The following is a 121,919-nucleotide window of genomic DNA, read 5'->3' on the forward strand; positions in this document are numbered from 1 at the left end:
CTCTTCATAATCAAACAAACAAGCCCAGCCCGATGAGTAAAATAACGCATTACTTTCCATAAAAAGTAACTAAGTAACACAATTAGTTACTTTTTTAGAGAGTAACGCAATATTAACTGATACATATTTATATACAATATTTTCACAGATTATGGAAATAATATACTTTAAAAGAATCTACAAGCAAATTGAATGTAATTTTATCGAACAATTAATTGTAATTTTATTTATAATTGCAAAACATTTTTTATTATAGTTTAAATTTATATTAAATGCAATTACTTGAGCTTAAGAGTGCTTTTTTGATCCACTGAAGTAGGACTTCAGTACATATGTAGTGTCATAATTCTGTTATCTTTGAAATATGGTTAGTGTTCTGCTGAAAGTACTGACAAGAATTTATGGTAAACTAAAAGTATAGTTTAATGTGATTTATACTGAAACTGTCACGGGTGGTTGCAGGAAGGCAGATGAAGAAGAAGATATATTTCCAACACAAAGTTTTAATAATAATAATTCAAATAGACAGGCAAACAGGCAGGAGCAACACACACTAAACGTAGACGTGACCGGATAACAAACCAACTGAAAGTCCATGAAAGCAAACTAACTGAACATAACTGTGACAGAAACGTGTATATATCATGTATTTAAATATCTTTGTAATTGCACTTTTGTAATGATGAAGTTCACTTATATATTCACTATATTGAATAACACACTACAGTTATTACATTATAATCAAGTCAACACTTCAATGTCAGTGTACTTCTTTAAAGCGACGTCGAGAAAATCATCAACCGTGTGGTGCTGGAGCAATTTATCGCTCATCTACCTAAGAAGAAGGCAGAGTGGGTCCAGTGTCACCGACCGACTTCGCTGAACTTGGCCATCCATCAGCGATACCCTTCCTCATGTCTTTCTCCCTTCTTCTTTTTCTGTTTCTCCTTCCTTAACCCCATCCCCTCGCCCTAGGACCTGTTCGCCGGGGTCATTCAGAGGCCCAACCAGTCAGGGGACTCACTGGGGCACCCCAGGACGTTTGCCACTGCTGGGGGGGAAACCTCTCCTCCTTTTTCCCCGCTCTCTCTACGCCAATCCCTTGGCCCACGTCTGGGCCGGCCTGCTGGTGTGACCTGGACCATTTTATTGATAAATGTCCCATGATGGACATAGGGACCATGATCCAGGTCCCAGACGTCCAGCAGGCTGCCCACGATCAGGCTGGCTGGTACCAAATACCTGTGAGTACCTATCAGGCTCTGTTGGATTCAGGCTGTAACCAAACCTCGATCCACCAAAGCCTGATTCAACCTGAGGCATTGGATATGAGCCGCATGGTTCAGGTAAGGTGTGTGCATGGGGATGTGGTGAATTATCCGTTAATGTCAGCCGTGATTCAATTTAGGGGTCAAAAGCATAGTATAGAGGTGGCAGTTAACCAGCACCTCCAACATCAGCTGATTCTGGAATAAAATTGGACGGCTTTTAGTGAATTATTGAGAGGGTTATGTGCGGATGTCTCTTGTATTAAGAAAGAGCATGGTAAGGGGGCAGACGTACGGATGCGAGAGGCTGAGCTGGGACCTCAGAGACTGGATTCAGGGGAACCGAGCGCAATCGAGAGACAGAATCTCTCGGAGCGTGATGATTTTCCACGGGAGCAGTCTCAGGATGAGTCGTTAAAACACGCGTTCGAACAGGTCCGTGCCATCAACGGTCAGCCTCTCCAACCTGACCGGCCGCTCACCTTTCCCTATTTTTCGATTATTAAAGGCAGGTTGTATCGAGTGACACAAGACACTTAGACAAAGCAAAATACAACCCAGTTATTAGTACCAAAAAACCGCCGGGAAATGCTTTTCCAGGCGGCTCATTCTAATCCCATGGCAGGACATTTAGGTCAAATAATGATACTTAATCGTCTCATGGCCCGTTTCTTTTTGCCGGGCATTCACGAGAACGTGCACATGTGGTGTGCGGCTTGTCGTGAATGTCAGCTGGTAAATCCGCCGGCCGCCCCAAAAGCGTCATTGTGCCCACTTCCTCTAATGCAGGCCCCCTTCGAGAGAATTGCGATGGACCTCATCGGGCAAATACAGTACAGTACAGTCGGACGAACAGCGGCACAGTGCTCATTCAGTAAATGCATAGCTAAACAGAAGTGTTTTGAGTCTGGATTTGAATGTGACCACTGTAGGAGCACATCTGATCTCTTCTGGAAGCTGGTTCCAGCTGCGGCTGGCATAATAGCTAAAAGCAGACTCGCCATGTTTAGAGTGAACCCTTGGTATTTCTAGCTGATATGATCCTAATGATCTGAGTGATCTGTTGGGTTTATATTCAGTGAGCATATCTGCAATGTATTGAGGTCCTAGGCCATTGAATGATTTATATACCAGTAATAATACTTTGAAATCAATCCTAAATCTAACTGGGAGCCAGTGTAAAGACCTGAGGACTGGTGTGATATGTTCATATTTTCTGGTTCTGCTCAGAATCCTAGCGGCAGCGTTCTGTATGAGCTGCAACTGTCTTATGGTCTTTTTGGGAAGGCCAGTGAGGAGTCCATTACAATAATCCACCCTGCTGGTGATGAAAGCATGCACAAGTTTCTCTAAGTCTTGTCTGGAAACAAAGCATCTAATTCTTGCAATATTTTTTAGATGATAGTATGCTGATTTAGTTATTGCTTTGACATGACTACTGAAACTAAGGTCTGACTCTAGTGTCACACCAAGATTCCTGACTTGATTTTTAGTTGTTTGACCCCTAGAGTGAAGGTATGCGTTCACCTTGAGAACTTCATCTTTGTTTCCAAATGCAATGACTTCAGTTTTATCTTTGTTTAACTGAAGAAAGTTTTGGCACATCCAACTGTTGACTTCATCAATGCATTGGCACAGGGAGTCAATGGGGCTGTAATCGTTAGTCGATAGGGCTAAGTACAGCTGTGTATCGTCTGCATAGCTGTGGTAAGCGATTTGGTTCTTTCTCATTATTTGGCTCATTGAGAGCATATACAGGTTGAACAGGAGTGGCGCAAGAATTGAGCCTTGAGGGACTCCGCATGTCATGGATGTCCACTCAGACTCATGGTCTCCTATACTCACATAATAACCTCTCCCATCTAAGTATGACCTGAACCATTTTAGGACTATCCCAGAAAGCCCCACCCAGTTTTCCAGCCTGTCAAGAAGTATGTTATGATCGACAGTGTCAAATGCAGCACTGAGGTCGAGTAGTACCAGCACTGATAATTTGCCTGAATCAGTATTTAAGCGAATATCGTTTATTATCTTTATGAGCGCTGTCTCTGTGCTGTGGTGCGGTCGGAAACCAGATTGAAAATTGTCAAAGTATCCATTCGAGCTTAAGAATTTGTTCAGCTGATTGAAGATAACTTTTTCAATGATCTTGCCTATGAAAGGAAGATTAGAGATCGGTCTATAGTTGCTTAATATGGTCTTATCCAGATTGCTCTTTTTCAGGAGGGGCTTGACAACTGCAGTTTTCAGGGAGTTTGGAAAACTCCCAGAGAGAAGTGAAGCATTTACCACTTCTAGAAGATCTGCTTCTAAACTGTTTAACACACTTTTGAAAAAAGATGTGGGAAGTGTGTCAAGAGCGCATGTTGATGTTTTAAGGTGCTGTACGGTTTCTACCAAAATTTTGCTATCAATTTTTTTGAAATCAGACAAAGTTACTACTTTTTCAGGTGGTCTGATCTGTCTGACCCCAGCGCAACTCAATGATGTGCTGATCACCTTTCTGATATTATTGATTTTGTCAGAGAAGAAAGAAGCAAACTCACTGCACTTGCTGTTTGAGAGCATTTCACTGGGAATCTGGCTTGGGGGGTTTGTCAGTCTCTCTACAGTAGCAAAAAGAGTGCGTGTGTTGTTTAAATTGCAGTTTATAATATTTGAGAAGAAAGTCTGTCTAGCTTTGCCTAGTTCCATATTGAAAGCATGAAGGCTGTCTTTGTAGATGTTATAATGGACTACAAGCTTTGTCTTCCGCCACATGCGCTCTGCTTTTCTGCATTGTCTTTTCATATTTTGCACTGCTGTTGAGTTTCTCCAAGGTGCTTTTTGTCTGCCACTCTTCTTCCTGACTTTCAAAGGAGCAATATCATCAATTGCACTTTTAACTTTTAAGTTAAAAGAATCAAGGAGAAAATCAACAGAGTCAGCAGATATGCTTGGTGTTAAAGATATAGCCTTCATAAATAGTACACTAGTGTTCTCATTTAAGCATCTCTTCTTGACAGACACATATCTAGCTTCAGTGGCAGGAGAGATCAATATATCAAAGAAAATACAGAAATGATCAGACAGTGCTACATCCTTAATAACAATCGATGAGATGTTTAGACCCTTACTGATAAGTAAATCTAGAGTGTGTCCATGATTGTGTGTGGGTCCATGTACATGCTGAGTCAGATCAAAAGATTTTAAAACAGTTTTGATTTCTTTTGCCATATTGTTTTCTGCATTATCTATGTGAATGTTAAAATCTCCAGCAATGGCAAAAAAGTCAAACTCTGAGGTAATTGTTGATAACAGTTCTGTAAATTCCTCAGCAAAGGCTGGAGAGTATTTTGGAGGCCTGTAAATAATGATAAGTAAAATGCGTGGAGCACCTTTTAATACAATACCCAGATATTCAAAAGACGTGTAGTTCCCAAATGATATTTGCTTACATTGATAGATATCTTTAAAAAGAGCAGCTAGACCCCCACCTCTCTTAACAGCTCTGCAGACAATCATAAAAGTAAAGTTAGGAGGGGAATTTTCATTGAGGATTGTTGCACTGCAGCTGTCTTCTAGCCAGGTTTCATTTAGAAGCATAAAATCCAGGTTGTTTGTGGTTATTAAGTCATTGACTAGAAGTGATTTATTTTTAACTGAGCGGATGTTTAAAATTGCTAACTTAACAGTCTTACTTTTTTTCCCTACATCAATCTTAGTTAGACGTGCAACAGGCACCAGATTAGTTGAGTTTGCTGTACGGCTATTGAAGGCCTTAGACTTTCTATCTTGTAATAGAACAGCGATAGAGAAAGATACAGGCACACTGGGTTCCCGCTTGTTCAGTAAACATTTGAGAAAGTTACTGTTATCAAAGCGGGGACCCGACACACATCACTGAGAGCTGGTATCAGTTGTTCCCTTTCGTGGTCACTCCGAGTTACGTCGGATGACGACGATTGGGGTTTCGCTTAGAAGCCTATCACCTTCGAGTATATAAAACGAGCCAATGGCAATGAAATGCCATGGGTCTGCGGAATTTGCATAGCGTAACTCCGCCCGCCGCAGGGGGTATATAAGGAAGTACGCTGGCACAATGCAGATATGTTTTCGCTTCGGAGCCGAGAACTTCTCCACTCCTTGTAAGCCAAAATTCTGAGTTATTTCTTCTCATTCCTTCGAGACGAGCGAGCTCCGGTGTTGGTGTGACGGCGATTTCAGCGAGTGCACACTTCCCTGCTGATCTTGTCAGTGATCTGACAGTTAGTGTGATTTCTCCCTGTTCGCTTCAACATCCGCGGAGTTTTCCTCTCACAAAAAGAGCATTGCATGTGGCACGTCTTTTTAAAGATGTCTCGCCCGTGCACTTCTGGTTGTGGTCGCGATGTATTTTCTCCTGATGGGCACAATCTCTGCTTAGCGTGTTTGGGCGTTGATCACGCTGAAGCAGCGTTTGTGGATGATTCATGTTCTCATTGCGGGAACATGACCATCTCCATGCTGCGGTCGAGACTCAATGAGCTCATCAGAGCGAGAGTCCCCTCATCCACACCCCGATCTACGGTCTCCCCGAGAGGCTGTACTTCGGCTGGTGGCCAGGGTGACCTGAGGGTATCTGTGTGGGACAAACCGCCGACACGTCCACGGTCCACACACCCCTCTTCAGCATTGGTACCCGCGAGCGTGCAAACCGAAACCGCTGGTCCCTCTACGGAGGCCCCGCGCGTTTCGTTTGGCGTTCCACAGGAGGATGCAATGTCGATCACTGCATCACAAGGTGGGCATGAGTCCTCGGGAAGTGAGGATTCGGCTGTGTTGCCGCCCTCGGGTGTGCCAGCATTGCCCGAGTCTGATCCCGAGCTGACTGCCATGCTTTCCCGGGCAGCCGCGGCCATTGGGCTCGAGTGGTCCTCGCCGCCCGATCCAGTGCGCTCGCGGCTGGATGATTGGTTTTTGGGAGCGGCCGCTGACATTCGTCGCCGCCCAACCCCAATACCATTCTTCCCGGAAGTGCATGAGGAAGTCACGCGGTCCTGGAAGGCTCCCATGTCTTCCCGCGATCGTTCGTCGGCTTTCTCCGCCTTTCCTCCCCTCGATAGAGCTGATGCTTGTGGGTACACTGGGATTCCCACGGTTGAACGTTCTGTCGCGATGCAGCTGTGTCCGGCAGGCGCTTCATCACGTGGTGATCCTAAGCACCCGTCCAAAGCCTGTGGATTCTCGTCCACTCTCATGGCGAAGTCTTACAGTGCGGCGGGACAGGCAGCTGCCTCTTTGCATGCCATGGCCATCCTGCAGGTCTACCAGGCCCAGATGCTTCGTGACATGCACGAGGGCAGGACGGACCCAGGGCTCGTTGATGAGCTGCGCGCCGCCACCGACCTCGCTCTCCGAGCGACGAAGGTGACCGCGCGCTCCCTGGGTTTGGTGATGTCCACAGCTGTGGTCCAGGAGAGACATCTCTGGCTGAACTTGGTTGATATGTGTGAGCCCGAGCGGACTCGTCTGCTTGACGCTCCCATATCCCAGGCCGGCCTTTTCGGCGGTGCGGTCGAGGATTTTGCCCAACAGTTCTCGACCGCCCAGAAGCAGACTGAGGCTATCAAGCACATTCTGCCCCGACGCTCCGCTGCTCAGCCGTCGGCACAGAATCCTCAGCCTGCTCGCCGCCGAGGGCGCCCTCCCGCGGCCGCCCCTCCCGCACGGCCCCAGCAGCAACCTTCACCCGGGCCGCGTTGTGGAGGGAGCCGCAGGCAGGCGCCACAGCCCTCTCCAGCCCCGCCGCCCGCTAAACGCCAGGCCAAGCGGCGCTCCTGAGACGGGCTGCTCAGGGTTGGCTTCAATTCTGTCCCAGGAGCTGGTAGCAGGGCCACTCCTTCCCCCGGTGGAGGGCCGGGGGAGAATCTTTTGTTCTCCACTCCCCGCTGCTCGTCCAACGACGAGCAGTACTCTGATGTGGTTGAAGACAGAATTGAATTCCCCAATCCTGAGCCGACAGAGTCCGAGGGCCGCAGTGCGCGCCACCCTCGGGTCCCGCCACTGCCGCCCTCCTCTGTCCCAGAGGTGCGGGATGACAGCACGCGCCGCCCACAGGCCACGCTCCTCTCATCCCCCTCTGTCGCCAGACCCCTGCCAGAGCACGCCCCCGTGGGACGCGCGCCCTCCCCTGGCCCCTGGCAGGACGCGGTTAATGACCGTGCCCCCGCACAGGGCCGCTATGCCACCCTCGCCGGTGCCGGTCATTCCGCCTCGCTGCCCCACCGACGGTACGTCTGTGGTTCGTATGACCCCGCTGGTGCACTTTCTGGAGGCCTGGCTAGAGCTTCCCAGACTGTCCCGCTGGGTCGCGAGAACCATCAGGCTCGGCTACGCGATTCAGTTCGCGAGATCTCCTCCCCGCTTCAGGGGAGTCCGCTTCACTATGGTCGGTGGCAATGCCCCTGTCATGAGAGCGGAGGTCGCCACCCTACTGGCGAAGGGTGCGATCGAGATTGTCCCTCCAGCCGAAATGAAGTCCGGCTTCTACAGCCCTTACTTCATTGTACCCAAGAAGTCCGGTGGGTTACGGCCAATCCTCGACCTGCGCGTCTTGAACCGCTCCCTTCACAGGCTGCCGTTCAAGATGCTAACGGCCAAACACATCCTCCAGTGTGTGCGGCCGCAGGATTGGTTTGCAGCGATCGACCTGAAGGACGCCTACTTCCATGTCTCCATTTTACCTCGACACAGACCGTTTCTACGGTTTGCTTTCGAGGGGCAGGCATACCAGTACGCGGTTCTCCCTTTCGGGCTAGCCCTGTCTCCTCGCGTCTTTACGAAGGTCGTCGAGGCAGCCCTTGTTCCCCTTCGGGAACACGGGGTTCGCATCCTGAACTATCTCGACGACTGGCTAATCCTAGCTCACTCTCGAGACCAGGTTTGCGAACACAGGGACCTTGTGCTCCGGCACCTAGTCCGTCTGGGCCTTCGGGTCAACTGGGAGAAGAGCAAACTCTGCCCCGTGCAGAGGATCTCTTTTCTCGGTATGGAGATCGACTCGGTCGCCATGTGCGCGCAGCTTACGAGCGAGCGCGCGCAGTCACTGCTGACTTGTCTTCGTCAGTTCGAGGACAAGAGTGCGGTTCCACTGAAACTTTTTCAGAGGCTCCTGGGGCATATGGCATCCGCAGCCGCAGTAACGCCGCTGGGATTGCTTCATATGAGACCGCTTCAGCTTTGGCTTCGCGATCGAGTCCCGAGGTGGGCATGGCAACACGGCACGCTCCGAGTCCCAGTGACTCCAGCCTGTCGTCAGACCTTCACCCCGTGGGCGAACCTCAATTTTCTACGGGCCGGAGTGCCCTTAGAACGAGTTTCCCGGCATGTTGTTGTGTCAACAGATGCCTCCAACACGGGCTGGGGAGCCATGTGCAATGGTCATGCTGCCGCGGGCTCCTGGACAGGACCCCAGCGCCTTTGGCATGTCAATTGCCTCGAGTTGCTGGCTGTACGTCTCGCCCTGCACCGCTTCCATGCGCTGCTCAGGGGCCAGCACGTACTAGTCCGATCAGACAATACCGCAACAGTAGCGTACATCAACCACCAGGGTGGTCTACGCTCCCGCCGTATGTCGCAACTCGCTCGCCACCTCCTCATATGGAGTCAGAAGCATCTGAGGTCGCTTCGAGCCATTTATATCCCGGGACACCTGAACCAGGCGGCCGACGAGCTGTCTCGAGTTCGGCCTCTCGCTGGAGAATGGCGACTCCATCCCCAGACGGTCCAGCTGATTTGGGATCAGTTCGGCGACGCACAGGTAGACCTGTTTGCCTCCCACGACTCGTCCCATTGCGACCTGTTTTACTCCCTGACCGAGGGCACGCTCGGCACGGATGCACTGGCGCACAGCTGGCCGCGGGGCCTACGCAAGTATGCGTTTCCCCCAGTGAGCCTTCTTGCGCAGACCTTGCGCAAGATCAGGGAGGACGAGGAGCAGGTCATTTTGGTTGCCCCGTATTGGCCCAACCGGACCTGGTTCTCCGAACTAGTACTCCTCGCGACAGCACCTCCCTGGCCAATTCCTCTGAGGAAGGACCTCCTTTCTCAGGGACGGGGCACCTTATGGCACCCTCGTCCCGATCTTTGGAACCTCCATGTGTGGCTCCTGGACGGGACGAGGCAGGTTTGAGTACCCTACCACCTGCGGTGGTGGCTACCATCACTTCCGCTAGAGCATCGTCCACGAGACATGCCTATGCGTTGAAGTGGAACCTCTTCGTCAACTGGTGTTCTTCTAAACATCAAGAACCCACGAAATGCCCGATCAGTGTCGTGCTTTCCTTCCTGCAAGAAGGGTTGGAGCGAAGGCTGTCTCCCTCCACCCTGAAAGTGTATGTTGCCGCCATTGCCGCACATCACGACGCAGTCGAAGGTAAGTCTGTTGGAAAGCACGACCTGATCATCAGGTTCCTGAGAGGAGCAAGGAGACTGAATCCTCCTCGCCCTCCTCTCGTTCCCTCTTGGGACCTCTCAGTGGTTTTAACTGCCCTGCAGAGTGCTCCCTTTGCGCCTCTGCAATCAGTGGAGCTTAAGTTCCTGTCTATGAAGACAGCGCTCCTGGTTGCATTGGCCTCCATCAAGAGGGTAGGGGACCTGCAGGCATTTTCGGTTGACGAAGCGTGCCTGGAATTCGGGCCGGCTAACTCTCACGTGATCCTGAGACCCCGGCTTGGATACGTGCCCAAGGTTCCTACCACACCCTTTCGAGACCAGGTAGTGAACCTGCAAGCGCTGCCCTTGGAGGAGGCAGACCCAGCCTTGGCACTGCTCTGTCCAGTACGCGCCCTCCGTGCTTACGTAGACAGAACGCGGTGTTTCAGGACCTCAGACCAGCTCTTTGTCTGTCATGGTGGGAAGCTGAAGGGAAAGGCTCTCTCAAAGCAAAGGTTATCCCACTGGATAGTGGATACCATTGCTTTGGCATACCAGCAGCAAGGTCGTCCGTGCCCCCTTGGTGTGAAAGCCCACTCCACACGTAGTGTGGCTTCCTCTTGGGCTCTAGCGCATGGCGCCTCGCTAACAGACATTTGTAGAGCTGCAGGCTGGGCGACACCCAACACATTCGCGAGATTCTATAATCTCCGAGTAGAGCCAGTTTCTTCTCATGTACTCGCTTCAACCAGCCGGTGCTAGATTCTGCTCAGGTGTCTTCGCTTGCTCGCCATTCCTCTCCACGGACGGGATACGTGCGATATTCTCTCAGGTGAGTCTGATAAGCTCTGAGTTCCTCCAGCACTGGTTACGTCATCGCCTGAGTTATGCCAAATTCCATAACACAGCTTTTGCGCTTGACTAGGTGCCTCCATGTGCATGGTTCCCCCTCTGGTCGACCCCCACATGTGTATTCCGCTGTAAGTCTCCTTGTGAGCGTGTGTCTTTCCCTTGGCAAGCCACCCTTGCCACCCCTGGGGTTTAAAATTCCACCTGCGGCTGGACACCCCAGTGATCTTCCATATGCAGCCCTCTGGGCCATATGTGTATTCTAAGTCCCCCCCATCATTGGCTGGGCATAATTGCATATTTCTCTCTGGAGATATGCTTCCCAGTGTACCTTGGTATCCCTGTGTTAAGTAGGACTCCTTCGTTCGTGCTAGTCTCACAACAGGGAGCTCAGACTTACGCAGGGCACTGGAAGACAGCCGAGGTGGCGTGATTAGACTGGAACCCCAATCGTCGTCATCCGACGTAACTCGGAGTGACCACGAAAGGGAACGTCTCGGTTACGGATGTAACCCTCGTTCCCTGAGTGGGAACGGAGACGTTACGTCTTCCTGCCACTTCCGCTGTACCGCTGGAAAACGCCTGGGGCTAGTCTCGGCTCCTCAGCGAAGACATATCTGCATTGTGCCAGCGTACTTCCTTATATACCCCCTGCGGCGGGCGGAGTTACGCTATGCAAATTCCGCAGACCCATGGCATTTCATTGCCATTGGCTCGTTTTATATACTCGAAGGTGATAGGCTTCTAAGCGAAACCCCAATCGTCGTCATCCGACGTAACGTCTCCGTTCCCACTCAGGGAACGAGGGTTACATCCGTAACCGAGACGTTTTTGGTTCACCTCGAGCAGATGGAGGAGGGTGTGGGCCCTGGCGTTGTGGCAGAGGCCGAAGAGCTCTCACAGAAGGAGGGGGAGGGCGAGGGCGAGCTCGGCCCGCAGGCTTTGGTGGTAGCGGTGCCCGACGTTTTTTGGTTGATATCTGGGGGCTTGCAGCAAAAGAGTGGGATAGTCTGGTTCCAGCATGCACCAGTTCTTCCATTTTCTGTGAGAAGCACATGAGTGGAGTTGCTGGCGAGAGGGAAAAAATTGTCTGGTGAAAGGGGCTGTTGCTCTGGTGTTATAGGAGGCTGTGATATGCTGTCCTGGCTTCCCTGGCTGTTTTCCAGGATGTCGTCCTTGGGTGCTGAATCTTGGAGCAGTTCTGATATGTCTGTCTGTGATGAGCTCTGTGGGCAGGGCTCAGCTGAGATTGTGTCCGTGAGCAGAGGTTGTTGTGGCTCAGTGGTGTTATCATTGTCCTTGTGTGATATGTCAACATCATGTCCATTCTGAAGTGAAGTCCTGTGGTCATTCATACTGTGTCCAGGTGTGTGTGTGCCGTTCTGATTGAGTGGATTGGCACACACTGCAGAAGGATGATTGAGGGAGAAGTAGATATTGTCCTTTAACACTCTTGAACCAAGTTTGTTTGGGTGATGGCCATCCCGATGAAATAGTTGTCTCTGACTCCAGAAGAGATTGAAGTTGTCAATGAAGTTTACTCCTTTTATATTGCAGGTTTTTTGCAGCCATGTATTAATCCCAAGCAACCGTGAAAACCTGTTTGTCCCTCTTGCTGGGAGTGGTCCACTGATGAATGTCTGAACTTTCAGTTTTTTAAGTGTTTCAAAAAGTTCATTGAAATCCTTCTTAAGGAGTTCTGACTGCTCTTTATGAATGTCATTCTTCCCCACATGAATGATGAGTCGATTTGCAGTCTTATGTTTCATTAGAATGTTCTGAAGTTCCCTATTTATATCAGAAGTTGTTGCTTGTGGAAGGCAGCACGTAGTTGTATCCCTGCAGCTAATGTTTCTGATTATGGAGTCCCCCACTATCAGAGTCCTGGGCTCGGCTGCGCTCTGAGCTGAGTGCCGCTGTCTGCTCAACCTTGAGCGCCAGTTAGCATCAGTGTTAGCTACTGGCTGATACAGTCTGTGTTCGATCACATTCATCACGTTTGGGGATTCCTCATTTACATTCATTAGTACTTCAAATCTGTTCTCAAGATGTATAGGTGTTGGTGGGAGACCAGTGTTTGCAATCTTTGTCAGAGCTGTATCTGGGGTAGAGGATGCTACTGCGGTAATATGTGAGGCTCGTGACAATCTGATGTCTCGAGTGCCTTTGGGTCTCGCTCCCTGTTTGTGCCATCGGTTTGTAAGTCGATCGGCTTGTTTCTCTACCTGTCGAGGAGCACTAGTTTCATGGGACTCACCGGCTAAATGCTGAGGGCGTCCATGACGAAGCTCTGTTGTGTGTTCCGTCTGGTTTGGTGGTCCCGTAAATAACTTTGTTTCAAGAACTGCAATCCTTTGTAAAAGTCTGTGGCAGTTAGTGCAGCAAGTAGATTCCAGAAGAGGCATTTTCTCTCTTATCCTTGTAGGCAGTTGTGTTTTCCTTTCCCCGGAATGTAAGCTGGTCGGGTAGAAGAATTCTGCGTTTTTGTAGTAATCCAAACTTTGACGTTTGAGCACTGTGCTGATTTGCTGAAGTTAAAATTAGGTGATAAAAGGAGCTCAAATTATAAAAGTATAGAAGATAAAATATAAAAGCGATAGAGCAAAGCGCGGAGCAGTAAGCAGGAGCGTCCGAACAGTAGCTGAGCAGGAAGGAAGTCCTGCTCATTAGAACGATCCGCACGTGGACATCGTTTTGCATTAGTGATAGTGGACTGTGCAACACGATATCCCGAGGCAGTGGCGCTCTGCAACATTTTGGCTAAGAGTATCGCGGACGCACTGTTTCGCTTAATCTCCCAGGTGGGGATCTCGAAAGAGATTCTCACTGATCAGGGCACAGCGTTCATGTCACGTACATTACGCGAACATTACGAGTTATTGGGCATTAAATCGATTCGTACCAGCGTCTATCACCCACAAACGGATGGACTGGTCAAACGGTTTAATCGCACGTTAAAGACCATGATTCGCTATTCGTTCACGAGGACAGCAAAAATTGGGTTGAAACCCCTGTTGGAACCCCTGTTGTTTGCTGTGTGTGAGGTCCCGCAAGCCTCCACGGGGTTTTCCCCCTTCAAGCTCCTTTATGGACATCAGCCCCGCGGCGTGCTAGACGTCCTAAGGAAACTTAGGTTGAAGGACCTTCGGAGAGTCGTAATGAAATGCAGTATGTGCTGGACCTGAGAACAAAACTCCACACCTTGGGGCGGCTCTCAATGGAGAATTTGTTACAGACTCAGGACAGACAGACCCAGTTATACAACAGGGGAACCCGACTGAAAGAATTTTCACCGGGAGATAAAGTCCTTGTATATCTCCCTACATCGAGTTCCAAATTACTCGTGAAGTGGCAAGGGCCCTTTGAGGTCACACACCAGGTTGGCGATCTCAATTATGAGGTACTTCGAACGGATAGGAACGGGGCACGACAAATTTACCACCTCAACCTCCTTAAAAAATGGAGTGAGGCGGAGTCAGTGATGCTGGCGACGGTGATTAGTGCGGAAGAAGATCTCGGGCCAGAGGCGAATATTAAACAGCAATCACTCGCACAAGGAGATCAACTTTCACCGTCCCAGAATGCTGACGTAGCCAGCTTGCAGGCAGAATTTGTCAACGTGTTCTCGCCCCTACCCGGTCGAACTAATCTTATTCAAGCACCATGTTGAGACCGAGCCGGGCATGGTGGTACGCAGCCGGCCGTATAGGTTACCTGAACACAAAAGAAAGTGGTTCAGTCTGAATTAGAGGCGATGCTCGAGTTGGGGGTAATAGAAGAATCCCACAGTAATTGGGCGAGGCCAATAGTTTTAGTGCCTAAATTATCTCCTGGGACGGGAATTCACCCTCTGTTCGGACCACGCGCCCCTCCAGTGACTCCACCGCATGAAGGATCACCCGTTGGTATCTGGCTTTACAGCCTTTTAAGTTCCAGGTGGTCCACAGGCCTGGGGCACAGATGGCTGTGGCCGACTTTCTCTCAAGGAGGAGGGGAGAGGAGGCTGTAGGCCGGATGGCCCCCCGGCCTGAGTCGGTCAGTGGGGTTATGTGGCAAGGGGGGCGTGGTTTAGCGAAGTCTGTGACAGGGAGAGGATCGGGAGACAGGTGCGGGGTAACTGGGTCAAGTGCAAATGGCGAACACCTGTGTGTTGTTTCAGTGATTGGCATGGAGAGACCATATAAAAGCCACGAGGAAACATCATTTGAGGAGAGAGTACTGGAGATCGGGGAAACGTTCGTGACTGGACTGCAAAGAGACCGAGAGACTGTAAGGGCCGCACATAGCTCAACCAAGCGGGGAGCAGCACGAGAGCGAGAGCGAGAACGAGGACTTTGGGCTTTGTATGCGAGAGCGCGGAGTGCGCGACCACGTTGTTTTTGTTTGATCTCCTAAGCCGACCCTGTCCTCGTCCTTCCTGGAACTTGTTACTCTACTACAGTGGTCTTTTACTTCATTAATATTACCTACAAACACACTTTATTTATTTATTTATTTATTTTAATAGTGGAAACTAATTTTCTATGCCAATAACGCTTGCTGGTGAAATTTGGATAGTTTAATTGGCAGTTTTCCAGAAACAAGAAAATATGCTTTTTTAAATATGCATAATAAGTATTTTTTTCTCAAAAGAAGGCATATCATTTAGCTGAAATAGGTTTCCAAACTATTTGACCAGGGACCGCTAAATATGACGATCTCCTTATAAAGGAGTCCTAAGGCCTACTGTGTGAGAAAAAATAAATATTTTTTTTTACAAATCTAAAATAAGAGTCCAATCAAATAAACAGAATGACTGATTTTACTGAGAAAAATAAATAAAGGGTATCCTCTGACAGACACTGTTCTGACGCTGTGGGCACTGGGCATTCCTTGACGTCGAAAGGGCATTATTGACATACAGGATATTATGTAACAAGTTCTGTTTTTATCCAGTTCTTTTTTGAGTATTCTTTTCCATTTGATTATACACTGGTATTTCCAAGTCATAGAAGTCCTCTGGTTTCGGTCGATTTTTTTTTGCTGACTAGCAACAAATTGAGTTTACTCACATTAACCACTATGAGTCATGTACAGTTAAATTTTTTCTTAATTAGTGGATTATTATTTAAAATCCATTAGTGGTTATATCACACATCACTGTTCTCTAATTAAAAATTTGGTTTAACTTTATTTTGATGGTGCCTTTAACACCTTCTGTTGACATTAAGGTATTTTTTAATACATAATATTCATCAGCCCAAATTTTCATAAACCTCAAGAGTATCTCTTAAATACATTAATCTTTCTTTGTTTTAAGGGATCTTTTGGTTTGTCTGAACTGCCTGGGTCAGTTTGCATCAGCTGGATTTGGTATTGTTGGGTTGGTCTTTGTGCTTTGCCTTGCTCTCAAATGTTGAGCAACAACGTTTTATGATGGCAAGTGTCAAGATTAAACCATTTTTTAAAAAGCCTGAAATGAAATAATAAAAAAAGTTGATTTAACCTTTAGACAATAATATATAATTGAGGTTTGCATATGTGTGTTTTTGTTTTGTTTTGTTTTTTGAGGCTATTATGGTTCATAAAGTATGATATAGGAAAATATGGAGTTCATACTTTAGGAAGAACTGAGTAAAACTAAATAATTTGGTGCTGTTAAAAAGAAAAACTCTGATAGCTTAAATCAGTGTAAAGTAAATCAGTTAGATCTTTATCACAATATAGCAGACTAGCTGCATAAAATGCATATTAATATCAGTTGTCACATCTCCTAATGGTATCTCTCAGTAAGATGATATATAATCAAATCGCTGTAGTTTTTATTGTGGGGGCGGGGGTCATATGATGCAATGCTGTACAATGATGATCGAGAGATAAACATTCCTTAAAAGTCTGATGTATCATTTGATACATTTTAACTTAATTATTTTTTTTTTTAGAACAAAAACAAGTAAACCTAAGTTGATTAGTGTGGTAAATGTTCTTTTTGCAATATTACTAAAAATATAAAAAGGTATTCTAACGTTTACTTTATAAAAATTAGTAAACATTGCACAGCAAAAAGACACGTAGTTTTAGAATATGATATATGGAATTAAAAGGTTAAAAAGGGTAAAATATCAGTCAGATGACAGAAGGCATGTAGTAGATTGTGTATAAGATCTTGACCTGAAATGTATGCATATATCAATGGAAATAACATCACACCATTTATTTCCATCAAGAGGAGCATTCATTTTTGGTCAAGATCTTGTTTTGCCAAGCACTCTGTAAAGTCTACTCCAGCACACCCCAAAGACATTCAATGAATTTAAGGTCTGGAGTGCCAATTCATGTATGAAAATGATTTTATACATCCTCAACCGTTCTTTCACAATTTGAAATTTCAGAGACTCGTTTGTCTGTTTAAATCCAAACAGCGACTTTCTTTTTGGCTGGGCAGTGTATATTTATAGATGTATAAAGAAATTTTGAAACAATGAAAAATACATTTTGTAAATCCTATTTTAATCAAATAATTAAATTTGGGCAGATTGAGAAAAAGTGGCCAACTAATGCTATAATACACCCCCTCCCATTAGTTGTTCCAATGAACACAGATAATATCTAACGGTACATATTATCCACAGACAGATATTTCTTAGTGTGAAACCAGAGATGATTCTGAATGTTCAGTGGAAATCTAACAAGTAACCGCTGCTGAACAAACACTTTTGCTCATGTTTGTTGACAGGCGTAGTGTGCAACATATCAAGACAAATTTTTAAAAAGACACTTACATCTCCAACAATTTGACCATTTTATTGGAATTTTAGTAAAAATACACAATTTTAGAGTTCTCGTATTTTGCAGAAAATCCAAATCACAGTCATTGTTTATAAAAACACAAAGTTGTCAACAGGCAATAATGCATGAACTGTTAAAACATTTATAAAAACAAACATTATACCACAATGTTACTTTGTTTCCACTTCTGAGTGATGGAAATAAATGTCAAATTAATGTGAACAGTCAGCTGCCAGCTACTCTCTGTGTGTCAAATCAGAACTAACACTGAGCTGTCCTCAAGACGACAGACGTAAACGCAACATCACAACCCACCCCAACCCCCAGTAGTTACTGGAAGCCTATGTAGATGATGAGAAATTACTCTTTTGGGAAGGGAGGTCGTAGCGGTTTCCTCACTCTTGCACACCCATCAAAGCCACATATTCCTATAGGCGTGCTGGAGTGAATGTCCTCTATAGAGCAGCGATGGCTTTAGCTGCCATCCTCCGGCCCAGGGGAAGGCTCAAGTCTGTGATGGACAGCACAGTTTTGGGTTTTGCAAGTGCCTGAAGCTTCACCAGTTCTGAAATCTGTGAAGACATATTCAAAAAGTAAAGGTTTTCCATACTAAAATTAAGAGCTGAATGATAATTTTAACTGATAATAATAATTTATGCCAATAAAAAAAATTGAGATAACTTTTTTTCAGTGTCCTTCCAATGTACTTACTGTAGTAGTAATAACAGTTAATTATGCACAATTACATGCAACTAACTCTAAACCAAACCCTACCCTACCCTATAGTAAGTACATGTTGTTAATTAATATTACTCAGTACTTAAATGTATAATTACACTGTAACAATGACACCTTAAAACAAAGTGTAACCGATTTTGATTATTGATCAAGGCTTCTCATTTGAGAATTTTCTTTGGTTACACTTTATTTTACGTTGTCCTTGTTACAGTGCAATTATTCATTTAAGTACTTAGTAATATCAATTAACAACATTGGGTTTCGCTTTAGTTTAGAGGTAATTGCATGCAAATATGCACAATTTAATGTAAATAAAGTGTTACCATTTCTTTTTACATTTCATTCGAATTTTTGCACATTCATATAAGCACAAATCAAGAGAACGCCAACTCATACGCAGGGTTTATTTTATCTCATCTAGTTTCCTGAATTATTATATGTATTATTTACATCAACACACTCTCAACATTATGAAAAATGGTAAAACCTTAATTCTTAATATTAATTCCAGATATTCCAAATTGTAAATTTTTTCCTATTAAAACAACAAAACTTTGTATTGTAGCACAGAGGCTACACAAGTGCATCCACAATCGCAAACATAGTCAAGTTTTTGTTTGGATTTATTAAAGTCAGTCACTGAGAATGTATGATCCTAGATTTAGTCATAGCAAATAGCAAAAGCGGCCCCATGAATGAACACAGTTTGGCTGTATTAAGCTTTCTTTTGAGCAGAATAATCGCAATGAAGATCGCTAAACTCCAACAAACATGTTTGTCAGTGTTTTCAGATCATCAGCGCTTTATGCAGTGCAGAGAGAGCATGTGCACATGGTTGCCAGGTTGGGAAGATTAAGTAGAACACTGGGCAGAAATGTATCCATAGAAAAGCTCTGATTGGGGGATGATTTAAACTCTTGACAAAGGTCAAATTATAAATATCAAGCAGGCAAATATCGCAGACTCGCAGATATCATGATTCAAATACGATTAATTGTGCAGCTTTACCAGAATGCTGAATGTATATCAGTGTGTGTGTTGTGCATGTATAGTACTGTAGATGATTCCCTCACCATGGTAAAGGGCAAAAATTGCAAGATACTGCCCCGGCTGCCCTGTTCTGAGCACTCCACACACTCCTCGATAAAGCTCTGAACAAACTGTGTGTGAGGGCCTGCTGTCTTAGACCCCAAAAGAGAAGAAATCAACAGGAACAGATTTGCTAAAAAAAAAAAAAAAAAGAGAGAGACAAGAATCTGCTTGTAAGCACGGCTTGTAAGAGGTAGTGCAGTGGCTGTACTACAGTACAGAGATGGTAATACCATGTTATTTAATCTATATAGTGGGACTAAATGTTCATCAGATATGCAGCACAAACCTAGCACTCTGTTGAGAGGGTCTCTCATATTGACGGTGTGAAGCTGAGAGGCAGACAGTGAAGTGCTCATGGAACGGTCACCTAGAAAGATAACATCAGTTTATTTAGTGTCAGTTTTAACAGACCAAAATGTTGTAACATACGTAGAAACCGTAAAAAAAATTGTACTATGTCACAGTGGCTATCAAAGCGGATTTCACTATACTTCCCTTTCTCGGTTTACTGCATGATTAAAATCAACACTTTCATTTTCAGCTCTTTTTTTGTGAAAGTGACAAAATAGTCAATGCTTCCAGAAACTTCTTATAACAATACAGTTTTCTCGATATTCTCACTTTCTATTTTCTATCGATCCATTTACGTTTATTCATTGAGCAGATGCTTTTATCCAAAGTGGCTTACAAATGAGGAATGCAACAAGCGATTCACCCTAAACAGACAATAATGTGAGAAGTGCTACCAATTCAAAGTTTCAATCGTTGTCCAGATTAGTACAAGATTAGAACAGGGAGAAAAAAAAAAAGTCTATAATTTTAGTGAAGTAACAGTAATCTTAAAGGCATTTAAAAATATTTGTATGAATTCAGCAAATAATCTTAATCTAAATGAAGGAAATGAACAAAAATGTTTTTTGGTTTGTCTTTGCCAAATTATTTTTGGCAAATTAGTTTCATCCATTGTGTCATGGGCATATTGAGTGATACTGCCACAGGAAGCTCAAAACTATCACAAGCTATGTTGCATTTTTGTGGGGATTTTTCTGCAAAATTGACATCTTTGTATTATTGCAGCATAGGCAGATTTGGTTAACAAGTTTCTAGATTGACTGATTGATAAAAATCGCACATTAATCCTCAGATGGACGTGATTCTAATGCAGTTGTTGTTTTTTGTGCAGCTTGTGTTAAGTGGGGCAGGCAGGAAATGACCTGGACTGGACAGCATGACAGTCTCGTCCTCATTGGAGCTAAGCAGACGCATCAGTTTAGATGGCTGTGTGTCATCCAAAGGGAACAGGCTGGTGTAGTCCTACAACCAATGAGAGAACAATGAGTGAGACTTAAATTTTAGTTTAAGTTTTAAGAAGTATGCGCTAAAGGGGTAAGACATACATGTGTTAATTATGCAAATGTCTGCAAGCATACACAGCATGACTGAGTTCAGTTAAAGTGCCCCATTATGCTTTCAGACATTACCTTTCATCTAGTGTGTAATACAGATGTTTGTGAATGTAAAGGTCTGAAAAGTTCTAAAGATCAAAGTTAACATGTTAACAAAGTTAAATGGAGTTATTATCTGTCTCCCAAAGAAAAAAAAAATGATTTTGAACTGCCGGAAACGAGTCATCAGTAATTCCAGTCTTACTTCCTGCCCAGACCTACGTAGGTTTGTAACAAATTTGTATAATGCCAGCCTATGGTCTTCATAGGCTGCCCGCGAACAACATCTACTTTTGACTCGTCCTCAAACACCAGTTGTAGCCGAGGACTGGGCTATTTTTTTATTTGTTGTTTATTTGTTGTCGACATTTTGAGAAGACACAGTTTTCTGCGCTGTGAAAGCAAATCCACTTTAGCAAGCAATTATCAAGGATGAGGACCCGGGCTCAAATTGATATGGTAAAATTGTAACTGTTCATATCACTGTGGCTCAAGTGCTAAGGAAGCCTCTGGAGCAGAAATTTAGATACAGTCATTCAAATAGGCATTTCCTTACTGACACACGCTGTAAGCAGTAGACCAATCACAACAGACTAGGCATTCTGACCAATCAGAGCAGAGTAGGCTCTCTGAAAGGTGAGGGTTTAGAGAGACCAAATACTTTATCAAACCTTTTCAGACACTGTGAGAAAGGAGGTGATGCTACAATATATATATGTATATATCATGAAAAAGTGTAGGTGTTTTTTGACCCTGTATGCATGTAAACCTATTAGGTCTCCTAGTAGGAGACATCCAAAACAAAATTAGGAATCTTTACAAAAGCATAACAGAGGCAATTTAAAACATAAGCTGTGTAAGAAACAGTGTAACCAACCTCTATATCCTCACGTTGTCTCTTGCGCTGTCGTGCCGATGCTTGACCCTTATGATGAGACGAGTAAGAACTGAGAGCACACCACACTGACAACCTATAACACACACCCGCACACACATTATCATTTTTTCATAAAGACTTTATGAAATCAAAATAGGATTTCTGTGGCTTTTAGTTCATTTTGAAGTTAACATCTGGGTCAATGACGTGGCGTGTCAATTCTGGTGTCCAAAGCATATTCATAATATTTTACAAATATTTTTTTTTAAATTATACATTTTTAAAAGCACTTCATTAAATGACTCAACTTCCCTCTCTTTAATTACTCATGTGAGAATTCATTATAAATAATTAATCCTTAAGGAACTATTGAACTCAAAAGTCCCAAAATGTCATACCGGGTAACTGTCCCAGCTTAAAATCTGAATACAAAAATGACAAAAATATAAAGTATTTAAAATCTACTTGGGCATAATTCTATTTATGTTTTCAATAAATGTTTTCAGCCGCGTTTCCACTGTCGGGCCAGGGCCGGGCCGTGCTAGTGCGTGCCAGGGCCAGTCGCGTTTCCACTGTCACTTCCGGGGCTTGATCGGGGCTTACTCGGGGCCAGCGGCCAGGATTTCTGGCCCGTCGAATACCTTGGGCCAGAGCGGGCCAGCTCGGGCTAGAGGAGTGGTTACGAACAGAGGCGGAGTTCACCTGAGTCGGGAGACGGCAGCGCCGGATGATTCTGTCAGCATTAAAGACTTTTAAAATAATTTAACTCGCGTTCATGTTTGAATGCCTTGTGTTTGTGATGCAAAAGACTATGCGCGCTAACCATTACCATAGTAAACATAGTAAACGCTTGAAGATACGCATAGTAAAAAAACATACGCTTGAAGAAATCAGACCAATCATAAAGGCTATCACAATCATGTTTTTATTTTATCGGTCAGTAGCCTACGTCTCGTCTCTTTATACCGGACTATCATAAAATAAAGCAACTTTTTTTTCGGGAGCTTCTGTTTCTCTGACTGAAAATATCTGTATGGGAGTCGAGAGAGTGCTGCTAAAGCTCCTCAGGTCGTATTTTTGGTGGCATATATTTGTAGAAATTATCATTCTTTCTAAATGTGATGTAACTATGTCCTTTAACTACCAGATAAACAGTAACAGACGCGACTGAATTAGTAAGTGTGTCTTCTTTCTTTTGTGAAATAGACCTAACGGTAATTTATTTCTGAGTGACTAATGTGCAATTTTGACAAATTAATTCATTATGATCAATGTATCACTTTTTATTGTAAACCTGTGGTAAAACATCGATGCTTGGGTTTTAAATATTCAAGTAAACAACAAAAATGCCAGCAAACGGCCGCTTTTATCATGTTTGTTTTCAACGCTGTTTCCAGTGATTTCTGATTCGTTTTCTGATAAAACTTCAATTTGTTGGTGAATGGGTTAGTGTGACGTTGTTCCAGAGAGCCGTGTTACGGGCGTGTTTTAGTGAAGCACTGTGGAGCTTCTGGCCCGACAGTGGAAACGCAGGCCCGGTGCAGGCCCGGTGGATAACAGACATCAATGACCATTTTGGACCATAATGCATTTTGGTATGTCATGTGACATAATATTGTATCAAAAAGAAGACCATGAAGGAGCACCAGAACATGTGCAAAGGTCAGTAAGCATCACTAAAGTGACATAAAATGTTGATATTTTGACCTTTTTGGTCACTGGTGCACTTTGTAGCAATATCATGTGTCCTTTTGGATAACACTAATAAAACATTTATAATGTTTTTATATAAAAAAAAAACTAGGTTACATAATTAAATAGGTTATATAATTATACATTTAAGTACTGAGTAATATTAATTAACTACATGTACTTACTCTAGGGTTAGGGTAGGATTAGGATTTGGTTGAGGGTTAGTTGCATGTAATTGTGCATAATTTACTGTTATTACTACGGTAAGTACATGTAACATACATAACAAGGACACTGTAAAATAAAGTGTTACCAAAAACTATCTATTTGATCTAAAAGATTACCTTAAAGTGATGATAGCTAAGATGTAGTTTTCCATAGGTGGTTAAGTTAGTGCCTGATTATAAAGAAACACATTTGTTTTGTCATTCCTGGATAACATATCATTCTTGGATAACAAAAAAAAAAAACTCTGTTAACCAGGACATGCCATCCGTTATCCAGAATGACATAATGCATAGCAATCTAGTTTTTAATTAACATTTGTAAACTTTTAGGCATAGTTATTATAGTTATTATTAACATGATTTACATAATTGTATGTTTTTTGCCATATTTTTCCTGTCATTCATCTTGATTTCATATGATGTCACATGGGTCATTATCACTGAATTGAATTGTGTAATGTTAATGGTCAAATCATGAATAATGTAATCATATTTATTAATACATCAACATTTTATTAAAGCTTTGATATAGCTTCTGGTGTTTTAAGGTCAATTCTGTCCTTCCAGATGCCTCTCTCTAATAAAGAGAGGCAGAGACGATTCAGAGCCAGGATAAACGCAGATGCAGAAGCTATGGCTGAGTATCTTGGAAGAAAGAGAGCAAGGTATTATAGTGATGACTCAGTGGAATGATAATGTGTCAGTAACAAGCAAACTTAATTAAAATAACACTCATTTGCAATAAGCCTAATGGCGCTTTTCCATTACCAGTACCAGCTCAACTCGAGTCGAGTTGAGCTGGTACTGGTAATGGAAAAGCGCCAAACGACTCGCCTAGCTTTTCGCTCCGTTTTCCACTGCAGAAAGTACCTCCACAATGGTACCTGGTCGTCATAGCGACGCCGTAGGAAACTGCCGTGACTTCTTCTACGCGACACACACCCGCTACCCACACACACAGGACAATGGAGGAAATCGAGTGTATGCTGTTTTTAGATGGTTTTGTTTTTGCTGTTTTTTATTCAGGATACTCCGTCTGGCGCGTGCAATGATGACGCAGTGAATAGTGATGATTCTCTCTGACCAATCAGCAGACTGCCGTGTTTTCACGTCACATTTTAGTATCGCCTCAGCTCGCTCAGAACCTCGCTGGAGGTGGTACGAAAAAAAGTACCTGGAAGCAGGTACAGGTACAACTTTTACATAGTGGAAAACCAAACAAAGGCGAGTTGAGTCGAGCCGAGCCGGTACTGTGTAGTGGAAAAGCGCCATAAATGTTTTAGCTGTATAATGTGTTGGACTATACCCTTGGCCATTGTTTATGAAGCATTATAGTTTTAAAGATTTACTGTAATATTTTGAAAATATGATTGTAATGAAATTGATGTAATTACAACCTGCATCTAATACTCATTATTATTGTGTGTAGCTACTACAAATCAAGGTCAATTCCCAAATTGGGTAAACCAGAGGGTAAACCAGAGGAATTGGAGGGAAAGATTAAAGCAGATCAATTAATGAACGACACTCCAGTCTCAATGAATGAGTCTAATCTCGAAGAACCGCAACCCAGAGAGCCCTCAAGAGAATGTCCAGTCACTTGCTTCGTCTACTCCAGAAAGAAATGATGGCAACGTGCGAACAAAAAAACGCAAACAAAAATAAACTAAAGAATGAAATAGTAAAACTTCAAAGACAACTTGCTCTGTCAAAAAAAAAAAAAAAAAAGAGAAACTAAGAAAATGTTTAACAAACCAATAGTAGAGCACATCAATGAAAAACGCAAGTCACATGGAGCCAAGAAGCTTGCTGCAGTAAAGAAGGCAGAGGTTACTCACTTCCTGTGTAAGGATGCAAATAGTAGACTTCTACCAGGAAAAAAAAAAAGAGACAGTTCAAAGAGGAGTCCTACACAAACCAATGAAAGAGTTACATTTACAATACAATAAAGAAACACAAAAGGAACTCACACTTGTCATACAGACAGTTTGTGCGCTTGTGCCCCTTCTACATAACGGAAACTAAAACAAGTGATCGCAATACATGCGCCTGCATTGACCACGAAAACGTCTAGATGCTTGTGGAGAAACTATTTCAAAATGGCTTTGTAAAGGTGGCAAGGATTTCAGAGTTGGTGGCATCCATTGTGCGTGATCCTCTAAGAAAGGATTGTATGTATCGTGTCTGTGTAAGTGCTGTTGCAAAGAAGTGGAAATAGCTCCTCAAGAACAGAACACCACCACCACATGGCTACAGTGGGAAAGGGTCAAGATGGCGTGGGTGGCGCTGCTGATCAGAGGGTGAAAATGGGAGAAGATATTCAGACACCAAAAGAGCTCTATAAAGCTTTACAGAGCACAGCCTCTTCAATCAAGTACTTTTAGGTGTCAGAAGAGGACATCCTAAGACAAGATGAAGATGAAGCTTATTTGAATCTTCAGTGTCACAGAACAGAAGCCATCCTATCGGAGTCTGAGCCATTAACAAACCGCCCGTCACAACTATGTATCCCAGACTGGGAGAAATTCCAAAACATGTGGTAGTCACATGCCAACACTCATTGGGTGTCAAAGGTTCCAATCTTCAGTGTCACAGAACAGAAATGTCTGAAGTTCATTTGGAAATGTTCAAAAGTTCCAATCTTCCCTTCATTAACAGTGCTGTGAATTTGATGATTAAATACGATTGTTACACAAATGGTTACGTGAATACTTACAATGTCACTCATTCAGTGAGTATAATTTCTAATGTAGGTAATCTTATTACCAAATCAAATGAAGGTACAAAATGTATGTTTAGTATTAAATGTTTTATTACAAAATGTATGAAATTCTGTTGCATTTAAGTGTTGGCTGAATTAATTTACATAAAAAATTTATCAAAAATGTTGATTAAACTTTTTTTTTTAAATCATTAAAAACGTGTCAGTGTCTCTTACTTTGTTTCAAGTTTGAGTGTTGGAAAGAAAAATTATACCTAGGATGGTTTGTATGATAATCCTGAAAAATATTGCAGAATGTCCTTCCGTCTAACAATGACACAGGAAATTAATGTAACCCATATTTGTGTGTTAGATTACACAATTCAGTTTTTTGTTGAGTTAAGGATAAAACAAATCTTACTTTATTGGAAAACATTTTTAAACATTTTCCAGCTTTTTTTTTTATTTATTTGGTTCTGAATTTTGAGTTATCAGCAGCCAAAAATTAGCCCATGTCTATATGAAATTGATTATATTAATTGTGATTAAAATGTAGTTTTCCGAGCACTAATTGTTTGTTGACCTCCAATTATGGATATCAGGACATAAATTACAGGACTTTCAAGGACTTTTCAAGCACTACTTTTTTGGATTTCAAGGACTTCAATCAGCACTTAAACAATATCTTAATTTTTTTTTTTAGTACATATATGGTATCTGATGTTTCACTTCAATCCATTGACCAGCGCAGTCAGGCATGGGAAATCCCCTTAACCATTGAAAGGATATTGAAACTGATTTTTTTCCCCATGAATATATGATTGACCTGAAGAAGGAAAGTTGTATTTTATACTTATATACTTAATATCATGCTCATAGCCATGCAAAATAGCTCTATATCTCAGACGGGCTGCAGCGTTAATTTAGCGTGAAAGGATTGTATTTTTTCAACAACAACAACAAAAAAAATCTAAATATTTTTAATTAGGGATGCACCGATACCACTTTTTGCAGAACGAGTCCGATACGTTACTTTCATTTTTGGTACTCGCCGATACCGATACCGTAACTGATCCCTGAATTTTCACTGCATTTGTAATTTTTAAATGTATTAGTAGATAAACCAAAGGAATTTAAATAATATTAGTTGGCTTAATTTGTTCATGAAATATATATTTCCTTCAGTTATTTTGATGCTTAATTAAGCCTGCTAAGTTGCATTGTATGAGCTTCTGTTACTGTCACTGTTCATTCTATTAAATGATATATAATATTTGTCATATTTTATCTTTCATTTAATAGCACAGAACATATTTAGACTAGAGCTGCTCCAGCAGGGCTCAGTGCTGAGGATCGGGTCAATGGTACAAATGTTTAGACGCCAGTGAAATACCAATTATTTAATCCAATTTTGATACTACAACAAAAACTACCAGCCTAATTAATGTGAATTTAAAACATTAAAGGTAAGCAGTCAGTAACAAAATAAGAACAAATAATCGACTTACAATCGAATACAAAAGAACAATCAAAGAAAGGCTACAAATGAAATAAACAGTGTTTTTAGAGTTTTTGGGGTAGATCTAACAGTACAGAAATTTTTATAAAGTAATCAAATGTGAAAAAATTGCATATTCATTACTGTATCCATTAAATATAGATGGATATTTTTGTAAAGTTGAAAAGGGTAGCCTATTTAGTCAAGAGCAGTGAGTAATTCTTTGTAATTTCTTTGTCCTTTGTTTGATTAACATTAAAACAGCAGCAGGTTTATTAAACTGCTGCCCCTTTAAGACCGAAAGCATTTGAATATGGCTACGTTCACTTGAGATATTATATACTGTCTATGGATATAACCGACTTTTGTTTACTAGGATACTCGCCAAGACGAGCGTTTTTACATAATTTTGTGTGAATTCGTCCGTACAAGCGCAAGACGTGAAAGACAATTTAATTCAGTATTCGCGCGCTGAGACGCTGGTTTGCAGGGCGCGCGATTTGGATGTTTGTGTTCACGGAACTTCTTGACCTGCAAACGTCCAGTAATAATGTAGGGAATCACTCGTTATACATAAATCGGGTAACGTTAACTGTTCATGTTTTACTTTACTTACATTTACGATTTAGTTTTCATCCAAATAACACGTGCTGACTGAGTGAACGATCAGCAATCAAGAGCATTCAACAGAAGTGCGCTCTCTCTCGTCAGTTAACGTTAATAATAAGCTACATGCCTCGTTTTATTTTATTTTATTTGCCATTGACATCCGACTGAACTACAAACTTTCCACTGATGTCTGAGGGCTGCCAACTCTCACGCATTGAGCGTGAGACTCACGCAATTGACACTTTTCACACGCTCTCACGCCACACATCCATTTTCTCACTCACACACAGAAAAATTGCGGCGCAAAGAGGTACTTTTAATATTAAACTAATTCTCAGCTCTTAGATTCCGTCAATTTTATTACGAAATGCAGACAAAAATACGTTTGGCGCTTGTAAATGTGACGTGACAGATCGCTGAGCGCCTCAGTTCAAGTGCACGTGAACCGATCATCGGTTACTTTTTTATTTAAAGATGCAGTACAACTTACCGAAAGTATACATAATATCGACCAATTAGTGTTTTTCAACCACGGAAAGAGGTCAATATATAATAGCAGGAGAACAATTATGTCACATAACGTTACATTTACCTCAGGAAAGCCATTTAATGACCATAGCATGTTAATTGAATAGAAAAAATAGCTAGAGAGGAGATTTTGCTGAGCACTATATTACATATTTATTATATTTTTACTTATGTCATTAAATAATTGTTATTATAACAAAAACTGCATTATATTTAATTTCATTTGTTATTTTTAACCTTTAATAATACCATTACCAGCAGATTGGGCTCTCTATGTTTACAGCATTAGGTGAGATTATTTTTTTTTAATAAAATTTAAAATAAACATGTATCCAAAGTAGTCAATATTGAATCAAAATCGGAATCAAATCACAAGAATGGAATTGAAATCTTGACATTTTTGTCAAGCAATAATAAAAACTGTATCCTACCAGTCATTGTACAATGTAAACATTGTAACATGTCACTAAACTTCATAAAATTCTATTTAGTTACCAAATGTTTTGACAATCACAATTACACTTATTGTGATGCAATATTTGTTTTTTACATATCCAAAAAGTCAAATTCAAGTACTTCAAGCACTTTAACCACCTTGTACGAACCCTGTAATTAAAAAATGAATTATGTTATCCAGGAATTACCTTTTCATGGGGAAACAGATCTGATTCACCAAAAAAATTGTTAATTACATTCTTGAAATGTGTACATGCATCACAATTGCATTACATACACAACACTATACAGTAGTATTATTTTTTTCTCACATTTTAAATTCTTATCTGTCATTCACCCATCTACATGCTAGTTTACTTTGAAAGGTTGACAGAAAAGACATTTAAAATGTAGTCTCTCCTCTGCCTTAAAGCAGGTGTTCCCCCACGCAAATTCTGTCAGATGAAAGGTTTACATCTAGTAAGGGTGATTGACTTCATAATAAATGTTCACTTAACTAACTCTAACAAAAAAAGAAAAAAAGAAGAGAAACCAAGGAAAAAGCCTGACAACTTCATATTCATCACAACGGATGTCCGTTTTGAATCTCAGACTGAAAAAAAGAGGAAGCAGATGAAAGAAAGCAAGCCAAAAGAGGAAAAGAGTAAAGAACTTCAGACTTCATTCATACATAAATTCATCATTCATTTATGAATAGGGTTGGGAATCGTAAGAAATATTCCGGTTCCGGTTCCGGTTCCCGATAAAAAAAAAAAATAGTAGTAAGAGGAAAATGCACAATCCTTTTTGTATGTTATGTCTTATACTTGTCAAATGAGTTTAACAGACTGGTAATGTCAACAAATTCAACATATTTAGCAATTTTTCCAAAAAAAAATTTTTCTGAAGGAAAATAAACATTTCTGCATTCTCTAGGATAATTTGGGACCTCTCCTATAGCTTATTGTATCTCTATCAGTGGAGAATACCCTCTCAGAAGGGGTAGAATATGCTTGAACACACATGTAAGATCCAGACAGGTGAAACATAATATTTTTAATAATAATATTTTTTAGATCAGTTTGTATGATTGATTGATAAAGACTTCACTTGTTTCATTACTGGATGAATCAGCGCTCTAGCAGTTAAAGCTGCCGTCGGCAAAAAATTTTTGATCATATTCAGTGTAATCGACACTATAATCCGACAGAACAACATAAATAAGGTGGTTTTAGAAAAAAACCCGAGCTTCTAACTCCACCTGGAGCGTGTTATTTGTTTTGCAAAAATCCAGCGCTCCCGCTTCATCAGGTCCAATCAGCGCAGGGGGGTGTGAGATCTGACTGTCAATCACATGTCGTGCACACGCCACAGATCCCCCCTCACTCGCGCACGTTAATATCACATGCACACGCCACGCCTGAAGTTCGCCTGGAGATTGCATGTAGCGTGATGGCGGAGAGAAAATCTACTAACAAGCTTCCAATTCCTCGGTTATTGCTATCTATGGATAGATTAGCCAGGGCAGCCTACCTCCGAGTCCATGGTGTTGATAGATGCTGAAGAGACGGACGCGTTCACAGAAAATCAGGTACACACGCACAGTGACGCACTGACGAGCACGACCTCGATGGGAGGGTACTCGCTGGTAGTGGGGAGGGGCATGAGAGTTGTAAACATTCAAAATTTTGGCTAATCGACCCAATCTGCCAGACTTGCCGACGGCAGCTTTAATAAAAAGATCTGCCGACCCGACCGGTGTAAAGTAGTCCGAGTCTAAACGCTTATTACAGGCTTACCATAGTGATTCAGGATAAGACAAAAACACGGTTTGAAAAAAGGCATTCATGATGTACTTGCTCATTATATAAATTTAGTAAATTCTGAACAGAAAAAAAAAAAAAGTTACAGACTGCAGCTTTAACAGTCATCTTATGATTGTTTTGAAGCATCAGATGTAATCGATACACTTTCAAAAGGTGATTTACTCTGTTCTGGTTGCTATCTGACGCAATGCGTATACGAGTAGAACGAGGGCCAGTGCATTAATTACTATTTTAATATTCATGAGGTGAGACGTCGCCATTAAAGGATGAGTTCCCAGCACTTCGCCCACACATTGCACCAGAACCGTTTTCGGAACCGAAACTTAGGAATTTTGCACGGATCCGGCATTTTACAAAAACACTAATGGTTCTGGATAAGAACCAATTTTCGGTTCCCAACCCTATTTATGAATCATGTTCAAATCAACAAAAAAAAAAAGCACAAAAATAAATAAATAAAATTAAGTTAGATAATCTTAATATAATAAAATTAAAATCAATATAAATTGTATTTATAATAAGATATTAAAAATAATAATTTTAAGCCACCATGTGTCTCTTTTGGAATTGTTCTTTAAAAAAAAAAAAATTGTTATGGGGAAAAAAATATTATAAAAAAAAAAGTTTATATTTTAATTGTATGGGTTTTTTGGTATTTCAATTAAGTTAATGTTAATATATGAATAGTAATATTTACATAAATTGTATTCATAATAATACATTAATTTAAATAATTTGGATCCTGCTGCCCCCTTGGAAGGGTGTTCTGAGTGCCTGTTTTGATTAATCCACCAGTTATATTTATGTTTTCAGTATAAAAAGTAGTATAATATTAATACTGTATATTAAAAATACGAACTATACACAAATAATAAAACAAAATTATACCCAACTTAGGATTTCGTTTATAATTTAGTTACATTCAATCTGCCTGCGCAAATAATAAATGTTTAGTTACCCATATACTTCAAAATATCTTCATTTGTGTTCACCAGGAGAAAGAAATTCATACAGGTTTGTTACAACTTGAGGGCGAGTAAATGATGACAGATTTTGAATCCTATATCATTTAATTATCCTTAGTCATACAGATTTGGAATGAAAAGAGGGTGAGTAAACCTTATTGCTTTAAGTGTACCTTAAGTGTAAGTGTACTTTAAGTGCTTTAAAGTGTGTAATGTATTCACCACAATTTTAACACAAAATGCTATTTAAAAAAGAAAAGAGAAAAAAAGGCCATACTTTGCCAGGGCTCTTCCAGGCGGATCAACCAGGCTGTGCCAATGGGCAGGGTCAGTGAGGAGACGTGGCAGAATGTGTCCCAGCAGGGTGAGGGTGATCTGCTGTGTGTCCAGGCAGAAAATACTGTACAGCAACTCCACCACACGAGACGCCCACTCTTTACGGGTCTCCTTCAGGAGCTCCTACAACACAAACACATGCACAAAAGTCGGATTACAGGTGCAATTCATTTCCCTCAATCTTTAATAGTGCAATCCCAAACACATTTACCTTAACCAGGTTGTTAGTAAACCAGAAAACCCCTCCCATATGTAGTAGGTTCTCAAAGAGATGAAATGCATGGGAGTCCACCCAGCCTTTCTCCAGAACCTCCCTAAACTGGGTTTGCAGAGCCTGGTGGATGGGCTGGCGTGCTGGGAGAAGGTTACGGTAGGGAATAACCTCCTGACCTTCGACCGCTGGCCGCAGAGACAGTCCAGTCTGCTGAAATACATCAGCACACATGTGCTCCAAGATAGAACTCATGATCACCACACTGGAGAAGGTGTGAGAGAAAGAGGGAGACAAATACCAGTCTTTCAAGGCTATTCAATTCTGTACCTGGAGGACCACGATCAGCAGTGTTTAGTTCCAACCCTAATCAAACACACCTGTCAGAAATCTTGAAGACCCGGAACTAAACACGGCAGTACATGGCACACAACTTTCAAAAATTATTTTATGTGCTGTCAAAATTAGTGCGTTAACGTATGCGATTCATTTTTTCAGTTCAAACCGTAAAAAATATTTAACGCAATTAACGCAGCATCCGTTTTTTCTGTAATCTTTGGCTGCCGTTACATTATATGATCACACTCTTATTCATGTAAATGCTTTTAAACCATTCAAAAGAAAAATGAGAATGCGTATAATTAATATTTGTTTTTATCAATTTCACAGAGACATCAGTACCAGTATTAGTATCAGTGATACTGGCCTTCATTCATAAAAATATGCCATTACAACAAATATTTAAAATATACTGTCCAAGTTGTTTTTACATTAATTTGGAGAGTATCTATGAAATTACAATATACAAATATTAAAACTCCAATGTATTTAATCGCGATTAATTACAGGAAAAAAAATGTGCGATTAATTAGTTAAATTCTTTTTAATCGAATGACAGCACTAATATATATAAATGTATATAATTTCAGTTTGCATCTTAAATGTATGATTTTTTTTTAGCATTTCAATTAATTTAGATCATCTTAATATAAACATTTTTCAGATCTCATGACCTGTAGTTTACTTCATAAGATTTAGTGTGGTTATGTAGTGATCCCTACCGCTCATGGTAGAACTGCAAAGTGTTTTCTCCTGACATAGGAGTCATGAGCTGACGAATCATAGTCTGAGGTTTATCTCTCTCATCCAATCCTAGCATCCGAACATGAGCCACCAGCCACGCCACTGCACAGATGGCCATACTGCACACCTTCCCTTTGATGTTATCAGTGATCTTCTACACTCACAGAAAGAGAAAGAGATTTCTTCAGTTACAGCCATAAAGATGAAACAAATGTATTCTGACAATATGGCACAACTCATGACTCTTATTGCTTTAGAGTCTTTGAGCCTGGTTAGGGCCCCATGAATGTCCTCACCTGAACAGCCTCTACTGATAAAACTCCATTCTCCCAGGCATTGAGAACCTCCAGTATAGCTGCTGGAGTACTGAGGCATATTTCATGCCATTTCATCGAACTGGAGAGAGATAGAAAATGTTTTACTAATAGATCCTTAAGACAGAAAAAAGCAGCACAAAACCAAACAACCACAACCAAAAACTTCCTCCATTTAATGAAACCAAACTGCTAAATATTAATTCAGAAGCCACAGCTCATTAACATATGAACCTTGATTCAACAATTCAAAAATAGTTTCCTGAAGTTTTTATTAACAAGATTGTCCTGTTCCATGAATAAGCAAATTCTTAATCAAATGCAGTATATGCACTGAAAATATGTGATTTTGGAAAAATATGGTAACACATTATTTTACAGTGTCCATGTTACATATGTTACAGTGTCCATGTTACATATGTTACATGTACTTACCATAGTAATAACAGTAAATTACATGCAACTAACCCTCAAACAAACCCTAATCCTACCCTAACCCAACAATGACACCTTAAAATAAAGTGTAACCAAATATACTAATTCCAGCTTTGTTAACATTTTTTTCAAAGAAACTCTTTCATTTTACCATACTATTTGGTATTTAGTAAATTATGTTTGAACAAAGGTCATTTTAAAGGTGTACTATGCAGGATGTAAAAAAGAAAAGAAAAAAAAAAGACTCCACTAGAAGTGGTCCACTAGAAGTGTGTGGTGGTGTTTGTGTCTATAGAGACACTGCACTGTGCCTGATTATTATAATAATAAAAAAAAAATTAAATACCGGTACATGTAATATGTGCTATTTATACTAAGCAAGTCATAAAAAATTAAATACACATTCTTCAACATAAAATTGCATATGTGCTTATATTAGAATTTCTTTTCATTGAAGTGGCATGAAAAACCTGTGGCTTGAACTGCTCAATGGCTTTTGATTTTTGAGAGGTTGAAGAACTATAAATGCCCACAACCATCTTTTCTAGAAACAGCAGCAGTCAGCACACAGAAATTCATCAACATTTTCATAATAATAAAATTAGCTGTGACCATGAGAATCTGCCTTTCTCATCACAGATGCATCACTCAAAATGAGTCAGCCTTATCTGATATCACACTAGAATTATTTACCTCATATAAATGGATGGAGATATAAAACATTGGTAACACTTTATAATAAGGTTTCATTAATTAACATTATTTAACTACTTTAGTTCACATGAATTCAGAAAGAATGAACAATACTTCTACATTTATTAATCTAAATTAATGTTCATTTCAAAATTTACTAATAAATGATTAAAATCAAAAGTTGTGTTAGTTAACAATAATTAATGCACTGTGAACTAACACGAACAACTGCATTTCTATTAACTATCATTAACAAAGACGAATACTGTAACAAATGTTTTGTTCATGTCGTCATAATAGAATAACGTCATTAAAGAACAGAATTATATATATATATATATATATATATATATATCCAATCAGAGGAACCATCATTTTAAACAGCCGGTGTAGACATGAATATTCAAAATGTTAAAATGTAAGAAGTAAAATACAGTAAAAACAAACATTAAAATGATGAAGACATGTTTTCCACATATTATCGACCAGCTCTATACATAACGTTGGATTTATAACTATATTCAACTTTATTTGCATACATACAGTACCCTCATGTAAAGCGATATATACTATAGCACATCTCAAATGCTTGATTGTCTATATTGTCAAATTATCGCACAGCTCTATATAAAGTTGGATATATAAGTACATGATGAATATTATCTATACGGTAAAGATAGGCATTTCATCATTTTCATTTATAAGCACTATATATATATATATATATATATATATATATATATAGTCAAAAATGGCATGCAGGGAATTTGAGACGAAAATGTGGAAGCAATTCACAAACAGTTTGAACCGATTCATAGAAATAAATTAAACTTAACTCTAACACAGCTACTGAAGTGGACGTTTTGTGAAGATGTTAATGTGATAAGAGTGATTGATGTGAAGAAGCACTTACACAAGCTTCATCTCAGAGGAAGAATTGAGCAGGGCCACCAGACTCTCCACCTTCCCAGACTCAGGTCTGAAGCAGGGGTGGTCTGGATTCAGGGTTTTCCCTTCCTCTGGCATGCAAGTCTGCAACCAAGTCTCAAAAAAGGGTGTCTCGCTCGATGGGCTGGGGTCCGAAAGAATCACCTGGACAGACAAGGAAGAGGATGTCAATGACTCAGGTATAGGAGAACGCCTAAAAAAGAAGAAGTGTTCTGTGATGGCAGGATGTGGTTATGAATTATGTAATAATGTTACACAACTTCATCAAACTGTAACACCCTTTTGCTCTATAGCTCAATCTGTAGAATAAATATGTGTGAAACTGACCTCTGACCCATAGGTCTGCACGACATGACACAACATGAGGAAGGAAATGTCAAACAGCAGAGCTCGTACTGACGCAGACTTCGCTGGAAAGTATATTCACAGGTGTCATGTTAAAAGTGTGTATATAAACACACACACTAAAGCTAAAAAATAAATACTCTAGTAATACTCAAGGACAGAGTGTCCTTCACTTTCCGTTATAATTTAGAAAAATACATGAAGATGACAATTTTAAAAGTGTCCCGAAATGTTATCTTGCATGAACATATTAGCCTAATGCCCATCTGAATAATAACTGATTAACAGACTGCATGTAATTGTAGCAAAATAAAGCACATGACTTACATCCTTCTCCACTGATGTGTTTTGGAAACTCATTAAGCCTGAAAGATAACAGCAAATATATATATATATATATATTATATATAAATATAGACACTTTGTTCATGTATTTATCTGAGGAAATATAAGATGATCCTGATGCAATGTATCCAGTTTCTGTCATATTGTCATACTTGATAAATTTGCGAGCGAAAGACTTGAGCTTTCCAGTCGCTGCGGCAGCGGCCAGTAGCAAATCAAGACTTTTCCCTGAGAGCATGTGACCCAAAACTCCCAGCAGCCCCTCAGGAGACTTAGAATGATCTGCATCCACAGTCTAGACAACCAGAAAGAGAAGAAAATCAGTCAGCTAAGAAGTTACAATAAGGTTCCATTTGTTAATATTAGTTAACATGAACTAACAATGAAACAAATAATTCAAAAGCATTTATTAATCTTAATGTTAATTTCAACATTTACTAATACATTATTACAATAAAAAGTTGTACCTGTTAATATTATTTAATGAACCTGAGCTATGAACTAACAATGAGCAGTTGTATTTTTATTAAATAAAGGGTAACACTTTATTTTACAGTGTCCTTGTTATTATGTAACGTACTTGCCATAGTAATAACAGTAAATTATGCATAATAACATGCAACTAACCCTCAACCAAACTCTAATCCTACCCTAACCCTATAGTAAGTAATTGTAATTAATTAATATTACTCCGTATTAAACATATAATTGTTGTAACTATGACACCTTAAAAATAAAGTGTAACCAAATAGAGCTAAAGAGTAATAAATACTGTATCAAATGTATTGTGCATTGTTAGTTAATCTGTATTAACTAACATTAACTAATGAGACTTATTGAGATTCTTTTTTACTCGTCAAGTAAATATCATTGAGAGCATGAAACCACTAGCCAACTCATTTGGAAGAGACAGACAACATATTCAAAATCATATTTCACTCTAATAGAAAAAAAAGAAAGATATATTTTACATAATGAAAATAAAGCCTATTTCCAGGCCCATTACTTTTTTTATTTCGACTTTTTTTTTTAAATAACAATTAAGCACATTTTCCCTCCAAATTCTGATGACAAAAAAATGTTCTGCTCTAAAACACTGTACATAATACTATAAAGTATAAAATACTGTAAGGTAAACTGTCATGAAAATGAATGTTTCATCAAAACATCATAACTGGATCAGCCGGTGCAATCTTGTGTTCATCTGTCTCCACTTTTGAGTGCCACGCTCACATCTCAAAAACTGATGCAGAGAAATAAGTCGCCTACATTTTTTTCTTTCCGATAATCCGTAACACTCAGATGAACATCACAATGCAGAATAGAAAATCTGTCACTACTTCGGTTTCATCGCGACTATAAACAGGCTAATTTCTTTCTTTTTTGATATTGGGGTAAAATATAACTTGCACAAGTTTTTAACAGACTTTGTGAGATTCCAAGACAATCAATATAAAATGATATAAAACCAGCTGAGGACCTTAAGGATGTTGGTGACTGTTGGTTCGGCTCTCAGGATGAGGCCTGGGTTGGGCTGAATATTGGCATTCTCTGCTGTCTTCAGTCTGGGCGCATGTTCTCTGTCCTCAGTCCTGAGAAAAAATTAAAATAAAAACATGGCACAGAGAGCGAAAATCAACAAGGAACATAGATAAAGAATGGGCATGTTGCCACATTTTAATGATATAATAAAAATAAGAATAAAATGTTCTGACCATACCGTTTTGCAGTAAGATTGGCAGTGTTGGGATCAGACAACAGACCCAGTTTATTACACTCCTGCAGTAACAGACTCAAGCAGTCACAGCTACACACACACACACACACACACACACCACAGTGAACAACAGCCTTATAACTGAACAAAAACAATATTGTGGAGTCTACAACACACGTGGAGATTCAATGTTATTTTTGAAGTACCATATTCACATCATGGTACATGATTATGGTAACAGATCAGATGTATATATTTATGTAAGTTCCAAGCTCTACCAGTTGATCTAAAACCATGGTATTAATAAATACCTTGGTTTAAATAATAAATACCAATGTAATGCCAGTCATTTTGAATAAAAGCAACATAAGGTTCCGGCCATACAAATCATCATTCCAGCTTCCTATATTTCAGCACATAACTAACACAGGTGTTGGTAGTGGCGACATACTTGCATCTCTGGTCGGCTTTATCCAGCAGTGGAGTGAGATTCAGAAGATATTCAAATGCCACGTTCACATCCTCCGTAAAATCCTGACAAACACACACACACACGGACAGGTCAGATAAAGTGATTAACATTATGTGGACTGAAATTTTGCTGACAGATATATGAGGTTTCAGGTGTCATGAGAGATACAAATTAGAACTAGAAACAAAATAGTTAAAATCCTACATGTACAGGTGAAGTAAACAGTCAAATAATTGTACCTGTGTCTTCTCTCCTTGTGGGTACTTCTTCAGCCTTAGTAAAACCTGAGGAATCTGGAAATGTCATGTGAAAAAGCTCAATTTTACTCCATAAACAACAGCTTGACTGAACTCCAAATAGATAATAATTGTCTGAAACAAAGTCAAGTAACATAGATAAAGAGTCTTGTTCTTCAAATAAGTTTACCAAAAATTTTAATTTTCTATCTTAATTTAATCACGATATTCATTTATCTAACATTAACGGGGAAGGAAATGCTTTCCACATATATGTTAAACCTTAAAGGGATGATTCGGAGTAAAATCAACCTAGGGCCCTTTGCATCATGACATCATGACATCGAGCCAAACCCCCCCCTCCCCCCTTTTTCCCTTGGTTGAACATAATTAAAGTTAGAGCTTATTTAGAGAAATCAGCCGGATGGCTTAGTGCAGTCGCTAATGGCTCCAAATTTGTATCTCGTAAATTACCCCACTAATAATGCCCAGAATGGTACCAAACTTCTACAGTAGTACAAATAGGTTCTGCAATCATAAAACGAAGCATTGTAAAGTTTGTAAGTACATCAGGAGTACTTAAACATAGTTTTTGGAAATACAAATTCTCTTTAAATAGAAAATGTTATCATTTTTAAGTTACAAAATAAGAAGCAAATAGCGGTTTCATAAAATAGAATAAATAAAAAAATAGAAAAAATACATATTCTTAAGAATGTTTTGTGAATCCGGCAACCAGGTTTGGAACAATATGTGGGTGAATAAATGATGACAGAATTTACATTTTCTATTTCTATCTCTTTAACTGGCCTTTTTAGCACAGCCAATATTACAACTGAAAGTTCAAGAGAGACCAGTGATTGGGTGACTCAAGCAAACCTTTAGGAATGTAAAGGCTGTCCATTTGAGCTCCTCATTCCCCTCTGGAGACTCGATGAGTCCAGTGAAACAGGCCTTCCAGATCTCCAGTACAAACAGTGGAGCTGGGATACGCTACAGACACAGATCACAAAAAAACCATCAGAAAACCCACACATACACCACTTCATCTCAAGTGGGAACACTGGTGTCTGAAGCCACCTGCATCCTCTTGATCATCATGAGCTGCTCAACTAACGGCTGCGTCTCTCCAGTGAGATTCATGGTTCCCTCCAGCATGACGAAGGCATGGACTGAAGGAAATGTGGTGTGGACCGGTGGATCACACTGAAGACACAACATCTGAGGAATACTATGAAAACACAAATTAATCATTTAAAAGAATAAAGGCAGCTTTAAGTGAAATATGAAAATGAATCAAAATTAGCAAAGTTTTTTAAAGAATCATCTTTGTCATAATGCTTCTGGATTTTAAGTGTTTTTAACCTGTTAAATTCTTCTATGTACAAACATTTAAATTAATCATTTGATACAATGTACTTACTGTTTACATAAATGTAGTTTTTATTTTCTTTAATAAAAATATATAATAAAAAATGTAATATCTATATTTAAACTGCTGATCCTATGCTTACCTCTTAACCCACCCTTAAACCTAACCATATACCATGAATTCTGACCTAACCTTACCCATATCCTCCCTCAATAGCAGCAAAAGTGTTTTGCAATACAACATAAGTGCATTGTACCAAACAATTACCTTGAGGACATAGTAGTTAAAGAGATCTAATATAAAGTGGGACCGTGTCTCCTTGTTATTGTTAAACTAGCCTAATGACTAAATGGCCAAATTGTATTAAAATCACTGCAATAATCACAACATTGCTTCATTTTATAATTGCCAGCAACCTCTTTGCAAATGCATTGTGAGTAATCAGTTTCTTTCCAGCTCTTTCATTGCTGCACTTCAAACAGTGAGTCTGAGGTCTTTTTGGATTCTCACCTATTGACCAATGAAACACACTCCTCAAGATTTTCCTTCAGCGTTTGATTGGTCACAGCATTAAGATTTTCTGACAGCTTGAGCAAAGCTTGCTCTACATTGGTCCAGGATGCTTATGAGACAAGAGAAGACATGGCAAATTAAATGGGACTCAATATAATGATCATCATGATTTAAGATTTTATAAACATTAAAAAGTCATTCAATAAAAATGTATCCACATATTAAAAAAAATTGATAAAAATAAAATTATTTTATTTTAAATATAAATAAATTTGGAAACCATTTCTGATTGGAGACAAATTAGTAATCTGATTCTCTGAAAGGCAGAGTTTAAAAGAAATGATTTGTAAAAATGAAATCACACTGAGTCATTCTGATTAATCGGCCACAGAAAAGGGTTATATTGGTAATGGAATACTACTTTAGATGACTACTTACTAAATCCTGTGTGGTATACACTTTTTTTCTGCTGGCATTATGCAATAAACAGCAGTATGCTATAGTGTCACATGGTCTCATCATGTTGCAAGTTAGAGTAGGCAAGATTGACTCAGAAAATGGAAGAGAATATAGCAGTACAAAAATAAAACAAAGCAAATACAGCAAAATATGTGATTTAGAGTGAATAGTTTTTTTAAATACATTTTTATAAAAGTGACAACGTCCAAAAGTGACACCAGTTTTACATTAACGGAAATTAAAGGTACACCACGACATCTGTAGTGCAGGGGCGTTTCCTCTAAGGAGGCAAGGGGGGCAGTGTCTCCTCAAATATAACTATATGAGAAAATAACCGATATCACAAAAATAAAGCTACGTAAATATTACAAAATGTGACATTAAAACGTGTAAAAGTCACTCGTTTTTATAAAGTAACACTGTCCAACAGTGACACCAGCAAGTAAAGTTACAGCGGGAGGCTGTAACCCCTAAAGCGTGCGCTATGATTGGATATTATCAGTTATGATTGGTTCGTGTGATAAAACCTGCCTCTTGTTTTCATGCGTGATCGCGAATTGGCCTGAATGAAGACAATGATGGTGTTAATGGGAAGACAATTTAAAAAGCAAGTTACAACTCCGCCACTCAGATATCACCACTTTGTCATGTCAAAATCAAACTTGAAATGGCCTGAAAACATGATGACTATGGGGGTTTTTAGTGAGCGATCAGCTTGGGGAAATTAAAGGTACATCTTCGTGTCTGTGACCAGTGTGTACAAGCTTGATGACGGATGAAAATAAGTTGAAAAGTTTAAAGCTGAACATTAGCTCACAAATTATCCAGTATATATATATATATATATATATATATATATATATATATATGAAATTGTTACTGCCTTTAGATATTATTTTGGAATAAAAACACTAACTTGATGAAATTTATACTTGGGTTAATAAATAAAACATTACATAGTTAGTGTAAAAATACAAAATAGAAATGTGAAGGACAGATAGAGTTACAGCACACACGGAGATGAAAAGGGTATGTATGGACTTATCTAACTCTGGGGGATACGGTGAATAAGCTAAAGTCCCAAAAAGTCAGCGTGTTCCTTTAAAAAATAGCTGAACTTCAGTTCACAACTAAAATTTACATTACTTTCTTAATTTTTGAATAAATGTAAAAATGCAAAAAAATAAATAATTATACTTGGATTTAATAAATATATGATTCATGTAAACATACAATGTTTACATACATATTGTATTGGTGGGTTTTGATGGTGCAAATGTTTGTTGTTATACGTTTTACCTGGAAAATGTGTCAACAAAGTGAAACTGGAACACGAATGAATACTTTCAGAACACCACCATACAACTGGATGCAGTCCAGTTATCACCAACTTTATATTAGGTGTCTTTTACTACTTTGTACTTATAACAATACAAAAAAACGAAAAAAAATTATGCTACTGAGGTGCGTGCGATACAGGTAAGGTTAGGACAGGTTTTGATTCAATAAGATTCAATCATTTTGATTCACTAAACCTCTACAAATGATTCAGAACGCTGCAGCTCGTCTTGTCTTCAACGAGCCCAAGAGGGCCCACGTCACTCCTTTGTTCATCTCACTGCACTGGCTACCTCTCTCTGCTCGCATCAAGTTCAAGGCACTGACACTTGCTTACAGATCTGTCACAGGCTCAGCTCCGTCCTACTTTCACTCACTCCTACATAGGGTGACCAGACGTCCCGAAAAATTCGGGACAGTCCCGAAATCTAAACTGTTGTCCCGAATCCCGAATCTGGCTCTAATTGTCCCGAAAATTATACTAAAGCAAAATCTTGAGTAGGCTAGTTATTGTCTGATAAACATTAAAAACTGTCTGCGGAGGTTGAGGTCGGCGACACACTGGCTGCGTGGTGTGTCCGTTTTTATTTCGGCTCCCCTGTTAACAGGTTAGAGCTTGCACACTGCCTGCGTGAGACGCGCGCCTCGAGCCGTTTCCAGGCAAAATAGAATAGGAAAAGATGTTTGTATGTCATTTTGACATGAAAACATATTAATAAATGACATTTTGATGTTTGAAAGTTTAAGTTTTTACATAAATCCAGATATAAATGTAATAAAAAAAAATATATGATCGATTTTCAGGTTTGAAATTCATTATCTTTTATTATAGGCTACGTAGTCTGATATCATAGAAGCCCCCCATCCCGTCACCCCAGACCCAAATCAAATTTGCCTTGATATTTTGACAGTGTTTGCCCCCTTGGTAAATATGATCAAATACGGCTGTAAAAAATAAATCTGCATTTTTAATACTTTTGATATTTTATTTTTTTAAATGTGCAAAAACCTAACCTTTCATTGAAGTAAAATAATTGAAAGTGGGTGGAAAATCACATTATGAAATAAATGTTTTTCTCCAAAACACGTTGGGAACAACTGTTTGCCCCCTTTTATAAAATACTTTTTGCAACCTCTTTTTTCCAAGATAACAGCTCTGAGTTTTCTCCTATAATGCCTGAAGAGTTTGGAGAACACCTGACAAAAGATCAGAGACCATTCCTCCATACAGAATCTCTCCATCCTGTTCTCCGTTATAAGATTTCTAGAACAAGCTGTCAGGTTTAGATTTTTATCTGTTGGTATTTGATCGAATCCGTGATGCCATGTATCTGAACAAGATGTCCAGGACCTCTGGCAGAAAATTAGGCCCACAGCATTAAAGATACAGCAGAGTATTTCATTTTACACATGGGGTACTTTTTTATCCCTGTGTGCACTAAACCCATCTTAAGTGTTTGCTGCCAAAAAAGCTAATGTTTTTGTTCCATCTGACCATAGAACCCATCCCGTTTGAAGTTCCAGTAGTGTCCAGTAGTGTCAGTTACTTTTCAAATGTTCTATGGTCAGATGAAACATTCGTTAGCGAACAAATCTGCTGCTTTCAACAAATCTGGAGAGTCAATAATTCAATAACCCGTTCATAAATACAGCTGTGTTACTGAATGAATGACATTAAGACAGTGACTTGCCGCCACCTACTGGTGGTTTTAATTTAATATTTAAAAGTACCACTTCATTTTACCAATATTTTACCAATATTTCTCTATTGAATTTTTTTTTTTTTTTTTAAACATTATCTCATAAAATTATTTATGCCATAGTAATCACATTTATGCCACATCTGAGCTGCATTAAACAGTGTATAAATACTATCTATATACTAAATACATTTAGATGCTGCTTGTGCCACTTCATTTGATTTAATTTATTCATTTAGTTGAATTTATTGCTGTATTTAGTATAATAATAATTCAATTACTGGAATTTTAAGAATTTTACATAAATAGGGTTAGAAAAACATTGCCTTCATAAGGTAACACATGTACCTGAAAATCACTTTAAGAGGGCAAATATTGGAAAAGGTGTGACTGCAGTCTAAGTGGAAGAGAGGGGGTACGCAGAAGGATGTTAAAAGCCTCAGGGGGTACACCACTGTAAAAAGTCTGGGAACCACTAGTGTAAGGGAAGGGTCAACAAGAAATTATTTACAGCTGTAACTACATGCAGCTATATTTTGGTATATGTAAAAACCACTATGTAACCACTATGTACAACGAGTCGTTTGAGAATCATTGAACAATTTGGCGATGTGCAATGTATATTATACAGAAAATGAAAGTGTTTTTTTTTACTTTTGATGCATGTAAACCTGTTTTAGGAGATCTCCAAAACAAAATTAGGAGCCTTTAAAATAGCATAATAGGGCCAAAAAAAAAGAAAAAAAAAAAGATAGATTTGTTCATGAAATAGATTCCAAATAGAATCTAGCACCAAATAGATTGAATTGATACTATTTACACTGTTGCTTATTTATATAAAGTCTATGTAAGTATATCATAAAGAGATTATTATTATTAATTATTCTTAGTAAATACACACACACCTTGTTCCTCCAGGCGTGCAATGTGCACCAGGGCTCTGTTCTTGGTGCTGTGTAACAGAGTGTTCATGCGTTCCAGGCAGGCTCTCAGACTGTTCTCTACTGCAGGAAGACCGCTGGACTCCCGCAGTCTCTCACAGTACCACGAACAGCCCTGCAGGAGCCAAACCACGGTACACAGCATTGCGCGGCACAGCCCGATACACTCCTCTGTCTTTCCATGGCAGCTGCAGGAAAGAAACACAAGAGAGAAAAACATATTACTTCTGTCCTAGGAAAACTGCATCTCACTGACTGTTAGACGGACTGATGCGACTAATTGATGGATGGGTACCTGAGTCGGTTGGAGAACATGCCCATGATCTCAAGCAATGATTTGATACATAGCTCCCGTGAAAAATCATCAAACTGTGGATAGACAAATGGAAATTTAGTAAATTAAATTAAGTCAAAAAACAATATGTTTAAAATAAGAAAATAAAAACCACAAACCTTGCTGATTGCTGTCAGCACACTAGAGTATGACACCATCTAGAGGTGGGAGAGAGAATATCATGTCAAAAAGCTGCTGGGCCTATTGCAGTCATCTTGAACTTATACTGACACCTAATGGTGTAGAAGCAGCATCACACAAAAGTAAAGCTTACAGTTTCCTGTTGTTGTTGTTGTTGTTGTACACATGCACTATTAGCAGACAGTCATCATGATTCATTTATTCTGTGAGAAAAGTTGCAAATAAAAGGCTATGATAAATCAAGCACTGCAAGCAGTACGTTTTACCTGTGAACTGATAGCATACTTCAGGTAGGACAAGATGAGAGGGTTGGGTGATGGGCCAATCATAGCCTGCTCCAGAAGAGCCTCTGTATCAGGAGAAACAATAATCACAACTTAACAACTAAACGACAGGTTACATGCATCACAGTGTTATCTAACACAGCGGTTAGATATCTAACATATCTAACACATATTATTGTTTAATATATATAAACAAAATTATATTATATTACACACATTATATATATATATATATATATATATATATATATATATATATATATATATATATACACACACACACACACACACACATATATAGAAACTGCAAGGGGCTCAGTAATATCCAATATTATTACATGGTAATTTTGTTTTATAAAATATATATATATTTATAAAACAAAATTACCATGTAATAATATTGGATATACTGGTTTCTATATGTGTGTGTGTGTGTGTGTATAATCTAATATATATATATATATATATATATAATATAAGATAGCTAAGCCTTTTATCATGTAGTATATTTGAATGATTTCTGAAGGATCATATGAAACTCAAGACGAGTAATGGCTGCTGAAAACAGAAAATAAAATAGAAAAAAAAGTTATTCTAAATTGTAACAATATTTCACAATATTACTATTTTACTATATTTTTTAACAAATAAAGGCCGCCTTAGAGAGCATAAGAGATGTGTACTTGATTGCTCAACAGTGGGCAAAATGAATTGCTCACAAATGTCTAAAACTGGGTTGTGTATAGTGTGATACAGTAATTTTTCTACTTAATATGAGTTGATATATTTAGATATGACCTGCTAGATTGAGGTAGTCCCATGTGGATCCTTTAGGACAGTTCTTCTTGATGTTAATGGCCCATTGATAATCACTCCAGCGCTCCTTCCACGCCTGCAGGATAGCCTGCTTCAGACTCAGATTCACCTTCATTCTGTCTGTTTTATAAACTATTACAGTTAACGTTACATCAAAACATTAATTAATCAACCATACAGGAAATCATTTGTGTACGGCAGAAGAACGACAGACATCATCTCTACTCATAACGTCTCAAAGAAAAATAACACATAGTTCTCGCATTAAGTGAATAAATCAAACGTACTAAACGGGCTAAAAAGCAAAATTAGGATTTCTTGTTTTTAAAATCCAGCTTACCACAAAAAATTCCAGTTCATGCAGTAAATGAATCAGGTTTTGTTAATTTCCAATTCTCAACAACTCAGCGCTGCCATTTTGTTCTGTAAGATCACGTCCTCTGATTGGCCGAGAATGTCTGTTTGCTGCAGTATAGCTCAATCCGATTGGATAGTGTGATATCGGGTCCTCTTATTGGTCGGGAAATTGCATTAAACTTTTGATCTAGGAGGAGAAACACTGAAATGTTAGTTTAAACGGTTTCACCATAACAATAAACGAAGTAATATTAAAATCAATATAATGTCTTTACATTATACCATGCCATATTAATGGGTTTCTTTCATGTAAATACGTGATACGTGGATATTGTATTCATTCAGTACCACGATAGCCTAATACCCAAGCTATAGCCTATAACATGAAATGGTACCACATTGCATCTTTGTACCACCATGTAGCCTAACCACCGTCATGCTATTCTGTAAATATGACTATACCGTTATAAATATATTACTATAAATATATTACTATAACTCTAAATCACTTTTTAAATTATAAACACTAAATGGAAATATGGAAATGTATCAATTCTGCTGATTCCGATTCTGGATCACCTGAATTCCAGTTTTAAAGATTCTATAAATACTCCTACGAATTGACCATGGTTTTACTACAAAAAACAACAACAACAACAACACGGTTCTTGTAGTTAAATCATGGTAACACAGCCAACTAAACACACTCTTAACTTAGCCGAACAATTCAACTTTACCGCATAATGAAGTGCTGTATTTTTTCTGGTAATGTATTTATTAGAAGTAAATGCTATCCTCAAAACTACTGGTGTGTTCTCTAATGATTTTATAACGTAATCAGCTTTAGACACCCAAATACACTAATGAAGTTCATGTTTATCGTAAAGTTCTGTTATAATTTTTTTCCCCTACCCCCCAAAAAATTCAGACACAACACAAACTTGCAGCAAATGTTTACTGTTGTACAGTTCTGCAATCAAAGTTTATTGATCACCCCTATAATTTACATCTGGCCAGAGAATTTCATCATCACAGAATATATTCTTATCATACATGATTATGGTGGGGAATGTGAATGTTCTTCTGCCTCAACATCACCACATACCTGTACCTCTTTTATTGTGTTTGGTGGTATTTTGGGTGGTAAACAGTTCAACTTCAATTCTGAAAAATGTTTGGGCATTTACAGAAATTGCCACTCTCAGAACTACAAATGAACACCATGCACCAATAATAGTACAATACAAATATAGAAGCGGAATGTCTTAGTTGGATCTGTTTCCTTCTCTCAAGAAGACACCATGATTTACTACATTGTCAATTAGGGTGACTCCCATTTCATTTGAAAGTCTGTACATCTCTTCACAGCTCTTCCATCCTGCTGTCCCCTTCTTTTCTGTTCATGTCTTCTTGTAACAGTTGATTGGGAGTTAGGACGATTCTAAGAGCCCACACACTTTTGGGGCCCCCAGAGATCGATTTCATTAGTAATAACAATACTAGTAGTAATGTAATAGAAATTGTAAATGTATAATCTACCAAAGAGTTACAATTACAAATAAAACGAAATTATATATTATAAATATATGTTTGGTGCGAAATGGGTGCGGTAGGCGGCACAACCTCATATTCTTTCATAGGGCCCAAAATTGCTAGCGGCGCCCCAAAAGGCTATGCATAAAGTTAAAATACTGAAACTAATAAAACAAGTTTTAAAAAAGAATGTTTAATTTGATTAAATTTTAGATGATGGAATATGCAGAAAGAATAGAATTAAGCAGAAAGGTCTATGGCTTTACATAGCTTATTCATTTCGTGCATCATGTTTTTGAAAAGTAACTAGAAAGTAACTAGTAAAGTAACTAATTACTTTTGAAAATAAGTAATCAGTAAAGTAACTGGATTACTTTCTTGGAGAAGTAATCAGTAATCAGTAACTAATTACTTTTTCCAAGTAACTTGACCAACACTGGCTATAATAATGTTTGTTACTTTGGATTGTGGTAGCTGTGTAAACAATAAGAAAAATCGCATTTCCTGTGATGTGTGTATTAAACCAATTTGGGGCCAACTGATTCCATATGCAATTGAGAATATGACATTTTTGTAATAAAAAAAAACAAAACAATAAAAAGAGCTGCAACTGTTTGTTTGTTTTTCTCCCTGAAATATAAAAATTTTGGTTGGCTGTGTGAACTGTTGTGAACCCATTTGAGACTTTTGTACTAATGCTTTGAGAAAATGATGCATACTTTTTGTAATTTGTATGAAATGAACAAAAAATGACAAATCGGTTTAGGACAGTTACAAAGTGTTCAGATCACCGTGTTAATTGTTTTGAAAGCAGCGATCTGATTTTGGAGAAATGTGTCAAATTGATTGAGAAATCTGTAATTGCTCTGACCGGGTCATTCAGTGCGATTTGTGAGCCGGTTCAACCGAATCGGCTCAGAGTCAGAATAACTGTTCGTTCACGAATTAGACATTGCTATCGGGTTTTGTTAGAGCAGGTCTCAATGTCAGATGCGAGATGTCTCCATCGGGCCAGGTGGTACATTAGATCGCTGTCGAAAGCTGAATATTATTTTTGGGCTTCATTGGTTGCATTAAATGTTTCTGATTCACTAAAAAGGACCAGAGTCATTTGTTCTCTCAGGTCTCGTTGTATCGGACAGTAGATTTAGAAGTCGAGGGCCGTTGGGTAGCAGTCTAGTTCCTCTTGCTCATCCAGGTTTTGCCCAAAGCTGCAAAATACATTAATGACATTGATTTTTTTTCTACAAGACAGTTCCACATAAGCCCATGTCATCATGCTTACATGATCCCAGAACACCCTTAACTCAAATATTTCTCTTTAATGACACAGGTGACATATTTATCATTTATTTTTTCAAGTGTAAGACATCAAGCTGTCTGCTATTCAAGCACTACTTAAACTAACTTTTTTCCCTTCTTTTTCTAAATGATATGTCAAAATTGTTTTTGTTTTTTTTGTGGATGCTTTCATGTCCACAAATATGTTGGGAATGTCTTATTATTGTACAATAAGTTACAAATGTACAACAATGTACATTAAACAACTATTTCTGTGCCTCATATGTCATCAAAAGGAGTTAAAATGATGATTCATAAAAATTACACACTTAACCTTTAGAGATCTTGCACTGATGTTCCAGAATCACTTTTTCAATAAAATATCTAAATGAACAATTTTGCAAGTTATCTTTATTACTATATCAATCGGTAATACATTGTGAAAGCCAAAGCAACGTTTGACATTAATAATGGCACCTGCAGCATAATTGTATTTAGTCTTTCAGAAATGCCATCAAGTGGTCAGTAATTTTTGTCCATCTTCACTGTGTCCATTTTTCCCGCCATCCCGTTTTCCATTAACGGCGTTCTGTCGCTCTGTCCGATCTTTACCAGCAGCAGAAAGCATCTTCTTTTTAAAACTGAAATCTGTGCCTCGACTGTTGTCATAGTCATTCTGAAAAAAGGAGCAAACTATACCTTTAATATTATGCAAAATTGGTTACAGGTGTAATGATTGAAGAATGACTGCTTAAAGGCCAAAAATGAAAATTCTGTCATTAATTACTCACCCTCATGTCGTTCCAAACCCATAAGACTCTCGTTCATCTTCTGAACACAAAGGTAGATCTTATTGATAAAATCTGAGAATTCTGTCCCTCCATTGACAGCAACACAACTGACCGTTTGACGCTTCAAAACGTTCATAAGAGATCTTAAAACTAATTGATATGAATTGAACGGTTTATCTGATGAATATATTGAATTTAGGCTTTTATTCACATTTATTTGCTTTTATTCAGTTGCGGAGCTGTCTATGGAGGGACAGAAAGCTCTCAGATTTCATCAAAAAGATCTTCATTTGTGTTCCGAAGATAATGAATGAAAGTCTTACAGGTTTGGGATGACATGAGGGTGAGTAATGATAGCACAAGTACATCTTGGAGATGTCTATTTGATGTCTGCATTTACATCTGTGCAAGATGTATTTTGCTCATCTGCAATGCATCTCTAGGACGTTTCCTGATAGATGTCATATAGACATTTAGAAGATGTCTTTAAGATGTTTAAGATTTAAAATGTATGTAAAACTGCCTTCTCTAAGACATATATCAGATGTTTTTACATAGCAGATGCTTTCCAGATTAACAGATCTTTAGCAGACAAGATGTACCTGTGCTATCTGGACAGATTAGGCAAATGTTTTAATGTAGCATATTCAAACAGCACAGCAGTTTATTTACTGAGCAGAAATTGAATATGCAGCACAAACCACCTTTAATATGATTAAGCTAGTGTGAATCTGTTTCACTTCAATATAATATGAGTGTCCTTCATACTGAAAGATGGTTGTATGCTGCATAGCAGTGTGCCAGCGCCATTGATCTCCAAATGTTCCTCTTTGCATTTAAGAAGACTAAAATGAAAAATCTATGTTAATGTTCTACCTGTATATTAAAACGTTCCTGCAAGCAGTTCTGCAACCTTTCTGTCCCTTTTTGCATTTAGCATAAAAAAAAAACTGTAAGACTGATGGCAGACTATCTAGACTCAGAAAGGGCTACTCACTGAGAAAACAAAGGACTTTTCTGGATATTAACATTTGAACTCTCTCTTGCAAAATTAGCATCCCCATCCGAGAGTCAATCACCTCAGTATTGTCTTGTAAGAGTATCTTTTACTCTTTATTCCTGATCATATGTATTGATTTTCTTTGAATTATGGAATTGGCATGATACATTTACCTGACTAATAATAAAATGTTACAACTGAATTTATTCTGACTTGCTCTGAAATTATTTTCTCAAGAAGATTAAGTGAATGCAAATGTTACCGCAAATCTGCGTCAGGTTGTAATGGACTAAAGTCCAGTTTTGAGTGGAGCATAGGGCGCACCAACTGCCATTTTAGAGCTCCGGCTAACACTTGGCACTAGTTCAAGTGTACTTAGACTGTAAAGGCTAAAAAGGGAATTTCCGTTTAGGACAACAAAACGTTGATCCACCAACCTAAATACGGTGTGCCTTACCTCTGTTTAATGTAATGTTACTCTAGCTAAGTGTATGTGGGAAACCATGGCATGACCAAATCAATTATAATATAGGAGAAGTAATGTTGGTTGGCTTATATCTGTAGTAGTGGTCATGACCTCTGACTGGAGATAGTGTTACTTTAATTCAAGTGTATACAGATCTATGGGGACTAAACAAATACTTTGAGATAGAGCAAGCATGAAGGAGGCCATCTAAACAGTGTAGTCAATTACCTTGAGTTTGTGATTGTGAAACCCACGTTAAACAACCTGCGTGAGGCTCTCTGTGTGACATAGATTTCTAATGAATGAGTAAAATATAAAATAAAGAGTTAAATAGAATAATCTAGACATCTGATTATTCTATTTAACTCTTTATTTTATATTTTACTCGTTCATTTGGAATCTATGAATTGGCATTCCAACCTAAATTCGAGGTCGCAATAAAATGGAGTCAGATAAAAGTAAATTGGAATTAAACTATACTTTGCCACACTGAAAAGACAGAACACGCAGGTAATCTTCACCCGGTTATCGGAAACTGTCGCTAGGCCAATTGGGCAGGCCTTAGGCATACTTTTTATACACTACCATTCAAAAGTATGGAATAATTAAAGGGTTAGTTCACCCAAAAATGAAAATTGTGTCATTAATGTCGTTCCAAACCCGTAAGACCTTCGATATTTTTGATGAAATCCAAGAACTTTCTGATCCCTCCATAGACAGCAAGCAAGGTCATTGCAACATTCAAGGCCCAGAAAGGTACTTTTTGTGTGAAATAAATAAATAAATAACGACTTTATTCAACAATTTCCTCTCTTCTGTGTCAGTCTCCTATACGCTGTACGCGTTGTTTTGTTTTTGTTTTTTGCACACAAAAAGTATTCTCGACGCTCCTGTCGCTTCATAACATTACATTTAAACCATTGTAGTCACATTGACTATATCAATGATGTCTTTACGGCCTTTCTGGGCCTTGAAAGTTGCAACGTTGCAGTCTATGGAGAGATCAGAAATCTCTAATTTGTGTTCCGAAGATGAACGAAGGTCTTACGGGTCTGGAACGACATGGTTTTAGTAATTAATGATACGATTCAAATTTTTAAAATATTTTTAAATAGAAATATTTTGTAACATTATCAATCTCTTTACTGTCACTTTTGATACATTTAATTCGTCTTTGCAGCATGAATAAAAAGTTTTCATTTCATTATTTTTTTCTTTTTTTAAAACCTTTTTTGGTTTTGAAAAACTTTTGAATGGAATTGTATCACGGTTTCCACAAAAATGTTAAGCAGTACAGCTTTTTTCAACATTGATAATGATAAAAAATGTTTCGTGAGCACCAAACTGGCATATCAGAATGATTTCTGAAGGGTCATGTGACACTGAAGAATGGAGTAATAATTCTGAAAATGTAGCCTTTCCAACATGTTTGTCATTAGCCTGATGTAGTCATACTCAGATTCTAGTCAGAATATGAGTCTGATACTGCTCCATTGGGCTGTGATTATGGGGCGTGTTTCAACTGAACCAGGAAAGACAATGCCTCTGCACTCAATTGGATAGACCTACAACCAATCAAAGCAACAGAGTAAGTGACGTATGTTCTTCATTCATCTTTCCGATCGACAAATACCTTGATCGCGGTTCTCTGTTCCTCTTTTAAAATTAACGCGCTGTCGATATCTTCTATAAAAGACGTGATGGCGGAATCTACACATCTCAATTCTCCAGTGGCAGTCGTTTTTGTTGTAAACGAATTCAACCCAAGCGCTCTTTGGTGACGTAGATGATTACGTTACTGTTGATCTACTGTCGATCATCTGTCCATCATCGCATAAAGCCCGCCCTGACAATTTGATTGGTCCGAACAGCTCTGGTTCGAGCATAGTTGCTCCACAATGGATCAAGTCCAGACCGAACTTCCCGACCTCAAATGTTGTGGGCGGGGCTAAGTTCGGCTGGCATCCAGCCTAGTTTGTCACAGCTGCGTCCCAATTCAGAGGCTGCATCCTTTCAAGGCCGCATTCGAAAGGCTGATTGCATCACCGTGGCGCGACGAAGTCTGTCCCAATTCGAAGGCTCCTTCAAATGCGTCCTTCGTTTTACGGGTAATGAAGGATACAACAGATGAATCCTTTGCATCCCATGCTACCCCAGAATTCATTGCACTGAGGTGATGACAGGAGAATTTGCTGAATTTGGACTGGTATATTTGGATGAACTATTCTATGAAAGGCACAAACCAGTTGGACTGACCAAATTTAGACATGTGAGTGGGTGATTTGTAGTTATCTCACCCCATCTGAATGCTCGGGGAGGGTCTGATATGGTTGTGATGACTCAGTCTTGCAGGGTCTGGCGTCTTCCAGTAAACCCACTGAAGAATCAAAGTCCTCATCAGTACTGGAGCCCTTGAAGAAAGAGTAATGAGTGCTATAGTGCTGTATCATGCCATAATTGCTGTTTAAAATAAATAATTTTTCTTTTTCATACAGGCATTGTAGGCCAAACCTGGAAGCAATTTAGCATTTTAGCCCTTCCGGTTCAATGGGTTTTTTAAATGGGTTTTTGAATATTTTAACTCAAACTTTCATGGATTTTTTTTTTTGTTTTAAACAAAGCCTGAAAGAGTTGTCAGAAGCTTAATGGTGGAGCATTTTTTTATAGCTTACATTTAGCGTTTTACTTCTGATGATTGCTTCAAAATGTATAAAAGTTGTGGTCATTTGTTAAGATTATGATAAACAAAACCTGTAAGAATCATAAACTTTTGTTGGTCACAAAGCTTATTTTCTGAAATAATCTAAAAGCCGATGGAAAAATCCTATTTGGGGTTTTGACGAGAGAACCAGTATAATGCTGACTTCCGGGTTGGCCTACAAAAATATGTCATCACTGCAACACTTTATTGTTCCTCATACAACAATAATAGGAAATGTGGAATCTAGTTAAGGTTAGGTAACCTGGGTGAAAGGTTTGGATTGGGACTGAATGTTCTTGGGGGAGCCAGAGCCTCTTAATCTTTCACTGAACCAGGAGAAAGGCACAAACGGTGGACCAGAGGAACGTGAGGATCGGTTCTCTGTTCTCTCTGAATCCCTGCATACAAACACACAAAATACCTCACACACTTGCATCTATACAGGTATGCAAGGAAACATAGGTGATCAGATGACTGACATTAGCTGAGTAAACACAGGACAGACTCACACACATACCGATTTCCTGCTGATAGTCTGTTGGATCTGTCTTTCCTGACCTTTCCATATGTGCGACGCAAAGTGACCCTGCCCCGCAGAAAAACAAGCAGATAAAATTTTGATCCCAACTCTGGCCACTACTATGTCATCTGTATGATGTTAGTGGTTGACAGAGAGCTTAAAAAATATTTGCTCTCATATACAAATTCCTGGAGTTTACAGTCGTCAGGAAGTAAAGCAACAAAATGCCTAATTACATAGATTCTATAGTGTCTGCATGTTTAACATTAAAAAAACATTTAACCTATGCCAATATTTTTACAAATGAAATGTAGCAAACAAACTCCTGATACGATAAAAACTGTAGTTAGATTGTACATTGTACTTTAAAGGAACCGTATGTAAGATTGTGGCCAAAACTGGTACTGCAATCACTTTCAAATTACTGTAGAGCGGTGTATCCCCTCCCCCTCCCCCCTGACTCGAGGTTGCTAGCCTGACGTCGTCATACTCAGATTCTAGTCAGAATATGAGTCTGATACTGCCATAGACAGTATAAGAAATGGACAGAGTCATCTCATTGGAACTCAACTGAGGCAAGTGAAGCCCATTTTCAGCGATTTTTTAGGACTTCCGTTCCTGACGCGCAGACTCAAACTGAGCTTGACGACGTAGATGTGACGTGAGCAACCCGTCTGTCTTCTAGTGGCTGTGGCATGAGAAATCTGAATCATTCCCTTCCGAATCTTGCAGAGACGGAGAGTGTGAGTAGGAGGTGTCCATGAGCTAGGAGCAGGAGCAACTTTTGCTAGGTATTCTGATGAATTATTTTGTCATTTTGCCTCCACGTCTCCCCGATTGCCCGCGAGCTTCTCCTCCCGTCAATACGGTAATCTCTATACTGTGCGACAGAGAGTCGCGTGGTTATGACGCAATCGTTAGCCTACTTTTACAAAAACTGTTTTTACGGGGCCATAACGTAAGCTACAAGGTAATGGAGCATTTTATACATTGTCGTGTTTCTTTAGAAATAAATAATGGACAAATGGAGTCTTCAAATGCCTCAGATGTAAAGTTATTCGCTGTCAAAGTGACGCTAAAATGAATGGGAGTCAATGGGATGCTAACAGCAGGTGAAGTTCTGCTACAAGATGGTGGCACGCGGCCGGCTTCAACTTCCGGTCGACTTCCTTCCCGCTTGGATACTGCTCCATTGAGCTTTGATTATGGGGCGTGTTTCAACCATAGACAGTATAAGAAATGGACAGAGTCATCTCATTGGAACTCAATTGAGGCAAGTGAAGCCCATTTTCAGCGATTTTTTAGGACTTCCGTTCCTGACGCGCAGACTCAAACTGAGCTTGACGACGTAGATGTGACGTGAGCAACCCGTCTGTCTTCTAGTGGCTGTGGCATGAGAAATCTGAATCATTCCCTTCCGAATCTTGCAGAGACGGAGAGTGTGAGTAGGAGGTGTCCATGAGCTAGGAGCAGGAGAAACTTTTGCTAGGTATTCTGATTAATTATTTTGTCATTTTGCCTCCACGTCCCCCCGATTGCCCGCGAGCTTCTCCTCCCGTCAATACGGTAATCTCTCTACTGTGCGACAGAGAGTCGCGTGGTTGTGACGCAATCGTTAGCCTACTTTTACAAAAACGGTTTTTACGGGGCCATAACGTAAGCTACAAGGTAATGGAGCATTTTATACATTGTGGTGTTTCTTTAGAAATAAATAATGGACAAATGGAGTCTTCAAACGCCTCAGATGTAAAGTTATTCGCTGTCAAAGTGACGCCAAAATGAATGGGAGTCAATGGGATGCTAACAGCAGGTGAAGTTCTGCTACAAGATGGTGGCACGCGGCCGGCTTCAACTTCCGGTCGACTTCCTTCCCGCTTGGTTTCAACCGAACCAGGAAGGAAAATGCCTCTGCACTCAATTGGATAGACCTATAACCAATCAGAGCAACGGAGTAAGTGATGTATGTTTTTCATTCATGTTTCCGATCGACAAATGCCTTGATCGTGGTTCTCTGTTCCTCTTTTAAAATTAATGCGCTGTCGATATCTTCTATAACAGACGCGATGGCGGAATCTACGTATAATGTTTTATAAACAAAGTTCGAGAGGAGCACGTTCAAATAATCAATCCAATCAACTTGTCATCAAACAATGACCGTCTGGTCTACACTATCAGCATGAGAGGAAGCATATATTTATTCACTTTGTCAACTCACCTAACATTCCATGACAGTTTTCAGCATCCCTCCACTCACTCTCGGCCTGTTCTTCCACAGCCTGGAATAAGGGGGGAGCACTTTGGGTTCGGGCCGAATACCGAGCCCGCCCTCTCCTCGGACAGCACGCCAAATATGCATTTATTCTATCTGACTTATTTGTAAGTGTGAACTCGTGAAATAACAATTCTCCAGCGGCAGTCATCTTGTAAACGAATTCAACCCAAGCGCTCGTTGGTGACGTGGATGATTACGTTACGTTGCTCATCTGTCCATCATCGTATAAAGCCCGCCCTGACAATTTGATTGGTCCGAAAAATTTTTGTTCGGGCATAATAGCTCCTCAACGGAACGAGTCCAGACCGAACTTCCCGACCAAAAAATGTTGTGGGCGGGGCTAAGTTCGGCTGGCATCCAGGCTACGAGGTTGCCAGTTAGGCTGCAGGATTCAGCAGGAACCTAGGCTGCTACAAGGAGCTTCCAATGGCAAGTCCTTGTATATACAATATACAAATCCTTGTTTTATTTCGGACTTTGTCACGACGTATTTCGGATTCATAACGAGGTCTTTTAGGTTCCGTAGACATTTTTTATCCGACACGTTTGTAGCTGCAGCTGTGGTAACTAGAGCAGAGCTGGCAACCCGGATGCCGAAACACTACTGACTTTGTGATTAGTAGATAGGTGGAGGGTGGCGCTTCAGGCCAAAACACAACATGACAACATCAACATCAGGGCTGCGTTCAGCCCCGGCAAAACGTTGCACAACGTTTTTTAAACAGAAACGGTGATGCGTTGAACACACTGTTCTGATGACGCAAGAGTTGCAACTATGGCAGCTGAGAAGGCTCATTCTTTGTGTTCTTTGTGAAGAATTTTCTGAGCCTGATGAAGTCGGTATAAATATGTGTTTAATACTACAAAATATGCTCGATGTTACAGTTACTGCACTTGCCGCCCAGAACAAAACGAGTGAAGGGATTGCTGAAACTGAAATGGAAGCACACATCTTACCTAATTCAGACTAAAATACATCTATTTAGCCTCACATACTGACTTTATTTGTAGGTCATACTGTTTTAATACCCTGTATTTTCTTTCTCATTTTTAGGAAAAGCACTTAATTACCATTGTTTATTTCTATACCAAATGTCATACACTTGCAATGAAGCTAAAAATATAAACAACTACATCATTATGTTGATATCCTATATTTTTACAATAAAACTTACGACAAACATGTCTTCTAATATCCTCAGTTGTTGCGTATACCGAGCTGCATCGAACACATTTGTAAATTACTTTCCTTGAACCCATTGTGCAAGTTCACTTTAATACCCCGTGTTTTATATACATGTTGCTGCTGATTGGACTGCAGTTCTGACACACCCACCAAACAAGAGAAAACGTATCTCAAACCCCGTTGCACACCGGTGCACGCCGTTTCCAGGAAACATGACGTTCAACCCGGAAACCGTAGCAAAACGTTGCGCACCGTTTTGAACTTGAACATGCCCCAGTTGAGGGCTGCAACTTCACTTTTAAATGACAATATCCTGGCCGGACTACTGTTGTCAGTGATATAAGTATTTGAAATGAACATGATTTCTTAATGTCTAGTGACATATCAGGGCCATTTTATGATTAATTGAAATACATTTCTTACATACGGTTCCTTTAATACAATTATAACTTAAACATGTTAACTTATATTTTAACTGCTTTTATTCAATTTAAAAATATTATTTAACTGAATCAACTTAAATACAGTTATTTACAGTAGGATTTGTAGGAAACTAACCCCAGATCAAGAAACCGTCTCCTGGTTTTCTTGTCCAGCAGCACTGTTGGACTCTCTGGTTCATCAGGGCCTGTGTCATGACTGTCATCTGAAAACAGATCATCAAATTGAGCATCAGAATCCAGATCAGAATCTGGGCCCAGGTGGTCAGATATTTTAATCTGGAACAGAAGGATTTGGAAATATCATGTTTTGCTATCCAGGATCAGGTAATCCATCTCACTTTTATGGCGATTTTTCAAAAGCAAGATTGGATTGGATCACCCTAAAACAGATACACTTTGATACAACAGATACAACTTTTCCCGATTGCCAAATCCGGATTACACGTGCTCTGAATGGGCATACATGTAACAGTGTAGGCTACTAGCTACTGTCAATAAAAAACAACAGGTAGAATAGTCAGTGTTGGGACACTTTGTGTGTTTTTATTTGAATTGTTAGAAACTACTTTTGACTGGTTCATCTCAGATAATTGATTGATCATATTTAATATAAAGTGATAAATGGCATTTAAATTAAATAATTTTGTTTAATATTGATAGCTGTTTGGGCCGGGGAGATTATATTATGGAGAATATTTTTTATTTTCTTTTTTTACTGTACTGAAAGGCGTATTAGCCAACCTAATGTCTACTCTATCTACTTTATTTTTTACTGTAACGGTAAACAAATCAAGTGAAAAATGTGAATACATTCGAATGAATATATACTATATGATGCAAATTTTTTATTATTCGACCAATTTTATAATTTTATTACATTTTGTTGCTGAATTCCACCCTTAATCCATCCTTCTGATGAGATCACGGTAATCCTGATTTATTTATTTTTTTTAGATCAAAGGTATCCCAATCTTACTAAAAAAGGTTTTGAACAAAAACCAAGACTGGGTTACGTGATCTAATTTGATTTCAGAAATCATTTTTCTTTTGAACAACCTATTTTCAAGATTTGATCAAATCCGAGTTAATTATTTCAGAAAAAGTGGGCCCAGGATAAGAATCATAATCAATCAATAAGAATTCAGAATCATAATTTTTCCAGATCAGAATAGAGTATCTACAAAATCTACAGTAATCCAGGTCAGAACTCAGAATCAGAGCGGAAGTCAGATTCAGGAACAGAATCAGTTCAGATTTGCTATCAGAATCAAAATAAATTCAGGATTAGAATTCACATTCATTGCCCAAGTTACTCTTTTAAGTAATCTTGCTGATTTCTTGCCACTTTATTAGGTATACTTTGCTAGTACAGGGTTGGACCCCCTTTTGCCTTCAGGATTGCCTGAACTCTTTATTGCATAGTTTCAACAAGGTCCTGGAAACATTCCTCAGATATTTTTTGTCCATATTAACATGATAGCATCATGCAATTGCTGTTGATTTGTCGGCTGCACATTCATGATGCAAATCTCTAGTTCCACCACATCCTAAGGTGCACTTCAGGAATGAGACCTGGTGACTAGCTAGGCCATTTGAGTGGTGAACTCATTGTTATGTAGTTTGAGATGATTTGAGCTCTGTGACATGCCGCATTTTCCTGCTGGAATTAGCCATCAGAAGATGGGTATACTGTGGTCATAAACGGATGGACATGGTCAGCAACAATACTCAGGTAGGCTGTGGCGTTTAAATAATGCTCAGTTGGTACTAAGGGGCCCAAAGATCGCCAAGAAAACATTCCCCACACCATTACACCATCAGTGACCTGAATGTCATTTCATATTTTCTCTTTTTGAACCATTCTCTGTTAACCCTAGAGATGGTTGTGTGTGAAAATCTCAGTTTCTGAAATACTCAGACCAGCCGTCTGGCACCAACAACCATGCCACGTTCAAAGCCACTTAAATCACATTTCTTCCCCAGTTTCAATGTAAGCAGATCATCTTGACCATGTCTACATGCCTAAATGCAATGAGAAGCTGCCATGTGATTTCCTGATTAGATATTTGCATTAACATGCAGTTGAACAGGTGTACCTAATAAAGTGGCCGGTGACGGTGAGTGTATATATTTGGTGATGAGATGTACTTATGCAGTTCAAACCTTCGCTCTGTGAGTATTCTCCATAGTGTAGGAGGGGTTGGCTGCCCTCTCGTGACTTGAGGTTGTCCGTCTCGCAGCGATGGGCTGGGGAAGATGTCTCTGAATGGACGCAGGGTCTGCAGGGGGATTTAGAACGGGTGAGGTGCAAAGTCTCCTGAGAGGAGGTGTTCAGGAGGTGTCTGTAGCTCCGTCTTTCATCTTGTACCTCCCTTTCTCCAACCACAGTGTAGGGGTCAAAGGTGAAGGACTGGTCTCTCCGTGAGGAAGGGGAGGAGAGAAGCAGATCAGAGGAGGGGGAGGAGCAGCGAAAGGAAGGGTGGAGTGGAGAAGATGAGGTCTGCACGGAGCCGCCATAACTCTAAACCGCACACAAAGACACACATAGCATTTTTGAACTGGCATGAAAACACTGTTTTCAACATTGATAAGAAGAAGAAGAAGAAAAAAAAATTCTTGAGCATCAAATCAGCATATTAGAATGATTTCTGAAGGATTGTGACACTGAAGAGTGGAGAAATAGCTGCTGAAGTTATTTAAAATTGTAATAATATTTCACAATATTGCTATTTTTACTGTGTTTTTGATTAAACAAATGCAGCCTTGATGAGCATCTTGATGAGCTACTTCTTTCAAAAACATTAAAAATCCACTGCACTTTGTCATTCTTTAGTTATTTACCTATAGTAGTAATCGGATGTCTCACACATTCACAGAAAATAGCTTACTTCCAGTTGCATGATAATGTGGATGGGGCATTAATTGAGTCAGGACTGGTGTTGCCTCAAAAAATAGTTGTATTATGATGGCCCTTATAACAGCGAACAAGTTCGGAATGACATGAGGGTAAGTAACAACATGATACATAAGAGTTTGTCATTTGTGTGTGTGTATACACACCATTCTATCAGTGCTTTCATCCCCATCTATTGAGCTCACACTATCTCTCAGGCGCGTTCGGGAGGGCCGATGCCTCTTGGTTTTGATTGACAGTTGTGCTTTAGCTTTTTGTAGGCTGCTGTCAAGTCGTTCTGTCTCAGGAACCACCTCTGTCAGATCTGATATGGTATAAAACACATACAGTAGACATAAGTAACACTTTTTTGATATTGAGTATTTGGAGGCAAACATGTCGACAAAGACACAAACTGCAAACATGATGAAAATCTTGATAAAAGACTCCTGCGCTGGTCTCAACACACACTCATGCACATATTAGTGTTCTCGTTACAATCCATAAAACGCAGTGACACCGTAAAAGCAGGCCTGAAGCGCTATTAAGCTGTCAGCAGCCTAGATTACTTATATGAATGATGGGCGGTCATTCCTCATGTGCACCCTGGGGGTGTGTGAGGGGTCAGAAACAGGAAATACACAAACACACACTGACATATACATGAAAGTGAGAGAATGACAATGGGCAATGTGTAGATATGTGCAAAATACAAAGTTACAGATTCAATTGTATTCACATTTCAGTATTTTGTGTTTAGAAAATGAACGTGTTAGTAAAAACCAAACTGCTCAACTTCACACAATAACATTCATAGACATAAATTTGCTGTGATTTAATGATTTGATGCATAAATAAATAATTAATTAATTATACTGTGGTTAAATTCAGCAGTTTTTTGCACATTTATTTGAATTCTTTATATTGTATACTGCTTACTATTTTTTTTAAGTAGGCTATTATGTTGAACATTTTGTAAAAAATGACATCATTATGTTTGTGAAATGACCTCATCACAATGATTTTTTTATTATGAGTGGCGAGTTACAATGAGTTACAACCATCATCTTGGAAATTAAACCAAGGTCAAGTGAAGAGCATTGCATTGTGGGATATACAGCATTGTGTGTCTCTGAAAAAATTGGTACAAAAACATCAGTGTACAAAAACTGTCACTGGGGTGGAACACTTTAAATGTTATTGTAATTTGTGATATTGTGATGTTATTTATTATTATTTTCTTCTGTTTTCTGGATTGTAATGGAGTGCTGTAATTTTATGTAACAACATCCTGCCCAGGGACTACAGATGCAAATTAGCTATCTAGCTAACTCTGGCACAACATTTGTGTTGTGCATGGTCCCTGTTAAATAAATTTTTTTTAAAAACAAAAAAAAACTAATGTACACTATTTAGTCTACTGTACACTTTAGGTAATAGTCATAAACTTTTAAAAAGATGGACAGCGCATCTCCACTTCCTTCCACTGTAGAAATATTAAGCAAAAACATCCCCGTAATGGTCGTTGCCGATTACATAGTTCAGAGTCCGAGTCTGCGCAGGAGTTATCCTGAGGTGGAGCTGCCATTAGGGTGTGATTTGCCGCAATGGCCACCACGTAAACTTTCAGTGTGAACGGTATCACATTCAGCGGGGTCTATTTTCAGAGTTCTTCACCTGCTTCAGAAAGGTAGGGAGCCTTTGCCTCTGAGATCGTTCTCATGACTTCCCAGTGAAGGCCTAGTGGTTCCCATCGAGGGGCCAAACATGCAGGTCCCACAACTCCAGTTGGGGGTGCCAGATCATTCCTCTCGCCAGGGAGAGAATGTCTCTCCTCAGCGTTATGGGACATGGACCTGCTGACAGTAGCTGGACTAATTTTGAGAACCAGGGCTGGTTCTGCCAGCGTGGTGCCACCAGAAGAACAGCACATACTTCTTCCCGAATTCGACTGATGACCTGCTGAAGCAGGGCTACAGGGGGGAAGGCATAGAGGCACAGAAGGCAGGCAGTGGGAGTTCTCTTCTGTCGCAAAGAGGTCTACATCTGCCTGACCGAAGGTGCACCATATTGAAATCTCCACGTGACAACATGTCTGCTCCTTCATTTGAGGAGCCCGGCACGTGAACCACCCTCACTGAGCGGAGGTTCCTCTTTGCCCATGGGAGAAGACGGCTTGCCAATCTGTGCAGAGGGCGAGACCTGAGACCTCCTTGGTTGTTTATGTAAGCAACCACTGTCCTGTTGTCCCAGCAGACCAGGACATGATGAGAACATTTGAGTTCTGGAACTCCTTAAATGGCAAAATTACTGCCATAATTTCCAGGCAGTTAATGTGCCTATTCGACATGGGCGACCCACCCCAGCCTGTTTTGGAGGCGTCTGTCACGACCACTTTCCTCCTGGGAACTGAGCCCAGAGTTACCCCATTCTGGTAAAAACGAGGGGGATTTCCAAGGGACCAAGGCTCTGACACAGCCGTGGGTCACCCTGAGAGGGACAGTGTGTCGGCCTGTGTGCCACGCATGGGGTGGGGCGAGACCCTTTAACCAGAGCTTGAGTGTGGAGCAGGCCCAGCAGAATGACAAAGGTAGCTGCCGCTATGAGTCCCAGTAGCTGTTGCCACCTTTTAAAAATAATCCATTCAAGGTTATGTGTTACAGTGATTGTCTCATGGTACTCTAATCTAAAGTTTTTAGCTTTTGACCAGCAGAGTGTTTATGACTGACCCAAATTTTGAGAAGTTCAAATAAAAGCTGTAGGAGGAGTTCCAAAAATGGAAACTGAAAACACCAGGTGCACTAAACTTTATTAAAGTAATCAATAGAGAAAATAAATAACTTCTAGGCTATTAAGTTCATACGCTCCCCAATCAATTTTCACTATACGGCAGGACCTCATTAAGAGAGACAACCAGGAATATTGTACCATGCGAGGAGGGGAGTGTAGGAGTAAAAACATTAATTTGCTTCGAAGGTAAATTGATTTTTAATGATAACTTAAACCTTTAATGACAGACATACTGTGAGTTATGAGGTTGTTCATCAAGGTTATGTACTTTTGCTAAAGCCATGCATTCGCATAATTTCTACTTATTTTTTTAAAATAATCATGTTTAACAGCTGAATTCGTGGTGAAAAATTACATTACCCATGTTTTTGTACAGAAAATGTCATTAATCAGTGAGTCCCAGTGAGATTTTTATTTTTTATAATAATAATATACAGTATATATGTGTATATATATATAACTTAAACAAATCCCTATGGGAAAAATGAATGAAAAAATAATTCCAGAACCAGCGCTGCTGCAAAAAGTGGCCAGCACTAATGCATGTTATGAGGGAGGCTGCTTATTGGGTCTGGGGGAGTAAGGGCATGAACATAAATATTTAATATTTTTAGGAGCCACCCTGCCACATGGTTCTACTCCATTCCATTCTCCAAAATTGTTTTCAGATCTCAGCACTAATTCCTGCGGTGACGTAGACACTGACTCAGCAAGGCTGCACCTTCAAAGCCTGTACTAAAATCCTATGAAGCCAGCCTCTTGAATATGCCCATTAAATCTACCATAAATTCCTTAATTCCCATTGCCATGATAGATGGCATCTAAAAATTCACAAAAATGTTTGATAAAATATTTACAACTCTAAAACAAACCAATGCATATCCACTGAGAGAATTGTAGCCCTTGGTGCTTTTAGAGGCCAGACTGTAGCTGCTCTCTCCTGTAATGCGCTCAGTGTATTGGGAGTGTGGAAATGAAGATCTGGACATTAATGGAGGGGGGAAGGGTTGGGCAGACAGGAGAGGTCACTCACCAAACACATCCTCTTCTGCCTCGGCCAGTGGAGTGGAGGACATCTTAAATCTGAAAAAGAGAAACTTTCAAATTTAACTGCATGGACAAGAGAACATTTCTATACTGACCACATACAGGGCAGTGGCGGCCGGTGCATTCAAGTGGGGAAGCACAGATCAGTTGCAAAGTACTGGGATCTGTTCTTTTTGTTTCTGTAATGTTGATTCTAAAATCTGCTTCTCAAACTACCACTAAGCAGTGAAATTAACTGAAAATAATTGACCATGCTCAGAACTCAGAAGACAATCTCTGGACATTTACAGCTAAGTTTTAATTTAATTTTTTTTTTAAAAAATGTATTTTTTATTTTTTATTTTAGAGTAAGAAAGTCTTCCCTGTGAAGACCAAAAAATGAAATGAATCATGTCGTTCCAAACATGTATGACATTTTTTCTTCTTCTTTGGACCACAAAAGAATATATTTTGAAGAATGTTGGCAACCAAATAATTTTATATGGACAAAAATAAACTATATATAATTGTATATGGACGAAAAAAGAAAGAAAGAAAAGAAAAAAACAGATATAGTTCTCAAAAAAAAAAAAAATCTTCAAAGTCTTAATGGTTTGGAACGATATAAGGGTGAGTGAATGATGACAGAATTTCCATTTTTGGCATACTATCCCTTGTTTCATTCTTGTTTGTATATTCTACATGTTTTATGTATTAAATTCACATAAGCACAAAGTCTCTTAGTAGGGGAACAAAAAAATACACATACAGCACCGTTGGCCATGTTAGATTTGGCTGCCACGTAGTGTCCAGGCAACAGGCCACTGTGCCATCTGCTGCCCAGCACCTTCAGAACGGTCAGTGCCCCTGCCATTACATTCATAATATCTATCTATCTATCTATCTATCTATCTATCTATCTATCTATCTATCTATCTATCTATCTATCTATCTATCTATCTATCTCCATCCATCCATCCATCCATCCATCCATCCATCCATCCATCCATCCATCCATCCATCCATCCATCCATCCATCATAATAATAATAATAATAAAAAATCAGGTTTCAATGTAGACCAAATTATTAACATCTGTTTTTGACAACCACAAAAAAAAAAAAAAAAAAAAAAAAAGCTGATGGCAAAGAGAAAGCCACTTGTTTAATTATGTTCATAAAAATTTGCTTTTCAAGTTACCACAAAATACTCCACAAAATACTTATATAAAGAGTGCACAATGTCATACACACAAATACACAACACTATTATGCTAACACACATGACACTAAAATAATGCAATACACATTCATTTGACAACATAAGATGTAACATAAAACCCTAATATACATGAATGATAAGAAAGAAAACAAAATTAAGAACAAACCGTCATATCAATGAAAAACCGTCAAGAATGAGCTGTCTCACAGAGAATTCTGGGAATGTCAATTTACAGTTTTTTACTGTAAATTATAAGATGGCATGTTCTTTTTCACTTCCAAAAACTATATTTAATTGCAGTAGACTATTTTACTGTAAAATTACATGAAATGTCTCATTAGATTTTCCCTCCGGATCTATTACAGATATTAACCGTATGATTTTTACAGACTTTTATCATCATGGAACAGCGAGTAGAGATGGATTGTGATTAGGAGAGGTGGTGGAAAGATTCACATCCTCTGTGGTTAAGTTCAAATGCCTGATCCATTAGCCATGGCTTCTTCTAGGGATAAACAGTTACTAAATACAAAATAAACAAGACAGGACTACAATTTGATCTCAAACATCTAACTTTTGGTTCTTGTTAAAGAATCAATATAGGTTGTTTGTCTGTATGACTATAAAGGCCTCACTTTCACAAGTCATCTCCCTGTGATGGAGATATAAAGCTAATGGCCATAAAACTGCCCCCTCAAACATTATCCCATCTATAAGAATTAGGGGGGGTAGGGCTGCTAAGTAGCTGACAGGCAGGGAATGGCAATAGCAAACAAATCAATATGGAGATGGGAAGGGACGACTCTGACCTGTGTGCACATATCAGCAAATAAAAGCTAACTTTCACTGCAGGGCTAAAAAAAAAAAAAAGGGTACATGCTCATCAACATTTCCTTGCTACGTAGAGATTTATAACCTTGTATGCAGTACAAAGCCTGATCAATACATTACGTGTGAAAGAAGTACTTACAATCTCTATAGAAAGCATTAATATAGCTCACCTCTGCTATAAGAGCTGCAGATGACAATCAGGAAAAACAGAGGCTGTAAATCATGAATATTTCATTATGACACATGGATGGAAAGGGGACAGGATGGAAGAGAAAGATGGATAAACAGACTCACCTCTATGTAGTTGCGTATCCCACAGCACAGCTCAGCTGCTGGGATGGGCTGTCATACTGCTTTTCTGCCCTCCTCACGGGATGCTGCTGGAGGACTTCTGTTCCTGGATGAGCACAAATTTACAACGTCATTGGGCTACTCTGCATGTACGTACACACACACACACACACACACACACAGAGAGAGAGAGAGAGAGAGAGAGAGAGAGAGAGAGAGAGAGAGAGAGAGAGAGAGAGAGAGAGAGAGAGAGAGAGAGAGAGCCCTCAGCAACAGAATGTCAGACACTGCTATACACACCCAAGGACAGTGTTGAAATGAAGGAGGCTGAGAGAGATGGAGAGAGAGAAGGGAGGGAGGGAGAGACACATGTGCATCATGAATCAATGTTATTACCACTCCAACAACCAATCAGCTTTTATACCCGTCACAGAGGAAATCTATCTGTGTGTCTGCTTCCATTTCACTTACAAATACATTTAAATTAAAAAAGGTACTTACGTGTCGTTATGTATGGTAAATCTGCCTATATGTGGATTATCATCTTTTAAAATGCAATCACACAACTTCAAAAAACATATAAAGCATAATTTTAATATAAAAAAGTTTTTACAATAGGCTAAATGTATAGGTGAAATCATGATTTTACATTCATTGACATAGGACAACAGTGTGCTTTGTGCATAAACATATTTGCGTTGTGCATAAGGCACAAAATATTTTGATGGAATATTGCAGTATTATAAATGATTCATCATTTATCACATCATCATCATCATTTATTAATGTGCCCTAGAAATCGTTAATCAAAATAACTTTGATATTCTCTTCTTTGATGACGTGTTAACTGGAGCGAGGGCGGGACAACCTGTCACTCACATGAGATCAACAATCAAATGAGTTGCCGATATACAGAGTCGCACCCAACAATTATTATTATTATTATTATTATTTTCTTGTTTTAAAAGCCGGAAGAAAATATGCTTTTAATATAATTGTTATTTAATAAATTTTGTCATTTCATAGACTAAACGTTATACACATCTAAATGTGATTTAATACATTTCATCCTCAAACAAAAAATTTTCGAATCTTTTCTCAATGTATTTTTATGCCATTTTGATCGTTTGTTTGACCGTGAGAGAGACCCGGAACAAAAATCTCATTGGATAAACGGATGTTATCTCTTTTGTTATTGGACCTATGAAAGCAGGCGGGTCCCTGTTTAAAATCTGTAACGCCATTGGTTAAGGATAAAAAAAAAAAAAACCACACCTTACAGTGATTGGCCAGTGACTTTGGCGGGAGGAGGATACGTGTTTGATTTGAAATTTGAAAGGCGGTTAGTGAGACTCATTGTTATAGTCGCGCGTGTGTCGGTGAATTAGTTCAGGCGCGCAGTCATAACTTTAATTTAGATAGTTTGAGGGATCGCCTAGTGATCAGGGATAGTGATTTGATAGCAGTAGAAGACAAATCGTGCTAGAGGTAAACAGTGACAATGGCAGGAGCAGAAGGACCCCTGAAGGTAAATTAATTCGAAATTCAAACTATCATTATCATAAGCACCGGACTCGTTAAGATTTAACGTTAACTTATATGACGTTCTCATGCTTTTTATTAACAGCTTATAATTTGTTATATCTTGCCCACGAGCAAATGAGTAACGTTAACTTAAATCCTCGTCGTGATCGACTGATCTTTTTGTTCATAGTGTCCAAGTAAGTTACTAACGTTACTTTAGCGTTGAGATGTTACGTTTTTACTTCAGTATATTAACGTTAACCTACTGTCAATATTTGGGTCATACTTTTGCTAGAGTTTAATGTTAACTGCTATGTTTTTCGCTAGCGAACGTTCCGCTACTTTTTGCGTTGTGTATGGGGTTGGGTAACGTTAACTGACCTGTTGTGTTCACTGCCGCTCACCGGGAGAAACACACTAACTTAGTGTTGGGAATGACAATGCTCGAGTGCAACTGGAAACGGCGGGAAACTGCTATATAGCGTTGTTCTGTAGGCGATGAATGTAACTAGACACATTTTTGCATTGCGTTGTATATTGAGTAACTTATTTTGATGTTAGGAACGAGTTCGGTAATATTGATGCCTTGTTATGAGTTAACTTACGTTAACGTAGACCCTTACAGGAACGTTATCATGGTAATCACAGTTCTCGCTACATTAGCATTCTATTGCTACAATAAACTGGTAACGTGGTGTTCGCTGCCTTGGTCACCAATAAAGGGAAAAAATAATTGACACCGATTTAAAAAGCTTCCTTTACCATTTCCCTACTAACGTTACCTCTCCTTCTGGTCTCCTATGTCTATTAGCTTTGAGGCTAACAGTGTGCTGCTAAATGTTGACCAAAAGCTTTTTTGAGATGCATGTAAAATTGTAACGTTACATTAATTCTTATTTGAGTAATTGATCCACAATAGTGATGACACTGTTTGCACTCTATCCAAATTTGTCCAAAATACGTTCTAGAATAAGACTGTTCCTCACTCTAATGACACCTCTTAACTTTTGAATTATGATCAGATTTTGTTAATTTTTTGGAGTGGGGTCACATTGACATTAATTGGATTTAGTAACATTTAAAGGGATACTTCACCCATGAATGAAAATGTTGTCGTCATTCATTCACCCTCAAGTTGTTCCAAAAATCTGTATGAGTTTCTTTCTACTGTTGAACACAAAATATATTTTAAAGAATATTGGTAATCAGACAGTTGATGACACCCATTGACTTCCATAGTATATATTTTGTCCTACTATGGAAGTCAATGGGTGCCGTCAATTGTCTAGTTACCAACATTCTTTAAAATATTAGCCTATCTTTTGTGTTCAACAGAAGAAAGAAACTCATACAGGTTTGGAACTAGGCCTACTTGAGGGTGAGTAGGCAAAGTAATGACAATTTTAATTTGAGTGAACTAACCCTTTAAACCTTTTCTCAAGTTCTCCCCCCAAAAAACTTATGATTGTATTTAACTTTCATAAACTGTGAATGTTATAAACAAATATTATATATCTGGAAAAGTATTTTTGTTTGCTTTCCTGAAGCTCAAACAGTAGAGCAAGGTGCTAACAATGCTAAGATCATGGGTTAGATTCAGCTAACTGAACCTAAATGAAATGATAAAAATGTATGCCTGCAATGTAAATTTCTTCAGATAAAAATAATCAGCTTAGTTGAGAAACTGGCATAAATGAAATCAAAAATTTTATATTTCAACTCAGTGCAGCTGCCTTTAGCAATGAAATGTATGATGCTCATAATCTCAACACTTTGCAGGCATTTTCGTGACCCCAAATGAGGTCACAGAATTTCAAGACTACTATGTTAAGAAGTATTTAGTTTACTTCAACTCAAATTGAAATGGGTTAAACTGACCAAGCAGCAACATAATGTAAAGCTAAAAATCGTTGGACTGGTTGCTGTTATGTTACCTATTGTCCTTTGCCCCACATCTTCTATATCTCAATTTCTGAAAAAAAAAAAATTCATCAATCTTACCATGAATAATAATTGCTGTAACATTTGTGTCTTTCAGAGTTTGTTTGAGAATAAGGCTCTCAGTAAGCATAAGAAAGATGAGAAGCGGCTGTCTGTGGAGCGGATCTATCAGAAGAAGACCCAGCTGGAGCATATCCTGCTCCGGCCTGACACCTACATTGGCTCTGTGGAGCCCGTCACTCAGGTAGAGATCATCCATTTGTGCTGAGAGAGGTCATAATGTTTATTAGGGCGACCCGTACCGGTACCCACTGTTTAAGTATAATTCATACTGCCCCATGACATGTTTCATTAATACAAAAGAATAATCGTTCTACTATTGTGATCACTCACTTTACTTAAGCAATACATTTTGCTTAGCTGTTCTGTAAAAGTCATGTGTACAAGTAACCAAATTAAAACGCTGAATCTCCTTAATCTGTGGAGAAGACTAGCTCATATTTTCTAAAACAGGCTTTCAGCAAAATTGTATTCCATTTAAATGTAAAGGTTTTTCATTGTGAGTTAATCCTAAAATAATCCTGCAATGTTAAGGTGCTTTGATTTGTAAACATTTTAGATTGAAATGCCATCCCAATGACCCATAGAATGACCCAACGTTTCTTTCTTTTTCCTGTTTAGCAAATGTGGGTGTTTGATGAGGATGTGGGGATGAACTGCAGAGAAATCACATTTGTTCCAGGACTCTACAAGATCTATGATGAAATTCTGGGTGAGTTTTGTCGTGGTAAAGTGAATCTCCTGTAGTCTGCAGCTAACAGTTTTTACTAAGACTAGTCTTACCATTATTATAACGATTAATCGACTATTCTAGAGATCATTTATTCTAAATTCTGTCATTTACTCGCCCTCATGTTGTTTCAAACTCATAAGACTTTTGTCATAAACTTAAACATGGAATTTTTTATTGGAACCTGACAGAAATCAGTCCTTCCATGTGAAGTCCACGCAAACAAAACTCATAAAATCATCAATCATAAAAACATGGTAACATTAATCCATATAAATCAAGCGGTTCAATAAAAGTCTCCTGAAGTGAAATAATTGCTTTATATAATAAACTGATTTAATTAATGCATTTATTCGCATAAACATTAACGCACATACATAGAACACATCAAATGTGGTAAAAGGAAGCAAGCAGGTTTGAACATTGACTCTGTTTTGACCTTATAAAAAGATGACATGCTCAGATGATTGCTGCTTGAGTGTAATATTCACTCTCTGATTCATAGTGAATGCTGCTGATAACAAACAGAGGGACAAGGCTATGAACTGCATCAAGGTCAATATTGACCCGTAAGTAATGCACATGCTCTGGCTGGTCAGTGTTGTAGATCGAGAGGACCTCTAAGTGGTGTGTGTTTGTGTGTGCAGTGAAAATAACACCATCAGTGTGTGGAACAACGGGAAGGGTATTCCTGTGGTTGAGCACAAAGTGGAAAAGGTATATGTTCCTGCCCTGATCTTCGGCCAGCTCCTGACCTCCAGTAACTATGATGATGATGAGAAGAAGGTCACAGGTAAGGTTGCGCTGGAAGTGAATGGATTTATTTCAAAGCACTAGACTTAATGGGGATTTGTAATCGTGTGTTGTCATCAGGTGGCCGTAACGGATATGGTGCAAAGCTATGTAATATCTTCAGCACCAAGTTCACTGTCGAGACCGCCTGTCGAGAGTCAAAACATTGTTTCAAACAGGTAAGCCTGATACCTGACCGCTCCAAGCATGTTAAAAGGGAACTGCCTCATTTTTATTTTTTATATAGTTGTAGATCATTTTATTATAATATTATATCTATGTATTAATAATTAGGGCTGTACTCAACCAAAGAAAATCTTGGTCGACTGAAGTCCTGAAATTTTCGACTAAAAATCGACTAAAAAAGACGTTAAAAAAATAAATAAATTTTTTTTTGATTAGATGCGCACTGTGCGCAGTACTTGGTAGCCTTGTTGTCCGCCTAAATGAATTATAAATAAACAAACAACTAGTAGGCTATTTGCAGTATATTAAATCGTTTTTGACCTAATTATTTTGCACTGAAATGAGTCTGACACTCGAGTCTGTCGGCTCTGACAGCGTTGCATCACATGCACCTGCGCAATATCATAGCTTATGATTTCCGAAAATAGTACTATGTTGTCAACTAGTGATATCATCACAAGAGCTGTTGAGGAATATGAAACATAATTTAGACAATTATTTTTGTCATATGTTATAATAATAAGTTATAACTGTCAGACACTATCATTTCACCGTCCATGTCCTCGCACCGAGCGAGGCTGAACATGAGCTCAGCTTCGCAGCTGAGACACGAATAGACTATTAACTTAAAGCTTTTACTCTTAATAAACACAAAAGGCACGTCCACTTTAATAAAAAAAGAATATTTATTAAACAAACCAGATCAAGAGCAGAAACGAAATAAAGTGCATAACTGAAAAATAAAGCATCCTAGGCTCAAAACTAACACAACCAACAGCACAGCGCAATTGCGCATTAGGCTCCAAATAAAAAATAAAAAAGTTAGGTTATCACACTAAAACATTGAAATATGCAAATTCTGATATGTTCATATAGCCTACTCAAAACAGACAGGGCAAGCTAACGCAGACAAGTGAGCTTACCACTTTTAGATATGTCATGTTTGTCGTCGAGCTGTGGAAAACTGTTGCTTGCAAACTTTGCATTTGACCTTTTTCCTGTTATCAATTTGAACAAACTGCTGCCACACTGTCGATTTCTTTGTTGTTGACATGTTAGAAGAGGACTGACTATTAAACGCTCTCACAATTAAATAAATAATATTCAGCATCATCAAACCTTCTAGTTATCGCTCTCTCTTGGGTTGGGCTAATCCAAAAAAGGTGAAAACAAGGGGGGTGTTCTGAAGACAGACTGTTACAGTGAAACAACGGTACTCTGAAAACACCCCCATTAGCAGTTAGTGCTTTCCACCTGATGAAATGAACGCGCCTCAGCGCGGCAAAACTGATGAAATAAACGCGGCAAAAAATCGACCAATCAGAATTTTGGTCGAACCAGAACGTATCGACCAATTAATCGACTAATCGACTGGGACAGTACAGCCCTACTAATAATACAAGTATGCACTAGTATTGTTTTGAATTATTAATACAAAACAATGAGTGCCATGTTGCCAATTTGTATTATGATCACTGATCTATAATAAACAACTGGTTTGCTTATGACTTAATGTGACAGCATTGTGCTGCCATATTGGGGTTCCCACACATTCTATTGAATTGGAAATCATTTGTTTTAATACATAACCTAACAAGTTTATATCTGAACAGGGATGTGATATCCACTGGCTCGCCTTCATGGTTTAAAATGGAAATTTTCAATATTGTGATGTGGTATTTTTCTTTTTCACCAGTTGCTTGCAAAATGGACAATTCACTTTATAAATACATAAGCATGTAACAGACAAACTTAAACTCGTTTGCTTAAAACATAAAGCAAGTACGTACACTGACAACTGGATGGAACAAAACAATCTGATCTTTATTTCTTTCAAGTTTAAAGGAAGATCTTTGCTCTTGAGTGAGAATTGTAGAAACCAGACAGTCAATTGAGGTTTAAGCATCAGAACATGATAAACACTTGTCAAACAGGTGAACTTTTAACAAATTACATTTAGTCTCTTAGAAATGCACATTTGACCGTAGCTTGAGTTGGGATGCCGGTGTAAAATAATTCATTAGTCTGTAAACATTGTACCCTAAGATTTGGTCTTCCATAGTATTTGGGTCATGTTAAAGGGATACTCCACCGTTTTTTCATATTAAACTATGTTAGTCCCTTAACTAAGACGATTTGATGCATACCTCCAGAGACAATTTGTATAAGAGACATGCCACTTCCTCAATACAACTATATAAGGAAAACCCATAACGGCAAAGATGGCGGTTGTATGCACATGTTCCGCCCCTCCCGCTGGAAAGCCAATCATGTGCTTTTAAAAGTCAAGCCGGGAAACATTTAAGCCTATCGTCTGGTTCCACTGACGCATGCGCACAGTTGAGGTTTTGCGACAGCGGAGAGAGAGCCCCGGTCGCGCGCGCGCACTCTCTCTCTCTCTCTTCGGAGCCAGACGAAAGTGTAAATAAGACTTCACCGTCTCCAAATTAAGCGCTGTCTTGCTCTCTCTCCCGCACGCATATTAATCAAAATAAAACGACATTATGGTAAAAGGTTGGAAGACCAAAGTTTCATGTGGAGCATTCGGAGATTTTTTTTTTTCCCCTGAATTACCGCTGGGTGTGAATTGTGCTAAAATACGTTGCCTTATCTGAAATGCGTTCCGCACATTCAGCTGACATAAAATTACTCTCTAAATAAACGAAAAAAACTATCCAGTGATGTAATGTTTTCTGTGTTGACACTAACCTTGTGGGATGTCCATGTCTTAACTGCTGGGATAATCACACAACCGTATGGCACGTCCAATTTGCGAACTAATGACTCCTTTGAACCGATTCATGTTAATGAATAGTTAAAACAACTGATCTATACAATACATTGTTATTACTGATAAAGTGCAAACCTGCTTATATTTAAATAATGGAGAACAATATTGACATTGATTATTGCACAACACCGGCATTCTGGATAGAGACGTAAATGAAGTTGGTGTCGTGAACCCTTGCGCATGCGTAGTAAAGTATAACATGTGGGGGGAAAAGGTGTTTTAAACCTTATTTTGGGGCAAAGTCATCAAACTTTTTCAGCGATTTTTATCATATTTTACTGCTGTTTCTATACATGCAGTTTTTATGTCCCGGTGAAAGTGCAGTTCTGACTCTCTGCCCATTCATTTAGATAGGAGCCTGGTCTTGTTAGTCCGAAATAGCTGCCCGGAGGCGTTGCCAAGATGGCGGCCGAGTGGCACGACTTGCCTAAAAGGACTTTGATGCCTCTCTCATCTCAGTGCGTGCACTTAATCGCTCTGGCGCGCGGCGACACTTTGATAGCACTTAGCTTAGCCCAGTATATTCAATGGTATCTAACAGCAATGAATTTAGAAGTGACCAAACACATCAACGTTTTCCCTATTCAAAAAGTTACACGAGTAGTTATACGACCAAGTAGGGTGACACAAAATAAAACGTGGCGCTTTTCTAAGCGGGTTAAAAAGGATAACTATAATGTATGGCAGAATAGCACTTTTGGGAATACTTCGACTCGGCACAGTAAAAAGTCACGCCTGATCCTCTTCCTCTCACTTCTGTCAATAGTGGGAAGAGGATCAGGCGTGACTTTTTACTGCGCCGAGTTTTGCTTCCCCCTGTCTACATTTTCCTAAATATGTTCTAAATATGTAAAATTCCGCGTTAACACTAGATTCCGCGTAAATTTGCCAAATTATAGGGCCCTACACGCTGCGGTGTTTGAGTCGAATTAATAAATGTTCTCTGTGGCGCACGGTTCAAACAAGCATCTGTGTCGTTCCACTTTTGGCGCGTTTGCCGTTTGTTTTTCATACACAACAGAAATTGCAGCGCTTATCAGTTATTGCCACCAGTCCTGCGGTCTGAATGCACAGCAATATTTGTGTAGTACATAAACATTATATCAAAGTTTTGTTATTTTATAGAGGACAATTATATTGTGATAATTATCGCTATTGTTTTATCGGCCAGCCATAATGTGTAATTGTTACTTTGTTGTTCGTTTTAATCCTAACTTTTCAAATCAGTCGCTCTGACTTTTTACATCTAAACTTACAGATTACATATAAAATAGCACAACAATTTTTATGAATAAATAGGATAAGTTAATATTCAGGGTTTCCGCGGAGTCATAAAAAGTCTTAAATTTAATATGAATTTTAGGCCATAAAAAGTCATAAAAACGTCTGGATTTTCCATACAAGGTCATAAATTACATTTAGCCACGTCTTAAATTGATATGCTCGTTCATTCATTGGTTCTACCATCGCCTTTTCCGCCATCAATTCGTTTCGCCTGTTGTAGTTCTGTCTGAGGAATCTGGGTGGTATCACAGCGTTCCAGGTCCATGCGGCAGTGCAGCAAATAGACTTGTCGGAAGGACTTTCACAGAAACCTGCGCGAACTCCCAACTCGCAAGAATCTCCTCAGCTTATTACTGAATATGTCGTTGAGTCACTGCTTAATTTAACAGAAATTATGGCTGGGCATTAAACGATATTATTATCGCGATATAATTTTTTTCTCGATAAAACAATATAAAGAGTTCGATAATGTTTATGCGCCAAAAGTGGAACGAAACTCATTTGAACCGGGCGCCACACGGACTATTTATCCGCTCGGCTCAAAGTCCAAACGGCAGCGCAGCGCGTTTACTCTGATCGGCCTCGGTCACGAGATCTAGTGAGAATCGCTTGAATTCAGCAAAGAACACAAATGTCTCCGTGATCTAAACCAGTTTAAAGGCAGATGAAACGGCGCTGACAAACAGGAGAAACACTGTGCGCAACGATACAGTCAGAGGGCTTTTCCATCTACAAATTCCCATCATGGATTTACTGTAACGTTAGCCTAGTATTATTAACTGCACCGTGAAATGTGGGATATACATATTGAATTGTATTATATTATTAATGTAGACAATGCATTAAAGGACTAATGGAATATAATTACAGTATTTAATGTATTTAGGCTACTACTGTTTTTCATACATTTCATGAAGATACGTGCCATCAAAGTCAGGCAACACAAACCTGTTTCAAGACTTGAAACAATATCCCCCATTAGCACACGCAGAAACTAAGAAATACATTTTCCAATAAAGATATTTATTTTGTTAAGGACAAATGACAAATGTTTGAATGTTCTACCTCAGATTTGTGAAATGTTCACCTGTTTGGCATGATATGTTCTGAAAATAAAGAGTAGTTTAAAACCACAATTAACACTCTGGTTTCTACAACTTTCAGTTAGGAGCAAAAATCTGCCTTTAAACTTGACAGAAATAAAGATTTGACATTTATCGTGATAATTATCGATATTGACTGATATATTATCATGATAATTAAGTGTTATTGATACTTAGGAAAAGGGAGCCTTGTTACTCTTAAGAAAATGGAACCTTTAAATAATGAAACTTGTTACTTTTAATGAAAGTCAATAAAAAAAAATACTTTTGAAAGGAAGTTATTTTTCGTAATTCATGTAGGTCATAAATTTAAATCAAAATGGTCATAAAAAGGTCTTAAAGTCTTAAATTTGACTGACTAAACCCTGCAGACACCCTGAATATTACCAACTGTTTTTCTGACCATAAACATGAAATGTTCACAGTAACGATTTATATACCTATATCCTAAAATCTAGTCTTGTTCAAATGCTTCTAACCGGGTCAATCAGCTTTTAGTCATTGATGCCCTCTGGTTGTTGGGAATATCAATATAGCTGCTCGAACACTTGATGCTTAACTGCCTGCTGGCAGTCCAGTCATATTTGGAGATCAGTGATTATCATGTGACTTAATGGTGTCAACTGTTGATCAGAATGTGATATGCCTTGTCTTGGAACAAAAGTGGTGAAGTGTTTTAATCTTTTCCCCAAAGACATGGTTTGATAACATGAACCAAGCTGGCGAGTCTAAGATCAAACCCTTCGATGGTGATGACTACACCTGCATCACATTCAGTCCAGACCTGGCAAAGTTTAAAATGCAGGCTTTGGATAAAGATACTCTGGCGTTGCTAACTCGACGAGCATATGACATCGCTGGGGCCACTAAGGGCGTCCGTGTCTATCTGAATGGCAAGAAACTGCCAGTGAGTAGATGATTGGGTTTTGCACTTGGACCTCATGAATATTTCTGTTTATATCACTGTATTTAATTTTTTTTCCTAAGTTTAAGTTTCTTTATGTTTCAGGTGAATAGTTTCCGTAGCTACGTGGACCTTTATCTGAAGGACAAGATGGATGAGACTGGTTCTCCCCTGACAATAGTCCACGAGAGTGTGAATGAACGCTGGGAGGTGTGTCTTACCCTTAGTGATAAAGGGTTCCAGCAAGTCAGCTTTGTTAACGGCATCGCCACAACTAAGGTAAACGTCATCAGGTTTACAACATGGCATTGTTGTTGGGGTTTAGCGTTTAATTTTGTCAGAATGTTTGATTTTTAATATATTTGTAATGAAATCTAGGGCTGCTCGATTATGGAAAAAATCATAATCACGATTATTTTGGTCTATTGAAATCACGATTATGTAACACGATTATTTCAAATGACTTTGGGAACGTGTTGCATTTATTAAATACACCTTTCAACAATTCTTAATTGAAATTTCAACATTTATTGTACTTTTTGAACTTAAAATAAATAATATAACAGAGCAGAGCAACTGTGCTCTATGCGCTAGACACCGAGTTCCGTACAGCGTCCTTGTATGGCAATGTGGTTGTAACCATCAAGTGGTCGGGAGTGTGCTAACGCTTCAGACTCAAATATCGAGCGGAAGTTTATACGCTGTTGTGAGGTATCTGAAAAAATAGTTCCACTATAGCAAATAACACGGATTGAAATCTTACATTGCGCCGATATATTTGTTTTTAATCATCAACAAACACCACTAACCACTCGGTGAGTTGCACAGTTTTGAAAACGACTTGTTCGTGCATGTCCATAGACAACCACTCTGAAGCGGTCAAAGGTGATTCTAAAAGAGTCAAAAAGTTGAAACAGAACCCATCGTCAATTTCTGTGTCCACCACTCTAGTTCATCCATAACAAACTACAAAATAGACTCAAGGTGTTAAATACCGGAATTATCCTTTAATAGTAGTAATAGTCCATAATAATTAATGTGAATCTAGCAGTTTAATCCCAAGTCTACTGAAGAGAAATGATTGCTTGATCTATTGATTTTATTTTATTCAATTGACATTTGAACATTTATCAACACATAACAAATTGCTTGACATGAGGGAACAAACCTGATCGGTTTCCTTAAATTCTTGCAGAATGTCTTCATGACAAGGGTTTCATTGAATTCTTGCAGAATCTCTGTGACAAGAACAATGTCAAGTCACATTTATATAATGCTTTATACAATACAGATTGTTTCAAAGCATTTTCAAATTTCAAAGCGACTAACTATTCCATATTTGGTCGATTATGCCTCTACTCGTCGACTTAAGTTTAGTCTACTATTAAAGGGCAGCCCTAGCTCTAATTCACGACACAAATATAACCGTAATGGCACATGAAAGGTGTCATGCTTTTTTTCTTTTTTTTTTACTGATGAACAGTGATCCGTTTTGGATGTAATAATTATCGTTTTCGTAAGGGCGAACTGAAACCCCATTTAGAGTTAACCTGTAAACATATGTGGACACAATATGCCTATTTAATCTGTCTCAGATACTGTAAATTGACAGGAAAGTGCTTTCAATACAGTGTTTTGTGTTTTAGGGTGGCAGACACACCGACTATGTTGCAGACCAGATTGTGTCCAAACTGATTGAAGTGGTTAAAAAGAAGAACAAGGCTGGAGTGGTTGTCAAACCTTTCCAGGTACATACAGATTATCAGCAAACCTTATCAAACTTAAGTATTATGGCTCTCTGGTTGACCTGGTTGAACTGTGTGTGCAGGTGAAGAATCACATGTGGTTGTTTGTGAACTGTCTGATTGAGAACCCCAGCTTTGACTCTCAGACCAAAGAGAACATGACCTTGCAGCAGAAGAATTTCGGTTCCACCTGCTCTCTGAGTGATAAGTTCATTAAACAGGTGAGAAATGTGACACTTTAATCATTCATTTTGAATTGAGCCTGAACCATGCTGAATGGGATAATTAAAGTGCTTGTAGTCTGCATATAATTATTGCTGTCATGATCAATAGGAAATAAACATCTCTATTGAATTTATGGCACGGCATAGTGCTATACCAGCACACATTTCCAGGTTAAACTGGTTTGCGGGTAACTGTTGTCAGAAGTACAGATATTTCAGTACCAAGTCAGAAGTTTTAAAAATGTAACCATACTAGCCGCCTTTAGGCGGCTGATTTTAAACATTTCTATGCATGTTTTTGTAAGCTCCTTGAAATGGGTCATATGATTCTATTTTAAAAATGCAGTATTTTGTTTTATTGGGTGTAATAGAATAGGTTAGCATGCTTTTAATGTTCAAAAACATTACTTTTCACATACTATACATTATTGCTGATTTCTGCAAAGCCTCTCCTTCTGAAAAGATGTGTTCTGATTGGCCAGCTGACCTAGTGCGTTGTGATTAACCAAACACCTCCAGTGTGTGTCTGAAATTTAACACTCCTTACCATAATTGAGAGCTTCAGATTCTGAAAATGCAGACAATTGATCAGAACAAACTTTGCAAGCACGACTTGAGGGTTTCAACCCCTCGGTTGAAATCATGTTCCGGGAGGGGGCACTGCAATACGACTGAAAGGGCACGTTGCTATTAGCGATTACTGGATGTCACTGTGAGTTAGGGCTGTCAAAATTGCTCAAAAATGACGTTCGAATATTCCCTCTAAAAAACACACGACTATTCGAACATCTGGTTGCACATTTTTTCAATGTAAGCATTACGTCAATAACAGGACAAATTAATACAAAGAGACATACATAACTTGTGTAGGTAGTTAATTTAAGTTTAAACATATTTGACAATGTATTACCAACACAAAACCAAGTAAATAAACTAATGGCCAAGACCGCAGACCTCAGTCTCGCTCACTCGCAGGCTCTCTCTCTCGCGCTCACGCTCTCTCTGCGCATAACGGTTTAAATGAACAACAATAAGCACATGTTGAGTGCTGATCAAGAGTTTTGTGCAAGCAATTTAAGGTCGCGACTCTTGCCCCAAATATAGCAGGCTTCATTCAGTGATTGAAACAAATTTATTAACATTAATTGAAGTTTTACAGTATAGAACCGACATTGAACGCTCGGAGCGAGCTGTGCTGTGGTAAACATGGAACTTTTCTGTTTAACGTTAAATAAAATGAGGCACAATTCTGAGAAATGTGACAACAAAGAACTTTTACCCTGAGCTTCATAAAAAATAAAGTGCTATTAAAAAAGAAAAAGGCTACTTACATTATTGGTGCTTGTATTAAAAAAAGGAAAAACTGACTGCAATTTATTCCATTGTCTTTTAGTGCACTGTCAACTTTCAGCAGTGACGCTGTGCTAGACAGTGCGACTTGTGTGACCTGTCCCTCAGGCAGCGCGCGCGCCCACTCGCAAAACAGACAGCCGCGCCTCTGCTTCCGCGGGCGTGTTTTTCCATATTCGAAATTCACATTCGAATATTAATTTTCACGTTCGAATTTCTGTTTTTTTTTAACTATTCGAATATATATATTCGAATTTAGAATATTCGTTGACAGCCCTACTGTGAGTGCAGAGAAAACAAATCGCGCACGCATTATAAAGCCACCTCGCAAACAGTTTGTGAGTGTCAAATTGTATTTTTCACAGCTTATTGCGCTTAAAGGGATAAAAATAAAAATTACCCCATGATTTACCCCTCAAGCCATCCTAGGTGTATATGACATTCTCCTTTCAGACGAATACAATCAGAGTTATTATAAATTGTTAAATTATATTAAGCTAGATGTTTTAGTACATACAGCCATTCACTCCCATTATCAAGCGTGGAAGAGCCAGGACATTCCGATTGTGTTCGCCTGAAAGGAGAATGATACTCATTTTAGTTAAGATATGCTGTGAAAAACATAGCCTTACAAAAATATGAAATTTTGAATAAAAATATAACATGAGCATTTAGGCCAAAGTGGTGAATAGTGTTGGGCGATATGCTCTATTTTCATATCGTCCTATCGTCAGCCTTTGAGATCGGCGATACATGATATTATCGTGAGGGGGCGGGGCTTACTTATTTGATTATTAACTTGCTTATTTACTCGTTAATTTGCTTGTTTTATTAGTTCGTTTTATATATGAAAATTGTTTTCTATTTTGCTAGCAAAGGTGGAGTGTTTATTAATAGGCTAAATCAGGTTATTTCCCAGTATAGTGAGGTAAAAAAAGATCCTAGAGTATTTCAACATTTCAGCGGGAAATTTACGGACACACATTATCCTCTCATGCCATTACAGATGCAGCATTTTGACTGTACTTCTGCACGAGATGGGAACACGTTTTAATAATTTCTTAGGTCAAGAAAGAGTCGGAGTTTGTGATATGTCCTCCTACCAGTGCTCTCTCTGTCTGGATGCACTTCACATATCGCACTGACTTCAATAAGCCCAAAGAACGCGGGTTGTGTTTTAAATGCCGGGAGAAATCAAAGGCAAAAATCTAAAAGTCGATCGGTTTATAGGCTACTTAAACTTATGACTTGACTCCGATGAAGGAAAACGGGTTAATGTGTTTACATGACATGCATTGTCAGTTTATTCAGCATAATCGAGTTAATAACGTGCATGTAAACGTGCTCATTCCCTGAAAGTGAAAGCAGAAACGGACTGAGCTTTCGCTGCATTAACGGTGTGTTCTCTCAGAGACGACGGTGGATATAACGGTATAGCAACTATCTTAATTTACTGGCTTAATGTTTCTCTTGTGGACTTACATTATTGACAGTGAAACAATTAGAAGAATATTACTTCTTAAACAAGTGTTTGAAGTTGCTTTTGATTTTTACAGACGGCAGAGTTGTGCTGCGTTCGTGAACTATAGACTGTTATTAGGCCTATATCATTTTAGTGATATTATTATTATCATTCATATTTTGTAATTGTATTGTTTTTAGTGTTATTAGTGTCATTAAATGTTTTGTTAATGTGCTATGGAAACAAAATACTGACGAACAACGATGCCGTCTTCATCTTGGCTCTGTATAAGAATATGCGTCTGTTAAAACAAGCACTCTTGACAATTTGTGAATGGATATCATACGCGCGTCGGTGATGTCGCAAGTGTGGTGATGTCGTTATGAATTTAGGCAAGGCAAATTCATTGTAGTTCCTAAATAATTTAATAACAATACTAGCTTCATAATAATAATAATGATGTAATACATTAATGGGAAAACGAGCTAATTATCATCGTATTGATATCGTCAAAGGCATCTGCCAGCAGCGATATCTCTGACTATTGTCGATACACGATACTATCGTCTATCGGCACAACCCTAGTGGTGAAGATAAAAATCTTTATTTTTCTTAAAAAATAAGAACAAAGATACACATTACATACACAACTTAATATACAACTGAATTAACTTTTTTTTTTTTTTTTTGTACAGTAGGTGTATTTAACAGTAGCGTTGAAGAAAGAAATTAAATGAACAAATATAAAAATAAAACGCTGCATAGACTTTACTGTATAGATTATACATTGATTCTTTTTAAAGCTACTATTACATTTCTCAGTCAACAGCAGTGAGTGATTATTATTTTATTTTTTTATGTTTAATTATGTTTTGTTTTATTAACATTAAAGGGATAGTTCCCCCAAAAATGAAAACTGTCATTTACTCTCAAGTTGTTTTAAACCTGAATAAGTTACTTTCTTCTGTTAAAAATAAGTTATTTTGAGGAATGTGGGTAACCAAACAATTGCTGGTCACCACTGAATTTCATAGTATTTTTTCCCCAATTTTTTTGGGGGGGACCAGCAACTGTTTGGTTAGCCACATTCAAAATACCATGATTTTGTGTTCAGCAAAATAAATAAATTAATACCGGTTTGGAATAACATTAGAGTAAATAATTATCCCTTTAAGGACAAGCGTCAGCATGTTTACTATAAGGCTACTGTAGCACTATACTTAAGGCGAGACACTACAGGTGAATAGGGTAACATTTTAAAATAATAGATATCACCATGAAACTTCCTCAGTTGATTACTTGCACAAGTATATAAAAAAAAATGTATTACAAGTTTTAGAAATTTGTATGTTTAATTATGCAAATTAGGCATTATCTCATTAAATATGCACGATTTTGCATATATTTTCGGTAGATAGATCTGCACATATGATAAAGCCAGGTGCAAATTTCTTTATTCATTTTGTTTACACACAAGATGAAAATAAAAACTCAGAGGGATTTCCGGATATATGCTTTTATTACCTAGGGAATCAAAATATACTGTCCATAGCCTTAAATCGATTTTTTAATTTTGTATTTTTTTTTATATAAATGTCACATAAATCAGGCCAGGAATGATTTATTAACAAATCCCTCTGATAATATCTTCAGAATACTGCTAAGTGTATAACTGGAAAGTTTGGTGTACACAGGTGCTACATAGGCTGAGAAGTATCTACTGGAGAATGACAAACTCATTTTGAGAAAACGGCAGTTAAAGATTTAAATAGCTCTACATGAGATTTCGTCATTAGCTTTAAATCCCCCTTTGGACATTCACGATTGGTTACTGATAGAAAGGAAATGCCCATATTTGGGTTACATAGCGTTGTGCAGGAGACTCAGCGCTTTACAACGATACCGGTCATGACGGACTTCAGTAAACAGACGGCGCTCGGCGTGTCGCGTTGGAATGCTAACTTCCTGGTAAATTCGGGAGAAACTTACTGCCTCTAGTAAGCAAAATGTAATAAAATAAACATCCTAATGTATATTTTCAACGTTTTCTTTATAGCAGCTTGAAAGAACACATATTGAAGGAGTAAACTAGCCCAAAATCTCAAAACTGACCACTGCATGAAAAATCTATGTTTTTGCCTGCTGTGTCTCGCCATAAAGCACATCGTGGAGACATTTTAATCCTCTACGATACAATTTTTTTTGATTTCGCACACCCCTAATATGTAGACTTTCATGTAACATTAAGGTTATGGAAAGGTCGTGGAAATTTATTGGTAAAAATCTGTATTTACCCTAACTGTAAAACTGCATGAATTCACCTCTCTGTTTTGTCTGTAGGCAAATGTCTGTGGAATTGTGGAGAGCATTATGAACTGGGTAAAGTTTAAAGCCCAGGCTCAGCTCAATAAGAAATGCTCTGCTGTCAAACACACTAAGATTAAAGGAGTCCCCAAGCTGGATGACGCCAACGATGCAGGTAATGGTTTGTTGTGCTCTTATGTTAGGACACTTTGTTCTGCCTGGATATTATATCAGGATGGTTTGTTTGTTTCAGGTGGAAAAAACTCCTCTAGCTGCACACTGATCCTGACTGAAGGAGACTCGGCCAAAACTCTGGCTGTGTCGGGTCTGGGTGTGGTGGGACGTGATCGCTATGGTGTCTTCCCTCTGCGTGGTAAAATCCTCAACGTGCGAGAGGCGTCACACAAACAGGTCAATAATAAAAACTACACTTACGTTTTATTAACTGGTTTGATCATTTCCATTGCATGACCCACAAAATGATTGTTTTGGTTTTTAGTTCTTGACTATTAGCTCCGTTTCCTTTTTCTTAGATTTTTCCATGTATAGATATCTATGATTATAATACTTATGTAGTGTATGTTAGCTTAGAAGGCTAATTAAATAGCACGCAAACTGAGAAATGTCATATGCATTTTGAAGTTTCTCTCTTCCATATAATGAAAAGTGAATGGTGACCACAACTGTCTCAGATTCCCATTTACTTGCATTGTACTGACAAAAAGATACAGGCTATTCTCTTGATCTCCATGCAAGTCAAATGGGTTACCGTAGTTTTACATTTCTACGTTTCATTCATTGACATGTTTTTCTTTTTTTGTAGATCATGGAGAACGCTGAGATCAACAACATCATAAAGATCCTAGGTCTGCAGTACAAGAAGAACTACAGTGACTCTGAATCACTCAAAAGCCTGCGCTACGGCAAGCTCATGATCATGACAGATCAGGTCAGACTTGACTACATAGTGTCTGTTACAGGATATTGGACTGTTGTTTGTTGCCTGTGTAATGTCGGGTGATTTCTGCAGGATCAAGACGGATCTCACATTAAAGGTCTTCTCATCAACTTCATCCATCATAACTGGCCATCACTGCTGCGCCACAACTTTCTTGAAGAGTTCATCACCCCAATCATCAAGGTAGATGCCAACTGCTCTTGTCATCAACAGTGCATAAAATGTTAGTTGTTAAAAGCATCTTGACTGTGGCTGTCGTTGTTTTCTAGGCGTCCACTAAGAAGCAGGAGCTATCTTTCTACAGTATTCCAGAGTTCACTGAGTGGAAGGAGAAACAAAGTAACATAAAATCCTGGAAGATCAAATACTACAAAGGTTTGTCTCAAACACCTGTGGTAGTCCACTGGCAAATGTAAGCAATATTTTACTCAGTCCTCATCTCTGCACAAGTGAAGGGGTCATAGACTGGGTCACCTGCACACTGGGTGTTTACTTGGGCTGGGCGGTATGACAATATATATTGTGGCGACAATATAAAGTTCCTATTGTCAGATAATTTGCTTTATAGTTTGTATTGCGGTATGCAAATATCTGTGTAGCACAGCACGAAGTTGATTCTTTTGAACAGTTGTTCTCAACCTTTTTCACTCCCAAGGTCTCCCATATTTGAAAAAAAATATTATAAGGCCAACCCTCTACTAAACAATTATTTAAAATTGATTGATTTTCAATGTCAATGCCCATCATGTATAGCAGTGGTTCTCAAACTGGGGTATGCGCACCCCTGGGGGTACGTGAGGTGACACGGGGTACGCAAACAAAATGCTGAGTTTTGCCGTTCATTTAATTCTACTCCACCTTAAAATATCATTAAAACCGAGCATGTATTTCAAGCAGGTAAAATGCCATAAATCACATCCAATCAAATTACCACTTCTTTCGCAGTCAAAACTGACTCCATCCTCACAAGCCAGCAAATCACATTACTGCCATTTTCGACAACATACCTTTGTAAAAGTGGAGATTTAGCATTTACTAGCATGAACAAATTTTGACACAGACTGTGCATAGAAATCGGTTGATTCAAACTCTCTTTGATACAAAAAATACCCTGCTTGATTTCTTGCTTTTAATGTTGATCATATATTATATGAGCAAGAATGCAATGTTTCCCGAATATCCACGCGATTGCAAATGTGACATTGATTTCATACTACAGTTCAGCAAACGAAAGGGTAAAATTAAGTGATGTTCGTTTTATATACAGTATTGCAGGGTTTGAAATTAACACCTGTCAAATGCGGGTAAAAATGAACATTGGCGGGTAACACTGTCAAATCACTAGCCAATTTGGCGTTACTTAAGTTTGTGTGAGCCAAATCTGTGCAGATTTAGCACAAATACTAAACTCGTTAGTCATCATGATATATTAAATACAGCGTTATTTGGCTTACTTGAACATGCCGTCACTATGCAACAAATAACGGGGCGCTTGTTTATTTGCATTCATACATTGAAGCATTAGCATTAGCAAAGATTAAAAAGCATTTGGTTAACAGAAAAGACATTGTTACCAAATGGTTGACATTTGTATGAAGTATTCGTTACTTCAATGAACTCATTGTTTCTGCCTTAAATTATTACATTGTTGAAATTAATACATTTTTAGGTAACTGTGATTTTGTATATTTACATTTCTGAAACTTAGACAGTTACCTCTGATAACCGATCACTCTAAATTGTACTGTGGACTCTTTCTGCAGATGCTTTGAAATGTGTATTGTGAAAAGTGCTTTTTTTGTCCTGTTCTTTGTAGTTTTTTGTTCTTATTTTAACAAAAAATTACAAATAACTATATCGTGATCTATTGTTAATGTGAAATACGATTTTTGTCGTATCACCCACCCCTAGTGTTTACAATAACACTTGAAAGTGGTTCTAAAGCGTGCATGTGTTTGTAAATATCTCACATGTAGTTTTCTGTCTGCTTCTCTCCAGGTTTGGGTACCAGCACATCTAAGGAGGCCAAAGAGTATTTTTCGGATATGACGAGACATCGAATCCCCTTTAAGTACTCCGGGCCAGCCGATGATGAAGCTATCGCCCTGGTAATCATTTTTCCTTTATAGGAACATTCCTGCTTTTTGGGAATTTAGTCCAAAAAAATAAGTCACAGTAAAATCTTAAAAAGGGCTTTAAAATCAAGCTTCCTGAAGATGTTTGTGGCTTTGTCTATTTTCAGGCCTTTAGTAAGAAGATGGTAGATGAGAGGAAGGAGTGGCTGACCAGCTTCATGATCAACAGACGTCAACGCAGAGAACACAACCTGCCTGAGGTACCACAACCCTGAAAATCAATATAGAGATGTGCTATTTAAGAGTTGATATTTGTGTGCCAACTGGGGTATTCCAGAAAGCAAGTTATGTGGTAAGGGTAAGCAAGCAGATAACCCCAACTTTCAGTTCCAAAATCAGAGGTATCTTTCAGGGTATGCAAGTAGCCATATACATTCATACATTCTCATCTGTTGATCTGCGTTAAGACTTCTTTTTTTTTAACAGGACGTTTTCTATGCTATAATTTGTATGTTAAAAAAACATCTTGCCTTTCAAGCAATGTGTCTAAACGTAAAAAAAAAAAAAACTTATACAGCCATGTTATCTTTGCAAGCACAGACTGTTATTTAGTTTAATCAGTATTTTTATTATATAATTGGCATCAAACAAAGTAGTTCTTATTCACAGTTATTGGAAATAATTTATTTTATTATTATGAATTAAATAATTATTGCACAACCACCAAATAGGGTGCGATATGCACAAAGTATGTAAATGGCCATTAAACAAAAGTAGTTTGGCATTCTTTTTCTTAGCATACATTTCCATTGTGATTCGTCGTGCTGTTGAGAATGTCTTGTGTGTTAACCGTTAACGTACACCTGAGTTGGTCGAACTTGCTCCCAGATGTGTTTTTGGAACCAGCATACCTTGAGTAAGCAAGGTTTAGGTTAATCAACAAAGAGGTCAGTGTATGTTTGACGGAAAGATGACCTTGTTTTCTGGAATACCCCCCCAGGAAGCATGATCTTGTTTCTGCTTTTTTGCAGGAGTATCTGTACGGACAGAAAACGACGTCCCTAACCTACCATGACTTCATTAATAAAGAGCTTGTGCAGTTTTCCAACTCTGACAATGAGCGATCAATCCCCTGCTTGGTGGATGGTGAGAAACATTGAATGTTTAGCAACATTATAACAACATAAATATTGAAATGACTAAAGGCTATTCCAAAGGTTAGGCAGTACAATCCAGAGTTGTCAATACCATAAAGGCATTTTGTGATAGTATACTGTACCTGTAAGTACTCAAATATTTCCAACTTAAAATATATATTCGTGCTGCCTTAATTTTAAGTTTAGTCAACTCCACTATCCAAGTTGCCACTTAGTACAACTTCACATTTTCAAGTTGACTAAACTTAATTAAGATGGCTTGAACAAATTTAATTTGTTTTTGTTTTACTTAGTTTTACCAAGTAGTATCCTGATACTGTGCAGTATTGTTAATTCATAATTCCCGTGGACCACATTTTGAATGGAAAAAATGGATCACATTTTCATAAAATATGTAAATGTAGCCTCAATGAAAACAACTAGACTAGATTTTAGATGGAAGCGTTGTGCTGGTCTTAAATATTTTTTTGTTAAAGTATTACCGTATTTTCCGCACTATAAGGCGCACCTTCAATGAATGGCCTATTTTAGAACTGTTTTCATATATAGGGCGCACCGGATTATAAGGCGCATAGAATAGAAGATACTGCAGTCAAACGTTTGACTGGGTTTGCGTTATGCAGTGGTCACAGGGCCGGCGCTAGCCATTTGGGTGCCCTAAGCACAAATGCTTGGTGGTGCCCCCCCCCCCCCCCCCCCCCCACCCACCAAGGGAATAACAACCATTCAGAATTTCTTAGTTAGGTTCTCTTTACTTCCAAAATAACTGCTGCAAATAAATAATTTTACATTAACAATGGCACCAAACATGAAAAGAAATAAATAATATAAAGGTTAAAATTATAAATACCAAATACCACCACAATTACTAAAAACACAGATTTGGAACTGAACAATGTAAACACAGAAAGTTAAAAGTGCAAAGGTCAGGCACAATATAATAATTCTGTACATAATTTGACAACTCTGTGAATATGAAAATATACAAACACTGAGATTGTGGGGGGTTTTTTTCTTCTAATTGCAGTTTCAAAGTAAAAAAAAAAAAAAAAAAGATTTTAGCCATGCAGGGCTAAAGCCCCGGATCTTTTGCACTACTATAGCGACGCCCCTGGACATGCATACGCATAGGCGTAATTTGCGGGTAGGACATGTCCCCACCACTTTTGAAACATCTCGCGGCACGAATGTACCAATACAAACAAACAAAACATCTCCAGTTAACCAGCAGAGCATTCATTTCATTCGTTTTTTAAATAAGAGTCGATCTAGCGCTGAAATGTGTTGTTTTTTTAAATCAACTGATCAAAGTGCTCGTTGCCGAGCGATCAGTGGCGCGGATACTATGTTTGTTTCTGGCTCGCGCACAGCCTTCACTCAGACGCGCGTTTCAATCCGTTGTGGAGAGACTCTCTATTCGCTCCGGTACAATTAGAAAACAAAAAGCACAAAAAGTGTCCCTGCCTGATATACAACCACTAAAAAACATAATCGGTTTTGATGAGAAAAAAAAAAAAAAAAAAAAAACTATATGAGTGCGGATTAGAACTCAGAACCTCTGACACGCTTGGCAAAAATTCTACCACTGGACCACTTAAATACACACATAATTTTCGTCGGATCAACATATAATAGGCCTCATTGAACGACCACTTAAACCCAATATTAACATGCTTTAGACATATTTTATTTGTTATTTATACTAGTACCCTATTGTGATGATTTTTCACGACCCAGATTTTTTGGTGCCCCCCCAAGCACTTGGTGCCCTACGCGCAGTGCGTGATGTGCGTGTGCGGAGCGCCGGCCCTGAGTGGTCACCAACCTTTTCAAGCCTAAGATAACATCCAAAGTCCAAATGTAAACCAAGATCTACCACTTGCAAAAAAATATGAAAAAACAAGTGGCTGAGCTGTAAAACCTTGTTTATACTCGACGCGTCCGCATGAGCGCGAAGGTAATAAAAAACTAATATCCGTCTGCTCGGGCAGATTCGGCTCAAAGTCGTGCATCTTCGGATGCGGAGGCGCGCACGCGGCAAAATGACGTCATTGTGACAGCGCGCGCGCCTCCGCATCCGAAGATGCACGACTTTGAGCCGAATCTGCCCGAGCAGACGGATATTAGTACATCTCATCACACCGGCACCCAGTTTGCGCGTCTAAATCAGTTGTATGGTCTGGTGTTCAGTCTAAAACAAAACAGTTGCGTCAAGTATAAATGCCTCGTCTGTTTGGGGAGGTGCGCGCGCAGTCAGCGGAGGCTCGCGCTCCGGTGCCAGGCGAAAGTATAAACAAAAGTCAGCGGTTGTTTTACAGACATTAATATAAGGCGCCAGATCCATATATAAGGCGCTCCGGATTATAAGGCGCACTGTCGTTTTTTGAAAAAATTAAAGGCTTTTAAGTGCGCCTTATAGTGCGGAAAATACGGTAAATTGGAAGTGTAGATACCCTGTATAGGATTGAGAGAATATAGTTACTATTGAACAAATTCAGAAAAGTGACGTGTGTTTGTTTCAGGGCTGAAACCAGGTCAGAGGAAAGTGATTTTCTGCTGTTTTAAGAGGAATGATAAGAGAGAGGTGAAAGTGGCTCAGTTGGCTGGATCAGTGGCCGAGATGTCCGCGTACCACCATGGAGAGGTGAGGACTTGTTTTGTTCACCTCACTTGATTCATTGTGCAATGAATTGAGTTTGCGTTGGTTTTGTTTTTGAGCAAAACACTGCACCATAATAAATCTGCAAATACACATTCAGAAGAATTTTGCAGACTCAAAGATGGATGATCATGTTAGATTATTGAACACAAAATCTTCGATCAAACTGATGTCATGACGAGGTTCAGCCAATTAACCTGGTAACTTTCACATGATCCAACAGTCCATAGGATTTTAAATCAGTATACAACCAGAAGTTAATTTGCCTAGCAAAATATTAAAGGTGCCCTAGAATGGATTATTTTATTATTTTAGAATGTTTCCTGAGGTGCCCTTATAATGTTAGTATGTTTTTTAGATCAAAAGTTGTTATAATTTAGAAATAAAAGGCATATTTCCTAGCCTGATTTCATCCCCTGATTTGAACGCTCTGTTTGAAGGGGCGTGTCTGCTGTGAGACTTCAATGTAAACGGCCACTGCTGTGATTGGCTGACATGCTTGCATATGAAATCTGGCATTCGAGCTATCTGGAAACCTTTTACTATTACAGCTTTTATACGTTTTTACTATTACAGCTATCGGGATTAACGAATCATGAGAAGTTTAAGTATTTAGATCTATTCCCATCACATAAAAGGTTGCAGTGATGACCATTGAGCAGATGACAGCCTGTTGATCGCGTGAATGAAGATCTTATCACTGCAACGCGATTTACTGATGCATAAACCGTGTTGAACGACTTTGAGAGAAAGATTATCTGTCTGAACTTGAACAATTACACATCAGAAATTCACATAACCCACTGGTTCTCCAGAGGCTCGGATGAAGGAGCTAAACAAATATTGTGTTCATTTGTACATCCAAACACTGAGCAACTGCCATGCTTCGTTCGCTCGTTTGCAAGCCACGATGTCTCTCGAGGAAAAAACAATATCGCGCTGGATCTAGATAACACAGTGTAAATTATCGTTAATAAAATCACTACTTACCGCTTGCGGGAATATAACGTTAGTTGAAATCGCCCCCTTCGTCCGTTTGAGACGCCGAGAGAAGCCTGGCTGCTTGATATTGTTCCAGGTTAGAAAAACAGTCCGTGGTGAAATGGGCAGAGCAAACTAACAACTTCGAATTAAACTGTAGCGGTATCCGATTATAGATAGATAGATTAGAGATAGATCTGCCATTTTCCCTATGATCCTTCACCTGCAGAACTTCTGATGATTCGGCTGCGCAGTTTCGCCTGGCCTTGAACATGGGCTGGCATATGCAAATTTTTGGAGGCGTACATATTAATGATCCCGACTGTTGCGTCACAGTTGGTGTTATGTGGAGATTCGCCTGTTTTTCAGGGGTGTTTTTCAAAAACGAGATTTAAATAAGAAAGAGAAAACTATGGTGTTTGAGACTCACTTTATGTCATGTCCATGGACTGAACTCTTGTTATTTAACTATGCCAAGATAAATTCAATTTCACATTCTAGGGCACCTTTAAGTGATCAAGGTTTAGCTAGTTAGCATAGCCCAATTTATTTTCCTCTTATTTAAAGGTTTTTGTCTTCCTCAGGTCTCTCTGATGATGACCATTGTGGGTCTTGCTCAGAACTTTGTGGGCAGTAATAATTTGAACCTGCTTCAGCCTCTGGGTCAGTTTGGCACACGTCTGCATGGAGGCAAAGACTCTGCCAGCCCCAGATACATCTTTACCATGCTCAGGTACACACAGACACAAAGCCAGTGATTATGGCTCTGTACCAAAACCCAGTGAGCTGTCTTGCTGTCAACTAACTACATGGGCATCTACTATCTTGGGCTGCATTGAAACCATTATGAAATCTATGGAGCCTTTTTAAAAAAAAATTTTTTTTTAGCATGTTCAATTTAATTAGTAAATTTTGGCATACAATTGGCATTGATTATAAGATATGTTGTTAATGTTAACAAATAAAAATTGCATTACTATTAAAATATCTCTTTTCAGTCCGCTCGCTCGTCTACTGTTCCCTTCTATGGATGATAACCTGTTGAAGTATAACTATGATGACAATTTGCGAGTGGAGCCAGAGTGGTACATTCCCATCATCCCTCTGGTGCTGGCTAATGGAGGTGAGGGCATCGGCACAGGATGGGCCAGCCGCATCCCCAATTTTAATCTGCGAGAGATAATCAACAATATTCACCGCCTGCTAAATGGAGAAGAGCCACTTCCCATGGTAAAATAAATTAAGCGTTTTTATTACCATAAATGTATAGTGATTTTCATAATGCATATTGTTGTTCCAAACCAGCATTTATTAACATTACACTCCTCTAATGCCCACTCATGTTACGTATAGCTGCCCAGCTATAAGGGGTTCAAGGGCACCATTGAAGAACTGGCGAAGAATCAGTATGTTAATAATGGAGAGGTGGCCATCATTGACTCCACCACCATTGAGATCACCGAGCTGCCAATCAAAACCTGGACACAGGTGTGTGACGTCTGTTCTTATACTTGCTTTAGTTCTATGACTGTGCATTAAAACTATTATCAAATGTAATGCATGCTTCCTCACAGGACTCAAATGTTGATATTTACCCTCATTTGGTATGTGGCAAGTAGGGGTGGGCAATATTTAGGTTGACGACCGATAGAAATTTTGGGTTATGCCATGGTTACTCACATTATAGTGCAGTTAATTGCATGTAATTATGCATGATTTGTAGTTATTGCTACAGTAACTACATGTAACGTGAAACTAGGACACCTTGTAAATGTGTTACAGAAAATTGTCATTTACTCACCCTTGTCTTTCCAAAAACAAGACTAGTTCATATTCGAAAGACGCATGATCTTTCAATGGAGGGACATTGATGATTGAGTCTTGTGGGTTTGGAAATGACATGAGGAACAAATGACAACACCCACCTGCTAGGGTTAAAAATGCATTATACAAATATTCTAATCTTTCATCCACTGCAAATTCATGTTTCATGCTCTTTATAAATCAAATTAAAAAAAAAATGTGTAAAGTGTTTTACCTCTCAAATGTGACGTAAAGCTGGGTGATGCAAAAAATGATCCCAGTTAAGTTTAGCAACTAAAAGGGACAGCTTTTTCTTTGGAATAAATTAATAACACAACATCTCTCAGATCTATAAGGAGAATGTGTTGGAGGTGATGCTGAACGGCTCGGAGAAGGTTCCTCCTCTGATCACAGACTATAAAGAGTATCATACGGACACCACAGTGCGCTTTGTCATTAAGATGACAGAAGAGCGCCTGAGAGAAGCGGAGGCAGCTGGACTACACAAAGTCTTCAAGCTACAGAGTCTGCTCACCTGTAACTCCATGGTGAACAACATGCACCACATTTTACACCTCACAAGATGCATTAGTTTTCTGACTAATCCTGAAATCATCTACTGTTGTCCGTCTCATCGTCTTGCAGGTGTTGTTTGATCATGTGGGCAGTCTGAAGAAGTACGAGTCTGTTCAGGACATCTTGAAGGATTTCTTTGAGCTCAGACTGAAGTATTACGTCCTGAGGAAAGACTGGCTGCTAGGAATGCTGGGAGCTGAAAGTGCCAGACTCTCCAACCAGGCCCGATTCATTCTGGAGAAGATCCAGGGCTCGCTGGTCATTGGTGAGACATGCTTTGTTTTCCTTATGTCATTGCTTTCACACCACACGCAAATGCAGCACGCATTAACAGGCTAGAGCATGTTTCAGAGTAAAACTCTTTATACAGCCGGTTATTATTTTCTGCTATAAAAGTTATATGGTTTAACTAGTGATGGAACTATCGATTATTTGATACCCGATTAGTTGGCAAATTTTTTATATATAAAATTCTAATTTTTTTATTTTAGGGCTGGGAATCGATACATTTTTTACTAATTAATCGCACAATTTGCTGTAATCGCATTTCCCCCAAACTTGTAATCATCAATATTTAAACGTGGAATCACTAATTAAATTAAACGACACACAAAAAAGAACAAAAGAAAAATGTCTACACAAATTGGACCGAAAATAGCCCTATATTAAACATCAATGTATTATTCTTCATTCAGTTCTATGCAACATACTCAGATTTAACAGATTTTTTTTTTTTTTTTACTAATTATCAAAATAAAGTATAGTCATTCAAAGCTATTATTACCAGAGCATGTGATCAGAGCAGGTAATTTTACCATTGTTGCCCAGGCTATACAAGCTCAGCAAACAGAAGTCTACTGAGAAATTTCACGTTATTTGAGCGGACTTTGCTTTTCCAGTGCGTGATCGGTGCATGATTGGAGCGTTTGGGCCGTTAACGACAGCAGAACGCGCTGACGCACACGGAACGGAGAGCGAGGCGCACACATGGAGCGGAAGAGACCCGCTCCTGAAGTTACTAAAGCTGCGCAAGAATGAAACCTGATCGCTGAACACATTTAAATTTTTTTTTTTTTTTTTTTTTAGGGCTGTCAATCGATTAATTTTTTTTTTGTTCTAAATGTACCTTAAATTAATACTTTTCAAGTTTGTAATACTCTAATCAACATGGGCATGGATAAATATGGATGCTTTATGCAATTGTATGTTTATTATAGAGATAAGTACCGGCGATTCTCAGAAACTAAAGGTTTGGGTGCTTTTTTTGAACAAATAAATAAATATATATGTATATGTGTGTATGTATGGGCTGTGTATCACCAACAATGTCAATACGATACGCATCACGATACTAAAGCCACGATACTAATCGCGATATGGATCAATTTGGAATTTCAGAGTTTAGTAACAGTAATATGTTTATTTTATAACCAGTGTTATAACAGTTGTGATCACTGAAAAAAAAGTGTTGGAATGTGCACCAAACAAAGTCATTTCTTCACATTACTTTGAAATCATTTTAAACAATTACGTCTTCAGATTTTTTGCAGAAACAACAGTTGATCGACATGCTCAGGGTTAGACATGTGCCGGTATTCGGTAATGCGATAAATCGCAGTAATGAATATGCACGATATTGTTATCGCGGGCACTTCGAAATACCGTGGAAAATAATAGATCAGAATTTATATTTATAGAACGCGCATTAGCTTATTTTCCATCAACCGCTTAAACAAACACTGTGTATATGCTGCACAAAACACGTGCACACTCTGATGTAAACAATCCCCACATGTAGAAGCACTGTGTGCATGCGGCGCAGTGCGCACTCTAGTCTAATGTAATGAATCCTCACATGGAGAAGAAGCACGGCGGAAGGAGGAACGCTGCCGACGATTTATCCCCCTTCTAAAAGCAGGGCTGTCAACTCTATGCATTCAGCGTGAGACTCACGCAATTTACACTTCACACTCTCTCGCGCCACACATCCATTTTCTAACGCAGAGAAAAATCACGGAGCAAAGAGGACACTGACACCGACAGACTAGACAGAGCAGGTTACTTTTGATATGAGAAAAATTCTCAGCTCTCAGGTTCTGTCCATTTTATTACGAAATTCAGACAATAAATACCGCTTTGGCGCTTGTAAATGTGACGTGACAGATCGCTGTAGCGCCTCAGTTCAAGTAAACCGATCATCTGTTACTTTTTATTTAAAGATACAGTACAACTTACAGAAAGGTATCTATGCCTCATACATAATATCGATCAATCAGTGTTTTCCAACCACGGAAAGAGGTCAATAAAACTGCAGGTGAACAATTATGTTACAGAACGTCACATTTACCTCAGGAAAGCCATTTAATGACCAACACATTAGTTGACTAGAAAAAATAGCTATAGAGAGGAGGATTTAGCTAAATATGTGCACTATATTACATTTGTATTATCTTTACTTGTGTCATAATTATTATAAATAACCAAATTATATTTAATTTGTTAATTTTTAACCTTTAATAATACCAGCTGACAGGGCTCTCTGTATGTTTACAGCATTATGTGAGATATATTTTTTTTCTTGACAATTTACATTTAGGCTATCAGCCTACCTAATATTTATCCAAAGAGTCAATATTGAATCAAGATTGAAATCAAATCCCAAGAATTGAAAATTGTGTGAAATTCTGTTTAGTTTCCAAATGTTTTGACAATCAGTTACACCTTGTGATGCAAGTTTTATTTATTTTCTACGATGCAATGCTGGCCCGATTGTGCAAGTGAATATTCTGTCATGTCCCGACTCCTAAACACGAGTGTGTAGGGCAGGCTATTATCGCCGCCTGCAGCGCTTGACGCTTGGCTTGCGCACCCAATTTTGAGAGACGAGAGAGAGCACAGCTGAACACTTAAGCCCAATTTATACTTCTGCGTCGAACTTACGCCGTAGCTAATTGAATTGACTACATAAGCACAACAGTATCGATACGGCAGCTGCTGTATGGAGTTCATGACGATGTATCGTTGTATCGATATTCTGAGCACAGCCCTAATGTATAGATATAGATGGGTGATATGGCTGAAAACTGTATCACGATATAAGCGTTTCATATCGGTCGATATCGATAATTATTGATATTTTTATGACCTATTTAAAATAAGGACCAGGAGAAAAATATATTACATTTAAAAAATATATATTTTAAACTTAACCTGTTAAGCTTCACCAGTGCGTCGGCGCACTGAAGCGTTTTTTTATTTATTTAGTTACTATCAGATTTAATGTTATATCTTGACACACTATACATCATTAAAAAGATATAAGACTCAAGTTTCAGTATTTGACAACTATTGTATTCTGAGAAACTTATAGTGACAGTTATGTCTTAATTTGTGTCAGGAGTTATGAAATGAAAAAATGCGTCGATACCTTTTAATATGAATTATGACCGTCAGCTGGTCCATTCATAAAAAAAACTCCGTGCTGTCGTCATGACAGTGCTTCACAAAACAACGTCCCTCAGGGCTTTTAGCTCAAATGTGCAGACTTGGAGAAATATTGATATATTCTCATAGATTCACATCATATTTCTATAGACAGGAATAATATTTATTGAATTTATACCCAAATGCGTCGATGTAATCATTATGAGCGCTTCTTACTGAGATGTGCTGTGTTTTCAATTCATACCAATAGCCTGAGGGCGCTATATGCACAATACTCCATATATGGAACATGAAGAAGAGACATAATCATGTGACCTTCAAGGACATCACTGATAGCAGCTACACACAAAGATCGCTGTAATATGCAGATACAGACGTTTTGAAGACAATAAACATGATTGCAAATTATACATTTGATTTGCCTGTGTTCTTCAAGCAATGCCAGGTATTTTTATAATAATAGATTATATTTATAATGTAATGCTAATCGATATAGACCAGGGGTCGGCAACCCGCGGCTCTAGAGCCGCATGCGGCTCTTAAGCGCCGCCCTAGTGGCTCCCTGGAGCTTTTTCAAAAATATGAAAATGGAAAAAATATTTTGTTTTAATATAATTTCTGTAGGAGGAAAAACATGACAAACATTCTTAACCCTTTCGCACGTACGATTGCATCGGTGTGATCAGAACAGTCCGTGCATGACGTGATCAACTGCTAAATTCAAATGTGCTCTCGCGCGTTGGCTGGCGCTGAGCCAGAGACAGGCGCGCTCAGCTGTCATATATCACAACTTTTCAGTGTTTTCAACCACATAATGTTTATTTTAGGTTTCAGACATATAACGTTAAGTACTAAAAAAAACAATACATTTAGAGTTTGTAAAATACACACTGATGTTAAAGGAAGAGGCAATAATCCTTTCCAAGACACGTTTTATTCATATCAGATACACATTGTGTAAGTAACTTTAAAGTTTACTCTATTCTTCTCCCAGTTAACCAGCCACTTACTTTGATGTATTTCGGGAGAAGTGGATGAATTCACGTGTTGTAAATCCAACAGATCCGATTCTCTGAACTGCGTCTGCGGCCATCACGCATACAGCTCAACTAACGCGATCGTTATGGTGTTTAAACAACAAAACACTTCCACTTGCATATATTTGACAATCGGAATATCAGATATTTCATGCCATATCTAACAAATTTGTGAAAATTTTGAATAAAAAAGGAAAAATGACATAAAAGCAGATCATCATTCATTCAGCTCTGTTGTTGCTGCGGTGTGTCACGTGACACGAAATGACGCGTCACCTTGGAAACCATAAAGTGACACATTCTAAATAACGGTCGCCTTGAAAAACTTTTAAAAATATTTTAAACTTACGTGTGAAAGGGTTAAAGTTTTTCCACGTTGTAAAAAGAATACACAAATAAATAAAACGTAATACATAAAAATTATAATGAAAGTTAAACTTAAAACACCATCGTACAGCAGAGTAGTCACGTGGTGCGTCATTCACTCCAGGATGCGCTGCATGGAAAATAAACATTTAATCATGAATGCTCATTATGTATTTGTAGGCTACTTATCATTTTGATACTAGGGGGCTAATAAAGCTAATATAGACACTTACAGCATGTGTTGCCTTCATTATAAGGCTTATATAAGGCTTTAAATTTTTTGCGGCTCCAGACAGATATTTTTTTTTTTTTCGGGTCCAATATGGCTCTTTAAACATTTTGGGTTGCCGACCCCTGATATAGACTATCAGCGTTCATATTACTATAAATAATATATTTTCTGTCAGATTTTTTTTAATCTGAAGCCAAATTAGATCACAGAAGATTATTTAAAACACTTGACTTGCGTTATAACGTAAGTTTGGAGCACAAACATGGTTTTAATCTCATAAATGGTCGTGTATTGATGGTGTGCTAAGCTAACATGCTAGCTAGCTCAGGTGCACCTGCCAGTGCCACCTAGAAGTTATTCTTTTATGATTTTTTTTCTAAATAGGTAACTTATGCTTGCTGAAAAGTTTTAGTGCATTTGATACAGTTTCAAATGTAAGTGAGAACTTTGATAAAATAAATTAGGGATTGAAACCCTATGAATAGCCTGTGAATAGCCAGTCGTTAGTAACTATAATGCAGACAAAAGATATGCATATTTAGATCCATAACCAGGCTGGAGAGGTGTGTGAATGTGTACTGGGGAGACTGAGACTGAATGGGGCTCGTTTGCACCACAAAACAATAGAGACAATAGACTGAATAGATGACTTAAGATGATGACTAAACATCAGTAGCATTTTTAGAGTCTAATCAAAATAAAGTCATATGACATGATCTTGAAAAACATTTAACTAAATACAGAGTTTTAGACTTATCATTTTCAGATTTTAAATATAACATGGTCACACATATGGCTTTAGCTGCAGTGCATTTCTAGATTGCTACAGTGCCAACTTCAATTTTATTTTCATGAAGATGTTTCATAAAAATAAATTTCTAATAACTTTACAAAACTTTGAAGCTATTTAAATAAAAAAAATTCATTATGACAATAATTAATTCTACATTTACAATAAACTACCAGGTGTCAGCTTTCAAATGAGATCATACTTGTGCTTTTAGTACAAAGGGTTCATGAACTGTATGTGTTTCAGTTTGGGTATGTCATTTCTGGGGATTTTTCAAAAGTGGGGCTGCAGCTTAACAGGTTAACCTTCCTCTGATTATAATCCCCTCAGTTATAAAGGCAGAAATGTCAACACAACCATGGAAAACACAAATAATTAAAATCACAATGAACACTTAACAATTATCTCTTAACATTAAGGTGCAAAATTAAAGAATACGTAAGAAATGCTTAGAAGTGAATGAATACAGCCATAAATATTGGTTTTGTATTAGTTTTATTACTTTTTTTATGGTAAAATTGTAAGTTTACTATTTTATAGTCGTATATTTTCGGACTATTTTTGGCTAAGTTGTGCAAACAAGCACATCAAATCTGGAGCCTTTAAGAACAAAAATACACCTAAAATCATGCACCTACTTTATTTTTATTTATTTTGTACGTTGCTAAGTAAATATAAGCATGACAACCTTGTAATGTACATGGGAACATGGATATGAATTGTGAGATCTTAGTGTAAATATTGTGGAAATGAGTTTGCCCAATTAAATGTCAAATCACATGTTAATCAAGTTACCTTGGAATCTCTATACGTCTATTTCATTTAACTAGCCTATTTTTATAATAGATCTTTTGGTTTTTGATATGATGCTTCTCTATTTTTAGAAAATAAACCTAAGAAGGAGCTGATCTGCATGCTTCAGCAGATGGGCTATGACTCTGACCCTGTTAAGGCATGGAAAGAGGCTCAGGAGAAGGTATGCACCACAACCGCCTCGTATTAAATCAAGCTTTTATTTTCTTTCTTTGTTACCTGCATCACAATCATTTTCATTGTTTGGTAGGATGTTGAGGAGGAAGCTGGGGAGGATGAGGAGAAAGAGGAAGATAAGTCTGGCCCTGATTATAACTATCTTCTCAGCATGCCCATGTGGTTCCTGACCAAAGAAAAGAAAGATGAACTCTGCAGACAGAGAGACGCTAAGGTGACTATGAGTCTGTGATGGATGAAAACAGAGCTGGTGATTTAGTATAGCAGTGGAGTTTAAAAAGGTTCTCACGCTTTTGTTCTGCAGATGACTGAGTTGAACACGCTCAAGGTGAAGGTGCCTACTGATCTGTGGAAAGAAGATCTGGCAGCTTTTACTGAGGAGCTGGAGGTAAATGAGATGATCATATCACTTTACGTTTTTTACATTTGATGTGTCCTTTATCTAAAATGACACCTTTGCTTTGTGTGAAGAATAGAGATAATTAAGTTGTCATTTCATAAAAATCAGGCCTTCATGTTTTCAAAATTAGTATTTCAATGTATAGCCTAATGATTAGTGATTTAAGTCACCCGTTGTTATCCGTTTATGTAAATAGCGTGTAGAACAGAAGGATATGGAGGCACAGACTGTGATGCCTCAGGTAAAAGGTAAAGTGGGCAAATCAAAAGTGGTGAAGGTAAAGAACGAGACAATGCCCACCCCGCAAGGCCGCCGCGTCATCCCCCGCATCACCAGCACTATGAAGGTTCAGGCCATTAAGAAGGAGGGAGCCAAACGAGGCAAAGCTGCAAAGGTATGTACAGAATGAGATTTGCATGCGTGTATAAAACAGCTTTTGTTAGAATACCTATCTGAATGGTCACCTTCACTAAAGAATGCACTGATATTGTGAAATTACAAATAACATTTTAAATAAATAAAAATAGAATTAAAAAAAAAATGTATCCCTGTGATGGCAAAGGTTAATTTTCAGCAGCTGTTACTATAGTCTTTAGTGTTTCATGATCCCTCGGGAATCATTCTAATATGCTCATTTGTGTGGGTTTTACATTGTCAGTGGTTTTTTAACCAGATCTTATGTGTAGCTGATCCTGAGGGAATACTTGTGTGTATTTTTAGAAAGAGGCTGGTGTGGTGATGAAGATGGAGTTTGATGATGAAGCAGACATTGCTGCTGATGGCTCTGAGATTGGGCTGACTGCTAGACTCACTAAGAAGATCAAGAAAGAACCTGCCAAAGACAAAAGTAAGAACACCCAGACATTTACTATTTGAAACTGTAGGATGTCTGTGGACTGCTGCTTTTTGGGTCTTTAGAACTATGGTCTGTCCTGTAACAGACTGGTTTAGCTCAACTAACAGAATGCAAAACGTGTGCAGCAACTCCCTCACTCAAACTCACTCACTCACTCTCTGAATGTTGGTGATTTGTGGACTGAAAAGCGTTCTATAACTTGTTGGTTCATAGCACAATGTTTCTTCTGGTCTCCACGTCAGCACTGTTTATGGTTTATAACAGAATTCTAAGCAGAATGTGAATGCTTCACTAGATCTCGCAGCGATGTTAATTCTGCAGCGAATTCAATCGCTTTGTCACTGGATCTCCCAGTGCTAGGCCTATGTAGTAACAGTGTAGTGTGAACAAAGATTGGTTTGCGAGTAAACCTGTTCTGAGCCTGCACAGTCTAATATTGGACCTAGCTGATAAATGGTCCGCACTTCGCAGCTCAAATGAGAAGCACTGTTTTGATCCGCGTTTGTTTGTTTTTCATATGCAACAGAAATGGCAACTCTTATCAGTTGGGCAATTGTGGTGGTTGCACCAGTGCGACCTTTGACAAAATTTAGTCGCACTGGGAAGACAAATGGATGCAGTCTGGAGCCCAGGTGTAGTACCATGAAATTCTGATCCTAATGTTTCATCTTGATTATGTGACAGACTCAAAGTCAGGCAAGCAGACCACCCTCGCCTTCAAACCGGTCCAGAAGAAGAACCCCTGGTCTTCTGAGGAGGAAGAGTCTCAGTCTGATATGGAGTTCTTCCCTGAGGAAGTGGCTCCAAGAGAGAAGATACAACGCAAGGGTGAGGTTCTTTTTACACGCACATTTCTATATCATATCTATAATGTGTACGTCGAATGAAGCCATATATAACCTTATATTTTAATGGCTCTAAAAAAAATAATTTTATTTTTTCTTCTAGTATAATTCTAAGTGTCTCCGTACAGGTTGTGATAATAAACTTGAATCACAGCTTTGATCCTAAAACTAAGCATTAGAGACATATTATTGGGAGACTTTAACATCGTAGGATGTCCTGTTACTTTATCCTCTACAGTGTTATACTCTATTGCAACCTGTCTTTTGAAAAACATATTTCATGTTACAAAAACAGCCTTTTTCCACCTTAGAAACATTGCTAAGCTACGTAATATGCTATCAGTTTCTGATGCAGAAAAGTTAGTTCATGCATTCATGACCTCGAGACTGGATTACTGTAATGCTTTATTAGCTGGTTGTCCTGCATCCTCAATAAACAAGCTACAGTTAGTCCAAAATGCCGCCGCTAGAGTTCTTACTAGATCAAGAAAATATGATCATATAACACCGATTTTATCATCACTGCATTGGTTACCTATAAAGTTCCGTATTAATTACAAGGTATTGCTACTGACTTATAAAGCCCTAAACGGCTTAGCTCCAGTCTATTTAACGGATCTTCTATCGCCCTATAATCCATCGCGCTCTTTAAGATCACTCAATTCAAGGCTTTTGGTCATACCTAGGATATCCAGAACCACCAAAGGAGGGAGAACATTTTCACATTTAGCTCCAAAACTCTGGAATAGTCTTCCTGATACTGTTCGTTGCTCAGACTCGATCTCCCAGTTTAAAACTAGATTAAAGTCGCATCTCTTCAGCCAGGCATTCATATAATATTTTTAATCTTACAGTTCAAACTACAATCCAGCCTCTAGTTCATAAACGCCAGAGGAGAACTGGCCCCCGACTGAGCCTGGGTTCTCCCAAGGGTTTTTTTTTTCTCCATTAGGTCACCTGATGGAGTTTTAGGACACCATTAGGTCACTTGATGGAGTTTTTCGGTTTCTTGCCACTGTTGCCTTTGGCTTGCTCAGTTGGGGATATTTAATTTAATTTTATCAATCAATAAATTCCACTAGAAACAAACCTTGTATTATTTTAATTTAATACTGTGAAGCTGCTTTGATACAATCTGTATTGTGAAAAGCGCTATACAAATAGACTTGACTTGACTTGAGATATAGACTATACAGAATCAGAATTGGTGCTTTTTGGCAGTCAATGAAAAGATCACAACTGCAATTTGTTTTAATTTTCACTCCATTTAGGCCTCTGAATTTTAAAGAGAATCCCCCCCCCCCAAGTTCATTATGAGTGAAAAAGGTTTATAAACAGCCAAAACATGTTCATCTAAAGCCCTGTTCAGACAGGATTAGCTTTACAAGGGTAGATGGAGTAATGTAATTTTACCACAGGACGTCTGTAATAATAATGGCCAATTTGCACAGGATACGATATCTCAGTAAAACTAGCAGAAGTGGGAGGGGTAACTCGATTTGCGCACCGCTGTCACCCTCCTGTTGTGTGTATTACGTTGCTTCCTGATGTCATGTGTGCAAACACCTATATAACCTATTTTTAAAACAATCAAATTATTTATTAAATAAGTTAATAAATAATAAATTCAGATTGGATTATGTTGGTAATAGGCACTTACCTAACTCTAAAAGAAGTTTCATGCCTCTAAAAAGTGCGTTCGACCTTTTTGATCTGAATGCTGTGTGGAAAACACTTGAGTTTTGCCACAGACTTGTCCCTCCGCCTAGAACGCAACTGGATGCTTTTTCAAGCGCCTCGATACATGAAAAACCGCAGAAAACTATTTTTATACAGGAAATTACAGAATATTTACGTACATATTTACAGAGCGGGTCTATTCGCATGGGAGTAGTATTACCTGAGGTAATTTTTCCAGACCTTTTTACTGAATGTAAAAGTCGCTGTAATCTTCACTGACATTGTCCGTAATGATTACTGGGATGGGACTAAAATCACTGAGAGGCTCTGGTAATAATTACTTAACCTCACATCTCTATAAACTAGTCCCATCCGAATAGGGCTTGTGAGGCCGTTTACATGAGATCGTTTTCAGCTAAAGACGTTTTGGCCGTTCATTTACACTACAACAGCGTTTTGGGGGCCTCAAATTTCAAAAAGTGAGTTTTTGAATGCAACATCGTTAGTGTCTCCGTGTAAACCACAATTTTAATTTGTGAAAACGTTGTCATGCGCATGCATATGTGTTCAGATTTTAGTCTTTTTCGTGGATCTGTGTTAACAGGGATCATTTTGGCGTTGTCGTTTGCATGCAAAAAATGCATTGTTGTCTTGTGCAAAACACTAGATTAGGGTACATTTACATGTTTCTTTGGGTAGGTTTAGGGGTATATTTTGGGGTAGAACAAATTGTAAAAATGCAGTTTTCTGATAGGTTGTTGGTTAGGGTTAAGTTACAGTATTTATTACTAGCTGTGTGTTATTAGTAAGTATTTGATTTTAACTGAATATAAGAGAAGTGCGATTTCTATAAGGTTATATAAGTGATCCAGTAATGTAGAGCATCCAGTATGAAAATCATTGAAATCCATGTCAAAAGATGTGGGATCTCTGTATCTAAAACTAAAAAAAAAAATTATGGGAGAACCATATTAAAAGTGAGTTTTAGAACTCAAAAAGTGAATACTTTTTGCGTGTCTGTGCAGCTGCTGCTGAAAAGAAGTACAGTTTGTCAAGCAGTGAGGATGAGTTTGACTGGACGAAGAGCAGTAAACAGAAGTGCGCTGCTGTTATTGATGACGCCTTCATCCCTGAACCCAGCGTTGCACCTGATAGTGACATGGACTCCCCTCCTCCTGCACCTGTTGTGTAAGACATGACTTGCTTTTTACTTCAAAGATTTTGTTTGTTCTCTATTACATCTTTTAAAACTCTCCTTGATTCTTTCAGGAAAAAAGCTCCAGCGAAAGCCAGCAAACCAAAGGCAGAGAAAGCAGAAACCAGCAGCAAGTCCAGCTGTAAGTACCTCACAATTCTCTGCCCTTCACAGATCATTTCTTTAGCTTTGTCTGTAACATCACCTGCAGATGGTTTATATGTTCACTGTGCTTGTTAATTTAGCTCTTTCTGAGACCAGCCAAGAGCCAGCTCCTAAACCTGTGAAAAAATCAGCTGAAGGAGCCGCCAGGAAACCTGCCGCAAAAAAGACAAGTGCTGCTTCGAAGAAGAAAGCACCAGGTACTACAATGTTAAAATGTTTTCGGAGAATGAATTAAATTCTTTGAAGTTAAAGACTTGGTTTCAGTAATAAAATGGCATGTACTTAGTAATACTGAATATCAGTATAGATAAGTTTTTTTAATCACTTACGGCTTCATCTTTCTAGACACAAAACAGCCCTCAATCCTTGATGTGCTCTCCAAGACAAGTCCTAAAAAACCCAAAGCCACCAAGAAGCCTACTGCTCTCCAACTATCTTCCTCTGACTCTGGAGACACAGCCCCTGCTGTAGTTGAGAAGAAACCAGCCACGAAGAGGAAGACCGCTCTGAGCAGTGACCAATCAGACAGCTCGGACTCAGACAGTGGCAATCTCGTGGCTCGCCTCAAGGGCAAAAGCACTGCTGGAAAGGTAGTTTAGCACTTTACTGTTGAGGAAAATTAGCATTTTAACTCTAAGGCTAACTCATCATATTTGATATGCACGTTTTAATGCACATTAAAGCCTCTAAATTATTAATAACTGTGGTACACAATCTATTACATGCCTTCTGTCATCTGATTGATTAGATTTTTTCTTTTTTTCAAGCAAGTAAAAGGCATTTTGGTATTAGCAAAAAGATGTGCACCTCAACCTGAAACTTTTTTTTTATGTGAAACTTTACATATTTTTGTGAAGTAAATGCAAGAATTGATTTTATATTGTTAGTAACTAATGTTGTTTATGCAATAGTCTTCTATACTAAAAAAAAAAAAAGAAGCTCAAATTCAGTTTTGTCTTTAAAAATCTGCATAAAAATATCAGTAACTGCACCAAATTGCATATTTTTGCTTCGTTTGGGCCTTTGAACAAAATAGTTTTTTTTAATGTTTTTTTGTTTTGTTTTTTTTCTCTTGAGCATGAGCTCCATATTTATTTTATATCTTACTACATGAGCCATAAAAGCCTGAAGTATCAAATATGATACTCAAAGAAATAATGTTTGGATGCATTTATTTGTTTTCCCCCCAGACTGATCTAAAGGTTCCATAAACTGTTCTATTAAAAAAAAAAAAGATTCTCTTTAAACATTTTCGTTTTAGACTTTTAATTCGTGACTGGTGTAAATCATAAATCATGGGGTAATTTCAAATTTTGGATGAACCATCCCTTTAAAACCAATATACATTGGTTTATTATAGCTTGAGTTTAATCATTTAATTTCCTATTTCAGAAAGTGAAGAGCTGGGATGATGACGACAGCTTTCAGCTAGAAGAGAAGGTCGTGACATCTGCAGCTCCCAGGAGTCGAGCTGCACGCGCCACCAAACCTGTGACCTACGCTCTAGATTCAGAGTCTGATGACTATTAAATGTTCTGAAATATGCCTGTATTCATTATATTCAGACCTGTTAGTTTGTTTTTGTTTTACTGGAGAAATATTTGTTTTTGTTTTTAAAGAAAATAAACCTTAAAGTAAGTTAGTTTTAACTTTAATGCAGAAAGCCTAGTTTATATTGGCTCTTTTAAGAAAAAAAAGTCTTGACAGAAACCAGGTCAAATACGTGTGGCTAGTTAGTTTCTCACATTGTTCATTGTTTTTTATACCTGTTGTCTTGTCTTGTAAATATTTTATATGTTCTCTTTTTTCCAAAGCTTGTAATAAATTTTTCATTTGGGATTTGTTTGACTGTTTTTTTGAGAAGGCTATTGACTCTGCAGTTAGAGTTGCTATTACTATTTGTACTGTTGGTTTCTCCTTTTTCCTGCAACCACTTCCTGCTCACAAGTAATGTTACATAATTGGATACATTTTTTCGGTAACACTTTACAATAAGGTTCATTGGTTAACATTAGTTACAGGGTCCCCGCGGATCCTTAAAAGGTCTTAAATTAGACTTTTTAAATTTAAGGCCATAAAAAGTCTTAAATACACATAAAAAAAAAAAATCTTATTTTTACTTACGAAAGGTCTTAAATTTTAGATGACACTTTGACTTAGACTTATCTAAATGCTTTCGAAATTAAAACTATCTAATTAGCGTAGGCCTACGTATTATTTTTTTAATTCAATCTTTGTGGATTTGCTTGTTCACGTGACAATTCGCGTCACTTACGGCAGTATATTAGCCCACATCTGTCTCCTGCACGCGAGAGGAGAGAAGAAAACGAGTAACTGTCAGTTCAGTTGTAAGTTCATTCTTTATGTGCTTAGGTGTGTGCGATATTGTCTATGAACTATGATGATATTGTAATCATTGTTTTAACTATGTACGAGGCACTGCGAGTGCGAGCTGACGTCGCGTTTGTCTCATGCTTGCTTTCACTGTGTGATGTGTCAGTGCAGTTACAGATGTGACCAAATGAGTTCTCTTACGAGAGGTCTCTCGTACTTGCGTAAGAATATCTTACGCTAGGGGATAACCTCTTTTCCTCGAGATATTGAAGCCAAAATTTATCCTTAATTTTGCAATGTAAAACGCATTGCAGCAGCATGCAGACATGGGCGAGACAGCTCGCGCGCCCATTGGCTGCTCTGCGGCAACTGCACCAGCCTATCGATGGAGGCTCCTCATGACGTCATAACCAATGAGGGCGCTTCGTGCCCAATACGTCATGTCCCGCCGAAATCGGGTGGGGCCAGGGCTATAAATACGGCCCAGAGAGGCTGGTTTGGTCAGTTTTTTATCTCTTCAGCGAGTTCACACATCGCTGGATCCTGAGAGGAAGCCGCGCCGTCTGACTACAAGCACCCAGCGGGATTACTCTGCATCTGAAGCTGCCGGTCGACAACTCGCCGCCTTCAGTCGCCATTCCTGCTGACGCTTTCCGGCGTACATATCCTTTTATTGCTGTGTGTGTGTTCGCCGCTGCGACACTCACACTTATCTCCTCTAAAAGAGCACGAGCGTCTTTTTCAAGATGCCTCATTCATCCTGCGGCTCATGCCGAGCTCCACTCAGCGACGGGGACCACCATGTCATCTGTGTTTCCTGCCTGGGTGAGGATCACGCAGCTATCGCGCTCGCCGAGGGCGGCTGCCCTCATTGCGATCTTATGCCTATGGTGACTCTGCGGACTCGCCGGGCATTTTTTCGTGAAGCTGCGCCCGCGCCTTCACCCGCCGAGCTGCCGCGCCGTAAAAAGCGCCGCACTCAGCGGGTCCCTGAACCTCCTCCATCCCGCGAAAGCTCGCCGGTGCGCCCGCTAGCTTCGCCGCCTGCTTCACCTCAGTCTCTCACCGCCGGTCAGCAGCCGCCGTCTGCCGCCGCTTCCGCCATGGAGGACTATGAAGAAGCTGTGCGATTGGAGGACGACAGTTGCTCTCTCCTTTCGGGCAGTGAGGATTGGTCGAGCTCCGCGGACCTCGCACCACCCTCTCACCGCCCCTCGGGGAAAAGAGCCAGCATCGAGGCGGAGCTTATGCGTCTGCTCGAGCAGGCCGTCGAGAGCCTCGGCCTTGAGTGGTCGACGCCCCAGCAGCCTGCACTTAACCGCCTGGACGGCTGTTTTCTTCAAAGGGACCGCGCTTCTCAGCCTTCAAGACCAGCCCCTTTCCTTCCTGAGCTTCACGAAGAGGTAGCTAAGTCTTGGAGCGCTCCCTTTTCAGCCAGAGTGCGTGCTCCCGTGTCCGCAGCATTCTCCGTAGTCGACGGTGCTAAGGACAAAGGATACCACTCTCTCCCTCCCGTCGAGGAAGCGGTAGCCGCCCATCTTTGCCCGCCCTCTGCTGGACGGCGTGCTAAGACGGCGCTGCCATCAAAAGCCTGCCGCACTACCTCGTCACTGCACGGTCGCGCTTATACCGCCGCCGGGCAGGCTGTCTCGGCGCTTCATTCAATGGCCATACTCCAGATCTTCCAGGCCAACCTTCTCCGCAAAATGGACGAGGAAGGACCGGAAGCTGTGAACCTTACAGATTTAAGGAGCGCGACGGATCTCGCCCTTCGCGCCACAAAGTCCGCCGCGCAGGCCATGGGGCGGAACATGGCTTCTCTCACCGTGGCTGAGAGACACTTATGGCTTACGCTCTCGGAGATGCCGGACTCGGAGCGCTCCGTGTTTCTCGACGCCCCCGTCTCCCCCGCTGGCCTCTTCGGATCCTCTGTCAAAGACTTCGCAGACAGATTCGCCGAAGTTCAAAAGACATCGCAGGCCATGAAACATTTCCTGCCCAAGCGCTCGAGCTCCGCAGCAGGTCGCTCAAAACAGCCGTCTGCTCGCAGCTCCCAGCCGCAACCCTCAGCTGCCGCCGCCCCACAGCGCCGACAGACCAGGGATCAGAGACCGCGCTCTCGCTCCGCCGGCCGCCGCCCCCCGCCGCGTGGGCCACGGCCGAAGGTTGAGTTAAAGCCCGAGGCCTCTAAGTCTTCCTAGCCAGTTTACGGAAGCGACGGTGTCCAAGTCCCGCTGCGGCCGGATTTCCACCAAAGATTTTCGCTCGTTCAGTTCCAATAATTGCGACTGTTCCAGCTTATTCAGCAGTAAACAAGTCGGCAGTACAGTTCGTTTTTACGGCGACCCAGATAAATCCCAAAAAGAGTGTATTTTCTGGTATTCCGGCCACGGCCGATGGTGTTATGAGTGTAGTAAAAATGCCCACTGCCCAGTGCCCATTCCTACACACAGACACGGCCCGCCACACACGGCCCGCACAAATAAAATCGACTTATGTCGGTTGTGCACCAAATGTAGTGATTGTGCCCACGTCCCAGTGCCCGCAAACACTACACGCTACATGTCTCACGGTTTCTGTAAAAACGAAACCAACGCACATACAGTCTGCACAAACAGACGGTGTTCTCAGCGTTATGCATGGGCCCGTTGTCCCGCGCCCGCATTCGCTCACAGACATATTAAACCCCACGGGGCTCACCACGCTCGCTCTCTCTCAGCACACAGCTGCAGGAGAACTCAGCGCGGGCAGGCTGCCCGCTGTGATCAGCGCGCCCCCAGTCTCGCACGCTGCAAACGCGGCGCTCATGTTACAGCACACTGTTGCTCTCCGCGCGCCACTTGGCCGCGATCAGAGCCCAGATATCATTCAACCCCTAGCCACTCACGCGAAAGCGTGGACAGAGCTCCCCGGGGTATCGAAGTGGGTGCTGAGCATTATAGAAAGAGGCTATTCGCTACAGTTTGGTCGACGCCCGCAACGCAAAGGGGCGCGAATCGAAACTACGGTGAAAAAGGAAGTAGCACACCTACTTCGAGCCGAAATAGCGAAGTTACTGAGAAAAGGGGCTATAGAACCCTTATCACAAACTCAGAGCGAAGGGGGCATGTACAGCAGATATTTTCTGGTACCCAAGAAAGACGGGGGTCTCAGACCCATTCTAGATCTAAGACGACTAAACAAAGCACTTCTGAAACGACGGTTCAGAATGCTCACGACCAGGAAAATCCTCTCGCAAATTTGCCAAGGGGACTGGTTCATGTCGATAGATCTGAAAGACGCCTATTTTCAAATACAAATAGCGTCACGTCACAGGCGATTTTTGAGATTCGCCTTCGAGGGCCAGGCATATCAGTACACAGTCCTTCCATTTGGCCTTTCCCTAGCACCTCGCGTATTCACGATGTGCATGGATGCAGCGCTCGCACCCCTCAGGCTCCGAGGCATACGAGTGCTGAATTATTTGGACGATTGGCTGGTTCTAGCTCGATCACAGTCGGAGCTCATAGAACACAGGACCATATTACTCGATCACCTCGAGAATTTAGGTCTCACAGTCAATTGGGCGAAGAGTTCGCTGTCTCCCAGTCAGAAAATATCTTTTCTGGGCACAGATCTGGACTCGCTGTCTATGACAACACAGCTGTCGCCGCAGCGCAGACTAAGCATTCAGCGCATGACAGAGATTTTTCGCCACGGCGCTTTGGTCCCGCTCAAAAAATTTCAAAGGATGCTGGGTCTCATGGCTTCAGCATCCTCAGTGCTTCAGCTGGGTCTGCTTCGCATGTGCCCGCTGCAGTACTGGCTGAAAGCGCGCGCGCCGCGCAGAGCTTGGACCTCCGGTCTCGCGCGCATCAAGGTCGATCAGAAATGCGTCGCAGCTCTGAAACCTTGGACAGTGACCGACTGGTACCGGTCAGGTGTAAGCCTGGGGACTTCCTCGAGTGTGAAGGTGGTGTCCACGGACGCCTCAACCTCGGGATGGGGAGCGCTGCTCGAGGGCAGACCGTTATTCGGCCACTGGTCAGAACGGGAAAAGCTTCTGCATATAAACTGCCTGGAAATGATGGCAGTCGACAACGCGCTGAGGCGTTTTTGTCCCCATATAAAAAGACACCACGTCTTAGTCCGTTCGGACAACATGTCAGTGGTGGCTTATATAAATCACCAAGGAGGTATCAGATCCAGAATCCTTCACAGGCTGACGGATCGCCTCCTGGTCTGGGCTCAGCACAATCTGCGCTCGCTCAGGGCAGCGCATGTGCCCGGCCATCTGAATGTGGGACCAGACAGACTGTCCAGAAACAATCTGCCGACAGGGGAATGGTCTTTACATCCACAGACAGTCAAAATGCTATGGAGGACATTTGGCAGAGCGGAAATAGACCTATTTGCGTCTCAAGAGAACGCTCATTGTCAGGAATTCTTCTCCAAGAGCAGGGATGCGCTGGCTCACGTCTGGCCCCGCTGCCCGCTCTATGCGTTTCCCCCTGGCACGCTCCTACCCCAGGTGTTAGAGCGAATCAGGGAGAGCGGATGCCCAGTGCTACTCGTCGCCCCTTTTTGGACAAACCAAGTCTGGTTTTCAGTCCTGATGCAGCTGACGAGTACCGCCCCGTGGCCGATACCGGTGAGGAGGGATCTCCTCTCGCAGGCGAACGGCTCGATCTGGCATCCTCGCCCGGAGCTTTGGTCCCTACATGTGTGGGCCATCAACGGGTACCCGTTAACCTCCCAGCGGGAGTGTTAAACACGATCACGCAGGCTAGAGCTCCATCTACAAGGCGGCTCTATTCCTCAAAATGGTCTGTGTTCACTAGCTGGTGTACAGCGAGTGGCACTTCACCCTCACGCTGTGGGGTGCCGGAGGTTCTCTCCTTTTTACAAGAGCTTCTGGATAAGGGCAGAACCCCATCCACGCTCAAAGTTTATGTGGCGGCCATAGCAGCGTTCGCTGAACCACCGCTTGGCCAGTCATTAGGAAGGAACGATCTGGTCATTCGCTTCCTTAGAGGAGCTAAGAGGCTGAACCCTCCCAGACCACCCTCAGTTCCCGTTTGGGACCTTTCCACGGTTCTGGAAGCCATGAAAGGTGCCCCATTCGAGCCAATACAGTCAATAGATCTGAAACTCTTGTCTTTCAAAACAGTGTTTCTTCTGGCTCTCGCTTCAGTGAAGCGCATAGGGGATTTGCAAGCGCTCTCAGTAAGCGCGACGTGTATGGAGTTTGGGCCGAATGACTCGAGAGTCATACTCAAACCAAAGCACGGATATGTTCCTAAATCCCTCAACACACCGTTTAGGGCACAGGTTATCTCACTGTCGGCCCTGCCGGTATCTGAAGAGGAAGGGGACGCAGGCTTCCTTTGCCCGGTCAGGGCGTTAAGAGCCTATGTGTCTCGCTCATCTGTTTTCAGACAGACGGAGCAGCTCTTTGTTTTGTTCAGCGGACGTTCTAAGGGACTAGCTGCGTCAAAACAGAGTCTATCCAGATGGATAGTTGATGCTATAGCGCTAGCTTACACATCCAAGGGCCTGCAATGCCCGATAGGTGTCAAAGCGCACTCCACAAGAGGCATGGCCTCGTCGTGGGCTTGGTCCAGTGGGATTGCCTTGCAAGATATCTGTATGGCGGCAGGCTGGGCCTCCCCGTCTACATTTATAAGGTTTTATAACCTCGAGGTTCCCGCTTTGCAAGCTAGGTTGCTCTCGGTTTAATTTTTCAGTATTGCCCGCCCGATGCTATCGGCTCGGGATGCTGAAACTGCTAGAGCGGCGATCACTGATCGCCTATATACTTCTGTGGGCAATACGTTAGTCCCCCATATTTACCAGTCCAGGCTGAGTTCGCCCTGGCTGTGTGGAACACTTGATATAATATGCTCTTATCAGAGCTCAATATTACAGGAATGATGCTATCCTAGCCCCTCTTCCCGGATTCTCTGTGAGTCCCTTGTGATTAAGCACTGTATGAGCCCCGGGCACCTGCCCTTGGGACGTTAGTGTTATGTCTCAAGCACGCACGGCGTTTTACATTGTGTTCCCCTAGCGTAAGATATTCTTACGCAAGTACGAGAGACCTCTCGTAAGAGAACGTACTCGGTTACTAACATAACCTCGGTTCTCTCTAGAAGAGGGAACGAGTACTTGCGTATCTTGCCGTGCATGCGTCATGTTCTGATTCGCTTCAGCGATGAAAAAACTGACCAAACCAGCCTCTCTGGGCCGTATTTATAGCCCTGGCCCCACCCGATTTCGGCGGGACATGACGTATTGGGCGCGAAGCGCCCTCATTGGTTATGACGTCATGAGGAGCCTCCATTGATAGGCTGGTGCAGTTGCCGCAGAGCAGCCAATGGGCGCGCGAGCTGTCTCGCCCATGTCTGCATGCTGCTGCAATGCGTTTTACATTATTGCAAAATTAAGGATAATTTTTGGCTTCAATATCTCGAGGAAAAGAGGTTTTCCCCTAGCGTAAGATATTCTTACGCAAGTACTCGTTCCCTCTTCTAGAGAGAACCGAGGTTACGTTAGTAACCGAGTACGTTTTTGTCTTATATTTATATATCATGTTATATTAGAATAATACATGAGCAAGAGTGCCATTTTCCTGTTATTTATTTTATACAAGTTAAATTAACAATAAAGTTAACATTGTGAGTTACTTTTTGGACACAATATTGTAAATTTTCACTTTATATCGCCGACGAGAATTTCATAATGAAGCCGTGGTCCAACAGACAGCGATGATTTTTTTTTTTTTTTTTTTTTTTTTACTGAAATCCGCGTTTTGAACGAATCATTTAACGATTCAATGAACAATCACTTGTTTTATGAATGAATCAGCCGTTTGAACAAATCGGTTGAATAAATGACTCCAACAACTCGCTTAAGACAGTGACCTACTGGTGGTTTTAGTTTCATATTTAAAGTATTCTTTAATTAAAACGTTAAAATTATAAATCATTTCATATTTAAATATTGAATAGCTTTATTTATGCAATTGTAAATGAAGTGTAAATATAGTAGGCTAATGCCGCTTCTGTGTCACCTCTGCACTGCAAGGATGGATTTTAATTTAATGATTTATTTTGACATTGGTACTGTGTTATTCTAATATAATTTAATTTGAATGTGAGAATTTGACATAAAAGGTGATGCATACCTCTAAATACGTTTAGAAACAATGTCCATATATAGGTGAAAATGCCCCTGGAAATCAGTTTAAGGTGGCAAATATTGCCCCTTAATAAAAATGTTAATTTCGGTCCTACTGTGAACTGACCACTGCATAGAATATAAAAAATATGAATATCTTCGTGAGTCTGCTGTCAACAACAGGCCTAAACCAGCCAGGGTACCAGTACAAAAACACAATCAGTAAAATATTTAATTATTATCAACAAAACTTTGAAAATATCTAGACATATTTTGTCAATATTGCGCACCCCTAATATACAGTATTCATTTTGATATCTTCAGGTCTTTAAAAGGTCTTAAAAAGCCTTACATTTGACTTTAAAAATTGTGCAGATACCCTGTAGTTAACATGAACTATGAATGAACAATACTTCTACAGCATTTATTAATTTAAGTTATAATTAATTTAAACATTTACTAATCAATATTAAAATCAGAAGTTGTATTTAAGATTAGTTAATGCACAGTGAACTAACAATGAAAGATGAATAAATGCTGTAACAAATGTATTCATGTTAGGTAATACATTAATGAACCTATACTGTAAAGTGTTACTCTTTTTTTCCCCTAATAAACTATTTTTAATACAAGCAAGCCCAGTTCAGGTGAGAAAAGGTAACAGAAGTAGCTTAACATTACTTCCCATAAAAAGTAAAGCAATTAGTTTATTAGGGGAGTAACAATATTTAATGCATTCCTTTTATAAGTAACTTTCCCCAACACTGCCTGAAACTGTTCATGAAGCTCCTAATCTACATAAATAGAGATAGCCGGTTTAGGTGTGTTTGATCCGGGTTGGAGCTGAACTTTGCTGGAAGGTAGATCTCCAGGAACAGGATTGGGCACCCCTGGTATGCACATTTTCAATTAATTACAGAAAAGCATACACTGAGGCATCCTAGTACAAACCTGCATGTTCTCAAACAAGATTGGGTTTAGTCCTCTCTAATCATTCCACCCTCTACAATCCAATCCAGGATTTGAAACTAATAAGCAGGAAATTACCGTTACATAATGCTCTTGTTACAAAACAAATGTTTGTCAGCATGACCCTGTTTATTTGCAATACCTCGCTGTAGACAGGAGATGGTAGAATTGTCTCATTTTCTCACAACACTGTTTTTCACTTTCTCCTTTTTGTCTTTTGTACTTCCCTGCTGCTGAGGCAATTGCGTAACTGTTCATCAATGCGAATTTAACTCTAAAAGTCACATGTGGGTCAAAATCACGAATCTATATATAGATCCGTGGTCAAAATTCACTCTTATCATCAGACTTTCCAGAAATTTCTCAATTAGGCTACAGTGTCTTTGATCATGTGACAAAAATTGATTGTACATGTTTTTATATTAAAAAGGAGTTGGTCAGATTTACAGTATATTTAGTAAAAAAGTAAATTTAAAAAACAAAAATGTTCAACAGCCCCTTAAGCCCCAATGAAGTACTGTGTCAGTAAAATATTACTGATAAATCCTTGTCTGATATATTACTGCACATCAACCAAGACAGGTTCATTTTCCTTGATAATATTTTAGCGCAACAAACTTCCGTATTCTTTAAAACAGGTTGCATCACTGCTGTTTCAGGTCTTTTGTACGTGCTTTGTTAAATATAAAGCTGTTTTTCTCAAAATGCATTCAAAGGAGCGAGCAAAGATGAGCATAACCGATTTCCATTGCATATACAGATTGAGGACTTAAACACACCAATACACACAATCTAATTAGGCCTAAAATAAAATGTATATCCATTGACAAGTGTTAGTAAAGCAATGAGCTCCTTACATAGAGCAACCCAGCTGCATGTTCACAGAACGAAAACGTTCTGACAAAATATTTTTTCATACTATGAAAGTCAGTCGGGGCCATCAACTGTTTGGTAACCCATATTCTTCTATATATATTTATATTTGTGTGTGTGTTCAGCAGAAGAAAGTAATTCTTTAAAGTTTAACACCTTGAGGGTAGTAGGCCTAACATTACAAAAATCAATTTCAATAGTACATTAAGTTTAATTTATTGACAGAAGTTTTAATGTGATGGTTTAATCTTTACATATTTACGACAGTGAATAAATATGTCAATATGACTTAAATGTTTGTATGTCCTAATGGTCTGGTGGGAGAATTTTTGCAAAGCATGCCAGAGGTTCGGAGTTTTGATCTGCCATCGTATAATTTGTTTATTTTTTCTTCATTAAAATCAAAGATGTTAATCAGTGACTTTATCAAGGGCGGAGGAGACGTTTGTTTGCATTTTGTTTTGTGATTTCACCGAAATGAATAGAGTCTCCAAAACAGCGCTAAGGCCATAGATGGAAGCGTTTGTCTGTGTGAACACTGTGAAGTGTGTGTACGAGCCCCTAGAGAACGCTGTTGCCTTCTGCCACTGATAACACTCAGCATTATTTCAAAAACAGAACATTTGCGCATGCACCCACATAAAGTCACTATCAGACATGACCTTACTTGCAAAATCATATAGGATTTATTGGTCAGTAGGCTACTACAACTAATCAACTTCAATGGGCATCTCTTTGTGTTTGTGATGTGAAGTCTCTGAGTGGTGTCTTAACATGTTCAGTTTCATACAGAATTAGTTTTCTTGTCTTTAAAACACCGTCTAGGCTACACCTGAGGCAACAGCTTGATGAGGCTGTCTACACCGGATGCATCAAAGTGAAGGTTGCATATCCATGTGTCCTTCCTTTGTGTCAGAAGTTGCACAAGTGCACAGATACAGCATCAGTTTGTTGGAAATTTTATCGTGTCACATAGCACCGCATCCAGTGTTCACAGAATCACTAATCATAATGGGTTCTATTTGTTTTTATCATGCCGCTCACGTCTTGTGTAGACACGTTGTTTTGGTAGTTGTGACGTTTGAAGTAGGTTCTTTGTCTGCTTTATGTTTACCTGCCACTGGCAGTCCTTTCACAAACTTGCCCATGCTTAGTGCAGAACCAGGCATCATTCATTTTTACACGGCTCCCTGCAATACTCAATTCTGATTCTTCAATCAATACTTCACACCATCTAGCGGTCTGTAATTCCACGACAACAACTGCTACAACTGATAACAGACCAATCAAGTGGGTACTGCAAAAAATGTAAAAATAATATTTTTTGTTCAATTATTGTCAAGTAACCGATAATAAGCAGAATAATTTCGCAGTGGGGTCTTGTATCACCCTGAAGAGGTTTCTTTTGCAACAATCTGCTGACTGTACAC

At 39.3% G+C, this 121,919-nt stretch overlaps 3 protein-coding genes and 1 long non-coding RNA gene across 7 annotated transcripts; 1 reads left to right on the forward strand and 3 right to left on the reverse strand.

Annotated features, from left to right (window-relative positions):
• Positions 1-17,275: 17,275 nt before the first annotated feature.
• Positions 17,276-47,413, reverse strand: med24 (mediator complex subunit 24). 2 transcript variants are annotated; one of them, XM_082152260.1, is made up of 26 exons: positions 47,286-47,413; positions 46,928-47,077; positions 46,112-46,194; positions 45,824-45,862; positions 45,666-45,739; positions 45,335-45,558; positions 40,930-41,041; positions 40,128-40,278; positions 39,927-40,040; positions 39,051-39,104; positions 38,791-38,873; positions 38,343-38,429; positions 38,103-38,214; positions 36,775-36,917; positions 36,605-36,642; positions 36,260-36,342; positions 35,898-36,076; positions 33,839-33,938; positions 33,521-33,696; positions 32,460-32,724; positions 32,190-32,371; positions 21,432-21,525; positions 20,324-20,423; positions 19,396-19,476; positions 19,091-19,239; positions 17,276-17,851 (listed from the first exon to the last, which is right to left on the reverse strand). In XM_082152260.1, the coding sequence occupies exons 2-26, from the start codon at positions 47,058-47,060 to the stop codon at positions 17,735-17,737; spliced, it is 2,973 nt and encodes a 990-aa protein (XP_082008386.1). In that variant the 5' UTR covers positions 47,061-47,077; positions 47,286-47,413; the 3' UTR covers positions 17,276-17,734. The 2 variants fall into 2 exon arrangements, with proteins under 2 accessions (XP_082008386.1, XP_082008387.1); XM_082152261.1 differs by having other exon boundaries at positions 46,928-47,065; positions 47,286-47,380.
• On the reverse strand, positions 27,006-30,976 carry LOC309485457. Its single transcript, XR_014201200.1, has 2 exons — positions 30,845-30,976; positions 27,006-30,259 (listed from the first exon to the last, which is right to left on the reverse strand). It is a non-coding gene; the product is annotated as an uncharacterized lncRNA (long non-coding RNA).
• A 2,324-nt stretch (positions 47,414-49,737) lies between the features above and the next one.
• Positions 49,738-68,799, reverse strand: samd14 (sterile alpha motif domain containing 14). 3 transcript variants are annotated; one of them, XM_082151049.1, is made up of 10 exons: positions 68,550-68,799; positions 66,212-66,261; positions 62,556-62,713; positions 61,659-62,016; positions 59,611-59,698; positions 55,592-55,660; positions 55,337-55,472; positions 54,671-54,784; positions 50,594-50,792; positions 49,738-50,046 (listed from the first exon to the last, which is right to left on the reverse strand). In XM_082151049.1, exons 2-9 carry the CDS (start codon positions 66,252-66,254, stop codon positions 50,631-50,633), a joined length of 1,128 nt encoding a protein of 375 aa, XP_082007175.1. In that variant the 5' UTR covers positions 66,255-66,261; positions 68,550-68,799; the 3' UTR covers positions 49,738-50,046; positions 50,594-50,630. The 3 variants fall into 3 exon arrangements, with proteins under 3 accessions (XP_082007175.1, XP_082007176.1, XP_082007174.1); XM_082151050.1 differs by lacking the exon at positions 49,738-50,046 and adding an exon at positions 68,426-68,468 and having other exon boundaries at positions 50,508-50,792; XM_082151048.1 differs by lacking the exon at positions 49,738-50,046 and having other exon boundaries at positions 50,508-50,792; positions 68,550-68,798.
• Positions 68,800-69,886: 1,087 nt separating this feature from the next.
• On the forward strand, positions 69,887-110,994 carry top2a (DNA topoisomerase II alpha). Its single transcript, XM_082152259.1, has 35 exons — positions 69,887-70,074; positions 72,109-72,255; positions 72,693-72,783; positions 73,307-73,370; positions 73,449-73,594; positions 73,675-73,772; positions 79,652-79,864; positions 79,967-80,140; positions 81,508-81,609; positions 81,690-81,827; positions 86,983-87,121; positions 87,200-87,357; positions 87,770-87,895; positions 87,977-88,087; positions 88,174-88,279; positions 89,903-90,012; positions 90,147-90,239; positions 91,011-91,125; positions 93,659-93,780; positions 95,361-95,509; positions 95,775-96,006; positions 96,130-96,264; positions 96,927-97,127; positions 97,225-97,420; positions 103,909-104,000; positions 104,088-104,228; positions 104,319-104,402; positions 104,611-104,808; positions 105,135-105,261; positions 105,955-106,098; positions 108,821-108,983; positions 109,065-109,132; positions 109,236-109,352; positions 109,501-109,745; positions 110,548-110,994. Exons 1-35 carry the CDS (start codon positions 70,048-70,050, stop codon positions 110,683-110,685), a joined length of 4,710 nt encoding a protein of 1,569 aa, XP_082008385.1. The 5' UTR covers positions 69,887-70,047; the 3' UTR covers positions 110,686-110,994.
• The last annotated feature ends 10,925 nt before the right edge of the window (positions 110,995-121,919 follow it).

Source organism: Leuciscus leuciscus (genome assembly GCF_965113295.1).
Source record: "Leuciscus leuciscus genome assembly, chromosome: 21".
NCBI lineage: Eukaryota > Metazoa > Chordata > Actinopteri > Cypriniformes > Leuciscidae > Leuciscus > Leuciscus leuciscus.

Excerpts from the sequence above, each read along its gene's own strand:
- med24 (XM_082152260.1), bottom strand. The coding sequence starts at position 47,060 with ATGAAGGTGAATCTGAGTCTGAAGCAGGCTATCCTGCAGGCGTGGAAG. Across the intron at positions 46,195-46,927 it reads GGACTACCTCAATCTAGCAG|AGGCTCTTCTGGAGCAGGCT; the intron begins GTCATATCTAAA and ends CTCCTGATACAG. Across the intron at positions 36,643-36,774 it reads TTCGCTCGCAAATTTATCAA|GCTTAATGAGTTTCCAAAAC; the intron begins GTATGACAATAT and ends GTTATCTTTCAG.
- samd14 (XM_082151049.1), bottom strand. The coding sequence starts at position 66,254 with ATGTCCTCCACTCCACTGGCCGAGGCAGAAGAGGATGTGTTTG. Across the intron at positions 59,699-61,658 it reads AGAATACTCACAGAGCGAAG|ATGACAGTCATGACACAGGC; the intron begins GTTTGAACTGCA and ends ATCTGTTTTCAG. Across the intron at positions 50,793-54,670 it reads TCCCCGAGCATTCAGATGGG|AATGACTATGACAACAGTCG; the intron begins GTGAGATAACTA and ends TCCTTTTTTCAG.
- top2a (XM_082152259.1), top strand. The coding sequence starts at position 70,048 with ATGGCAGGAGCAGAAGGACCCCTGAAG. Across the intron at positions 95,510-95,774 it reads TACATCTTTACCATGCTCAG|TCCGCTCGCTCGTCTACTGT; the intron begins GTACACACAGAC and ends ATCTCTTTTCAG. Across the intron at positions 109,133-109,235 it reads AACCAGCAGCAAGTCCAGCT|CTCTTTCTGAGACCAGCCAA; the intron begins GTAAGTACCTCA and ends TTGTTAATTTAG.